At 41.7% G+C, this 144,179-nt stretch overlaps 1 protein-coding gene across 1 annotated transcript; it reads right to left on the minus strand.

Annotated features, from left to right (window-relative positions):
- Positions 1-58,121: 58,121 nt before the first annotated feature.
- On the minus strand, positions 58,122-105,281 carry CHIC2 (cysteine rich hydrophobic domain 2). Its single transcript, XM_055138056.1, has 6 exons — positions 104,692-105,281; positions 82,796-82,850; positions 82,522-82,677; positions 64,306-64,362; positions 64,080-64,139; positions 58,122-61,050 (listed from the first exon to the last, which is right to left on the minus strand). Exons 1-6 carry the CDS (start codon positions 104,808-104,810, stop codon positions 61,000-61,002), a joined length of 498 nt encoding a protein of 165 aa, XP_054994031.1. The 5' UTR covers positions 104,811-105,281; the 3' UTR covers positions 58,122-60,999.
- Between the last annotated feature and the right edge of the window lie 38,898 nt (positions 105,282-144,179).

Genomic DNA, 144,179 nt, shown 5'->3' on the forward strand with positions numbered 1-144,179 from the left:
GAAAACTTGCTTCTTCATTAGAAGATGACCATCTCTCACCCTATCTTCCCGGGACAGAGGGGCAAAGCAGCGTCCTGGGCTTTATTTTTAATTAAGAACACTAGCCTCATTAAAGGTTCTGACCTCAAGAACTAATCTCTTCCCCAAACCCCCACCTCCAAAGTACCATGACGTTAGGAAATTAGGATTCCACCTAGGAATTATGAGAGAACACACATTCCATAAAGACAAGAACTTGCGTAATTTATTCCACTGAGTTCTTTGTGCCAATCCTGACCTGGTGGACAGAAATATGGCAATTACTCATGTGATATTTACAGTTATAATATCCCAACTCCATGCATTGCCAATAGTTTGACCTGAGACTGGTTACTCCGCCCTCAGTTTCTTCATCTGTAAAATGAATTATACTCACAATATTGTGAAGAATAAATGGGATCACTTAAGTAATGCACAATGCCTAGTATATGGTAAATAGTCAGTAAATGGTGTTTATTATTATTTTTTATTACCTCAATATTTCAATATTGGTGCATGCCATCTTTCTGCATAATGGAATTGTCCTTGAATTCAGTATGAGAGGTAATGGGAGAGAAATTTGCCATTCAGACCATGACTACTTGGACTTTCAGGGGTCCAACCTAATGGCTTTCATTTATATTTATGTTTTTAAATATAAATGAACCGACCCTCCACACTCATAGCACAAAGATAATTACATGTTGTTAATCCTTAACTGTCACTGTCACTGTCATCCCGTTGCTCATTGATTTGTTCGAGCGGGCAACAGTAGCATCTCTCATTGAGAGACTTATTGTTACTGTTTTTGGCATATCCAATACACACGGGTAGCTTGGCCAGGCTCTGCTGTTCGGGCTCCATACTCTCGGTAGCTTGCCAGGCTCTCGGAGAGGGGTGGAGAAATCGAACACGGGTCAGCCGCGTTAAAGGTGAACGCCCAACCGCTGTGCTATCGCTCCAGCCCAATCCTTAACTGATAAAAATAAATGTAGAGCTTTAAACTAATAGAATGGGATCAATTGTATGACAAAGAATAGATTTAGACTCTAAGAGGCCAAATAAATGTAGTAGTTATGGACACTGATTTTCAACATAGCACACCTAAAACTTAAGTAATGTCATTATGCAATGTTACTTCAATAAATAGTTTGTGTGTTTGTGTATGTGTGTGTTTAGCCAAAAATCCTCTGTAAGCAGTCTCATTTTAAAATGTATTTTTTTGGCCTCAACAACATTGGCATGCATCTTCAAAACATTAGGGCATTTTAATAAGGAGAGAGCATCTATTCAATGGGAAACAGTGTTTGATGGACACTGTCTGAGTTTAAGACTCCAAAGCCTTCATTCTGATCCATCCAAGGGCTAGAGACCCAGTGAGGGTCTCAATTACAACAATGACAACAACATTAATTTGGTTAAGTCACTGTGCCCATCAGAAGCAACTTTCACTTTTTCTTGTGAGTCTGCAAAGCTGTACCTCCATCAGGAGGGTGTGCCTGGCCCTGAGACTTCCCTCACCCCACCCTCTTAGTGGCTGTCCCTCCATGAACATCTGTCATTTGCTCTGCTCCTTTATAGATGCCCGTACAGGTAGGGGAGACTGAATTCTTATTTCCTTCGCAATACTGTATTTCTGAACACATTTGCCAGAAAGATTTAAAAACCTCAGACCACACACGTGTATAAATTGGAGACTATGGACATATGGTCATTTCCATGGAAAAGGACCGTTGGGAGACTAAATGGGCAGATCCTGAATCTGGCTGAGGTCCCAAAGCTCAGGGAAACTCATCTGGAGAGAGATGACTTTCTATGCCTTGGAGCCTTTCACCCTGCTATGTTATTTCCTACGGAAAACATTCCCAGTGGGTTTAAAAATACAAAAAAAATAGACTGACTAAATAAATGAAGGAAATCCCTTTGGGTCAGAGAGATAGTACAGTGGATAAGGCACTCTCCTTGCGCACAGCAGACGTGTGTTCAATACCTGGCATCCCACATGGTCCTCTGTGCACTGTCAGGAGATATTCCTGAATGCAGAGTGAGGAGTAACTCCTGAGCATTGCTGGGTTTGGACCAAAAAACAAAAAACAAAGAAGAAGGAGGAGGAGGAGGAGAAGGAAACTCCAACAGTGACTTTACAGGTCCATAGGGAGTTTCTTCTCAAAGCTAGAACAAAGTGGGCTTCTCAAGGGCTCCTAAGGGATAGCTTCTACAACCAATGTCCATCAATAGACACTAGGAAGTCTCCCAAATATAGCTGTGCAAGTCAGAAAGACCCCCAATGCCTCCATCATGAGAAAGGAGTGCATCCCCTAAACAACATATTATAGAGAGCAGAGCGTGTTCAAAAAACATCAGGACAAAACCATCCTTCTTAGCCACTACTCATTCACTTATTCAACAAACACTGATCGAACTCCTATAACGTGTCCCACACTATAGATAAGCCACTTTCAAGCAAATGAAACAGGCAAGAGCCCTATGTTCCTGAAACTGACTTTCTACTGGGAGAAATGTTATTAGTCAATCACCACATAAATAAATGCAAATTGCAAAGTGATCAATGAAAGGAAGGAGAGGTTCGTGGTACCATGAGAAATATAAAACATGGTATGAGCTAATAAAGTAGAATAGGGAAGGCTTCCTGGGGATGAACACAGGAGTGAGAAGAAGAGAAACAAGTTTTCCAGAATAGGAAAAGGCCCATTGGTGGAAAGAAGTCATTGGAGAAAATTTTGACTTTCTCTACCATGAAGTCAGAGAAGAAGACAATGATATTTTGTTCTTGCTCTTGTATGGTTTTTACTTTTTAAACATTTCTGGATAAAGATTGTTTTGATGCATGACAGTATAAACATCACTAAGAATTTCTCTCTGTTTCCTGTTATGTTTAAAGTCCTCTCTCTGTTTAGATCTGTGTCTACTAGCTCTGTAGAGAATATTTTCTGTTAGCTCTCTTTTCCATGTCATTGATGTATCTGTGTCCAATAACTACACTATTTTACTTCTGGGTTTTTTGTTTTGTTTTGTTTTTTGCTTTTTGGGTTAAACACGGTGATACTCAAAGATTACTCCTGGCTCTGTACTCAGGAATTACTCCTGGTGGTGCTCAGGGGATCATATGGGATGCAAGGGATTGAACCCAGGTCGGCCGTGTGCAAGGCAAACACCCTACCCTCTGTGCTATAGCTCCAGCCCCTATTTTATGTCTTGATAATTCAAAATATCCAGCTGTGTGTTTCTTTGTCCCCCTTTTCTTTTTAAAAATAAAAGCAAAAAAATCTCAGAGAATAATAGCACACCACATATCATGTCCTATTAATGGATTAATAGCCATAGCACAGCAGGTAGGGCGTTTGCCTTGCACGTGGCCGACCCGGATTCGATTCCTCCATCCCTCTCAGAGAGCCCGGCAAGCTACCAAGAGTATCCTGCCTGCAGGGCAGAGTCCGGCAAGCTACTCATGGCGTATTCGATATGCCAAAAATAGTAACAACAAGTCTCACAATGGAGACGTTACTGGTGCCCACTCGAGCAAATGGATGAACAACAGGACGACAGTGCTACAGTGCTCCTATAGTTGCATCAGACATCCATGTGGTTTAGGAAAAAAATGAAACATAACTAGTGGATTCAAAATCTCTGATGGCCACCCTAGTCCACACCCCTGCTTTCTACTGCAGCATTCATTTGACATGGGGCCATCCAGTTCATGTTTTGTTTTAATTTTTTAATGTTTTAAATTTTATTTGAGGCATTCTTACGTACAATACTGTTAATGACTAGGTCTCATGCATACATCATTCTAGTACTACACCCTCCACCAAAGTGTCCACTTCTATCCACCGTTGTCTCCAGGTTCTCTACCAATCACTCCCTTGCCCCGACTTGGTGAGGTCAGTTGGGTAGGTCAGGTTCTCTTAACTTTGGTCATTTGTTAGTTCCATACTAATGCCCTTTATATGCCACATGTGAAAAAGATCATTCTGTATCTGGCCCTCTCCTTCTGCCAGTATATGTTTTAAAACTTTATCTGCATCTACCCATAAGTAAAATGCCACATTGTGTGAGTTTTCACTTATTCGTTCTTCCAGGTGATTTTAGAATCATCTTGTCAAAATCCCCGTAGGGTCCTTTTGGACTTTTATTGAAGATGCATTAAAAGGATTTATTATTTTGGAGAGAATTGACATCTTTACATTATTAATTCTTCCCTTTAGGGACAAAGTATGTTTTTCATTTATTCAATCCTTTGTTATATCCCCTTTGTAAAATATTGTAATTTCCTTCTTGGATCAGGCATAGTTTTCAGAAATTCCAGATAGCTTGACGTGTGCTGACACTGAAAATAGGATTTTATTTTTGAATTATAATTGCTAATTTGTTCTTAATAATTATAAAGGAAAAGAATTTCCTTTTTAATACTTATTTTTTAACTGACCATAATCCTGGGTTTTTATTGTATCTAATATTTTTTTTTTGCTTTTTGGGTCACACCTGGCATTGCTCAGGGGTTACTCCTGGCTCTGCACTCAGGAATCACTCCTGGTGATGCTTGGGGGATCTTATGGGACGCTAGGAATCAAACCCGGGTTGGCCACGTGCAAGGCAAATGCCCTACCCACTGTGCTATTGCTCCAGCCCGTAATATTATCATTTTTCAATGGATTCCTTTGTGATTTCAAAGTAATATTTACACATTGTAAATAACATAGAGATTTGTTTAAAATGATCATTTGGCCTATTTCTCTTATTGAATTAGCTCAAACTTCCAGAACAATGAAATTATAAAGATGATAAAAAGATCCATCTCATTTTTTATCTTAAAAGAAGTGCCTTTATAGTATAATGGCAATTGTTTCTGAACAGTGTTTTATGGTGCATGCTTTTATTTTTAAAAAAGTTAGAATACTGGAAAGGTGCCCCACCCCACCCCCAACTCCTGGCAGTCTGTATATATTTGCAAAGTACAGTTATTTCAATAAAATGATGTGCACTACATTTGGGTAGCGAACATCTAAAAAATTTAAATTTCAACTCCCAGTTGAAATTTGGTTCTATTTGGCTCATTGTATCAGAAATAGCTTTATTCTGGCTCAAGTTCTGACTTTGACATACTTAAGATCTCATTTGGGGCAGATCCTCTTTTTTCTCTGGGTCTCTCTATGGAAATGGTTGAGTCTAAAATTTATTTCAATTTGCTAGTGTTATAGGCCCTATTTTGTTGTTGTTATTGTTGTTGTTCTTCTTCTAAGCACTGTTTTAAGTAAAACTTATAAAGTCAAATTTACAAAGTCAGTTATACCTAACAAATTGGTTAGGGTTTAGATGAAAAGTTGAGAATGGTACATAGAAAACCAAACTGCAGAATGCCTCCAGAGATGCTGTGCTGAATGTGGAATATACACAAAGCTCCTAGCTAAATGTTTAGTAATTTTAACCATAGCATTTTGTTTATTATGTCCCAAGAACAGTGTCCTCTTACAATGTGGCCTCATAAGTGTTTCACCAACTTGATGAAGCTGCTGGGATAATGACTTCTTATAGATGATGCAGAGTCATACCTAGTTCTCCCTCTCAGAGAAACTGGCAAGGTACCAAGAGCATCCTGCCCTCACGGCAGAGCCCAGCAAGCTCTCCGTGGTGTATTCGATATGCCAAATACAGTAACAATGATGGGTCTCATTCCTCTGACCCTGAAAGAGCCTCCAATGCGGAACTGCTGGGAAGAACAAGTAAAGAGAAGCTGCTAAAATCTCAGGGCTAGGACAAATGGAGACACTAATGGCACCCACTCGAGCAAATCCATGATCAACAGGATGACAGTGATACATTAATACTTAGAGATGAGGAAACTGAGGCAGAGAGGGGCAGGAACACTATTAACTCACTCCACTTTCCTTCAGACAGGCATCTTTCTGGTTGAAACAGCTTGGGAGGCAGAAGTACACATTTCCCAGATTCCCTTGCAAACAAGGCTTTGGACATAGTTTAGCTCCCTGTAATGAGTTGGATCGGCCAGAGACCCAGAATCGGCAGGGGAAGCCTTGAAGAACTCCAGTTTATATCTTTTGCAAACCACTGTAGGCATGTGAGGCTCTGGTGCCTACAATTCAGGGAACGGCTTCCCAATCCTCCAAATCACAGCAAACCCAGGGGTTTTGGACCCAGTGGTCATGTCAGCAGCCTCTTGAATTCCCAAATCGAAGCAGAGAAGTCAGATTGCTACTGACGCCTTTCTGCAGCGCCTTCCAAAAACCAGTCCCAGTGGCCAGTCTATAACTGGCTGCCCCAGCCCTTCCAGCAATGTTGCAAAAACACCTAATTCCCTCTTCTAATTCCCTTTCTGAGTAAACCAACTAAAATGGTTTGTATTATCTACACTTGAACCCAGATCATTAAAAACAGAGTAATCTTTCTTTTCTCCGCGTCCCCTTCGGCCTACTAGGGAAAACCAGGAAGCACAGTAAGTTTTCACTTTGTGTCGTTGATAGGTTCTTGGATACTGTGACTTTAAGTGAAACAACACGTAAAGAAACCAGATCTCCTAAATAATGTGAATTCTATTCAGCTTGGGCTGGGATTCTCTCTCTTTTTTTTTTCCATCAGCATTATAGCAAGATGCTATTCAACGAAATGCATTCTCTGAGGACCATAATGCGTACATAATGCATCAGAGACTGGATTGGGACGCAGTGGTCTGATTCCAGTGCCACTCTGATCTTTGAGATCTTTGGAACACTGGGCTCATTCCTTCACTTTCTGGGTCTTTCTTTCCCCCTCCCCTTTATTTTTTTCACATTATCACCTCTGACTCTAATAGTCTGTGACTATTATCATCAAACCAAAAGAATATTAAAACCCCATGATGTATGGTGCCTGATCAGAAGTTCCCAACAAACCCATCACTGAAATGAGCAAGGCTAGTTTCCCAGCCTTGTGGAACTGGGATCCAGACAGACACACCCACCTCCCTCCAAGGAGAGAGACTTGGAGGGTCACAGAATGGGGGGGTGGGAGGAGTGGGGCATAGAGTAGCACCAGCAGGAACTGGCTTCTTTGGAAGGCTCTTCCTCACAGGGCTCCTCAGAGGGTCGCTCCCAGTGGTAGTTTAAGAAGGAATGGAACCCAGACCTCTCGCATGCAAAGCATGTTTCTGCATGTGCTCATTCCATTGAGAGGAAGCTCTGGCTCAGGACTTGAAACAACACTGGTGTTACCATCTGGTACATCTTTGAATCAATCCTACTTTCTTTCGAGAAATATTAAATTTTTGAAAAAGTAAAGTGATTTTCAATGATACGGAAGTTTCTCTTTTTCTATTTACCGAACCAATCCAGCAGATTATTGTACGTATTTGGGGGCACAGTCTGCCCAATGTGGTACCCATGTTGTGAGCTCCCAGTGGTACGTGCCATCCATGTGCCATCCAAGTGAAAGCCACTGGCTTTTTGTGTCAGCGTGCAAAGTTGTTGCTGAACAGGCGAGCTGCGGCTCACAAAGCCCGTGGCTGCCAAAGAGCACACCCAGCAAAAGGTCAGGAAACTGGAAAATCAGGACAGGACCACGGAGAATTCTGAGGGCAGAGGTTAGTCACAGGTCAGGGACAGAAGCCAGGGAGTCCAGCCCGGGGCCATGGAGTCAGCAGTTCATAAAGCTGTGGTCCCAGCACACAGACCGGGGCTGGAGAGGCGGCAGGCTTCCTTGGGAGGGCAAAGGATTCCGAGTCCAGACTGGAAGGAAAATGGGGGTCTTCTCCCACCCTCCACCGGCCTGTCCATAGTCCTCCCTCCCTCCCCTCGGCATGGGGACTCCGAAAAACAGGCTGCACTGCATGGACTGGAACAAGTGAAGACCTCAGGGTGATTATGCAAGGAAAACCAAGTCCTGGAACAGATTCTCCAGCCCAGTGAGAGGCAGGAATGTTTTCATAAGTGAGCAAGTCGACCCTTTGAGGGGACGGTTCTGGCTGACTGAGGACAAAATGTAGAAGAGTCATTGGATTCTGGCGAATCCGGGTCAAGGAGGCCCTGAGAGGGAGCTGGAGGAGCTGGTCTCCGGGCTTGCAGCCTCTTTGGGGGAGAATGAAGACACACTAGTTAGAGAATTCTCTTCACGGTTGGTTTCCTCCATGTCTGAAGTTCTCTCTCCCCTCAAGCCCTTATCAGCTCTCTGAGCACTGCACTTCCTTGCCAACCAGGAAACTGCTACACCAGTTCCAGGTTCATAAACGACTACAAAGGACTAACCTCCAATTTTGCATTGGTTGATTAGTCAGTCATTGGTTTCCCTTCCCTGAGGTGGCTCCCTTTCTGCAGGAACCCTCACAGTGGGAATTCAGGTGGAATGGGCACCAGGTAAATGGCAACTTACCTGAAGGGATAGAGAGGACATCTTCATTATTCTTTTTTCTTTTTTTTTTTTTGCTTTTTGGGTCACACCTGGTGATGCACAAGGGTTACTCCTGGCTCTGCACTCAGGAATTACTCCTGATGGTGCTCAGGGGACCATATGGGATGCTGGGAATCGAACCTGGGTTGGCTGCATGTAAGGCAAACGCCCTACCTGCTGTGTTATTGCTCCAGCCCCTTCATTATTCTTAAATTTCAAATGTGTGAACTCCCCTCCCCACAAAAATTTGCATGTGGCCCCAAAATCAACACAGAGGGATTTTGTGGTCATTCATGACCAACTGTAGAAAAAGAAAGAAAAGTTGAAAACGTTGGTGGGGTGGGGGTGGGGGCGGTCTTGAGGCCACAGCTGGTACTCAGGGCTCACTCCTAACAGTGCCCAAGGGACCATATGATGTGGCAGGAGAGAAGTTGGTTGGCCTCAAAGCACCTTACCCTCTCTCTCCAGCCCCAAGAAAAATCTGAGTCACTTATTCAACATGGTCCCAGGGAGGTCCCAAGCTGTCTTGTGGCAGTAGTCACACTAAGCAAGCATCTTCCTGAGTTTCACACTTTGGCGCTTTTTCTATTTGTGATTTTACTGCCTAATGGCCTCACACACAGGACTAAAGTGCCAGCTTGTGTTTCTAACAAGAAAGTAGTGATGTGCCCTACTGAGAAAATAGACGTGTAAGATAAGCTTCGTTATCTGGGCTTCCTATGTAATCATTATCAAAAATTAGTCCTGAAAATATTTCTCAAAGGTCTCAAGACCTTTATATGACTCTCAGCTATGAATTCAATAAACCAGCAAGACACGTGGAATTATGTGTTTTTAGATGGTAACATACAGGGGCTGGATAATGCAAGGGTTTAGAATGCATGCTTCATTTGCAGGAATCCCAACTTCCACTCCTGCCCCCCAAAACAATTCCCCAAAAAACAAATTGGTAAAACAAGGTTGTATGTTGACTGAGAAAAATATCCGGAGTCTTCAAGAAAGTCAATGTTACAGCAAAAGTAGATTTGTTCCTGAGTTTATAGGTTCTGGTATATTGTATGACCTATTTGCTTACAAAACTCAGATGCTCGAGATGTTACAGTTTATTGTACAGTATAAGTAGGTGGATCTGGGCCCTCCCCAATGTCTAGGCCTGTGTATGATCTCACTCACCCTGTCCCTCGATGCTCAGCCCAAATGACGATATCCTGTCTGGTCCCAGTGCCATCCATTCACTTCTAGTGAATGATGACCTGGTCTTGTCCCTACATCTTTCTGTCCAGTGTACTTACTCCTGCTCTGTAACCAGCGCTGGAACCCTGTGCCCTTTATCCCCCAGCAGGGGCCTGCTGCTCTGTAACCTGTTCCTCGGTCTTTCTAGGACTGGACACCAGCAGTTCTCTGTCCCCTTGGACTTTCCTTGGTCTTTGGGCATGGCCACGTGTGTGTGGGTGAGAACCCTGCTTTCCTGCTGTCTGTCTGGCCAGAGGTGAGTGGTCTCAGATATTGTCTATCTGGGGGGTTTGCTTCCATGTCTTACTATCCCAACCCCCAGCCATCCCATTGCCTATTTTGACTATCTTTTGGGCAGGAGAGATTGTAAATGACCCATTAGGAGCAAGACAGTACAGTTGGTAGGGCGCTTGCCTTGCATGCAGCAGTTCGGGGTTCAAACCCACTGTGTAATCACAAAATAAAAAAGGGGTGTGCTCTCTCTCCATGTGCGTTCGGTAGTTTTCCCACTGGCTGACAGCAGTGGATGAAAGGAAGATAAAATGGAAGCCAGGCTGGTTGGTGATCAGTTGCCGTTTATTCCATTCTCCCCACGCGCCTGTCCCAGTCTCACTAAGCTCCCCATTCCATGCTAGTCTCTCCGGCTCCATCTTGCTGCCTTATCTAGCCCCAGCCTCCAAGCCTTGGGGGTAGGAGCCACACAGGTGATGCAGCACAATCAACATATGTAAAGGCCCTTCCTTCCGAGGAAGCTCTTCTGAAGATCTGCTCAAGGGCCACACGCGTCTAGGAGTGTGTTTCTCCTTTCCGTAGCCCAACAACGATAAACTATGCAAAGAACATAAGGGAAGGAGAAAAGCAATATTTCAGAGATTTCGGAGGAATTTGGCTTTACAAGTCACAGGTACTGCTTAAGGGAAATGAGTGATTAGCAAGTAGAGAAAGCAGAGCACAGAGAAGTTAAAGATGAATATCAAGGAAATGGGAGTGCATCCGGAGCACTGTGATGGGTGTTACTCAGTCAGCCTAAGCTCCCCGTGGCAGAGGAGAAAGCCCAAACCAATGTCATCCTACACCCCACAACCACATATGGTCCCCCAACCACCACCAGGAGTAATTCCTGAGTGCAGAGCCAGGAATTATCCCTGAGTATACCCCCATGTGTGACCCACATACCCCCCAAAATTAAATTAGCTAGTTTACCTGGCATCTCTCCCCTCCTCACTACTTCCACTGTGTAACTTTAATGTAGCACTAACCCTGTGTTTCCCGGGGAGCAGCAGTTCAATATTTGCTAATTCAGCATTCACAGTGATGACTTCACAGAACACATCCTGAAAAAAACATGAAAAATGAGAAAGGCTGTACTTGGTCCCCTTCCATCCATATGCGCATCCCTACGAGATTACTAGGAAATGTGTGCAGATGCTTCCTGTGTGGTGGTGCCAAGAATTACAGTGAACATATCTGGGTACATTTCTTAAGGTCTTCACTTCTAATTATTTTTCTATAAATAACCTAAAATTACCGTTATCTAGCCCCTCGAGGACTGCATAGGTCTGTAGAAATCAGGGAGTGAGAGGGGGTGCGTTGTAGTTATTTCCTATTATGTGTGTTGGGGGATGGTGTTTTTTGGTTGGTTGGTTGAGCATTGAGTGGGTGAGTGGGCAGTTTGGGGGGTACACCCAGTGGTGCTTGCGGGCTACTCCAAACTCAGTGCTTGGAGGTTGCTTCCAGCAATGCCCAGGACCCCCTCAACCAGGAATCAAACCCTGGCCTCCCACATGCAAAGCCTGTGCCCCGGTTCTTGGAGCCTCTCCCAGGCCCCATCTGGATTTTTGACTTGTCCTACAGATTTGGAGGATCTTCCAGGGCCCCCAAAAGATTACCTGATATGAGTATAAAACTCTTCTAAAGGGACTTAGAGGCCGGAGAGATAAGACAGGACATAATATACCTGCCTTGCATACAGTGGTGGAGTAGCACATAAGCACTTCCACATATGGCCCAACACCCCCCAAAAATGGCTGAGTTCTCATGCGTAATGAGCTTCTCCACTAAAACCATTCCTGTAGGGTCCACGTGGCCGAGTTTCCATGGGAACCCCTCCACAGAGCAGTGGGTGCAGGCGCAGAGGGGTAGGTAGGGCTTTAGGAAGGAGCCCTGGCAAACTGGTGTTTGATCAAGTCAGAAGCAGAGGGAAAGCAGGTGTACTCTGGAATGTTTGGGGCTTCTTCTAGAACTCTCCTGGCTGGAAACGGCAGTTGAGAGCACTGGCTAAAGGATCCAGATGATTCCAGGAGACCAACTTATCTAGACCGTAGGAAAGGAGTTTCTCGGCCAAGGATGGTGCTTGGTTGCAGGCGTGAATGATGCCAGGGGATCTGCTTCCCAGAGCTGCTGTTCCAAGGATCTGCAAGGCACTCCGGAGCAAGCACAGAGGTTAGAGAAAAGTGTTGCTTCCTGACCCAGAGGCATTTCAAGGTGCCCTGGGTCTCTCTGCTCGACACTTCTCTTCCAGTTAAGCGAATTTCTTTTTTTTGCATTGACCTATGGACTAACAAGGAGGCTTTCCTCCCCAGCAGTCACTCCCCGAGGTTCATATATTCTCTTGCCATCAGTTTGGGGACCCTATGCAGTAGGACTCAGGAGCTACTCTCGGCACTGTGCTCAGAGGTCGCTTTTGGAGGGACTTGGCGGACCAAACCCGGAGGTCCTCAGGCAAAGCATGCATTCAGCCCCAGGGAGCTATCTCTCGGGTTCTAATTCTTCTGGGAGGAAGGCCTCCAAGTGGCTCTCAGGGGGCTAGGGGCGGGGAGGGGGGCTATGTCCCACATGGGGGATTCAAACTCACAACCATGTCTTTGCAAGGTGGACTCCCCCAGGAGCCGCGCTATTCCTCCAGGCCTGCTTGCAAATGCTGAACTCCACAGCCCTGACATGTTTCCCTCACAGCAAAGACCTCCACGCGGCCTCTGAGCCCAGGGGCCCCTCAGCCAGGCCTCCCTCGGGCCTCCATCAGCGCAGCAGATTGAGCGTGTGAGTCAGAGAGGAATTTGTAACTAAGGACGGGGGTCACTCACCTTCTGGTTTTTTCCTTGGTGACACACTTTCTCACCCAGAGGTCAAGAGTTGGGGCCTCGAGTAGGGCTCTCTCAAGAGGAGCTGCTAGGAATGTTTTCTTACGAAGAGGCCTTCCCTCTTCCCTGGGGACGTGCGAGTTTGAACTGCAGACCTTTCAGTCCCGGGACGGATGCTATAAACCACAAATGTGCTGCATGTTGAAAGGACGTGCAAGGGACCGGCGCTTTGGCCTTTCCCTCAGAAGCCCGCCCAGGCAGGCTGCCCACACCAGGGAGGGGGCCGCTGTCTCTGCCCCCAGGGAGCCATCGGGGGCCAGATCCGCTCTGGCTGCTGTCCCCCTCAGGCCGTGCCCTGCCCCCCGCCCAGCCAGGCATGCAGTCTGTGCGAGGGCCCCGCTTCTTGAACCGCTCTCTAGGAAGCCTGTCTGAGAAGCCACATTTGGCGTCTGACTGTGACACAAAAGGTCCAGCTGCAGCTCCATGGGGAAATGGGAGAGCGAGGGGAGCTGCTGCACCCCAAAACTGCAGGGGTGGGACCTGGCATTGGTCACAGCACAGATCTCAGTCCTCCCTCCTGCCCTCCTGTACTCTCATCCTTCCCTGTGATCTCCCTCCCTCCCTCCTCCGCTCCCTCCCTCTATCCCTCCCTTCTACCCACACTCCCTCCTTTCCTCCCTCTCTCCTTCCCTCCCTTCCTCCTTCCTTTCTTCCTTCCTTCCTCCCTTCCTTCTTTCCCTTCTTCCTTCCTTCCTCCTACCTTCTTCCTTCCTTTTTCCTTCCCTCCCTTCCTCCTTCCTTCCTTCCTTCCTTCCTTCCTTCCTTCCTCCCTCCCTCCCTCCCTCCCTCCCTCCCTCCCTTCACTTCTCCCTCCCTTCCATCCTTCCTTCTTCCCCTCCTTCCTTCATTTTTTTCCTCCCTCCCTTCCCTCCCCCTCCTCCTCCCTGCTTTCTTCCTCTCTTACTCTTTTCCCTCCTTACCCTTTCTTTCCTCCCTTCTTCCTAAATTGTTTTTACTGCATTATGTGTTAACCTGGACCTGTGTGTGTGCACAGGGGCCCTAGGACTGGCTTTTACTCTTCATGCACGTGTCATTCCAGCACCACGCCCATCCGCAGAGTCTGCTTTCCTCCACCACTGCCCCAAGGGCCCCTCCCAGACACCTGCTTCCATGTGAGCTCAGTTCTATAGGCAAAATCTCCAGTTCTGATGACTTTGGCCATTTGCTGTTCCCTTACTGTGTTTCTTTGTATACCACATATGGGTGAGACCTTTTGTTGCTGTTGTCCTTTTTGTTGTATTTGTTGTTGTTGTGGAGGTAATCCTGTACACGTATAGATGAAGAAAGTTAAACTCCTAAAATCTACAAAATTGTAAATCAATAAGCTGATAAAAAAATTCAAAAACTGTTTCTCTTTCTCTTTTCACATATATGAATTTAAAAACATAATTGTATGAATAGTTCTATGCTAATGCATATTAAACATATAACTTAGAATGAGGAGAGGAGAATTAAGAAAATTTTAAAAGGAAATTTGAATACACCTATCACTGTCGCTGTCATCCCATTGCTCATCGATTTGCTCCAGCAGGCACCAGTAACGTCTCCATTGTGAGTCTTGTTGTTACTGTTTTTGGCATATTGAATACGCCATGGGTAGCTTGCCAGGCTCTGCTGTGTGAGCAAGATACTCTTCGTAGCTTGCTGGGCTCTCCTAGAGGGGTGGAGGAATCAAACCCAGGTCAGCCGCGTGCAAGGCAAATGCCCTACTCGCTGCACTATTACTCCAGCCCGAATAGACCTACAAAAGTATAAAAGTGTGCTTTAGGGGCTGGAGCAATAGTACAGTGGGTAGGGCATTTGCCTTGATGTGACCAACCCGAGTTCAATTCCCAACATCCCATATGGTCCCCTGAGCACTGCCAGGAGTAATTCCTGAGTCATGAAAGCCTGTAAATGTATCTCATGGTGATTTATTAAAATAAAATTTTTTTAAAAGTGTGTTTTATCCTACAAAGGGAATATTGGCTTTATATTAGAAAATATGCAAGTGTCTGCATTCAGTAAGTAAAATGTTTTAGTAAAAATCTCTATAGATATATAGATCATCTGAATATATGTAATACATTTAATATAAATAAAACACCAGTTCATAATTGTGAACAGTATAAAGCCCTTATCTGGTCGAGACAGACACACACACCATGAGGGAATGAGTGCCAGACTCAATGGCAAAGAGCTGATAAATTTGTCTTGTCTTTTAAAGGAGCTCTTTTATTGCTTCTTGCAAAACTGGTTTTATGGCTGTGAATTCCCTAATTCCCTAACTTTTGCCTATCCACAGAGTTCAATATCATGCCTTCAAAACTGAATGAAAAGTTGGCTGGATAGAGAATTCTTGATAAGGTATTTATTTCTTTAAGTTTTTTCTTTCCACTTTTTTAAAACTAAAGTTCACTGTTCTCTTCCAGCTTATAGATTTCATCTAACATTCCCCCATCCACCCCCACCCCACCCCTGCCTTTCTGATGTTTTCTAGAGGTTTCCTGCATCTCAACTTGGAACCTCTCCATCTTCTCCCCAACCACTGTTATTCTTCTGTTGCAGACACTCTAGTGAATTCTCCTATATCACTTACATACTCTTTATATCCATCACTTCTGATAGTAGTTTTTTTCTTTTCCACTCTCATACTTTCTTGCGCTTAGCTGACTCCCTAGGCCATCATTTCCCTAAGCTCATTAAATATCCTCAACACAGTGTCACGAAGGTCATCCTCTGAGAATGCACAGAGCTGGGTGGCAGAGGTAGAGCCTTTTGTGTTACTTGTTGTCACTCATTGCATTTGGTCCGCATTCCCAGGTCTTCCTTGTTGGGTTTGCTGTGCTCCTGCTGTGCTGAAGGCAAATCTTTGTAGACAGCCTCCACCCCGGAAGTCTCTGAGGAAGTGGGTGTTGCTCTTTTGTTTCTCTGCCTGCCTTCACCTGGTAACAGGAAGTGCAAGTGTGAGCAGTGTGAGGTGTGGCAGGTAGAGCTGGCTCAGGAGGTAGGGCTGGGCCTTCTGAGACTGGGGGGCACAGGAGCAGGCCTGGAAGCTGCCAGGACCCAGCCGGAAGGGAGGAAACTTTGCTTCTCCAAAAGGACTTGGTGATGTCAATCAGGAGGTCAAGCTCACCTAGAAGGGCAAGAGAGCACGCAGAGGGTCTGTAATGTGGATCTGGGCCTGCTGAGTTCCAGACCATGATGAGGTTTGACTTTCCTTCACTCACTGCATCAGAAGCAGCTTTCCAAAAAGAACTCTCCTCCAGCCCACCCCAGTCTATGACTATTACAGGAAGAATCTGCACACTTGAACAGAGCCCCTTTGTTTGATTTGATTCTTGTCCTGCATCTTTATTAAAGAGAACAAGGTGGCAGGCAGGCAGGATGTTCCTGGGTGGGGCAGGACTTTAGCACTATCCACAAAAGCAGAGATGTTCTGTCTGTCCTTCGACAGGGGAGCCTCTGGTGTCTGTCAAATCTCAATAACGGGACGTTTCAGGGAAATGAAGGTTTCATTGGCTCACATTAAAGTAATTTAGATGCTTATTTACATAACTATATGTAGAATTGAGAAGATAACTCAAGGGTTACTTCCCTTGCGTTGCATGCTGGAGACTCCAGTTCGGTTTCTAACACTTCATGTTCCTCTAAGCCCTGTTAGGAATTCCAGGAGTAGCCCTTGGACACTGCCACGTGTGGTCCAACCTCCCTCCCTGGAAAAGTCACAAGTGGCTAGGGCTAGTGAATAGTGACATATCATATGATGGTGGGATGGCGGGATGCCTGAAAAGGCATCACTCTGCACTTTCATCATTGTGTGAATGTCATTGTATCACCATATCACTGTCATCCCATTGTTCACTGATTTACTCGATTGGGCACCAGTAACGTCTCTATTCATGCCAGCCCTGAGATTTTAGCAGCCTCTCCTTACTCATCTTTCCCAATGACTAGAGGCTCTTTCAGGGTCAGGGAAATGAGACCTGTTATTTTGACTGTTTTTGGCATATCAAATATACCACAGGAGCTTTCCAGGCTTTGCCATGGAGGCAGGATACTCTCAGTAGCTTGCCGGGCTCTCCGAGAAGCATCAATGTATAAATTTCCCTCTATGATTTTATGGAAAATTTGTGAATGTCAGGGAGAGTAACCACAAGCCTATGTGCTTCAGCCTTACTACACGCTCCAGAAGTGCAGCATAGCCAGTGGAGGCGGTCACAGGTGGAGCCTGTCACTAGCCAACACCTCATTAAGCGGTTCATGACCCTGAGCATTTCTAGAATTTAGGATAAATCCATCCCTGGCATACTGAGTGGCTTAAGTGGCAAATATTTACACAGTTCTGGATATGGTGGGATCCAAGTTAAGAGGCTGGCAGATTCAGTGTAGGGACAAACTGATGATGAATATCTTTTATTGTATCCTCATATGATGGTGGAAACAACAGATCCCTTTCTTAAAAGTAGAAATCCTATGTATGAGGACCTCAACACTCAAGACATATGTGTTCCAAAGGCTTCACTTTATAATCACTTTGATTCCCATTTGGCATTAGGCTTTAATGCAAATTTCAGGAGGATGCATCATCAAGTAGCCTGCAGTATGCATGAATTCACAGTCAGCATGGTGCATAGTGTATACTTTATGGCTCAGGCCCTCTACTTATGCTGCTGAAAATATTAATCTGATGTACAGATTACCACAGACAGCTTATCTATTCACTTTTAAAGAACATCGTGTCTGTTTTGTTATTTTTAACTAGACTGCTAGAAATATTGGTGTGCAGTTATATTTTACTTTCCGTTTTTTACCTCCCCACTGGATGTGGGTAAATACTAAGAATCGTAGTTGCCTGATTATATCTCAAAACGACAGCTATTTCAGAGATGACTGAACTATTTCCATAGTGGCTGCATGCCCGCAAACAACAAATGACAATTCCTGTTGCTCCTCATAAGAGCTTCCCAAACTTACTTGCCCTACTTCTCTTTTTCCGAAAACAAAAGTTAAACACAAAACTGACCGCTCAGCAGCCCCCGGGAATATACCTTTGTGAGTGAACAAAGAGAAGTCTCCCCGCCCCGCCCTTACGCACTCTGCTTCCAAGAAACCCTGAAGCCAGAGGACAATCCTTCCACTTGCCAGCAAGTGGGGCGGTGGGCTGGGGGAGGGGGCTCTGGATAAATCTCTCAATCCCGGAGACTTGGGTTGGTCATGTATAAAATGGGGGAAAATGACAGAAATGCTTAAGTGGGTCACTCAAAGGACTCAATGAGCTGACACTCATCAAGTCATTGAACTGGTTATTAGCAGATATGTGCCGACGAAATATTCAGAAAAGATTATTTGGAGGTGTTTTTTTTTTTTTTTGGCTTTTTAGGTCACACCCAGCGATGCACAGGGTTTACTCCTGGCTCATACACTCAGGAATTATTCCTGGCGGTGCTCGGGAGACCTTATGGTATGCTGGGAATCGAACCTGGGTCGACTGTGTGCAAGGCAAACGCCCTGCCCGCTGTGCTATTGCTCCAGCCCCTGAGAGAATTTTTGAGTATTTGAGGACTGGAGAGAAATACAAGGTTCCCTTGGATTTAGCTGACCCTGTTTCAATCCTTGGCACTGTAGGGTCCCCCAAGCTTGACTGGCAGTGACCACACCCCAAGCACAGAGCCTGGAGCTGTTCCTGAGCACTGGGGGATGAGAGGCGCCACCCCCGTCACAATTTGTCAAGGGCAAGGGGGGAACATTTGAAAATAAATACTTGGAAAGCATTCTTCCCAAAGAATAGAGACCCAGGGAGGGAAGCCCGAGCAGCAAGGAGACAGAAAGAGATATTTTGAATAAATGCAAGGAGGCTTCTGCTGTCCAGAGAGGTGGAGAGCAGACATGGCCAGTGTGCTGTTCATCAGTACTCCCAGAGCACTGTTGCCACTGAGCCCTGCTGAGCCCTCTCCTGCCCCCCACCCTCTGTGACTCTCAGGACTGCGGAAGCATGCTCTGGGGGAGTGAACACCCGCCACCTAGGCTGGGATTCTGCCTTTTCCAGAGGTTGAACCTCTTCACAGCCCCTCTGTGGCCATGGGGTCACAGCCTGGGGCCATGACCATTTGTCACCTCTTTCTGCCTCCGTGTCCTCAGCTCACACGGTTGCATGGGTTTCAAGGGCTCCGGGCACAGTACCCCCAGCCCACACGGCACAGCTGGCTCCGACCAGTCAAGGGCAGGAAAGAAGAAAACACTCGCGTGGTCCCAGAAGTGTTTTCTTCTTTCCTCCACAAGGGAAAACAGAGTTTATGGCTGGACTGCACAGATGAAGGTAAGCACGTTTTCCAGGCATGGGCTGCTGAGAGAGAGCGTATATGCTCATCCTTGCCGCTAGCCCTATTCTCCACTCTCACACAGCCCCTGCCCAAAAACTTGGAATGTGTTCTGTGGTTGCTGCTACTCCTCTTTGGTCTCAAATCTCTGCCCAGGGAGCAGCTCGTGAGCGGACAGAACAGTGAGAGTCAGCTCCTTGCAAATCCACCTTCCAACGTAGATGCCCCAGAACACAAGCCAGTCTCTGCTCTCACCAGGACTTGAATCAGGAGGAGTCGAGAGACGGGAGACTTGGGTCAGTGTGGATGGTCAAGAAAGCCAAGAAAAGTGCTTTTTCTGTTGGGAAGACACCTTGGGGTGCCAGGGTCACACCCCAACTCCACCCTGGCTTTTGAAGTTATTGTTGGGCCACACCCTGAGGTGCCCAGGGCTATTCCTGGCTCTGAGTTCAGGGACCACTCCTGGCAAGGTTTAGGGAAACATATACAGTGCCAGGGATCAAATCCGGGTCAGCTGCATGCAAGGCGAGAACCTACACCCCAGTAGTATCTCTCCAGCCCTTGACTTCTTTATTTTCTGCTGTGAGGGCACCCCTCAGTGCCCGGGGATAGCTCCCGACAGCGATCAGGGGTCCACACAGTGCCAGGGATTGAATCCATGGTTCCAGCTTGCAAAGCATTCCTTTAGTCCTTATGCCACTTCCCAGGTGATTTTCTTCTTTATAACCCATGGGAGAAACACACACGAGCTTCAAGATCCCTCCACCTTCATTCGCAGCTCGTGAGTGAGGGTCCCTGGGACAAGACCATCCTTGGCCTTGCAGACCTCCAGTAAGTTGCCTAGCCTGGGCGCTGCCAGGCCGCCTTTTTCCAAAGTGGCTGGACATGCTGCTCTTGTGACAGCTTCTGAAAGAGCCAGTATCCTAGAAAGACCGTCAGCCTGGGGTGCCAGAGAGTCCAGTCCAACCCTCCAGGCACCGGCTACAGCTCTCATCACCTCGGTGGCTTTTGTGGGGGGATTTCCATTCACAAACCCCATTCAAAGGCTTTTGGGAACCCTTCTGTCCTGGTGCAATGAAGCAGGCTGCCTCTGTTTCCACCAAATGTCCCAACGGGAAATGACATTCACCAAGAATTTGGACAAACTTTTTAAGAAGAAGAAGAAACAGTGTGAAAATTGCACCAATCCATGTTACTTAAAGCATTTGAGAAGCAAACTGCAGGAAGTGGTAGATTGGGGACATAAAGGACATCATTTGCCTGCCTTATTATCTCATTTTTCAGTGAGGCTGACAGGACAGCTGCCTGTTATTACAGGGCACACCAGGAAATGTTTAGCTGCCAAAGAGAAAAGAACGAGTGAGGGATTAGCAGCCCTGTTCATGCCACACAAATAGAATTCTTGCACCTGGTAGTCACGCAGTTAGATTTCTCATCTTCACAGGCCATGTTACTTAAATCCCATTTACCAAGAAACAAAAACAACCCAAAAAGGCACCTTAATGTCATTGTAATTATGATAAGTATTACTAACCATTTTGCAGTTTTCAGTCTACATTCAATTAATTGGTGCTGGTTTTCATTTAATCACACTCATCTTTTATTTGGTTTCTAGAATGTTGGGAACGGCCTGTGCTCGGCTGAGACTCTAAAGTGTCTTTAAAAGTGAAAGATCCATCGCAGTTTAGTTCTCCATAAGGCTGCTGTCGTGAACGGTATGAGACAATGGTCCTCACTTGGCAGGGTGGCAGGTTGCCGACAGCAGTGACATTTTAAGGAAAGTCTATCTGTGGCTTCTCCTTTTCATTTTCTAAAGCCTGGGATGAGGAAGGGTATAGGGAGGCTGGTTCACTGACAGCACATCGGAGACCCCCCAGCACATTGCTAGATGAGCTATAGGGGAGGAGAATGGGGTCGGGACGGGCAGGAAACCCGAAAGGGTCCCTTGTTCCAACCAGAGTGGATTTGTTTGCTTTATGCCCAGCCCCAGGGAGGAATCCAACAAGAAGGAAAGTCCCAGATCCGCTCAAAAGTATTCTTCACAGCCACTGATTGCGCAATTGTAAGATGATGCTTGGGTAGGGGAGACAGCAAAGTCCTCCGGGAACCTTGGAGGAGTGCGGGAGATGCTTGAGAGTGCTCACTCTCCATTCATCCATCAGCATCTCCTGGTGACCCGATACAAAGGAGGAGGAAGTGTACCCCCCCCCAGAGCCCCTCACAGTCTGAGAGTTGGAGGTCTCAGAAATGGTGGCATTTTCTTTCTTTTTGTCTCGAGTAGAACAGACACACCCCATAGCACTGAGAGGCTTCCTACTGTGCATTTGGAGTCACTCTGTGCTCAGGGGCCACTCTCAGCAGTGCTCTGGAGACCAGGTGGTACCAGAGTCTCAGTCTCAGAACCATGAGCAATAGATACTCATCTGTAGGATAGCATTGGTTTGTCATTTCTCCCTGGCCGCAGGGAACTTAGGTTTATTGAGTTACACCCATCACAGTGCTCCCAAGGCACTCCCATTCCTGTGTGTTTATTTGTAACCTCTTTTCTGTGCTCTGCTTCCCCAACCGATCAATCACCTTTATCCCTGAATCAGATTGTTTATTTATATTTGTAAGTGAAATACTGCCTTTCTTCCTTCCCTTATGTCCTTCTGCATAGTTTATTTCAAAGCAATGTCATTTTTGTATAGACACAGGAAGACAGTCAATGCTATGCAAAAGTAACTTGGGAGTTAATTGACTGAATAATATTTACTGAATAATATTAATAATAATGAGCATCTATTTTCTTGACTTAAGCCTCAGTTGCCCTTACTTCCTAGCATCCCAAAAGCAGGGTCCCAACAAGGGACTGGATGGACCCAGGGCAAACTGGGCTACCCTGGCATTGAAACAGGTCAAGCCACGAGCCATAATACTTAACTGTAAGTTAAGAGCATGATCATGGACAAATTCTGTCATGATCCAAAGAGTAACAACTAGATTCGAACCCTGCTAAGGTTAAGAAAGACTAATCTGGCCTGAGCACTGTAGTCTGGAATCTATAGTGAGATGTCCCCAGGAGAGCCATCCTATAAGCTTAATGTATCTCTTATTGTGTCCATACAAAATGGCTAATATTAAGAAGTAGAATTAAGATGGATGTTTGAATGGTTACTGGACTAAGGAAAGGAGAAACACAGCCCTAGGTGGTATTTCTCCCTTGAACAGACCTCCTGGCTGCAGGAGATCAGAAGGAAGGGCTTTCATATGTTGATTGTGCTACAAGACCTCAGTGTGCTTGAAGGTGGGGGGGCGAGACCAAGACTGTGAGACAGAGCCCCGAGAGACTAGCATGGAGTGGGGAGCTTAGTGAGACTGGAACAGGCGCATGGGGAGAATGGAATAAAGGGTAACTGATCACCAAGCAGCCTAGCTCCCGTTTTATCCTCCTTTCATCCATTGCTGTTGGCCATCGGGGTGGGAAAACAGCCTAACCACCAAACACATGTGGAGAGAGAGCGTGCCTCGTTTTTATTTTGTGATTACACACTCATCCAAAAGTCATGCGGTCTTCAACTACCTCCCATACACTGACTGGCAACTGTCCTGCATACCAGGCCACAGATGGGCAGTCGTAACCAAGGCAGAGACCAGTGGGTATCAGCCTGCTCCACCTGTGAACCTGCTGTCCTCAGCTGGTGTGCAGTTATGGCAGTGTGTGTGTGTGTGTGTGTGTGTGTGTGTGTGTGTGTGTTTCCGGGCGGGGGGCGGGGGGAGAGGGTGTGGCTAGGACTCCACACTGCCCATGTGGACACAGAAGAACCAGCGAAGGAGAGAACAGCTCCGAGGCCAGAGATTCCAAGGACACATCCCCCCGTGAGACAGGCCACACCTGTGTGACTGAGAGCACTCGGTTCACAGCTTCAACTTTCATTTGCACTTGCCAATGCATCATGCCTCTTTCTGGAAGGGCTCCCCTCTGCCTCTCTGCTCCACTTACCGCCCACTAGAATCTGCATCCTTCATGCCTTTTCTCTGGAATCCCCTGGATGCTTTCAGATCTGAGTCAAGTTCCCTGATTAGGACCTTAGCCTTCTATCTTGCTTTTCTCATGGACCAACACGTTCCACCTTGAATTGTTACTTGGAGTCAGGGTAGGTTCCCCTAGTGAGTACCTTTGTTTTTTCTTTTTTTTTTTCCTATTTTCTGGGTTTTGGTCCATACCTGGCGATGCTCAGGGGTGTTACTCCTGCTCAGGAATTACTCCTGACAGTTCTGGGGAAAACATATTGGATATCAGGGATCCAACCTGGGTTGGCCACATGCAAGGCAAGTGCCCAACTCACTCTACTAGCACTCTGCCCCCCATTAGATTTTTTTTTTTGCTTTATGAGTCACAGCTGGCAATGCTCACAGTGGGAATTCAGGTGGAATGGGCACCAGGTAAATGGCATCTTACCTGAAGGGATAGAGAGGACATCTTCATTATTCTTTTTTCTTTTTTTTTGCTTTTTGGGTCACACCTGGCAATGCACAGGGGTTACTCCTAGCTCTGCACTCAGGAATCACCCCTGGCGGTGCTCAGGGGACCATATGGGATGCTAGGAATCAAACCTGGTCGACCACATTCAAGGCAAATGCCCTATCTTCTGTACTATTGCTCCAGCCCCCCCATTAGATATCTTATATCATGTTTGTACCTGACATCCACCTACACCTCTAGGTGTAGCATGAGCAAGCACTAGGCACTAAAATATATTCTTGATTTTTCAACAGGGTACTTGGGTTGGGGCATTGATGGTGATACTCAGCATAGCAGTGCTCAAGAACCACCAGAGCTCACCCTCAGGCACAGCTGTCCTGGGGTCCAGGCCCCAGGCAAGTGTCCCACACCTCTGAGTATTGTTCCTGGCCCTCAAAAAGATTATTTGAGGGTAGGAGAGAAGTACAGTCTGATCCATAGCACCACATCTGATCCCCTGAACACCGTGAGTGACCCCTGAGCACAGAGCCAAGAATAAGCCTTGAGCACTGCTGGGTGTGACCCAAAAACAATCAAAAATAGTAAAATGTCTAAATGTTCGAAGTAAGTAAGGTTCATCAGGTATTGCATGGATTTTGTGTGATGACATGAGGTTTGGAGGGTCTGAATGGGCCCTTTATAGCTGAATAAAGGGTCTTAGATAGCTACATAGCTATACACATGTAGGATAACATTGGCTTGACAGATAGAGCATCGCTGCCCTGTGCCCAGTGTGGTGCCCCTTCCTTTTTTGTGTGTTTACGCATACATATGGCTACCTTAGGTTTTTCATTAACACGTCATTTATTAGATTAATCAATTTTGGCTAATTTGACCATCTAGTTTTCCTTCATTGCAATAGAATTTGTTTCATCAATCACACAGAAGACATCTTTAGGTGAGGAAGCAAGGAGATTTAATGATTCAAGGGCAACACAGACTACAAACAGGCAATCTCCTGAAGCTGTGGTCCTGAGCAGAGCTACAGAGCAATTTCACAGGAGTTTTTCTGCCAAACATGGCAATGGTGAGACAAAGAGAAGAAGAGACATAAGAGTGGAGTTTCTCAATTGATTACATTGTGACAATCCACTGAGGGACACTGAGGCAGGAGGGGCACAGCACAGGACTCGAAGGGGGCCCTTGTTGCTGGGAGTCTTTGTGGTGGACACTTTCTGTTTTGGGTTCTGTAGCACTGTCACTGTAGCACTGTGGTCCTACTGTTCATCGATTTGCTCGAGCGGGCACCAGTAACCTCTCCATTGTGAGACTTGTTACTATTTTTGGCATATCGAATACACCACGGGTAGCTTGCCAGGCTTTTCCATGCAGGCGGGATATTCTTGGTAGCTTGCTGGGCTCTCCAAGAGGGACAGAGGAATCAAACCCGGGTCGGCTGTGCGCAAGACAAACGCCCTACCCGCTGTGCTATCACTCCAGGTTCTGTAGAAATATTTATTAATCTACTAATTGTTTTGGTGGCCCCCGCTCCTCTTCCCCTACAGCCAAGGTAACAGCTGGGTTTGGGTCCTGTTCTGAATCCTAAGAGCAGGCCACCCAGAGCTCCTGCCTCTGGCGGCCTCCTGCATAGCTCTGCTTAGTTATTTGTTCATGTTTCTAACTTTCCCATCACTCTAACAATACGTCAGGATAAGGCATTTCTTAATTCAAAGGGTACAGGGAAAGCAGAGCAAAAGCTGTAACTGAACCCTTACATATCACACTTTTAAGTTTATGTTCCACATAAGATGCTACTCTATTTATAAGTTGAATAAATTTTAGCCACCGATTTCAAAGAGATTAAAACTCTGTCAACTAAAGCAGCAGGAACTGAGTTCTCCTAAAGAGACTAATTTACATGCTCACCTAATTAAATTCTATTAGACAAATCCACTGCACTGTATTTAATATAGTGAATCTTCTCTGAACTTCGAGAGCTTCTATTATGTAAAGCGTTCTCAAGTAAGTTATGTGACACAAGCAAAACCCAAGTTCTTTTAAGCATATAAATTGTTTAGAATCTTGGCCAGAATATTTTCAAAGTATCTTGAGGGGAGGGGGGGGAGGCTGGAGAGTTGACCTAGGGGTTATGGCACTTTCCTTGAACGCTGCTGATCTGGTTTCAATCCCCAGGACCCCCAGATGGTCCTCTGAGCATGGCCAGGCCAGAAGTGATCCGAGTGCAGAGCCAGAATAATCCCTGAGCACAACTGGGTGTGGCCCAAAAGAAAATAAACAAAAGCAAACAAGTCTGAAACATCTCTATAGACAGCAACTGAGCTTAAACACATGATTTGCACGTGAGAGGCCTGCGTTTGATGCCCAGAACCACAGGGCCCTCTGAGAACAGCTAGATGTGGTCCCTGAGCACCTGGTTTAGCCCAAAACTCACCCCATCCAAAAAGAAAAGAAAAGAAAAGAAAAAGACATAGAATCTACATACTCCATTCCTTAGTATTTGGCGTTTCGTCCGTTCTTTAGATCGTGCTCACTTTCAGAAAGTGAGCTGCATATTCAATAGCGGCCCTGGAAGCTGACATTTACCTTTATGTCCCTATAGAGAAAAGATTTGCTAAGATGACAAATAGAGCAAATTAAAGCAAGAACTTACTTAATATACTTCAAGGACACATCTTTTCCCAAAATTTTTCTTTTCTTTTACTGGGGGTATGGAGAGTTCCCCCTCCCTTTTCCAGCATTTTGTAAATATATTATATGCAAATAAGGTGATAGCGTAAGTCAAAAATCAGCACAGCGGGTAGGGCGTTTGCCTTGCACGCGGCCAACCCGGGTTCGATTCCCAGCATCCCATATGGTCCCCTGAGCACCTCCAGGAGTAATTCCTGAGTGCAAAGCCAGGAGTAGCCCCTGTGCATCACCAGGTGTGACCCAAAAAGCAAAAAAAAAAAAAAATCAGCTTGAGGGCCAGAGAGACAGCCCAGAGGGGTATGGCACTCGTCTTTCATGCAGCCAACCTGGTACGTTCCTCAGCACCACTTGGTCACCCAAGCTCCACCATGGAGGCCCCAGAGCCTGCAAAGGTGACTTCTGTAATCCTGGCACAGCAGGTCCACACCACACTCTCAGGCCCTTGCACTGAGCCATGGGCCTGGCTCACCAATAATCTCTGGACACACCCCTTGGACCTTCTGGATACCAGGAATATGGTGAGAAAGGAACCCTCGCTCCCTGACAGAGGGACTGTCATTTGGTTCAGCTTCTATGAAAAATAATAGGGAGATGCCTCAAAAATTAAGAACTTAATTTCTAAATTAATCTAACTAATCATCCGTGTGACCCAGAAATGTCACTCTTTGGCATTTACCCACAAAAGCCAAAGAAAAACAAAGTTTATTCAAAAATATATTCGTGCTCCCATGTTCACTGCAGCATTACTTACAATAGTCAAGAGCTCGAATCAATCCAAGTGCCTGACAACAGATGAAGACTAAAGGGCCACAGTCTGTGTAAACAATGGAATACTACTCAGCTAGAAGGAAAGAAAACCTCACCGTTCACTGCAAGCTAGAAGGAACCGGAGGGCGTTGTGCTGAGCGAAGGGCATCAGGGGAGAACAGGTATTGAAAGTTCCGTCATGTGTGAGGTATACAATGGTGCAGTAAGGTAGCTCACAGAGCAGAGCTTGTTTGTTAATAGCAGGGGTAGAAAGGGGGAAAGGAAACCTAGAGACAAGGTTAGAGGGATGCCGTTACCCTGGTGGACTTAGCAATGCTGTTACCCTGGTGGACATAGCACTAAAATGTTCTTAGTTACAATACTGTAAATCAGATGGCCGATATGTACATGAAGAATAAGCAGGCCGGTATCACTGTATCACTGTATCACTGTCATCCTGTTGCTCATCAATTTGCTCCAGTGGGCACCAGTAATGTCTCCATCATGAGACTTATTGTTACTGTTTTTGGCATATCAAATACGCCACAGGTAGCTTGCCAGGCTCTTCCGTGGGGGCGAGATACTCTTGGTAGCTTGTTTATGAAAAAAAAATTCTCCCCATCATTTATCATCAGGAAAATGGAAATTTTAAAAAATGAGATATTTCACACTATGTGAGACTGGCACATATCACAAAGAACTAAACAACCACTCTTGGTGTGGATGTGGATGTGTGTGGTGGGGTGAGGAGGAACTCTGACCTGCTCTATATGGTAATGTCTTCTTTGGAAAATAATTAGACACTTTGCAAAAAACTAAGAACTGAGCTTCCATATGACCTACGCAATTCCACTTGTGGGCATTAACTCCAAAAGGCCCCAAGGTTCTATTTATTCATTGCAGCACTAGTCACATTCACCAAAATCTGGAAACAACCCAAGTGTCCAAGAGCAGACAAGTGGATATGGAAACTTCAGTAGAAGTTTGGAATACTACACAGCTATAAGAAAAGATGAAATCATGAAGTGTGCTGCTTAGTGGATGGAACTGAGAGCATCACTTTGAGAGAAGCCAGTCAGGAGAGGGACAGACAGAACGATGGCTCTCATATGTGGGATGTGAAAACCTAGCCTGAGGGAACAACGAATGACCAAAAAGGACAGAATCTCAGAACTAGTCTAAGAGAGCTGAGCTTATCAGAGCAGTGGGACGTGGGGAGTGGGGTGAGGATGCTGGGGGTGGAAAAAAAGGTTGTGGGGGGAGCCTGACACAACAGTGGAGGGGTATAGACACTGGTGATTGGTGTGGTATGGAAACGTTGTATGCATACAACCTACCATCGAAGATATTGTCAAGTTATAAGTCACAGGGATTGTTTTAAAAACTGTGCTTGGTTTTTGGGTCATAGCAGGGGATGCTTGGGGTAACTCCTGACTCTGCAGTCAGGAATCAATCTTGGTGGGCTCAGAGAACCATATGGGATACTTACATATGGGGTAAGCCACAGGCAAGCAAGTGCCTTACCCACTGTTCTATGGCTCTGGTTCATACCTTTTTTTTTCTAATTAAATAAAACAATTATATTTACAACATTGTAAATCACAATACCTTCATTTAAGGACTGGAGCGATAGCACAGCTGGCAGGGTGTTTGCCTTGCACGTGGCCAACCCGGGTTCAATCAAATCCTCCGTCCTCTCGGAGAGCCCAGCAAGCTACTGAGAGTATCCCGCCCGCACGGCAGAGCCTGGCAAGCTACCCATGGCATATTCGATATGCCAAAAACAGTAACAAGTCTCACAACAGAGACGTTAGTGGTGCCTGCTCGAGCAAAATCAATGAACAACAGGACGACAGTGCTACAGTGCTACCTTCATTTAAACATACACACACCAAAAAGGAAAACATGCCCTCATCATTTTTGGAATGAAAGGGGAAGCCCATCTTTTCTTCCACGTTATCAGAATTAATAATGGCACAGCCTCCAGCCTGGAAAGACTCAGGCCCGATGTCTCCATTCTGAGAGAGGAGTGAAAGGGCGAATCACAGGGGCTGGCCCAGGAATCCCTCAGCTCTCGGCCTGAGTGGGGGCAGGGTCTGAAGGGCCTTGGGCTGGAATGTGGAAGGAATGTGAGGAGCGCTCAATCCCCAGCTCCGTTTGGCTTCAGGGACCATTTTAATTAAATTAATTATCTCTAGAAGAAACACTTCGAGCTGTTTAAGCCTAGACAATAAGCACTTGTTCTCAGTTCTAATAGGAGTCACATGGCACAGGGTTTTTTGGGACACGGAGGACAATGCCCCACCAGATAACTGAGCAGCTCTGCCCGCTGCTGCCCGCTCCCACTCTGAGGCTCTCCCTTCCCAAGGGGGGGGGTGGGGTCGGGGGGGTACTCAGAGCATTCAGTCTGACCCTGATGGGTAAAGGGCTTCAAGGCAGCCCCCTGCTCCCCGGGTGTGCCCCAATCACCTCTGTCTTACACTTCAGTTCTGGCCGCTGACTCACTGCCTCGGTGTCTGCATTCCCAGGAAAGCAGGTCCCTGTCTGCTACCCTGAAATAGGGTCACCGCTTTGTTGTTATGTCATTCCTTCCACCATCTCTTCCTAGGACGGCTTGTCTGAAAAAACTCTAGGTTCACTTTGTAAAAACAATCGAATATAGGGGCTGGAGCAATAGTCCAATGGATAGGGCATTTGCCTTGCACACAGCACCCAAGTCCAATCCCCGGCATCCCATATGGTCCCCCCGAGCATTGCCAGGAGTGGTTCCTGAGGGCAGAGCCAAGGAGTAACCCCTCAGCATCTCCAGGTGTGGACCCCCCCCAAAAAAAAAAAACCTAAATAAATAGTCAAGTACAATCTACTTGTCTCATTGGAAACAAATGTGGGTTTGGTTCCATTCCACCTGCTTTTTTTCATGACCTCATGCAAAGCAGCACGGTCTGGCACTGCAGCAGAGCAGGGGAGGGAGCTGCTGCAGTGCCACACCAACCCTGTCTCTAAGCAAAGGGTCGGAGCTGTTCATTCAGGTGCAGGGCCAGGCCTGCTGGCAGGGAGTTTAAAGCCTGGTCCACTGTGGTAAGCAAGCCGGTCCTCGGCGGAGCTGTAGATGCTTCTGTCCTTTGGGGGATCTGCAAATAGCAGAGAAGCCCAATAGCTTTCACTCTAGTAGGCCGATGGCTAATGCTGCAGTGAAATACCACAGTGGCGGAGACAGCTGGAATGAGGGCAAAATAAGGATTGGCGTTCAGCAAGTCAACTCCAGGGGCTAACAGAGACTGCCATATTGGAAGTGCTTGCTGACCCCAGGCCAGGCCAAATGGGTCCATCCGGCTTTGACTACAGGGCTACACAGAGTAATATGTGGAGTAGTGAGCAAGTAGGACCCAGGCTATAGTATTAAAGTGGCAACTTCATTCTCTTGGGCCAGTAATGATCTTTGGGATTATTTTCACTTTGGTTGTATTCAAATTCATTAAATGTCTGTCACATAAGAATAGAAAAAAAAACAGATTCATTTTTATTTTTTAAATGGCTTATTGTAATTAAAATTACTTGACTAGGGCTGGAGTGATAGCATAGCGGTTAGGGCATTTGCCTTGCACGCAGACGACCTGGGTTTGATTCCCAGCATCCCATATGGTCCCTTAAGTACTGCCAGGGGTAGTTCCTGAGTGCAGAGCCAGGAGTGACCCCTGTGCATTGCTGGCTATGACCCAAAAGGCAAAAATAATTAATTAATTAATTAATTAAATTACTTGACTAGTGAGTGGCCAGAGAGATGGTATAGGGATTAAGGCACTTGCTTAAGGCTAACCTGGGTTCCCAGAACACCACTAGGGGGCACTCCTGAGCACAGAGCCAGGAATAGCCCCTGAGCGCTTCAGGGTATCCCCTCCCCCACCTCCAACCCCATCAAAATTGTTTTTCTTCTCTAGTTGCTCATGTCTGGTTTTAGTGTTTTGTTATTTTTCTTCCTCAATAACTCATTTGCCAACCTGTTTTCCAAAATCTCTTGTTGTTTTGAACACATAGTAGAATTAATTGTTTAAACTTTTGTTTGTAGATAATAATCAACGGGTAAATCAAATACAAAGGAGCTTTCTTTGTCAAGTTTTTCTAAACTGTCTTGTTTTGCTTTTTCCCTTGCCAACTTGAGTAGAACACTCTGCTTTTCTACAGATACAAAAACAGAGACCAAGTGAAAAATGAACAGCAGGGGCAGGACAGTTAGACAGGGCTTGAGGCCCTTCCTTTGCAGAAGGCCAAGTAGGTTCACTCCCCAGCATTGCAGTCTCTCGAGCACTGCCAGGAGCACAGCCACGTGTGGCCCCCAAAATAAACAGCAACCACAGAAATGAACAGTCAAATGAATGTGATTCTTTAAACAGCGAGGAAACAAATTCGATTTAAGACAATCCTTAATTTATGAACTGCTAAAACTTTTATTTCAGTCCCTGAGCTACCTGATCCAGTATTTTAGGACATGAAAGAGTTTGAAAAAATATTTCAAAAAAAATATTTTAAAGAAAGCAAATCAATGTGAAGTGACTGCGAGTGTCATGTGGGCTCTACCTCCCGTTTTGAATGTGTAGTAACGCTTACGCGGCATCCACAACTCCTTACATCAGGAGATCCACTTGGATCGAAACTGTTCCATTGCCTCACTTAAAGGGGTTTCTGAAGCTGCTGTGCCTTGAGAGAGAGAAAGGACATTCTGGGATCAGAAAAGAGAGGACGGCACTCTTGGGGCTTTGCCCTAAACTCCACGTTAGACAAATAAACACAAGAAGGTTAGACCAGTTTGTGCCGCTTTCTCTCCTTGACTCTCCAGAAGAACCGAGATTTGCCTCTTTCACGGCAGACTCAAGTCTGAGTGTCGTCTTGCTCCGCGTGGTACTCCGTTACCTGCTATGGGTCACACCAGGGAAGTCCAGTTCTTACCTAACCAAGGGCCAAGCCAAATCCTGAGCTTGGTTCCTGTCAGCACCAGGATCTCTGTGTGTAGTTTCGGTCTACTTTGGGCTGCCTCACGGATGTTGATCCAAAGATGCAAGGTGTTTGGTTGTTTTTTTTTTTTTAATTTTTAAAAAAAAATTTGGCTTCATGGTTTACAAGACTGTTGTTGTTTATCGGGTTTATCTCTTCACAGTGGTGGATTGAGGTGAAAGGAAAGCAATGTTTCTCCAAGGAAGGAGTGAGGCCATGAAGCCAGGGCTCATAGGTCCATGTTGGGGGCAAAACCAGGTTTGCTTTTGTTTTTATTGTTTCAACTGCTTTTTAAATTTTTATTTCTTTTTTGTTTTAGGACTGTGCTCGGGGCTAACTGCTGGCTCTGTGCTCAGAGATCCCTCCTAGGGGTGCTCTGGGGACCGTACAGGGTGTCGGGGATAGAACCCAGATCAGCTGAGCACAAGGTAAGCACCCTACCCACTGTACTCTCCCGCACCTGTTTTCATTCTTAAATATCCTTCTTTCCTTTTCTCACCTGCCTTCCTTCCCCTTCCCTCCCCTCCCTTTCCTTTCCTTTTTTTCCCTCCTCTTCTTTTCCCTTCCTGTCCCCCCTTTCCTTCCTTTCTTCTTTCCTTTTTTTCCATTTTTGGTTTTCCGTTTAGCTCCCGGCTCTATGCAGAGGCAATTCCTGATTTTGTGCTCAAGAATAACTCAGGAAACCATATGAAGTGCCAGGCATCAAATTATGCAAGGCAAATACCTTCCACCTGTACTTTCTTTCTGAAAACCAGTTGATTTTTTTGTTTTCCTTTGTCTTGCTTTAAGTTATCGAGCCAGAGAGTTAGCCACAGGGAATAAGGTGCTTGCCTTTCACACAGCCAACCTGGCCTTGATCCCCAGTACCCCATATGGTCCCCTAAGCCTGCCAGGAGTGGTCCTTGAGCATAGAGCAACAAGTAAGCCCTGTGCACCACGGGATATGGCCCCAAAACAAACCAAAAATGATCAAAATAACACCACATTCATTATACTTTATATAAGTTTCAGGTGTTTGTCATTATAAATCCACATCTGTATATACTTTATTAAATTCTCCACGAAAAGCCAAACTCTCTCCTTTACCATACAAATGCACTCTTTGTCCTGATTGCTTTCTCTAATTGCAGTTTATGTAACATGTTTACAATAGTGTTGACTCATGGTTTTGATGAGATAAGTCACTGCACCTTCACCATCACCAAAGTACCCAATGGAGTCATCCCCTCGAACCACCTCGAGTCCTGTGTAAGCTCATCTACCAGCCATAATCCAGAGACTCATCAATAAATCTCAAGAGATCAACAAGTTACTGAAGACTTTTTTTTTTTCCAGACACTCACACTTGGCTGAGTTGTTCAGGGCACTCTGAAGCAGGGCAGGCTCTGAGCTGGCCCTCCCAAACAGCAGGCTGATTGCTCCCACACTTCAAAATCGCCATCATTCCCTCTCCACTCCACCACCTCAGGACCGAGTCTCACCCACAAATTAATCAGCTGGAAAATTCAGGTATGCAGCCTTGCTTCAGAGACCCATTCATAAATTTTGAAGGAGCTCAGAAGCCACAGTTAATCCTGGATCCACACAAGGCTGAACAGATTGGGGTAAATCAGAGGTGGGCAGGTCAATCTGGTGCCTGCCCAAGCAGAGACCCCGGCAGCCGCTTGCTTCCACAATACAAAATTGCTGCCAGTGCCTGGCTGGACTCCACTGTGTCAGCATGAACCTCACAAGACATAGCACTGTAGCACTGTCATCCTGTTGTTCATCGATTTTCTCGAGCAGACACCAGTAACGTCTCCATTGTGAGACTTATTGTTACTGTTTTTGGCATATCGAATACGCCACGGGTAGCTTGCCAGGCTCTGCCATGTGGGAGGGATACTCTCGGTAGCTTGCTGGGCTCTCCAACAGGGACGGAGGAATCAAACCCGGGTCAGCTGCGTGCAAGGCAAACGCCCTACCTGCTGTGTTATCATTCCAGCCAGGGTCTATGAAATAAGGCCAATACATGTTATGTCCTAAAAAATTCAGGTATGTGGGTTTTGTGACTGAAATCTCCAGGCTTTCTCAGGGTTAGGATGGGCTACCTTCCCCACTTCCCTATATTCCTGGAAGCACTGGCAGTCACCCCCATGACCAATTCCAGCACCATCCTGTAAGCTCTTCTATTGGCCTTGCTTCAGAGACTCATAAATAAATCTCAAAAACTATCAAAAGCAGCAGTTAACCTTGGACCTGCACAAGGCTGAACAGACTTGAGTGAATTGAATGGGGGCTGAGAGGGAGGGCGGGGGAGGGCGGGTCAACTTGTTGCCTGCCCAAGTATAGGCACTGGCAACTGCTTGCTTCCACAACCCAAAACTTCTACCATGCCCCAGCCAACTCCACCATCTCAGGATAGACCTCACCAAGATATAATTTCCTGAAAATTCGGGTGTTTTGTGACTGAAACCTTCAAGCTTTCTTGAAGTTGAGACAGGCTACCTCCTCCCCACCTCCCTGTACTTCCAGAAGCCTCAGCAGTCACGTCCACAACCCGAAACTGCTACCCAGTTAAAAAAGCTACTCCAGCCTTACCTTCCCTAAAAAAGTACAAATGCCCTGAACAAACATGATGACCTCTAACTACCTGTATTGCAAACTATAATGAACAAAATGAGAGAGTGACAGTGAGAACGAGAACGAGCGAGCAAGTGAGAGAGAGAGAGAGAGAGAGAGAGAGAGAGAGAAGTGCCAGCCATAGAGGCAGGCTGGGGGCAGGGGGATGGGAGAGAAACAGGAGAAATTGGTGTTTGGAAATGTGCACTGGTGCAGGGATGGGTGTTAGATCATTGTATGACTAAAACCCAATCACAAACAGCTTTGTAATAGTCTATCTCATGGGTATTCAATAAAAAATTAAAAAAGAAAAAGTAATGTGGAGTTCATGCCAGCTTCAGTTAGCTTAATCAGTGGCTGAATAAATAGCAGTACTTCTACATTAAAAAAAAATTCAGATATGCAGGTTTTGTGACAAATCTCCAGCTTTTGCTGAGTCAGAATGGACTACCTTCCCCCATCTCCTTGTACTTCCGGAAGCCCTAGTGCGCGTGTGCGCACACACACACACACACACACACACACACACACACACCTTAAAACTGCCACACACTCGCTCCTAAAGACTATGATGCAAGAGGTCTTCTAGCCCATTTTGGCATCCAGAGCGGCTTCTTACAGGAATGCATCTAGACTGAGCTGTACTACAACTATGTGCCGCCCAGGGAGCGATTTTCCCTCTCCACCCTGTTTTTCTGCGAGGAAAATGGCGGCGGCGGCATCATCCACGTGGCAAGAGCCACCCCCTAAGACTTCCACCCAGAGGTAGGAACTTTGCAATATTGTGGCTCATAGGCGATCATGGGAAGAGGGTGTTACCGGCACGCCCTCAGCCCAGATAAGATCTGGAGCTGCTGCTCATGAAACAGACCCTCTGCTCCCAAAGACTATGATCCAAGAGGTCTTCTAACCCATTTTGACACCCAGAGCGGCTTCTTACAGAAATGCATCTAGACTGTGAACTGAACTAAAATATCAGAAATTCAAAACTGAGCTCATAGAGTCTTCATTCTCAGCAATGAAAAGAAATTATTAAATGATGCCTTTTCAGCAGGCCTGATTGTTGGGGGGAAATTCCAAACAATAATAGTGAGTTCTCTATTGAAATATTGAATGTATTCAAAGTATAGAGAGAATAAAATGAAGCTCATTAGCTACTTAGGTGGGGGCTGGGTGGGAGGGGGGTATATTGCGGTTCTTGGTGGTGGAACATGGGCACTGGTGAAGGGATGGGGGTTCAATCATTATATGACTGAGACTTAAACCTGAACGCTTTGTAATTTTTTTCACAGTGATTCAATATAATAACATTTAAATAAATAAATAATAAACCTTAAAAAAAAACTGCCACCCAGTTGAAAATTTAACTTCAGCTGTACCACCCTGTTAAAAATTCTAGACTTCCTGGAGCACGTGGCTGCATTTCTGACTATGTAATATCTCAAACTTTATAATACTGATAAACCAGTAGTAACACACCAGGTTTGATGTTGAAGGCATCCAATATTGATTAACAAAACATAAATATAGAAGACTTAGTAATCTTAGTAATCTCTAACTAATACAAGGACTTAATGACTTCATAGTGAGATACAAGTTTTCACTAATTTTCTTCTAAGAAAATGTTTGTTGATCATTTTGTTAGCAAATTATTGATAACTAGCAACGTAAAATAAATCACTGAAGGCCTGCTATGTGGGCAGGCTTAAGTGGTGGTTGGGAAAATTGGAAACGATGGTGGAAGGAAGGCATAATGGTGGTGGGATTGGTGTTGAAATATTGAATGTCATTAATAAGTCATCATGAACAGCTTTGTGAACCATAGTGTTCATATAAAATGTAGGGGGGAAATTTATATATGTATGCCTTACCTATCTCATGTTAACTCCAAAATATGTTAACACAGAATTGTTTTAAAAGTATTATTAATGACAGGTGAGACATGATTATTGCCATAATGAGATCCAAGTATAAAATAAAATTTAATGTAATATACTTTAGATTCTAGAGTTGAAAACATATATACATAAATGAGAATAGTCATTTTATTGTACTGTATTAAATGGTTTTAATCTTTTTATTTACACAAGTCAGAATCATATAGTAATCATTAATTTCCTCTTAATGATTCTATTTGCTAGTTCTTAAAGTTCTGTTGGAATAAGCAATATAAAGTAAATTTGTTACATGCCTAAGGGGGTAGGTTGGGGTTGGGGGAAAAACTGGGAACATTTGTAGAGGGACGGCCATCACGGTGGTGTTGAAACACTAAATGCTTGAAACAACTGTATAATGAACAGTTCTGTAAATCATGTTGTCTTTAATAAAAATTAATAAAACAATTTTTAAAGCACCCAATGACCCTCCACCACCATCTGTGTCACGTGCAATCTTTTGTCCTGATTTACCTCCCCCTCCATTCCCCTCTCTTCCGGTGACCACTAAGTGTCTTATAATCCACAAGTTTGTTTTTGTTTGTTTTAGCTCATCCATTTACAAAAGCAGTAGGAGATGAAAACAAACATGGTAACAAAATGTGTTTACTTATTCAGTCAACAATTATTTGTCCAGCATTCCTAAGCGGTTAAGCAACATTCTTGGTGTTGGGAATTAGAATGGTCATACTGACTGCCAATTCCATGGGCAAAATAGTCTCATGGAAGACATATCACATGACAGTGCTGGTCCCCTCAGCCAGGGGAAAGCTCTGAGTACTAACATGTGTAGCACAGGAACTAAAAAAGAGGAAAAGGCAGGGGAGAGGCAAAGTAGAGGGACAAATCCAGAGGGCTGGGAACTATTTCATCAATGAGATACACGTTATGCTGAGACCTGACAAGAAGAGTTCGTTGTTCCAGGCAGAAACATACATTTTAAAAGGCCCCCAGAAAGATTGAAACTTTACAATTTTTGAATTACCATAAAGACCATGTGTGCTGAATGAAGTTAGTCAGAAGGAAAAGGACAGACATATGAGGGATGTAAAGAAACTTAGTACAGGGGGCTGGAGCCATAGCACAGCAGGTAGGGCATTTGCCTTGCACGCGGCTGACCCAGGCTCAATTCCCAGCATCCCATATGGTCCCCTGAGCACCACCAGGAGTAATCCCTGAGTGCATGGGCCAGGAGTAACCCCTGTGCATCGCTGGGTATGACCCAAAAAGCAAAAAAAAAAAAAAGAAAAGAAAAGAAAAGAAACTTAGTACAGGAATAACAAACATCCAAGGGCAACAGAAACTAAGAATGGATCTTCAGTAGGAATTTTGCCATGGTATGGATTGGGGGACAGGACATACTGGGTCAGTAGTCAGAGGAGGCCAACACTCCGGTGGAGGTTGTGGTCCTGGAATGTTTTATTCATGACACCCAACCACTAACAGTATTATAAAACATGGTGCTTAAGTAAATAAATAATAAGAACATGCAGCCGGACTGGAATGGCTGAGGTGGTGTGCTGGGTGGTGGAGAATATTGTTTGAAAGTAGGCAAGGTGGAGAGACAGTACAGGGGTCTAGGTGTTGATCTTGCATGTGGCCAGGCCAGATTAGATCTTTGGCACTGCCTAGTCCCTGAGCATGCCTAGAGGCTCCCAAGGACCACCGGGTGGTGTCCTAGAGGCTCCCAAGGACCACCGGGTGGTGTCCTAGAGGCTCCCAAGTACTCCTCAGGGGCCTGGGGGATCCTGCATCTCAGAGACTGCCCAGGCAGGACAGTATTTCCAGTTGAACCACAGCCCAATCCAAAACCCTGAGAATGGACAGGAGGGGCCCCTAGACTTCCTATTGGGAGATAACTCCCAAAAGTAAACAAAAATAGGCAGGAGCAATTACGTAGGAAGTTATGAGTTAAGAAGTTATTTCAGGGAGGCTGGAGCGATAGCACAGCGGGTAGGGCATTTGCCTTGCACGCGGCCGACCCGGGTTCGATTCCCAGCATCCCATATGGTCCCCTGAGCACTGCCAGGAGTAATTCCTGAGTGCAGAGCCAGGAGTAACCCCTGTATATCGCCGGGTGTGACCCAAAAACCAAAAAAAAAAAGGAGCTATTTCAGGGGTTGGAGCAATAGCACAGCGGGTACAGCCTTTGCCTTGCACAAGGCTGACCAGGGTTCAATCCCCAGCATCCCATATGGTCCTCTGAGCACTGCCAGGAGTAATTCCTGAGTGCATTAGTCAGGAGTAACCCCTGTGCATCGCTGGGTGTGACCCAAAAAGCCAAAAATAAATAATTTTTTTTTTTTTAAAGAAAGAAGCAATTTCAGGGCCAGGGAGATTAGTCAAAGGGCTGGAGGACATGCTTTGCATACAGAGGGCCAAGGGTTTTGTTTTTGTTTTTGCTTTTTGGGGTCACATCCAGCAATGCCCCAGGGTTACTCCTGGCTCAGGAATTACTCAGGAATTAACTCAGGAATTACTCTTGGTGGTGCTCGAGGGACCATATGGGATGCTGGGAATCGAACCCAGGTGGACCGCATGCAAGGCAAACTCCCTACCCACTGTACTATGGCTCCAGCCCCCAGGGCCAAGGTTTTGTCCCTTGTACCACCTGGTGCAGTGAGCACCGCTGGAAGTCTCCCTAAGCACTGAGCTTAGAATCACCCAACACCATGGGTATGGCTCCAAAATAAAACAATAAGAAGCTATAGAATTGACCAAAGATACAGAAGCTTAGACAAAAATTAAAGCAATGAAAGGAAAGAAGTTAAAGCAACAAGGAAGTGTTTGGTGGAGCGGGAATGGGAGAAGGATTTGGGCACACCCAAGGGTGCTCAGGGGCTATTTCTGGCTCTGGGCTCAAGAGGGGTTTCTGGCAGAGCTCTGGGAACCATATGACAATGATGCATTTTGGAGGATAGAGAATATGGAGTACGGAAATGGAGAGAAAATAACTCCTGGGCTCATCATGAGTTTCTGAATAAAAGAAGATGCCACATGCTAAGGTGAGCAAGAATGAAGAGTTTCCATGAGAAGAAACCAAGAGTTCTCCTTTGACCATCTGGAGTGTGAAAGGCTTACTTGTTACTTAGTTGGCAAAGAGCTAAGTTGGCCTCTAGATCTCAATGTATAATTAAGTAGAAGAGTCAGAATTGGGGAACTGGAGTGATAGTGTAGCGGGTAAGGCACTTCCCTTGCATGTGGCAAATCAGGGTTCTGGCCCTGGCACCGATTCGGATCCTTCAAACCCCACCAAGAGTGATCCCTGAGTGCAGAACCAGGAGTAGGTCCTGAGCACCACTGAATGTGGCTCAAAATCAAAATGGAAAAAAAAACCCTGAAAATTTAGAGTTGGCAACATAAATCCACAAGCAGATGATATCTAACCATGGGATTAGGAAAGCAGGAATAGTCTTCTCTTTTCAAAAAGTCATCCTTAGCCAGAGACTCGGAGCACTAGCATTTATGGGTGAAACGAAGGAGATGGAGCAGCAGATAAGGCATCTGCCTTATATGCAGCAACCTCTGGTTCCACCCTTGGCACCACATGGTACACCAAGCACCACCAAGAGCTATCCCTGGGGACAAAATCAGGAATAGTGCCTGATCATTGCCAGATAAGCTTCCACCCACCCCAATAAAAGAGGCACAAACATGGAGCCAACAGACAAGGGTCAAGAGACTGGTGTAGGGCACTTGACTGCATGTGACTGACTGGGTGTATTCCCAGCACCCCATATGGTCCCCAAAGCACCTCCAGTATTAGTTTCTTAGTACAGAGTCAGGAGTTACCTCCCTGAGTATCACCAGATGTACCCCCTGAGAGAGAGAGAGAGAGAGAGAGAAAGAGAGAGAGAGAGAGAGACTGGTAGTTCCTGCCACCAAAGAAGCACAGAAATGCAGAAGCAGTCACCAAGTGGATGATTCAGAGTGACAAAAAAATGCCACTGATTTGGCAAATGGAAGTGTTGGTGCTCTTGGCAAAGCAGTTTCAGGGAAAGGAAGTGATGTGGGATTCATGGAGAGAAGCTGGAATGTACAGTTTCTCAGCAACTCTCTATAAGGTGAAAGTAAAGAAGGTGAGGTATAGGGAGAGCTTGAATTTTGTTTTACAGTGGGAGAGGAAAGTGATACATGCTGATGGAAAGGTCCAGGAATAAGAGATGTCTGGTTGAAGGGTGTGGAGATGGAACAAGCTTTAACTCTGGAGAGGAAGAGAACAAGCACACTCATGAAGTATGGTCAGACTCTGGGTACAACCTATTTGACATGTGTGCTAATAAACCAATAATGGCATCAGTCAGCATGCGTTGTAGGCTCTTCTCCAGCCCCATTCTGTACTCAAGTGCCAGCATGGAGCAGAGGGATGACTGTTTCAAACAAGCTGAGAACGCCGGGTGACTAACAGAGAGTAGATGCAGAGAGTTGATGCAATTACAAAGCAGCAGTGGGTAATTGGCTTTGATGTGTTGAATTCCCAGTGCACAACAAGATGCTTGTGTATTAAATACTTGATGAATGACATGGATTTAGAATTCAGATTGATCATATCCTAAGACAAGTGACTGGACTTCAGGTTAAGTTAAAGCTCCTTTGTAGAATAGGAGCTTTAATAGAAACATACTAGCCTGATGTTTCAGGATTTCATGATTGTTTTTTTATTTTTTTATTTTTTGCTTTTTGGGTCACACCCAGGTAATGCACAGGGGTTACTCCTGGCTCTGACTCAGGAATCACCCCTGGCGGTGCTCAGGGGACCATATGGAATGCTGCGAATCAAACCCGGGTCGGCCGCGTGCAAGGCAAACGCCTTACCCGCTGTACTATTGCTCCAGCCCATGGTTATGTTTTTTAAAATAAATGGTGTGGAGTTAACATACTCATACGTGAGTTTCCATTCCACTTTATTGCAAAGTAAAAACAATTTATTGGGGTATTTTCCCCCCTTTCAATTGTTCAACAACTTAAGTCTGTGTCATACATTCCACTAAGTGCTAAAATAAGACCACAGGTACCTGTTTTTACAAATATCAAGGAAAACAGATATACAAATAACTACATTACTAAATATTTAAGTTTGTCATAACAAACACTATAAAGATTGACTAGTGTAAAACTTTCATAAAATAGTTGATGGAGGATAGGAGAGACAGTGCAGCAGGGAGGGCACTTGCCTTGCACACAGCTGACCTGTTTGATCCCTGGCACCGCATATGGCTCCCGAACCCCACCAGGAGTGATCCCTGGGCACAGAGTCATAAGTCTGTGTGTGTGTGTGTGTGTGTGTGTGTGTGTGTGTAAACCAGCAAAATGAAAAAAAGAGTTGTTCGAATAATTACATTTTTTTAAACTTGGAGTTAAACCTTCTATTTAAAAATGTTCAAAAAATTCGTTAAAAGTTTAACATTCTGATTACCCTTCTGAGTATAAAAAAAACTGCCTCAATTTAAAAAATCTGAAGAAAGAGTTCTTTATTAACATAGAGAATAAGAAAGAAGGTGCTGGTAACTGAGGTTGGTACATCACTGCTATATTCGTGTAAAACAAAAAATTGACCCAACTATTGATTACATTTGACTTCAATGTTACTATTTCTTAGCAAATTTTTAAAAAATCTTAGTCTTATGCCAGATAATTGTATCTTTTGTATGAAAAAGATAGAAGCAGTTCCTGGCCCCCTGGAGCTGCCTTGTTACTCTGAGACTTGGGTGTTCTCTTGAACATAACCTCACAGAAGGCCAGTGTTCCACAAGGTCACTCTGTGGCACTGGTGAAGGAGACAAACAGATAAGACCTCTTTATAGCTTTGCCTAAGTTCAGACAGAAACACAGCGCCAGATGCCCCCTCTTTCCCACTGGATGCTAGTGAGGGCAGCTTCTTGGCCAATTCCAGCGCTGACTTTATTCTTCCCACCTTTAAGCAATACCCATACGGACACTCACTCCTACCCAACTTACTAGGAGCCCTACTTTGGAGCAACCTGTCCTTCCTGACTATTCCAAATCACAACCCAAGTCCAAATCCTTAAGGCATTTCCAGAGCTCTGTGACGGTAACACCCATTAGGACTCCCCATAGCAGGGATGCTACTTTCAACAAATAATAAACGCAGTTTTGTTCAGCTTGTTGTTGTTCTTGTTCTCTGGTCTAGTGGTATTGCCAGTGGATTATATGCTTTATGTTACTTCATCCTTACAGCTTTTCTGGAAGCATGTATTATAATAACTCTTTGGCAAACAGGCTAGTTGTTCAGTAACATTTCCAAGGCACACAGCTCAAAAGTAGCAGAATCAGAACTGATTCCAAGTTTGACATCTGAGGTTTCTTCATAATTGCTCAGAATTGTTAGAAGTCTAGTCTTTCCATTGAACAAAGGGAAACCCCGTTTTTTCTACACTTCCATTTCTTCCCTCCTATCCAGTATTTAGTGATATTGCCAGAGTTCTTTAGCAAATAAGTTATCCCTTACTAATTTTTATAGGTTGAGTTTAGTATTGGCATTTATTTAATTTTGTTTTCAGGACTCTATCAATGAGAGCTTTAACTGCTCCTCTTCTAAAAATCCTTCAATAACTTCAAATTAAAATGTTATAATAGGGGCTGGAGCGATAGCACATCGGGTAGGGCGTTTGCCTTGCATGCGGCCGACCCAGGTTCAAATCCCAGCATCCCATATGGTCCCCTGAGCACCGCCTGGAGTAATTTCTGAGTGCAGAGCCAGGAGTAACCCCTGTGCATCGCCAGGTGTGACCCAAAAAGCAAAAAAAAAAGTTATAATACACAAGGTCCCTTCTCCTCTTCCCGGTATTCCCTCTTGATATTTTCCTATAATTCATAATTTAATAGAAAAGCAATGTGTGCAATCTTTCCCTATTTTCTAGTCAGCAGTCCTCATTTTGGGGGAGCCCCTTGCTTTTGGGGAGCCCAATGCATTCATCTCTTTCTGCCTCAGTACATATCTATTAGGTTTCATCCGTGCCTGCAGAAATCACCTGACCTCCCTTCTGTCAGCCTCACTGACCTTCCCACCGACCATGAAGGTGCTTCTTATGGAGAGCCTCCCCCGCCGCCATGTACCTTGCTGTGATTGTTAACACTCGGCCTAAAAAACACACCACCTGCTTATTGTTTCCTTCTCTACGTTTCAGAAGCAGAGATGCTATTTTCCTCGATGTCCTTTGTACTTGGCACAATACCTGGAAATGGGCTGAGCTTAATACACGGTCTTTGAATTCTTCATCAAACAGGTTTACATTATGACCCTTTTAAGGACAATTCGACTGCCTCCAGTGCCATTTGTAACATTTCTAGCTTTACTGCTGGCACTCAAGAAATCTAGACACCTCCTCTGGTAAATTGAGTATTAGCCATAAAGATGAACAGGTGGTTTTAGGACTATTTTCTATAAACCTACTGGGAGTTGGAAGATGTTAATCACTAACATTTTTCCCCTCCTCTCATCTAGGAACAAAAATTCAGAAGTTCTTTTCATTAGAGCAATGCAATGAAGGTAAAAATATTTTGAGAAAGTCTTTCTCTGTGATTCCATACCACTGACTACACAATTTGGGAGCCCAGTTATAAAGCAAACGTCTTTGTTAAGTAGTAAAAAAATAAATACTGATAAGTAAAATAATAAAAACGATTACATTGTAGTAGCATACTGAAGAGAATGGACAGTATTATTCTTCTGTACTCTCCAATTTTTAAATTGATGCAAAGAACTTTTGAAAGATTTTATAAAGCTTAAAATAGTTATTGGATGTTATATAGTCATGTACCTGGTGTGATGTAATAGTTTTGTTTATTCAAATATAGTGGATTATGCTGTAAAGCAAGAGTTACAAATAAGGCAGCTTTTTTAAAAAAAAATTAAATTTAAGGGCACAAGAAATAATAAGAGGTTAAGGTGCTTGCCTTGCATGCACTGTGGCTCTTGGCTCTGAAAAATGAATTGAATTGTGGGACCACACACAGTACCCCAAGCACTCCTGTTCTGGTAGCGGAATGGAAGAACAGCAAGTCAACTAGTTAATCGGTCATTTTAAGTTGCACCTATTGAAAAGGTACCCAGTGAAAACAGGTAAGGGATGGTTGAGGGTGGGAGATAACAGGAGATAAGGAAACCCCCAGTCAGGCAATGCTCTTTTGGCCCCATGGGCTAAGCCTAGACCAAAGGCCTGCCGGGACGTTGCCCATGCCTGCAGCTGTGGCCAGATATTAAGGAAGCCACTGGGGCACAGCCCTAGAGAGACCCAGTGACAGGTTACGGAACATCAGACCGCATCAAGGGGACACAGGGTACAGGGTTCCAGCTATAGCTTTCAGACTAGGAAAGTGTACACTGGGCAGTAGGGATAAGACCAGGTCACTGGAGGTGAACAGGTGGCACAGGGACTGGACCAGGACATCATAATCTGGAGTAGGCATCAGGGGACAGGATGATACACATCAGTAAAAGGATAGGCCTGGATCCTAGGGTGGGACCCAGACTCATCTACTTAACAGAGAGAGGGGGTGGTGAGGGAGGGAGGAAAGGAAGGAGGGAGGGAAGAAGAGAGAGAGAGAGAGAGAGAGAGAGAGAGAGAGAGAGAGAGAGAGAGATTTTAAAATTAGGGCTAGGGCCAGAGAGATAGTACTTCGGGTATGACAATTCCCTTTCATGTGGTTGACTCTGGTTCAACCCCTGGCACCAGAAAGGTCCTCCAAGCCCACCAAAAGTGATTCCTGAGCACTGAGCTAGGAGTAAGTCCTGAGCATGGCCAGGTGTGGTCTTAAAACAAAACAGAATAGGGCTCTATTTCTGTTTCAGGAAAATAGCAAATCATTCAAAATTCATTTATTTCAAGATTTAATTTCATTGCTCTGATGACTGGGGGTGTCACACACATCTGAGTGCAATGCTCACATTTTCTTTCAACTGTGCTATATGTGTAGGGTCACACATCAGGTTGTGATATTTGCACACTTGGATGAGGGGCCCTGGAGTGGTGCTCCTAATTTAGATGTGGTGCAGGCACAAGTGCTCACCGGGGATAGCACTCTAGTTGTGATGTTCAGGCACACTCTGGAGGCAGTGTTCAGCAGGACCAGAATAGTTTAATGGGAAAATAAAGCAATAATTAAGACTTATTGTTCATGTTTGCCCATTTGGGTTTGAAGATGTGGCATTCAACAACTAGAGACCGTTTGAAACATGGTTAAGGGAATTTCACTCTGTTGGAAGAAAACAGTTCAAGAAAAGTTGGGGACTTGAGCTGTTCTTCAACATCAGAGGCCACAGTGCTTCTAGTGGCTGCCTCTTCAGGAAGACAACTCCCAAAGTAGGTAAGTTCTGAGTGTACTGGCATTCAATAAAAGGCCTGTTCATAAAAGGATCTTAAAACTGGCTTTTACATTGTATTTTGTAGTTATCTTTTATTGAAAATTTATTTAAAACTATCTTTTTTAAAGCTGCTGAATTTTTCAAATTGCACAAGAACAAGCTCTCAAGTGAGTTTCTGATCAAAAGGCCATCAGTTTAAAAAAAAAAGTTTATATGTTGCAACTTTCTGCAATTAAATAGCTAAAATATTTTAAATCAATGATGTTTACTTCCTGAAAATATCTTTATCATGACCTAAAAACAACATTAGCCAAATTTAAGGGTCTTTCCTGTCTCTCCAGACACCAGCAGGCCAATTACCCCCCTCTGCAGCCTGCTAGTCACTCACCTTCCTTGAGAATAGAATTCCTAATTCCAGCATTTCAATTCACCCATTAGTCAGCCAGTATTGCCTGCAAAACCATTTCAAATTCTTCTTTCACAGAGCTTCCCAAAGTGTAACATTTTGGAGAAAAATAGCAAACTGAAATAAAGTAATCTTATTCTGATCTCTGCTGTTAATCAACAAGTGTAACATCTTTATATATTGCTATTCATTATCAAGAAAATTGGTCTCTCTGGGTGGGTGCTAAACTAGAATGGCAAGTTTGTGGAAAAGTGGTTTACTACATAGCTAAGCAATGATGCTCAGTCCCCTTCCTTAACCCAAATCCTTTATTACACAGGGGAAAATTTCATGTTGCTTGTGTGCAGAGATATGAAAGTGGAATTCACCGAAATAAATGTCACATATTACCCTTAACAGTTTAAAAATAAAAAAGAAATTAATGGTAAGGAACTAGAGGAACTAATATATAGCCGGCATGACATTATTGACTGTTTTTTGCTCAGGAAATGCAAGAACACACACACACACACACACACACACACACAACCACACAAATCAGTATTTGTAGACCTCCTTTGTAATTTAAAATGTTAATGAAATGTAAATTTTTTCAGCACAAAATTCATGAATGTTCATCTCTGGGCTGCATTGTGTCCACCCTTGTAGGAGTCCTTTTTAAATTTTATTAGTACCAAAAGTCCCTCATTGTCCAAGTCCCTTCCCTCTCTCTCAACACAAGAAAACGCATTTGACAATCACAATCAGAATGGTCACAGTAAAACATAAAATAATTTTCATTTAGAAAACAACACACCCCTTGCTTTTTTTTTTTTGATTAACAAAATCAAGTTTTTGGGTCCCAAGCTATTCATCATGAGGAGAATGTGTTTAATCTGATGTGAAGTTGGCTCCCCAGCAGTCTAGTCAGGCTGTAGAATGTTTAACTCAGGGGGCTGGTAGGCTGCCAGCCATTCTAAATGTTTTCACACGGACCAGCAATAAATAATTAAATGTGTAACTCACAGCTCTTAGGTTGTGCAGTCCAGTTAAAATTTCATCACTTGTGTAGATAATTAAGCTCTTTTGGCTTTGGGGGTCCTATAAATTCACCTGTAGGATTTCTAATCATAGATGAGATCTATTGGAGAAACAATTTTGATGCTTTCTAGATTTCAAATGATCACTTTCAGGATGATTTGCTACTTGCAAAAAAAAAAGGAAGATGCTATTTGTAGCATTTATTGAAGAAATAAATGCTATATTTTGTAAACTAGAGTTCATAGGCATGGCTCAATGTCTAACACTCTGGTTTAGACAACTGACCAACTACCTACATGACTAAAGTGAGAACGGAAGGAAGAGGATAGCAGGACACAGACATTCCAAAATGCACATGCCCTTCTTCACTCTCCTTCCAAATATGAATGAGGGAATGGTGCAGCTTTGTGTATTTAAACACAAAATCCCCAGGCTCCCCCACTGGATCCTAATCACCTCCACTGCATATCTGAAGGGTTAATCCAGCTGAGATTTCAAAAGATATGGATGAGAGAGTTCAACCTGCCAAAGCCACATGTTTTGCATGCAGGATGTCTCCCAAGCACCATCAGAAGCAAACCTCAGTATCCAGCCCGGAAACCCTGAGTACTGTGTGCACCTTCTTCCTCCCACCCCCCACTCCCCAACCCCACCCCAAATTCCAATAAAAAGGTACATATGGGTAATGACTAAAGAACAAGACCCAGCGCTTATCAGAGTTAGAAAAGATAGTACTTTTCTCTACACACAATTTTCTCAAAGCTCTTTCCTAGTGCAGCCTAACTGGTAATAGTTTCGGTAATAAGCAGGTAATAAATTGGTAATAAACACATCATGCCTAATAACCCAATTTAACTTTACTCTTGGCAGCACTCATAGAAGGAATATTGGTCAACTAGGGCAGAGTGGTTACAAAAACACTTCCATCCTCTCAAAAAAAGGAGCTCCAGCAAGTAACTACTAGGTTACTAACAAGACTTGGAGGAGTTGGCTTTTTAGAGTTCACAAGCCTTAACATACCTCTGATAAATCCTACCGATCTTTGTAAACTACTGCATAAAAGGTTTTGTTACCTGCTGGATGCCGAGTAAAACTACACTGCATTTGTTTTATTCATGTTCACAGAGGCCTACCTGCATCTGCATGTCAGGTTTTCAAGCATAAAGATGTCAGTGTTTATAGTACAGTGTTTCAATAAATAATACAGCAGGTAAGCCTTGCATGAGGCTGATCCAGGTTCGATCTCTGGCACCCCAAAGGGTCCCAAGACCCCTCACCAAAGTGATCCCTGAACAGAGGCAGGAGTAAGCCCTGAGCACCTCCAGGAGTGGCCTCAAAACAAACAAATTAATTCCAATTTAGGTGGAACCCAAAGTTTTCAAATATAGTAGAAAAAGTCATTTTTCTCACACCCTTTTATTTATAATCCATGTTGTTGTTCTCATTTCTAACAATTATTTTTGTTGCTGAGTGGGGAGGGATAGCTGATGCTCCAGGGTCAGAACTACTTCCAGAGGAGCAGGTCATGTGGCAGGTATTAAGGACTGAAGTCAGGCTCTTGAGCACAGGATCCTGGCCCTAGCAATTCTGAAGTTCTCAACTGTATTGGAGAAAAATACGATTCACAATACAGAAACTATTGACAAGGAAAACCAGGTATATTCACCTTTACATGTCCCCATATTAGTCTTTAGGCTAAAATGAACAAAGGCTTTAAAATATTTCAGAAGTACATGTAAACCAAGATACGGGGATAGAAGGCAAATATGAACACTGGTCAGATGTTGGGGTTTTATCCATGAAGTACAGTATTGATGAGCATCTTTGGGGGAAACTTTTTCATTTCTGGGCCACACGCAGTAAGGGATCATTTCTGGTGGGCTTGGAAACCATATATAGTGCCAGATACCAAGCCTGGGTCAGCCACATGAAGGCAAGTGCCCTTACCTGCTGTACTATCGCTCCAGTCCTGGGGAAAATTTCAAAAGATATTATATAGGGCCAGAGTGATAGTGGCTGACCCAGGTTAGATCTCTGGCATCCCATATAAGTCCCCCAAGCACCACCATTGCCAGGAGTAGGTCCTGAGTGCAGAGCCAGTAATAACCCATGAGCATTACTGGGTGTGGCCAAAAAAAGACATTATATAGAAATTGAGAATTATCTTTTTAAAACTTTTTAAAAACAAATTTCCCACTTCTGGGCTGGAGAGTACAGTGGCTAGCACACTTGTCTTGCATGTGGCCAACCCCAATTCAATCTCCAGCACAACTGGTCCACAAAGCATCCTCAGAAATGATCCCTAAGCAGAGCTAGGGATAAGTCCTGAGCACCACCAGGTGTGACTCCAAACAGAAATTTTTTATTTCCCACTGGTAGCAGTATAGGCTTCCTGCCCAGATCATTCAACAGCAATGGGCTGAGGAAGGGATGTTATTTAGTGGTAGAGTGCCTTATCTTAGTTGCATTAGGCCAAGTTTGATTCCTGGCTCCTCCCACAACAAAATACAATCACTCCTCTGCTGATGGCACCACCCCCACTCCAAACCACCAAAATCAAGTGAGACACCCCCAACACACACACACACACAAATACACAAAATCTTCTCTCTCTCTCTCTCTCTCTCTCTCTCTCTCTCTCTCTCTCTCTCTCTCTCTCTCTCTCTCTCTCTCTCTCTCCAGTGAAGGGGAAAACAGACTGATAATTTAGATTTTCACTTTGCCGGAGTAACAGTTAAATTTTGTTATTTGCTAAGAAGCTATTCTGACATTGTCACTCTTCAGCTCCCAATCACATGGATTTGATCTTTACTTGAAATGCTTCCTTTGTGATCGATTTTTAATTTCTTCAGATTTGCACAGTGATTCTTCTTGGTTTTTACATTGCTTTTTGACGTTTTTAATTTAAAACATCTAAAAAAGCTTTAGGTTCTATCAGTGTATAAGTATTCATGCTTTGATTTATGAAACAAAACTATGTTAACATCCGGCTGTTGAGGAACGGTTTTAGGTAAATCACTAAGAGGGTGTGTGACATATCTGCAGTACCTTCAGATATACAGCAGCCTAAGAGCTTTTACGGACTCCAGAATAGATCTAGCCGGAGTCTCCTTTCACTTTGATGGAACGTTTGAGGTTAACCCATAGGACTTCCTTTATTTCTATTTTATTATTATTATTTTGCTTTTTGGGTCACACCCGATGATATACAGGGGTCACTCCTGGCTCTGCACTCAGGAATTATCCCTGGCAGAGCTTAGGGGACCATATGGGATGCTGGGAATCAAACCCGGGTGGGCCGCGTGCAAGGCAAATGCACCTGCTGTGCTATCGCTCCAGCCCCAGGACTTCCTTTAAACACAACAAAAAGTCTAACCTCAGAAATGCTTTATGAAGGACTAAGAGATAAGGGAAGAGCCTCTGGTTTAAACTGTAGAGCTTTGCACTGTTAGGTCTTGGGTTCCACCTGGCATTGGTGGGGGAAGTCTTAAGGCCAAGAGCAAATCATCTCTTTCCACCTCAGAAGTTTCTCACTTGTTTGATGGTCCCATATTAGTCAATGAGGTCATCTATAGTGTGTCAGCCTGGGTTCCAAAAAGTGGGTGGTCTTTGCGAAGGGAGACGCTTCGCTCCCTCTACCTCTGGCTGGAGCCAGTTCCTGCAGCTGGACCGAAGGCAGCCCACAGAGTACACTCTGCACATTTCTTCATTTCTCACTTGAGTGCCCTTCTTTAGTTTCCTTTCAACTGCCCACTTTATATCGGCTTCATTACACCACGGCTCTATTTGTAATGTAAATTGGGAAACTCGGGGAAGTTTTTCTTTTGGCCTTGTCTGCGGAAGAATACGGAGAGGTATTCAAAACGTATTAACACAAATCAATGGCACCAATAAAAGCAAAATCTCCTTAGCAACATAATCTTGATTGCAAAAGGAGAACTGAGAGCATTTAGCACAACAGTGGCCCACATGGAATACGCATTTGTCTGGAAGAATCCAGCACAAAGCCTAAAAGAGAGATTTTGAAAAAATCCAAAATTAACTCACAGGGAACAGTTACTCTTTTTTTCAAAAGGACACAATTGGCTGCATTAAATCTACCGTGTGCTTTTGGCTCAGCAACATTGTATCACACCGCTTTGCAAACTAAAATCACAACGCCCGGCAAGCTTCACATGAGTTACAGGGTGTTTTTTGTTTGTTTTGTTTTGTTTTTGGGTTTTAGGGTTTTTTTTTTTTGAAGGTTTTTTTTCCCCCTCCCTTGGTTGATTTCTTTAGTAAAGCAAACAAAAAAGTCCTAAGAAATATTCATCTCACATACATTGCAGAGAAAATTGAATGGTTATATCTAAGACTGTTGGCACAAAAGATCGGACTTATCTTTTAGGTTTTCTGTGATGGATTCTAAGACAGAAACTACTTCGAGAAGTAATGGCATTTTAGTTTAGGTCTCCACTAGTGAAAGAAAAAAATACACTTCTGAGTATTTTCACTTTTGGGGGAGGATGAGAAAAAGTGAACAGAAATTCAAAGATTATGGAAACAACTTTTTTTTAAAAAAAAAATCAAGGTGATCCAAGAAACACAATTCACAAATACAAAATTTCCTGCTGAGCTTTAACTATTTCAAAATAACTATCATTTCATATTTTAACTGAAATACAGGTACTAAAAGTAATTTATCTTTATGGTCTATTATAAAGAGGTGTTTTAATGAACTGAGTCATTAGTATCTCAGAATTATGTGCATGTGTGAATGTATATCCATATGCAAATACATTTTCTTATACACATTTAACTTTCTAAAAAGGTTTTCACTAGATTTGACCAACTGAAATGAAAAAGTTTCTATGACAAAGTAATTTCTCAAACAGAGAAATTTTAATGCTGTGAGAATGTATTTAAGTGGTGATTAAAACTGTTTCTACTGTCTCTCTCCCCCAAAGCTTACAAAAATCAATACTAAGCCTAAAAAAAGGATCAATGAAACTCCTATTTTAAAGGATGAACTGGTTTTTAAACTTTAGAAACAAAATTTGGAAGATAATTAGAAATATGTAAACTAATTTTATTTCTATCCTTTTATCCCAATTATAATGCAAGTTCAAAAATACATAAAATTTTCTTTCAGTTATTATATAGTTCCTAGACTCATATTCATGGCCAATCATTTTATTCTCAGTATTTGTGCAGGTTTAAACTACAGAGGAAGAGTGTGCTTGTGTGCATGTGTGTGTGTGTGTGAGTTCATTTGTATTGGTCATTTCAACAGACTTTATTCATCTGGCCAATTTTTTTCAAGAGATTCGATTTTTAAATTCCAGATTTCACCTAACTTGCCTTAAAATGTATTAATTATAGCCCTTAATGATCAGATGCTGTGAATTAGTCTATACTCTAGTATGAGCATGCAATGATATGTTAAAGTTATGTTACAACAGACTTACTTAAAAGTAACAAAAACTCAACTGAAACAGGCAAGCAAAGAAAAAAGTAAAACACACCCCTTCCAGTTCAAATTAGGTCTCTGTTCACCAGAAAAGCCCAGTCAATAAAGATTTAATTTTGTAAGATTAAAATTACTATAACCGACCTAGGACCCAAAACTATGAAATGTAAAATAGAACTTACATATTTTTTTACAATTATAAATATATGTATTTTTATCTAATAAAAATCATCTGAGCAAAAACAGACAAGTGTCTATTTAGCAATGGGTTTCTGAATAATGAAAAAAATTGTATATTTGTAATTCAACTGTTATTTTACTATTTTTATTTTTAAAGTGTTACCATTTACCTATTAAACAGATTACCTAAAAGAATAATTAATAAGGATCCTTATATTGGGTCTGCATAATTGCTCACACTTTAGATATTTCTCCTTTTATCTGATAATTTTTCAAGCTCATTAAGAATACTGGAATGAATTCCTAAAATCCCTTTATAATCACCACATATTACAAGTGATAAATAGAATAGTAATTTGTTCAAGATAGTCTTCCACTATCTTAATAGCAGAGCAAAATTATACATAGCAAGATTGTTATTAGAAAATAATTTCTACTGTAAAACCAAGAATGTGAAAAAGGAAATAAAGTTGAAGCAATTCCTGGCTTTCCCTCTGTAAACAAAAGTGAAGAACAGATTTTCAGTTTCTAGTTTGCTTCCTTCCACTGCTAATTTTTAGCCCCACAAACATAAAAGAAAAAAAAAGTCATTAAAAGGGCTTAAGGAGCCAGGGATATATCTTAGTGTAATGCACAGGCTTTGAATATATGAGGCCTTGGGTTCAACACCTACCCACCCACCAAATAAAATGAAGTAAAGACAAGAGACATTCTTGACTACTAACAGAGGTATTTGGAATTTCTTAGTTTGTATCTTGGGTAGCAAGTTTCAACTTACACCTGGAAATGATATTTTCAACAAAAATGAGCACCTCCTCTATTCTAGAAGCTATTAAGTGAACACCCAAAAAAATCCCACTGAGATAATTTATAACAGGCATTAATGAGAACCACATAGAACTAAGATAATTGTAGACTGTAGAGAGTGTTGTGAAGAAAATCAAAACAGTGATGCCTAAAGAAGTGAGCTGCTTAGGGTCCTACATTAGAGAAAATAAGACGAGTCAGTACAAAAGTTACTATTGGAGCCGGAGTAGTACAGCAGGTAGGGTGTTTGCCTTGTATGCAAGCCAACCCAGGTTCAATTCCCAGCATCCCATATGGTTCTCTGAGCACCGCCAGGAGTAACCCCTGTGCATAGCCGGGTGTGAACCAGAAAGCAAAAGCGCAAAAAAAAAAAAAAAAAAAAAAAAGTTACTGTTGAGTTGAGAGCTCAAGGTATTTCTGTTTATAAAGGCTTCATAGCAACACAATGAGAATTCTATTACCTAATTAAACAAATTGCAACTAAAGAACAAAGAGTAATTTTTTTTTAATACAAAAAGTTTCTTGGGGGAATGAAATACTCTCTCCTAGCACATTTTACATCTACCATACTTATGTCAATAAGAAACTGGAAATGGTTTTACTAAATTAGACATTATAGAAGGAAAATTTGCATGTTTGAGGGTTCATTAAAGGCGAATAAAAGAGAGTACACAAAACACTATTCTAATTCTTATATTTTCATAAAAGGGCAATTTGGCATAGTTTCCTTTAAAAAATTTATATATATGTAAGTTATCTGTCAAAATTCAACAATACCTAGTAAAATTAGTTTACTGAAATATTTCTGCTTTTTAAAAGTTAGAAATACACTTTTTCATAAAGAGAAAAAATAATTCAGAGTATCATGCTTATAGAGGAAATGTTTAAAAACTGCCACGATTTTTGTTTGGGCATCTGGGATGCAACTTTTTTTTTCCTTTTTGACTTTTTTTTTTTTTTTTTTTTTGGTTTTTGGGTCACACCCGGCGATGCACAGGGGTTACTCCTGGCTCTTTCCTCACTCAGGAATTACCCCTGGCGTTGCTCAGGGGACCATATGGGATGCTGGGATTAGAACCCGGGTCGGCCGCGTGCAAGGCAAACGCCCTACCCGCTGTGCTATCACTCCAGCCCCTCTTTTTGGCTTTTCACTGGGGATATTCCTGGCTCTGCACTCAGCATGACTCCTGGTAGTGCACAGGGGAAGTATATGGGAAGCCAGGAATGGAACCTGGGTAGTCAGCATGAAAGGAAAACACTCAACTCACTGTACTATTTCTCTGGCCCCAACTATATTTTAAAGTCTTATTAGAAACTTTAAGTATTCATAATGCTTACCTAGTTTTTAAATGTACAAAGTGCTTTAAGGAGTGCATCACTCTCAATTCTAATTTTAAATACTGTAGTACTGTAACACTGTTGGCCTGTTGTTCATCGATTTGCTCCAGCAGGCACCAGTAACCGTCTTCATTGTGAGACTTGTTGTTACTGTTTTTGGCATATCGAGTATGCCACAGGTAGCTTGCCAGGCTCTGCCGTGTGGGCGGAATACTCTCCAAGAGGGACGGAGGAATTGAAGCCGGGTCGGCTGCATGCAAGGCAAACACCCTACCCACTGTGCTATGGCTCCAATACAAATTTTGAAAATAACTCATTTCTACTTAGTTGTAAATACACAAATAAGTTCTGAAAACTACTCAATTTTTTTTTTGGTTTTTTTTTTGGTCACACCCAGCGATGCACAGGGATTACTCCTGGCTCATGCACTCAGGAATCACTCCCGGTGGTGCTTGGGGAACCATATGGGATACTGGGAATCGAACCCGGGTCAGCCTCATACAAGGCAAACTCCCTACACGCTGTGCTATTGCTCCAGCCCAATCACTGATTATTAAGTACTAGCAACTTATTTTTATATTGGCCTTAACATGTAATAACTACCTCATATTTGCTCTTACTGGAAATGAAGAGACCAAATAATGATTTTGCTCACAGAAGAAATGGTCTAAAAAATTCATTCAGAATTAGTATTCTGGTTTTCTGCTCATAATTATAGCTATTAAGGATATAAACAAACCCTGTAAGTTCAATTTAGTATGTGTGTGGGGGGTGAGTGAATAATAATATTAATAGTATTTAGAAGGGGCTGGAGCTATATAGCACAGAAGGTAGGGCGTTTGCCTTGCACGAGGCTGACCCAAGTTCCATTCCCAGCATCTTATATGGTCTCCTGAGCACCGCCAGGAGTGATTCCTGAGTGCGTGAGCCAAGAGTAACCCCTGTGCATTGCCTGGTGTGACGCCACCCCCTCCAAAAAAAAAAAAAAAGCAAAAAAAGAAGTATTTAGAAAAGTTAAATTGCTAAAATATTTATGGGAGTACAAAAAAAAATCTTCAAATATCAAATTCTACAAAATATGCTGCTCCGAAAAACAATTTAAACTTGGCTATCATATTAATGGAAAATTACACAACTATACTTCCTTTAAAAAGGATATTTAGGGTAGAGAGAAAATACAGGAATTAAAGTGTCATTTTGCTTGCAGACAACCTGGGTTCAATCCCAGCACAAGTGGTCATCAAGCACCACCCAGACTGACCCCTCAGCACAGAGCCAGGAGGAAGCACTGAGCACTGGTAGGTGTAGACCCCCAGCCTCCAACACACACACCCTGCCACCCACCACCAATCGTTTTTTTAAACAAAGCAACAATTAAAGGTTATTTAAAAACAAACTATGGAATATTACCCCAGTTGAGGATTAGCCAGGAACCTATTCTTTCCATTCTAATACTAGACATAAACTTTCTTCAGAAATGGTGGTCTGAGAAGCTCCTTATATAACAATCTTTTCCTCACTCCCTTTAAAGTCTGGATTAACAGGATCTGTTCAAAAGGAAAATACCAGTTGTACCACTGTGCCGACTGTAAATATAAGAAACTCTTTTTTTAAAATGTGTTTTTGTGTGGTGTGTGTAGGATGTGTGAGGATCAAACCCAGAGACTTACGCGTGCACGAAAAGCATGTGCAAGTAACAATGAGCCACATCCCTCAGCCCTGGACTGAGAATTTCAGCTATTACAGCAGAAATGATGTCTGTACCTGTATGTTCATCACAGCACTGTTCACAATAGCTAGAATCTGTAAACAACCTGAGAGCCCGAAAACAGACAACTGGTTAAAGAAACTTTGGTACATCTACACAATGGAACACTATGCAGCTGTTAGGAAAGAAAAAGTCATGAAAATATGATTATAAGTGAATGGTCATGGAGAGTATCATGCTTAGTAAAATGAGTCTGAAAAAGAGGGACAGACTTAGAATGAATGCACTCATTTGTGGAATATAAAATGAGACTGACACCCAAGGACAGTAGACACAAGGGCCAGGAATACTGCTTCATAGTTGAAAGCCTGTCTCATGAGCTGGGGGAGAAGACAGCTGGAATAGAGAAGGGATCACTAAGTCAATGATGGAGGGATCGTTTGGGATGGGCGATGTGTGCTAAAAGTAGATAAAGGACCAAAGGTGATAGTCTCTCAGTATCTATACTGCAAACCATGATGCCCAAAAGCAGAAAGTATGGGGGAAACTGTCTGTCATAGAGGCAGGGGGAGGGGTGGAAGGGGGGTATACTGGGGACATTGGTGGTAGAGAATGTGCACTGGTGGAGAGATGGGATCATTGTATGACTGAAACGCAAACATGAAAGCTTTGTAATTATATCTCATGGTGATTCAATTTAAAAAAAGAGAGAATGTCAGTTATTCATCATTTATAAGACTGAGGGACTTTAATTGGTCTTCTAACACCTAGCTAAGAATACAGAAGAATAAACCTTCTTTTGGGGAGTTTTGCAGAAGACAGACAAGTTCAGAAACTCTGTGGGGTGGTCAAGACTGTGGACATCAAGTGGGCAGCAAAAGGAACTAGAGTGCTTCAGTAGGCCAGGAAAGGAAGAGGGCCCAAGGTTCGAGCCTGGAAATAAAAATTTTAAACACATTGTACTTTTGGTTTAGTGCTGCTGTCCAACAGCTGAGCCAAAACACAGCAAACATCCGAGGGTTATAATTGTAATGCAGAACACATAAAAGTTGAACATCTACATACATAATTTTATATAGAACTAATGTAGTTTGAACTCATGCAACTTGGGGCCAACTATATTATTATTTAATATTCTTTTACAACCAAATTATTTATACGGAATATCGTTCAAATTGCATTCCTGTGGCCTGTCTCTACCCATATAAAGAAATAATCATAAGTACTGTACAAAAATTATTCAATTAGGAAATTCATTTTTCAGGAAATCAATGCTTACTATTATTTATGGTTTGAATATTTCTTGGTTTTGAAAATGCAAGAGATGTGAATGAAAAAATAGTGACTCAACTATAGTAAGTAACGCTAGCCACTGAATAGTCTTAATAAAGAACCTGGGAACCATTTTATATGATAAAGTGATCCTTTTGTGTGAGAGGGAAAAACACCTTAATTCAAGTGAGCCACTTATTTATACCAGTCGTTAGGTTTTGGGTTTTACATAACAAAGTCATATATTAAAATAAAACAGACATTGCAAAGGACAATCAAAAATAATGTTTCCACAGAAGAACAATGTACTGATTGTAAAACCCCTGTAATATATAAACAAATATATAATTCACTCGGTTCATATAAATTCAGTGTATTAATTTTCTTCTAATAATACTTTTCCTTGGCTAATTTTTTAAAGATACCTATAGTTTTAGGCTGGAGTTAATAGTACAGCGGTTATGGCAAATGCTTTGCATGCAACTAACCCAAGTTTGATCCCTGGCATCCCATATGGTGCCCAGGGGTAATCCCTGAGGACTGTCAGGTGTGGCCCAAAAGCAAACAAAAAAAGAGGTACCTACAGTTCATATCTCACTATTTTTAAATTTAAAAAAACAGGAGTTGAGAAATTATAACTTAAAATACTTCCTTTGTACTAATTTTACTTTACATGGGGATCTCTGAGATTTCTAATATCCAGTAACCTGGGCACCTATAAATTCATGACTCAAGAAAGAATAAACCTGAGAATTCAGTCATGAAACAGGGACTACTAATAAAAATCCAAGCCTAGAAAGCTAACTGCTCCAGCATTACTGGTTTAGGGTGAAGTTCTATACATAAGAAATATAGGTGTATAATTAGGAATTTTAAAATAACCAACGTACCTCTCAATAAAATTAAGAAAAAAACTCAAATCCTACACTTAATACTATCAGCTATACAAATTATCCTACGATTAAGCATTTTTTACAGAAATCACTTAAAATTTTTATTTGTAGAAGACTGATAACAGGAAAAATGATATCATAATTTTGTCTATAAGGCTGATCAACAGTGGTGCTCTACAAAACATAAAATTTTAGCTGGGGAACACTGTGCTACATAGTCTACACAGTCGTATCTTCCTGCTTTTTCTAAACTTAAAGGCAGACTTGAGAATTCTCCATACAGAAAATTTTCACACTGAAACCACAAGAGAATACTAGAGCTTTTGAATAACATTACATGTTTAATCATACTACTTTACGGTGATATGTCAAACCCTAGACAAAAGGTAAATAAAGTCAGAACTGCTTAAATACTTTGTACTTTGAGCATGTCATAAAAAAAGGTCATATAAATTCAAGTTGCTAAATGTTTGGAGATGGGGGCAATGGAACATAAATAATTCTCAGACCTCTCACAAGAAACCTACTTTTAAAATTGTCCCTAATGTCCATTATAGGATAAGAGAAATGGCATTAAGCTGTTCAAATTTATAATGAATTACAGTACTTTTGAGAAGTACAAAGAAATATCTTTTTCTTAAATACAGATTATATAAATTATTGAAACTGGCATTTAAAAGGTTTAGTACAAGGGGAGAAAAGGTTGGTATAGTGGTACCAATTCTTAATACAAATCATTAAGCATAGTTCATATGATTTCAAAAGTTATTCACATTATTGCTCGATACCACAGTAGTATAGAACATGTTCTTGACACACATTAAAACTGATATAATTTCAGGTTTATAACTGGTATAATTTCAGGTTTATAAAAACAAATCTTATACACAGGCCACTTTAAAAATTTTAAAGTTTAAAAATGTATGAAGATATGTACAACCAAAAAGAGAAAAAAGAAACGTATGTACGTTGTTAATGTACATACATACATATGTGTACAAAAGAAACAAAACTGATCCTGATTCACTTATACGCCACATTTTCAATAAAAAAGTATACATAACTGAACTAAAAGCAAATTAGTTAATAAAAACAGTACTAAATATGCCCTTCAATCCTTAAAGATGATGTATTCAGAAACACATATTCATTCCACAATTGAGTTAGGTTGGGAGAAATATTTTCCTTAGAATTTTTAAAAAGGAATCATTTCAGACTTTTGTATACATGGGTTTGATGAACAATAGAAAGTAACCCAATAAGGCCATTATTAATATCATCTTGATCAAAAATATACAGATTGTGACATTACTGTATTTGTGGATCCTGAGCTCTAGTAACCATTAAATGCATGCATACTATTCATTGTTTTGTTTAGTCTAATAAAAATAATTTAATCCTGCCTCACTACCTCTGAAGACTGACTTTTAACACTTTCTGATCGGTCTTCATAATATGGTTACACATACATCTGCTGTAAACAGAGCATTAGGAATTGTGTAAGAAAGGATATGTTAGGTTCCAAAAGTCAAAACAAAATTTACTGTATTAAAATAATGACTGCTAGATTTTAAAAGAAAATACAAAGAGTGTGCTTGCCAGATAGGTAGGTAGGTAGAGTCTTATACGGTTATTTTTTCTCTCTTATTTTCACTGATAAATCAAATTTATTTAAGACAATTTTAAGTTTTTTTTCTGTGTTATGAAATTAGTAAGTAGACTGCATACTAGGTGATAAAATAAAAAAGGCTGGCCACTTTTTAATGCTAAGTTCAAATGTATTTTTTTGATAATACAAAAAGTAATGCTTGAAAATCAGATACATAACAGAAAAGAGCACAATAACTTAAGTATTAAACATCTGTATGAAATAACTGTTGCAAAGTTTGACAAAAATGCACACTTAGAACATGCGGTTATTTAAAAAACAAACAAAAACAAAAAACAAAACAAAAAGAAAACAAAACAAAACAGGGAAAAACACCACACAATTCTGTAGAACCAATGTTATGTCACCACCAGGAGAGCACCGAGCAAGGCACCATTGGAAAGACAACATACTGGAAAGTCTCTAGAAATAAAGTTAACTGCTAATCTGGTCGAAAGATTGGTGTCTTTGGTAAAAATTCTATGAGGATGACCTGCAGGGGGAAAAAAAAAAAAAAACCTTTAAAAAGACAATACATTTTTAAGTTAAAAGCACTTCAGTTTATATTTCATGTTTCAAAACAATCTGACAGTGCCTTTAACACATAGAACACATGCATGCATGAATGAGAAAAAGGAGCTAGCATTCAGAAATAACGTATCAGATGTTTCATAATATATACACTTATTTCATCTCAACAACTTTTCTGTGGCATGTACACATATCATTCCCTTTTAAGACTGATGCTCTAAGAATTACATGTAAAATTTCTCAAAGTGGGAAGTCAACATTTGAACAAAGAACTTTCTACTGTACTATGTGGATGCCACTGACCCAATATTTATTTACTCAGACTTCCTCCCTTTTATCCAACCCAATTTCATGTGTCTTTAAGGTTGTAAAGTTGCTCTCAGATTACTGTCCCAGGAGGTGTGATTTCTAGATAACGGATACTGGTCCTTTATTTCTCTCCCTTACACATAAGTTCTTATGCCAGGGAGACAGCTCAAAGGCCTGCAGCCTAGGCCCAGCACATCTAGGACCCTGGATCTGGTCCTTGGCACTGTGGAGCCTTCCAGCCTGCTACCCTGGGTGATTTCCAGCACAACCCTGGAGCATCCCCTTCCAAAACACAAAAAATCCTTTTTTCCTAAATAAAAATCAAAAGTAAAAATTTGTTCCAGAGGGCTTCTGAATAGAAGCTAAAGAAAACTAACAAAAACAAAACACAGTAACACAGAAACTTAAAAGTTGACCAAAGCTAATTTTTATTTTCAGCCCTGAGGTGCAATAAAATCAATTACAATCTATAGAACAGAAATTACTTAGAATAATTTCCAAGTTTAATGAAGGCGTTCATGCTTTTTCAGAAAATGTCTATTTATGATCTCTGTGGTTAGAGCACTTCTATGCTTAGCCAGCTAGGCCAGAAATCTTTATTTTCACTCTTTAGTTTTCCTCTCTTTTGATCAGTCTCACTAAGAAGTTACTTCTGTACCTAGCTCAAAAACATTCCACTCAGGCCAGGGAGCTAGGGAAGACCTCTGTTCAATCCCTGGCACCACATGACCTCTCCATTACTGCCAGGTGCCAGTATGGAGGCCCCAACACTAGGATTCCCCCACCAAGATGAAAAAACAAATAAAATATTCTTTTACTTTACCCTGCACTCAGCCATATGTGCCATCTTTGCCCTTTTCCTGACCTGTTATTTGCCTACAAAATAATCACTAGCTTCCATTGGGCATCTTTGAGTTAAGATTCTCATTTCTCAGATTCCTTATCTATAAAATACAGGGATTACACAAAATGAATGATTTTTAGTAGCTCTAAATTTTGGTGATAGAGTATTTAAACTACTTATAAGTCAGCATTCAATAAACAACACCTGTAACACTTTTTGTTGGCTTTTTATGCCAATTTAATTGTCATAAATATATATATATATATATATACACATCTTTGGAGAAAAAACATTTAAAATAAATTTTTAGCAATTTAAAATGTTTTCTTTTTTCCTACTATTTGTAATGACTTTGTAGAGTTGCTTAATTATCCAAAATCCATGAAAAATTTAAACAATTTTGCAAACAAAGGACATAGTCTAAGATACTTTAGAAGTTTAGTAAATTTATTTTTAGTTAATGAAAGAATAGACATGAATACAACGAGTATATATTATGAATAGTTTTTATACGGTTCTATCAGAAAACAATAACATTGCAAATAACTTTCATTTTGGGTTTAATGAATATGGCAAATGCTTTTCACAAAATATTTTACATCTCCCATTTATCCCTGCCCCCAAAACACACAAGCTCTCTTACTACATGTGATGAAACTACAAGACTTATATTTTCACAAGTCAATCTCAAAATAAGTTATTTGAATGTGCTTTTAAAAAGTTATTTAATGTACCACGTATTTTTCTCATCATCATAAATTAACATGTTTGATATAATGATAAAATCTACATTATTTGGCTCACTGAATAGAGCTATTCTATGAAAAAAAAATTTTTTTTTAATGCCTTTTATGTTCCAGGCTAGAATAGGATTTAACTGGATAATGAAATAAAGAGAAAATCTTACACAGAAAAATGATTTTATGATAATTTCCAACTATTTCAGCACTGTTTTAACCAATTTTTCATACATGCATACATACATATATACATACATACGTATACTATCTACAATGGCTATATAAAAGAATAGAAAAATATTTATCAAAAATGATGCACCAGGTACTTTACAAAGGCTATTACTTTAATTTTAACAATAAATACTCTCTTAGATTTTAAATGTTGTACTCTATCTATACTAAAAATAAAACACCCAAGTTCAAGGGAGAATCAATAAAAATTTGTGGGTTTTTTACAATATTCTGGGCTTCTCAGAAGAAAAATTGGAATTATTAAGTTAAAATCTACACTGTGTAAGTTCTAAAAATCACTGTGTACATAGCCCAAATTACATCTTTTAAGGAAACACAGAATGAGCAACATTTCATTTCCTACTTAATTTTTATAAGACAATATTGTAATAACACTTTGAAAGATTCTTTAAAGGCTACTGAGGTATGGGCAGTTAAAATCTATAAAGGCTAAAGGTTTCTTAAGCTCCAATGGCTTGGTTGAAAGGTTTTCTTCCCTACTTGGAAACTTGATTAGCATTATATAAAAAAAGCCATATCTGACTTGCTGCGTAACCAAAGTTGTGGTTATTCTTTATACAGCATCTAAAATTTCACACTCCATCAACACACGTTCAGGCTATTTTATCTTGGCAATTAATTTATTATTTTTCAGAACACAGTGAAGCCTTGTTTTCAAGTCATTCATAACTTTATAAATCAGTCCTGCGCATGAAACCATGCATCTGTGAACCGTAGAAAATCCTTGCGCTCAGGAGATTAAGCTCCTGACACCTTTGCTGATTAATAATCATGAAAAGAATAAGATCAGAAGCAAAATAAATGATCATTTAATAGAGAAACTCACAAAACAGCCCTTTAACTTACATATTCCATCATGTTATTCGTTTCACATTTCCTTTTGCTCAGTCTCCAGTGCAAGCACAGCTAGACAAGTAAGAGAGCAAAAGAAGAAAAATGAGCTCTATTTTATTGCAGTGCACAGACTAACCCATTTGTCCACCTTTCATATTTTTAGTTCAACAAAAGCATCTGTTTCCATACTGTGCAATTCAGACTCCAACAGTACGAAGCTGCTCCCTGTGGTACTCACCTTGTGGTATAACCTATTGTTTTCCCATTCTAATAACTTCTCAATCGATCTTCGTGTCTAGAAGACAAATGAGAAAAAGTTTACTCTTGACTGGTTTTAGAAAAACTTGGTTTTGCAGCTGCTTTCTGTGTGAAAAGCAGAGAGGTATAAGACAGTGACTGAGTATAGGATGGCTAGTCTACAACACTAGCAACATTTAATGCTAAACAGTAATCTGAACAGAAACAGTTTTTTAGAGACTTGCTTTAGTTTCTTAGTAAAGGTATCTTCTTGAAGTTGTTTAACACAATCTTCTAATTTTAAATCATCATTCAAGCCCCAAGTTAATGCTATCAAACAAATCATGTAAAGTTCAATACCCATTTTTCCAAAATTCTGTAACATTAAAGTAATAAAAATTAGTATGATTTTTAAGGTTATTTAAATTTTAGTAACCAAAATACAAAAGGAAAAATTCTTGAGGGGAAATTCAAAATGGAAATAATTACAATTAGTAAGTGGAAAAAAGTTCAGTAAATTATCAAATCAAATTGACTTTTATGTCATATTTTAAGATAATGCCTACACCATACTTGAAAAATAATGCTCACAGTTAAAAGTTTGTTATTCCACAGATAAAAATTTTCAAAGAGGGAAAATGTTTAAGTCAGCAGCACAAAAGTACCATCTGACAGTCAAAATCAAGCTCTCAATTCAGTACTATTGTTACAGGAATCAACTGAGAAATTCACATTTAAGATCTTGTTTATCGTAGTATATACCATATACCACGTAAGATGAAATGTTTGTTTGGAATATAAATAAAGGAGAGGATAATTCATGGTGCCAGGTGCTAGGATGAGACTGACACAGCTGCAGGTGCAAAAAAGACAGTGTTCTCTAAGAATCAACTGCAACTTGGTGCAGCTGCAGCTTCCTTGCAAGGGAACGAAAAAAGCATGTAGTGCTATTAATGCAGTCCAAGTAAGTAAGTACTAATGGTCAAATATGTAACTGTGAATGTCAAGCAAAGATGAGGTGGGTAAAACAGTGTTAGAATCAAGCTGGCTTTGAATAATTTGATGTTAATATTTAACATGGCTCATGAAATCTATAACCTACTACCTTTTAGCACGTGGAACATGCTACAGACATACAATTACATACATGCCAATTATAACTCATAACTAATAAATTACTATTGTCTTAGATTTTCTAAAATTATGTCATAAAAGTGAGAAACCAACTACCTCTCTGGGTAAGAATACACCAATGACTAATTTATTACATTACTTTTTGAACAGTTTTTGTTGGGGGGGGGGCAAGAATTTTAAAGGAAAAAAAAAGTGCCCTTGTTAACAATGATCAGCAGACCTCACTTGTTTCTTTGTAAAGATAGCCTTTTAGAGGCAGCTCTCCTTTTAAATGAAAATAGGGCAGCAGTTATGGTCACACTTTTTGTTAATTTAGTTGCCAGTCAGCCCCAAATCAAAAGAAAATAAGGCTGCAGAGTGTAATTAACATTCAGTTCAGTCGTTTTGTCCCTTGTCTAGCCCCCAAGCTTTGTTAAAATTGCCATCTGAATGCTGAAGGCTGTAGGGAAATCGATTTGATTCTAATCGCACCATGAAAAGAACATGATCTAACTGCTTTCAGCCCTCCGTAAATCTGTACTAGGTCTTTAGCACAATGCAACTCCCAATTTAAAAAGCACTGAATGTCTCGTCAATGACTTTGTGAAGAAAAAAGAACAAGGAGCAGACATAAAAATTCCAATAGTTGTTTAAGCATTAAAGTTCATTTGCATCACAGCGAACCTGAAAAGGGCTGACCTCTCAAACCGCCTCTCAGGTCTATGAAGTTGTAGCCTTGACAAGCTCACATTGACAGAGCTCATTGACTCTGAAAGGCTACTCTATCAATGGTGAAAAATGGCAATAGGTTCTACTCTGAGCAGGCATCTGCCTGCCCACCCGCTGCTAAACCAATGGCAAAACCGATTCAAAACCTGAATCTACCTTGTAATCTTCCTTTCTAGGACCTTTTAATAATAGATTAAGATTACTATACAATTTGAGGTTTTACTTTTATTGACAGTTTAAAAAGAGGGAGAGGTAAAAGAACGAGGGTAGGGGAAAAAAAGCTCTCCATGTCTGTTGTTTTATACTAACTAAAAATTAAACCTTAATGTTACATTGCATAAATATTACTCAAAAAAATGTACAGTAACCTCCCTCATTATTTCATTCCACAGTTAATGTCACAATGGAAATAGATCTCATTATGAATGGGGCTCATAGGATGTATTACATTGATGCATATATTTATAATTATATATATCACACAATTTATAGACTTAAATTATTAGTATTTGAATAAAAGGTAATTGAAAGTCTAAACATTAAATTCCAAAATACTTATGGAGGAATGCTGAATTTACTCGCCTCTAATTATAAGTTTAATGATTTACTATAATAATTGTGTCTTAAAATATTTAAGAATTCCAAACAGATCCTGGTATGCCATATTTTAAATAAACATAAAAATATAAAATATTTCTACACACTTGACAGCCTGGAGTAAAAGCTGTGAATTAACACTAACTAATCTTGCTATAAGACTTCTTTCCTGTTTGACAGGTGGAAAAAAAAAAGCACTTGCACGTGCAGCTTAATTAATCATTGTACTTGACATCTCAATGATTTACAGTGAGGAGCAGGTGAGAACATACAAAACCAGAAAGGAACTCTTGATCTGAGTGGAACATTTCTAGCACACTAAGGTGACAAGTATATAGATTCTAGCAGTCGTTAAAAAAAAAGAAAGAAAGAAAAGAAACTGTGCCACAAATTATTTGTTAGTAACAACAAAAGCTCAAATTTAATGGGGAAAAAAACCATAACTTAACTACTAAAAATGTTTAATACAATTCAATTATTTTTAGTTAACAAAATCAAAATATATTTTCAGGATAAAATACAATACCTATCTGGCAGATACTGAAAAAACACATGACACTTCAGCATTTAAAAAGGCAATTTAAAAGCCTTTAAACATAGAAAGAAAGCCCTTTGTAATTGCAGTCAGAAATAAAAGTTAGAGTAATGTCCACAGGGATGCCAGCTATTTCCCTAATAAATATAAAATTCAAATTGCCAACTTCCACACTAATGGATAAGCAGACCCACCCTTTTATACATATATATACACACGTGTATGTATATGAATCTTTCTATAACTTTCAATTTTTTTCATTGACCACCAAATCCAACATAAGTAAAACAAACAAATATACATCAGTAACATATATGTACAGGTCCTATTTATAAAGATACCAACTAAAAATCCTCATTGTTCTAGACCAGTGGATTTCTGAAAATAAGTGCTTTTAAAAGAACTGGGTGCTTGTGAAAAGAGCCAGATTGATAGTCATGGGAACTAAAAATCTTCTATTTAACTACAAGAACAGGGGAAAGGGCAGTGCAGGCTTCAGTCAAGCTTCCCTACGGTGGGCCTTAATCCTTTTCAGTGCTCACACCCTGGGGCGAGAGGACAGGTTAGTGGTTCTTTAGCAATGAACCCTCAGTCCTTCCGCATAAGATGATCAACAAGCAATCTAATTTTATCGTGGATTCTTGTCCCCAATTAAAAAGACCGTGACCACCGTGCAATCAGAACAGGTTTTCCGGAGAACGACACCATGTCACATAACCTGGTGGGGAGAAGACCGCTCCCAGCTTCAGGGCTCGCACTCACCTCCCTCATCATGGAGCTCATTTGAACTTTCCCCCACACATTTCTTTGTTAACACCTTCCTGGCTTATTTATTTTCTCCTAGCTCAAACAGTTTTTCAGTAGTGCTAAAGGTGTACATATTAAAATTTCAAGGAAGACAATAAATAGACCTAACTTGACTGGCAAGTAGCAGTAACATAGAGGGATAGAAATTTTGTCTTCTATTTCTACTACCTTTGATTCTTTAAAAACTTTGATAAAATTCTGGATACAAGCCAAAAATCTAACAGAGCAGCTAATTAGCAATATCTGGTATGGCTTACCTTTATCATCTTCCAAGTAAGTATCTAAAATCTAGGAAAATATCTAATGAGGTTTTATTGAGGGCAAGAGGCCTGAAATACCTTGAAATAATAAGTCATCACAACTGCAAATTAGAGTTTATGAAAATTCAAATTTGGTTTATTACAAAACATTTTTAAAGTTTTTCTAAATATAATGTTCTAAAGAATAAATTGTCATCCTGTAAAAACAAATTATGTGCCATTTGATATAAATAAGCCTCTCAGGACAGCAAGAAATCACTTAGAAAATCATGAGTGTATTACTTCCCTATTTAATTACTACTATTACTTAATAATACTCATTACCGAGATTCATTAATTCATACCCAATTTAAAAAGTGGTTTTACAAAGAAGTGGTTTTCTACAAGATGTTAATAAAATCAATGGAGAGCTCAGGAATTGTTAAGTGTTTAAGACCAAAGGAAAAATGTTAAAATTAGAAGCTGTAAAATTTTTCTTTCTGAATTTTTCCCAAAGAAAAGCCACTTTCAGTACTCAGAATATTAAGATACTTTAACAAACTGTATAAACAGAATAGCTCACTAATCACTACTTAGAAATATTCAGCTACTTTCATTTAAAAAATTGAAATTTATGCAATTTATTACATCACAGAATATCAAAGTTCAATTTCAATTGTTCAGGACCTTTAATCTTCCACTCCTATTGAGCTGAACTAGAATAATATTTCAAGAGTGTTTATAATCTTATATTTTCAACTTTGAAGTATTTTTCAAGAAATATACTTATCTTTTCCATTGTGTGCAAATTTGAAATTGCTAAGATAAGTATAACAAAAATGTCAGTTTAAAGTAATCAGAAGGAAACCATATAATTTTTTAAATAATTATTTTAAAAGAAAGTCATTTGATTTACTTGATTTATCTCTACTCTGGATTAATAAAAATCATTATTGCAGTCCTGTACATAAAATTAAATAGTATATACCTAAATATTCTGGTACATGAAATATCTGGATTGACCAAAAAGATAAATGAGGATATGATCAGATTCCATGAAAGATTTTTAAAAGTAGTTAAAAAACCTGTATATGAACATTACCTTTTGAATAAGCTAGAATAAAATATCTGAAGTATTCTTAGAGCAATTGAACTGAACAACAATAAATTTCATGTCTTAAAAATAATCTCAGGGGCTGGAGAGATAGCACAGCGGGTAGGGCATTTGCCTTGCACGTGGCCGACCCGGGTTCAAATCCCAGCATCCCATATGGTCCCCTGAGCACAGCCGGGGTAATTCCTGAGTGCAGAGCCAGGAGTAAACCCCTGTGCATTGCCAGGTGTGACCCAAAAAGCAAACAAAAAAAAAATATATCAGTACTGAGCAGTAATTTAGGCACTAATCTTAAATAAGATTAAACTTGAATATAATCTCATAAAAATTTTATGACATCAAGTTAATGTTCTTAAATTTCTGTTTTTGTTTTTAGATTACATCCGGTGATGCTCAGGGGTTACTCCTGGCTCTGCACTCAGGAATTATTCCTGGCGGTGCTTGGGGGACATTGTAGGATGGGATGTTGGGAACTGAACTCAGGTCAGCCGCATGCAAGGCAGCCACCTACCCCACTGTACTATTATTGCTCCGGCCCCTGGTTCTCTCACTACTCTAAAAACTAAAAGGCAAAAAGTTACAAATATAAAAAGTCGTACACACTTTTAGCAGGGTTATCCACTAATCCCTGGGAAGATCTCATAAAATACTGGTATCTCAAAACACTGTTTCAACTGACTACAGAAGATGAGAAAAACTACAGATGAGAAAAATTAATGTCAGAAATATTTTTACTGGAGACGTTACTGGCGCCCACTCAAGCAAATCAAAGATCAATGGGATGACAAGTGACAATATTTTTACTATGTTTCACTAAAATATAGCCAAAAATATTACTTACTATCCAGGATTTTTTAATTTTTTTTTCTTTTTGGGTCACTCCTGGTGATGCTCAGGGATTACTCCTGACTCTGCACTCAGGAATCACTCCTGGCGGTGCTCAGGGGACCATATGGGAGCTGGGAATTGAACCGGGGTCAGCCGTGTGCAAGGCAAACGCCCTCCCCGCTGTGCTATCACTCCAGCCCCTATCCAGGATTTTTTAAAACTACAGAATTACACCTGAACCTATAAGAGATGAAAGTTAAGCAAAATTCAGAACACCCTAAGGGTATAACTCTTAGAGTAGAAGAAACAAAGAACTTTCTCGGCTCAATCAAAAGTCTATAAGGGGCATGCTTAAGCAACTTGAAAACCAGAGGGATACTAAATCTTATCATATCTACAAGTCAACTCACGCACCTCAGATCAACCCAAGGTCGGATCATAACAATACAGTCCATCCCACAATCTACCTGAAAAACAAAAGGTAGACAGACCCTGGACTGTGGCAGATTTTACTAAACTGCAAGAAAATGTGACTAATTAAAAAAAATAAACCTACAGACAGACGTACAGATAATCCAGATACTGCTATCACCTGACAGGACATTAAATTAACTGTACTCAATAAAAATAAAATATTGAATAATTTAAAGTATTCAATAAAATAGATGGACAATATGAGTAAAAAGATTAAGGATTTCCTAAGAGAAGTGCACTCTAAAATTGTAAAAAAAAATCATTCTAAAATTGAGAAATACAATTATCTAAACTTAAAATCTCATTCCATTAGCTAATAGTCTAAACACAGGATGAATGAAAAAAAAAATCTATTACCCCTATATCAAAGATACTATGTTCTAAAAATTCAGAGAGAACTGAATGTCAGCAGCTCTTGGCAAATATGCTTTTGAAGGATTTTAATACATCTTTAAAAGTCCTAGTGCCATCTCTCCACATTTAAGGATCAAAGTTTACACCTTTTGTTGAGCTTCCTCTTTCATGACCACAGTTTAGTAATTTTTTATCCCTCCCCAAATTTCTTATATAAAATTATGTAATGACTTATGATACTTATAATTTATTCTAAGTTTCAAACCAATTATTTTTTTTGCCGGGGGCGGGGGAGGGAGTGCATGGTTTGAGCCACAGTGAACAGTGTTGGAGGCCTTGGTCCTGGATCTGCATTCAGCTATCACTCTTGGTGGGCTCAGAAGACCATCTGGTGTTCCAGGGATCTAACCCAGGTCAGCTGTGCAGAGCAAGGCACCCTACCCACTATGCTACTGTCTGGGCCCTCAAGCCTATTCTAAAATAAACAGCAATAAAGATATTTTTTGGTTTCAAGACATCATGTTCAAAGGTACATGCTAAGGATTAAACCCAAGGTTTTAAATATGTGTGTGTATATGTGTATGTAAAACATGTAGTACCATTGAGCTACATTCCCAGGCCATGGTTTAGAGAAATGTTTTACATATGTTTTTCCAAAGCAATTAAAATAAAATTTTATGAAGGTTAATTCTATTTTTTTTTTTGCTTTTGGGGTCACACCTGGCAATGCATAAGGGTTACTCCTGGCTCTGCACTCAAGAATTACCCCTGGCAATGCTCAGGGGACCATATGGGATGCTGGGGATCGAACCCGGGTCGGCCACATGCAAAGCAAACGTCCAGCCCGCTGTGCTATCGCTCCAGCCCCTAATTCTATTTTTTTAAAGCAAGAAAGCACTAGCTAAACAAAGTTTGACATAGCAAGTCAATTCCTCCTTCTTCCTTCAGTAAGAGTCCCGCCCTGATGCTCTTAGGTAGCATTAACTCATTACAAGACATTCTAATTTCTTCAAGTCAAATGAATTCACCTTACGAATAATGTAATACTTGAAAAAAATTCTAGAAACCTATGCATTTATTTTCTAGGGAATAAGAACATGAAAAATGATTTTTCAAAGAAAGGTACGCTGATCTTTATTTTTATAAAAGTAAAACATAAAAGCTAAACCAATATATCAACTGTTCAATGGAAGTTTAGTAGCTTGTGATTAAAATGTACTTTTTGTTTGCATCCCCGTATCCTCTTTACCTGCTTTACAGTCTCCTTCCTTGATTTGAGCCTGTGTGTCCAAATAATGCAAATTTATTTAAAAATTAAACAGGTAAAAATATAAGTAGAATGATAGATCTGGTTAAAAACTGAAGGTTTACAAAATTTTCTATAAAAAAACTTTTTTTTTTTTAAGATAGAGCCAGAAAGATAGTACAGCAGGTAGGGCACTTGTCTTCCATGCGGCAAATCAAGGTTCCATCCCCAGCACCCCATATGGTCCCCAGAGCTCCACTAGGAGTGATTCCTGAGTGCAGAGCTAGGAGTAAGTCCTAAGCACCACTGGATGTGGCACAAAAACAAAAAATGCTTAGATAATATTGTCACTGTCACTGTCATCCCATTGCTCATTGATTTGTTCGAGCAGGCACAAGCCTCCATTGTGAGACTTGTTGTTACTGCTTTTTGGCACATCCAATACGCCACAGGTAGCTTGCTAAGCTCTGCCGTGCGGAGCAATCGAACCCGGGTTGGTAGAGTGCAAGGCAAACGCCCTACGCACTGTGCTATTGCTATCACCTAAAAATCAGCTGGATAAACTTAGGTTAAAATTACACTTTATGGGGGGCTGGAGTGATAGCAGAGCAGGTAGGGAGTTTGCCTTGAATGCGGCCAACCCGGGTTCGATATCCAGCATCCCTTATGGTCCCCTGACCACCGCCAGGAGTCATTCCTGGGTGCATGAGCCAGGAGTAACCCCTGTGCATCGCCGGGTGTGACCCAAAAAGCAAAAAAAAAAAAAAAAAATTACACTTTATGGGTCTGAATTTCCCAACCTCTGAAAAACTGATCTTTTAAATTCATCCCAAATCTCTTTAAAGTAGAAAATTAAATTATAGAAATTTGAAAGTTTAATTTTGTATTTCTACAGAATGGTGGGGACAGAAAGCATGAGGTTTAGAGCTTTAAGCTTGAAAGGTTAAAGTAAAGTCTTAGTTCTATAAACTTGGAACCTCAAACAGATTAGTTCTGAACATAGTTCTCTAAACTTTAAAACAGGAGTAACATAAGTGTCAACAATTTATGAGTAATTAACTGATACATACAATAACTCCATCCTTGGCATATTAAGCACTGTTTAGTTATTAGATGTTGTCATATTTACCACAGCATAGTTGTAAAGATTATAAGAGACTATATAAGTTTTACTATATATATACATATATATATATCATATTAGGCTTTTACCTTAAGCTTGCAACAATGCTTCATGTCAATTATATCTCAGTTTCACAATTGCATATTTATCTTCAAATTCATCTTTAAACATGTACAGCTTTTTATATATCACTCATACTTCAAAAAAAAACACTAAAAATCTCAAAATATATTAGATCCTGCTAATAGCAGCTGAGCAATATTTCTTCACTTATTTATTGGTGTCTATAATTTCATTGCATATCATTAGAGTTTTACATTTTGGAGCATAATGTTTCATCGTATTATAAATATGAAGAATTTAGAAACTTGAAATAACCTGTAATTCAAATGTATACAAATTGCTGTAAAGGAGAAAGCTCAAGTGGGAAAACACATCAATCTCCTAGAACTATGAAGCTCAGGCACAGAAACTTCAGGCCTGTATCATCAGAAACCCCCCGGTTCCCACCCCAGCACTTGTGTGGGTGGCCCCAATGAAAAAATTAGTTTTAGGGTTGTAAGGATTAATACAGGGTGAAGGTATATATATATACTTAGCAGGTGGCCAGTCCATTTGATCCCTAGCACTACTTGGTCCCCCAAGCATCGATGGGTACAGCCCTGAAGGCTCCCAAGCATGACTAGAATAACAGCATGGATAGTTCCGGCACCATATGGTTCAAGTAGCACATTTTCAAGCCCTTCCACTGAACTGCTGGCTCAGTTGGCTGAGAATCACTAGGTGGGACTCCCAGACAAAGTTATTTTCCTAAAGACCTCCTTAATAAGAGTGTATGAAAATGAATAAAAGATTGAGAACTAAAGCATAATTAACCACATGAAAGCCCTTATACAGTATATTTATAGAAATAAAGCAAATTTGAAAGCATTCTAAAAAAAATAATGTCCTGATTTTTCTGTCTTAGATCAAAAATAAGTTGTCAAAAGAAAACATTTTGAAACACCTTGAAAAGCCAAAGTCATACTGAAAAATAAGGATACTGGGTGGTACCTTATTACCTAACTTGAAACTACAGTTGTAGTGATCAAAACAGTATGACACTAGAACAAGCATACTCTCTCTGACCAATGGGTTAAAATCAAGTACTCAAAGACAAAATCCCCAGATCTATGATCAACTAATTTTTGACAAAAGGAGCTAGGAACATGAAGTGGAGCAAAGACAGTCTTTTCAACAAACGGTGCTGAGAGAACTGGATTGACACATGTAAAAACTGAAGTTGGGCCGAAATCTGTGTAACACCTTACGTGATAAATGAAGTTGGATCCAAATCTAACACCTCACATGAAAATCGATTCAAAGTGGATTAAAGACCTTGATATCAAATCAGAATCCATTAAAATACATTGAGGAAAATATAGGTAGGATGCTCTAAGATTTGAACTTCAAAGGTGTTTTCAATGATGTAATTCCACTGGCAAAGGCAACAGAAACAAAAATAAATGGGACAGGGGCCAGAGCAATAGTATAGCAGTAGGGCACTTTCCATGCATTAAGCTGACCCAGATTCAATCCCTGGCATCCCTCATAAAGTTCCCTGAGCACCATCAGGAATAATTCCAGAGTGCAGAGCCAGCAGTGAGCCCTAGCACTGCCTCCAAAGCAAAAACAAAAGAATAAAAGAAAAACTGCTTATCATTACTTATTATCAGAGAAATCCAATCAAAATGACAATGAGCTATCATCTCATACCAGTGAGAATGATACTTCTCAAAATATGGGAATAATCAATGATGATTGGGATATAGGGAAAAAAGGAACCTTCATCTACTGCTGGTAGAAATTTTGCCTAGTTCAATCCCTATGGAAACATTATGAAGGTTTCTCAGAAGAGTTAACAGAAGAGCTGCCATATGACCCAGCAATTCTACTTCTTGGTTATCTACCCCAAGACACAAAAACATTCATTCAAAAAGACATAATGCATACCACTATTCATTGCAGGACTTAGCACAACAGCTAGGATATAGAATCAACCTAGGCGTTCAATGACGGAGCGGATAATAAAGCGTGGTAATAAGCACAATGGAATACTATGCAGTTGCAAGGAATGATGCAACCATGCCAACTGACTACAACCTGGATGGAACTGGAGGTTTAGTGAAGTAAGACAAAAGGATAAATTCCAGATTTTACTTATCTGTGATATATAGAATAACAGTAAAAGGAAATGCATAGTATTGGGGAGATGAGGATAGGATATTTAGGTTACTCTTAACACTAGATTAAAAAATGAGAAAGAGAAGGAAAGAAATTGAGTAGGAAGAAGCAAATGTGAGGTAACAGGAAACGATACGGGGCCTTGGGCACAATGGTAAGAAATATAGACATAAACCATAGAAACAACATTGTTCAAGTAGGAGAACCAACCAAACTTCAAAATTTGTGTTAAGGAGGCAGGGAGGGGGATGAGATGAAACTAGAGAACATTGGAGGAAGAAAACAGAACTGGTAATGGATTGGTGTTGGAACACTGTATGCCTAAAAGTGCTATGTAAAACTTTGTAAATAAACCATGATGACTTGATAATTTAATTTAAAATTTAAATTTTTTAGCTAAAAAAAATAATAATTTTATCCATGTTTGCTCACTAGGAACTATTCAGGATTCCTCCTTCACTAAAATTTAATTAAGAAGCTTTCAAGTGTGTTGCACTGTTCCATTGTCCACAGTATGTCTGAGGTATTTTTCTTTAAATTATTCATTCAAATGTGTGATTTCATCCTCATTTTATGATTTAAAATCAAATGCTAATGTGAATGCTACTCTGAGAAAGCCAGCTGTGGTCCAAAATACAAAACAATGAAAGCAAAACAGTTGGGGATGGGGGCGGGGATGGGGCTGAGATAATGATGGTGGGAAACAAGTGCTACAGTGGACGATCTGGTAACGATCTGGTGACGCTGTCATCCTGTTGTTCGCTGTCATCCTGTTGTTCGTCGATTTTCTTGAGTGGGCACCAGTAACGTCTCTATTCCTCAGCCCTGAGATTTTAGCAGCCTCTCCTTACTCATCTTTCTCAACAACTGGAGGATCTTTCAGGGTCAGGGGAACGAGACCTATTGTATTAGATAGGCTTGGAAAAGCCTGGCAAGCTACCCGTGGTGTATTCAATATGCCAAAAACAATAACAACAAGTCTCACGATGGAGATGTTACTGGTGCCCGCTCAAGCAAATCAATGAGCAACAGGATGACAGTGATACCGTGATACAGTGAATGCTACTAATTCTCAAATCCAAAACAAGTGGAAACTTAAGAGTACTGGGTATTGATAAGGGAGCAAGAAATGCGAAGTGGAGCAAGGAAAGCCTCTTTAACAAATGATGTTGGCAAAACTGGACAGCTACATGCGAAAAAATGGGCTCAGACCACTACCTAACACCATGTACAAAAGATCAAAATGGGTAAAAGACCTCAACATCAGACCAGAATCCACAAGGCACATTGAAAAAAAGGTTGGCAAAACCCTCTACGACATTGAAGGTAAAGGTATCTTGAAGAACGAAACGCCATTGACAAGCAAGTGGAAACAGAGATAAACAAATAGGACTATCTTAAACTAAGAAGCTTCTGCACCTCAAAAGAAACAGTGACCAGAATACAAAGACAGTACACAGAATGGGAAAGGATATTCACCCAATACCCTTCTGATAAGGGGTTAAGTGAATCAAGGATATACAAGGTACTGGTAGACTCTAAAGGAAACATTTAATCCCATCAGAAAACGGGGCAATGAAATGAACAGAAACTTTCTCAAAGAAGAAATCCGAATGGCCAAAAGGCACATGAAACAATGCTCTTCATCACTAATCATCAGGGAGATGCAGATCAAAACAACAATGAGGTATCATCCCACACCAGAGACTGGCACAAATACAAAAGAACAAAAGCAACTGGCTTGGTGTGGATGTGTGCGGATAGGGACTCGCCTTCACTGCCGGTGGGACTGTCCAGCCTTTTTGGAAAAAAATATGGACGTTTCTCAAAAAACAAGAGACGTTTCTCAAAAAACAAAAAACAAGCTCAAAAAAACTGAGCTCCCATTTGACCCAGCAATACCACTTTTGGAAATATTTCCCAGAGATGCAAAAAAAGGCAGCAGAAACGACATCTGAACTTGTATGTTTATGGCAACACTATTTACAATAGCCAGAATCTGGCAAGAACCAGAGTGCCTGAGAACAGATGACTGCTTAAAGAAACTTTGATACATTACACAATGGAATACTATGCAGCTGTTAGAAAAATGAAACCATGAAATTTGCATATAGGTAGATCAACATGGAAAGTATCAAGCTAAGTGAAATGAGTCAGAAAGAGAGGGACAGACATAGAACAACTGCACTCATTTGTGGAATATAGGCCAGTAGAGGTAAGAGTCAGGAGCATCGCTTAAGGCATGGAAGCCGATCTCATGTGCTGGGGGAAAAGGTAGCTGGGCTAGAGAACGGAGCACTAAGTAAATGATGGCTGATGGGATCGCTCAGGAAAGTAGATGAGTGCTGAAAGTAGACTATGGACCAAACCTGATGGCTGCTTGGTACCTGTATTGCAAACCACAGCACCCAAAAGAACAGAGAGTAAGAGGGAATGTGCCTGTCACTGAGGCAGGGGGTGGGTAAGGTGGGGGTGGGGGGAGGGGTACTGGGAACACTGGTTGTGGAGAGTGGGCACTGGAGGAGGGATGGGTACTCAAACACTGACTGAAACGAAATCATGAAAGTTTGTAAGTCTGTAGCCGTATCTCAAGGTGATTCACTAAAATAAAAAAAAAAATTTTTTTAAATAGTGAAAGCACTGTAGCACTGCCATCTCCTTGTTCATCGATTTGCTTGAGTGGGCACCAGTAATGTCTCCATTGAGATTTGTTATTTTTTTTTAATTTTACTGAATCACTGTGAGATAGAAGCTTTCATGTTTGGGTTACAATCTCACAATGATCAAACACCCATCCCTCCACCAGTGCACATTTCCCACCACCAATATCCCGGGTATACCCTCCCTCTCCCACCCTCCCCCTGCCTCCATGGCAGACAATATTCCCCATACTCTCTCTCTACTTTTGGAACACAAACTTCCAACACAGACACTGAGACATCATCAGGTTTGATCCATTATGTACTTTTGGCAAGCATCTCCCATCCTGACTTTCCTCCAGCCATCATTTTCTTAGTGATCCCTTCTCTATTCCATCTGCCTTCTCTCCTTCTCTATTTTTGACATATCGAATATGCCACGGGTAGCTTGCTGGGCTCTCCAAGAGGGATGGAGGAATTGAACCGGGGTCGGCCACATGATACTGAAAGCAATAAAAAAGAAAACAAAGAGTACTGGGTAACTACCAATACTATCAATATTACTGAGTATATTTCAAATTCCTTCCACAGGGACTAGAAAGAAGATGAGAAATTTAATGAGTGATGAAATTACTTTAGAGTGATGAAAGCTGATAGTTGTACAGCATTTGCATATACAAAAAGCTACAAAAATATAGCTAATATTTTGTCAATTCACCTCAATAAATTATGTTTTCAAAGAAAGTAGAAAAATAAAAAATAAAAAAAGAAGTTGAGGAAGACAACAAATAGAAAAAATAAATTTAGTCGTACAATAATCATAATAAATGTAAACTGTCCAAAACCTGTAACTAAATGGCAGATTATTTTGAATCAAAGCAAGACCCAACATTGCCTAGAAATAAAGGCACATACAAAATGTAAAACAGTAGTAAGAGATACCACACAAATATTAAAACCAAAATAAAGTTAGAGGCCAGGGCTGGAGTGATAGCACAGTGAGTAGGGTATTTGCGGTTTGACCAGGGTTCGATTCTCAGCATCCCATATGGTCCCCCAAGCAACGCCAGGAGTAATTCCTGAGTGCATGAACCAGGAATAACCCCTGTGCAATTCCAGGTATGACCCAAAAAAGCAAAATAATAATAATAATAATAATAATAATAATAATAAAGTTAGAGGCTGAAGATACACAACACATGTAACTTTCATGAAGACAGAGCCTGCCAATAGCAATATAGTTATCTGAGCAAAAAGTCAGAAAAAGCCCCAAGCACTGCCAGATGCTCAAGCTTCACCCCACCACCCTTTCTTTGGTTTCTGGACTACACCGGGTCGTGTTCAGGGCTTACTCCTGGCTCTGCACTTAGAAATCTAGTGGGATTGGGGGGACTATAAGGGATGCTGGGAATCAAACCCACATCAATTGTGTGTAAGGCAAACAACCTACCAGCTGCACTAAAGCTCCAACCTCCCATTTCTTTTAGATGAAAGTTATAAAGCCTTTATTTGTACTGTACAAAGTCAATTTCTTCATAAATCTTTAATATTTAAGGCCTAAGTCAGGAATTCATACATTGCTATTTTAATAAGCAGTAATTATATTTATTTGTACTCATACTACATAGTAGACCAAATTGAAAGCATTGAAGATACACTATTTATCATACAATATGTAAAGAGAGATACTACTGGACTGAAAATGACAATGTTAATGTACTTCCTGAACCTACAGATTAGTCCTTTAAAAAAATCAATCCAGTCTGCTTTAAATAAGAATTTAATGTATAAAAAAAAATAATAAAGAAGAATTTAATAGAAACATATGAAAAATTATCTTACAATGCTGAAAATGTGTAAATGTTTAGGAAATTACTTTTGTTTTCTAAATAATATGCTGCACAAATTGCAGTATGTTTCCTTATTTAAAAAGTTAAAACAAAGGATGTCCAAAATTTCAAATGATTAAAAAAGGAAAACTAGAACTGTGATTTCCAGGATGAAATGATAGGAAATATCTTAACGTAGCAAGATATAGTAGTCATTTAAACAACAGAAACACACTAACAGTTGTAAAAGGGAGCAATAGAATCAAATAAATTCAATTATGAATCTAGGGACAGAGATTTTAAAAAATAAATAAACGAAAGAGGGACTAAAGCAACAGTACAGCAGGTAGGGCATTTGCCTTAAACTCGGCTGACCCATATGGTCCCCTGAGCACCACCAGGAGTGATTCCTGAGTACAGAGCCAAGAGTATAACCCCTGAGCATCAACCCAGTGTGACCCAAAGAGCGAAAAAAATAAAAGGGGGGGGAACAGAGACTGGACTTTCACACAGCTGACCCAGGGTTCAAACCCCATAGCTATGTCCCTCCATAGCCCCGCCAGAAGTGCTGCCTGAGCTCAATTCCATGAGCAAGTAAGCCTTGAGCACTGTCAGGTAAGGCCCAAAACAACCACAAAAAATGAAATAAAAATTCTGATTCAGACCAAGGTTGGTCTGAAGATGATCTAGTGAGAACTGTGAAAGCAGGGAATATTCTTGGGGAAAAAGGAAAACTATCACTATCTTCAATATTATAAAAATAATTCTATAGAATCATTATTTCATTCTCATTAATAAACTGTAGTAGTTAAAAAATTTTCCACTAGGAATATACCTATTTTAGGTCCCCTGAGCACCGCCAGGGGTAATTCCTGAGTGAAGAGCCAGGAGTAACCCCTGTGTATTGCCGGGTGTGACCCAAAAGCAAACAAACAAAAAAAAAATTTAAGGAAAAATTTAAAAAATATATATATATATACCTATTTTATAACAAATCAAGACAAAGTTTGCCTTTTCTATTTTCTATTATTTGATAACAAATGCCAAAACTATCATAAATCCATTTCGTTTAAGCCTAACAGTATTTTATTGTTATAATTATTATTTTAAAAAGCTTCAATAAAGGGACCAATGAGATAGTACAGCAGATATGGCGCCTGCCGTGCACACAGCTGACTGGGGTTCAATCCCCATCACCTTACATCCTGAGCATCGCCAAGAGTTATCCCTAAGAAATGAGCCAGGAACAAGCCATGAGCATAGTCAACAAAAATAAAACAAATTAAAATTAAAACTTCAATTAAAACATAATTTTCAATTTATACTAATCAGTCATCGTTCAATCACTAGCTTAGGAAATATTATAAGCAGTCAAAATCTCTTAAAAATTTTTCAATTTTTATTACAGATCATTGTATCATCCATCAACAGTAACTTTTAAATATTAAAAATAAAAATAAATCAGAATTTTACCAATTGAAATCTTACCAATTGGAGTCAAACCTATAGTCATTTCATTTCTTCTCTGGGTTCTATCTTACATATTAATAATAATATCATTAATTGTATATGTTAAATACTTATTTTGAGCCATTTAGTACTATTTCATTTCAATTAATAAAAACTGTAAAAAGTCACAGTCATTCATGACTCTTGTTCCCTGTACTATACTTCCACAACACACTCAGAATGCTATCTTCTATCATTTTTATGTTGTTAAAACAGCAAACAGGATATTCAGAATGCTATATAAAGCATGTGAACGTATTATAATTTACTTAATATCTTCTTAATGATTTTTGGGAACTCAGTGGTGAAAAGCCTTATACTCTTTGTACTACCTCTCCAGCCCTGATCTGATATTCAGGATATTGTGAATCGATTAGGAAAAACAACACAACGAAAATCCTAAATAAATGCAAGATTTGCTGGCTGACTTCTAAATTTGAAATATATTAATTCAAGTGCCGGGGTAGGGAGCTGGAGCTAGCACAGCAGGTAGGCCATTTGCCTTGCGCGCGGCCAACCCAGGTTCGATTCCCAACATCCCATATGGTCTATGGTCCCCCGAGCACCTCCAGGAGTAATTCCTGAGTGACCCAAAAAGAAAAAAAAATAAATAATCAAGTGCCGGTGTATAGCTCAAGCAAACGCCTGATATGGACAAGGTCTTCAGTCTAATTTACAGCACTAGCCAGAATAGCCCCTTAGGAGCCCCAACAGTCCTTCACCCCCAGGATCTGAGGCGCAAACCTTTAGACCCAAATTAACATCTCTAGGAATGACCCTGGGCCCCCAAATACTGCTGGGGGAGGGCCTTATGAAATAATGCAGTTATATTAAAATTAAATATAAAATCCAACTTACTCTTTTACTGAGGCAAATAACTGGCCACATACTGCAACCTAATGTACAACAGCAACAAAGGCAGCCACAAAGTAACCATCGCACATTGACAGGAAGGTTCTTCTTAAGACAACTGTTAACTCTGTTGATGCTGGCTTTAAATTCTTCAGGGGCTACCTATTTAAAAAATAATAATACTGCAATATTAATGTAAATAAACATACTACATTAACATGAATTTTTCTAATTTGTTAAGAAAAGACTAAATATAAAGGATTAAGTAACAGATACTCACTTTTCCAGTTAATGAAGAAGGGAATTCTGATTCAAATTTGTTGCTCAGTCCAAATCTATTTTTCAAAAGGGAAGAATAACATGTTAGTTATGTCATTATCGAAAAAAAGGGCAACTTAACAATCAAAACTGTAACTTCATGAACAGAGTAATGAAGAATACTGAGATATAAATATTGTGCAACAATTTAAGAAATAAGCAATTTTAGGACCTGGATCAAAACTATACACTAACAGCCTGAGATCACAAAGAAAAACGAAGTCTTAGAGGCTATCTTTGTGAGTTAAATATTAATTTAGAGGAAATGATACAATTGTCCATTTTTTGTCGGAGTTACTAAGATTCCTCCAAGTAAGGAGAAAATTAAAAATCTTTTCCACTGATCAGTCTTTAGGTCAAGATTATTCATCAATATTGAAAAAAAGCCCTAAGCACTGCTGGGTGTGAACTCCTCCCAAAAACACACTGAATAAAGCAGCAGAAGTCTAAGTATGAACATATGGTTAGCAGTTTCTGAAATCAGCACCTCGAACACTTGAAATTACAGCCAGAGAATGCTTAGAAACACCTACAACTATGCGATTGCTGGCCTGGTTATTTTATTTAAACTTTAAAGGTCTAAGATAGCTGTAATACATGTGTAAAGTACTCAAAGAAATGGAACTGAGGTAGTGCCTTTACTATCTTCAAGTTTTTAAATGCATGCAAACATCATATAGATTAGTTACCTATTCCTTTGCATAGCTATTAGGAAAGGATAATATATTTATACAGGAGGTGGAGAAATAGTATAACAGTAGAGCATCTGCCTTTCACACAGCCACTCCAGATTTGATCTCAGTCACTATCCAGGTCCCTGCCAGGAGTGATTCCTAAGTTTAGAGTTAGAAGTCCTGAACACTGCAGGTGTGGCCCAAACACAAACAAAAAGATATTCATAGAAACATTGATAATAGCAGATAGCATTCTGGAAATAAAAGCCGATGTCCTTAGGCATGATGATTTTTGCTAGCTAGTAGCCAAAATAATTTTTGCTAATTTTATTGCACTATAAATGACATATAACTAATTGTATTAGTTTCAGGTATATAACATAATGATTTGTGTGTGGAGTGTGTGTGACTGTCACAATAAGGTTAGATAGCAACCAATACATCATTACTTTTCTTTCTTATAAACTCTTAAGATTCACTTCTTAGCAACTCAATACACAATATTGCCGTTTAGGCAGTTGGTACTATTAAAAGGCCCCTTGAGATATTCTATATGAAACTGCTGGCAGGCCACAGGTTTCCAAGTCAACCCTCAGTGGTGCTTAAAAGAGAAATCAATTGAGACAGAGTGCATGTAGCATCATGAGTCTGAGTCAACTGACTGCCATCAAACTAGTATACAGACCACAACTGACAGTCTATGATTTTCTTATCCACGGGAGCTAAAAGATCAGATTTCCATGCAAATTTGCCAATTTAAAATACTTTACAATGGGAAAGAGTAAATAGTATAGCAAGGGGGTGCTTGCCTTGTAGGTGACCCCCTGAACACAGAGCCAGAAAGCTACACACAACTGGATGTGGCCCACCCCCAAATAAAACAAAATACTTTGCAAGTCAGGGAAGAGGTAGCCACGAATGGTAGAACACATGATTTATATGCATATGGGGTCCGAGATTCAATATCCAACCATGTCTGTCCCCATCCCCCATAAAATAAATTTAAATATTTCTAAGTTAAAACAGTTCCGAGAATCAAGTTGTGCATTGTACCTTTATCCAGATATTGTGAATAGATGTGAATGGTCAATCTGAGACTATCTTATCATCAGCCTACTGTCAAACATTACAGCAGCACTGAAAAATACTGGCTTTATAATCTTTCATAAACAATACATATTAACCCAAAAATTACAATTCCCTGGTCCAAGCAAACACTCTCATCACACTAAACATAAACTAGCAAATATTACCATTTAATATAATGTTAACATTAATGTCATTCTCTAAGATTAGAAAACTGAGCTGCTCACTGAGTCAGGTATGGGTGCCCTTCCACCATCTCCCTGTGTTTCCAGGTACCTGGCAGTCTAGCCCACGAACTGTCTCTAGGTGCCATATAAGCTCAATAAAGGCCATGATCCAGAGACTCACAAATAAATCTCAGAAGAGAGCAATATGCTGCAGAGATGCCTCCTCACCCTGCACCAGGCTGACTTTATCTGGAGTACCTTGGACAGGAGCCAGTGAGTCCCTCCACCTGCCCCAACAGAAGCCTGACAGCTGCGAACTCCAAAACCCAATTGCTGCCCAGCTCACAGCCGATCTTCACAGGCTTGAGATGAGCCCCTCACACATGAGAATGAATCCACTGAAAAACACAGGTATACAGTTTTGTGACTGAAATCTCCAGGCCCGCAGAGTCAAGAATAGGTGTCCTCCCCCATCTCCCTTGTGTTTCCAGGTGCCTGGCAGTCACACTCACAAACTGCCTCTAAACGTCATATAAGCTCATTAATGGCCATGATCCAGAGACTAATGAATAAATCTCAAAGAGAGCAACACAATGCAGAGATGCCTCCAGAACTCAAAATCACCATCCAGTTAAAATTTTAATTTAGCTCTATCACTCTATTTAAAATTTTAGAATTCCTAGAGACATCTCATACTTTATGCCACTGATATACCAAGAGTAGCACACCATATCTGAAGGGGTGTAAAGTAGAAGGCAACAATCTATATGCATATATATATGCACATGTATTATATATATATAAGCACACAAGGCTCAACGTATAAAATCTTAGTGATCTCTTATAAAGAGGCTTAATGGCTCCAAGGTGAGATACAACAAATTTTCACACACTTTCCTTTAAGGAAACCTTTCTGAATCATTTTTAGTGGATTATTCCTAACAAGCAATAAAAAATAATTTAGCATCTCCCTTTGGGGCATGTTTAGGTGATGGTGGTAAAATTTGAAATAATGGTGGTGGGACGGTGTAATGGTGGTGAGATTGGTGTTGAAGTATTGAATGTAATAAATTATTGTGATTATTTATAAAAATCAAATTAAAAAAACTGAGCTAAAACTATGTTATTTCTATGTGAGAGTCTCAGTGCTATGTGGTAATTCTACTGAAAAGTTACCAAAGCTAACTCCCCTTTTTACCTTAAAGGTCTTGCACAAAGAGGTGTGAAGAGGTGCTTACTGAGCCTCTCATGAGGTTCTAATGCACCTTCAATTCCCTTAAGATGCCATTCAACCATTGTTTACTCAGTATCAAACCTTTAAATTATAAATTCTCAGCTCTTACATTATTATTCTCCCCTGGTCTGAAAGGTTTGTCAATCTATATTTCCCATTGAAGTGTGATTATTATTACAATTAACCATTTCCTTCACTGATCTTTCAATTATTTTTTAGAAAAGTAAAAGTCTTCTAACGAGTAATGACTTCTTCCTCCAAACCCAGTCATTAAATACTTTAAACCAATAAAATAATCAGAGAGAGGCTCAAAGAGACGGTACACACACATTAAATGCATGAGACCCAAGCTTGATCCTCAGTGCCACATGGCCCTCAGAGTCCTGAGCCTCAAGCAAACCCTAAACACTGTCAAATATAGCCCAAAAATCATTTTTAAAATGTTGTTTAAAATTTTAAATAGATAAAACCAATAAAAGTTTTTATTGATTTCCCAGTAAATGCTAATATGAAAAATCAATACAATGAGGTTAAATTCAATCTTCTTCCATTTTAGAGCCTGGCTGCTTCCCTATTAGTTGAATGACTTTATTCCTATAGTCAGGCATGTTGCTACTGTCCCAAGAAAGAAGTGGTGATTACAGGGCTGGAGAGAATTCTGCCTTGCATATGGTGACCTGGGCTCAATCCCTTCTACTACAATACGGTCCCCCTAGCCCTGCCAGGAGTGATCCTTGAGTGCAGAACCAGGAATAAATCCTTAGCATTGCCAGGTGTGCCCCTCAAAAATTAAAAAAAAAAAAAAACCTTGGTGATAAAGGGCATACTTTCTTGGCATTCAGTTTCTTTTAGGGAGGGAGAGGAGAAAGAGAAAGGAATGAAGGAGGAAAGGGAAAAAGAAAGTAAAGAAAGGAGGAAGGGGAGAAGAAAAGAAAAGAGAAAGAAAAGATTGAAAGGCAGGAAATTTTACTTTATGACTAAGACCATTTTAAAATTTATATAAAATATCTGAAAGATCATTGCAATGGACTGCTTCTTAATACTTAAATCCAAATAGAATCTTGAAAAATGTCTCTTTTACCCATATCCCAGCTATGTTCATTTCACTATCATCTCATTCCTATCTATAGCCACAGTCCCAAGTGTAATTCAACTTCAGGCTCTACCTTCCCTGCGCAAGATCCTTCCTCTTCCAAATTTCTTTTAACAATTAACTTTGGAACCCCTCATCTGTCTGCTATCTGGATATCTTCTTTTTAAAATATCTGTTCTTTACCTCAAACAAAATTCTCTTGAAAGAATCCTCTTCCCTTGGAAATCCTCATTTATAGCTCATACCCTGGAGTTCATATTTCAAACCCATCTTCTATGTTCTCAGAGTACTTAACTACATTTCTTGTCCCGAGTCTTTAACATATTCTTACTGCAATTATGTTTAAAGCCTAACTTCCTATCACGATAAGCAATGATTTGTCTGAATGGGTAAGGTATCTTAATTATCATTATACCTCAATGATATGGTCCAACATTTAATACACAGAAATGTAAATGTTTGCTGAATAATCAATTTCCAAACCAGAAGAAATGCCTATTTCATTAACTCATTACATTCTCTGTCTTTTCATCCTTTGTTTTTTTAAAATGGCTATTCTTTCTGGTTATGTAACATTGTTCCAAGTCCAAATAGTCATTTTCAACATTCCAGGAGTTTTCCTCTGTATTATAAAGTCCACAAGTCACCCTCAGGTTTGATGAATTACTTAGAACTCAAAGAATAAAGCATACTGTTAAGCACACAGGCAGATTTATTACAGTAAAAAGATACAAATCAAAACCAGCCAAGAGAAGAGGAAAATAGGGTGAAGTCCAGAGGAAACCAAGAGTAAGACTGCAAGAGTACTTTCTCAGTGGCAACAAAGAAGATGTTTAACATCTTCTGGTTTTAACAACATGCCATGCTCCCAGGCTTTTAATGGGAACTGTCACAAAAGTACCCTCACATATATCTAACATATATGAAAATTCTACATACCCAGAAGCAGGTGTTTCGTATAAACCACACTGTTTCTTGGCAGTGAGCTATTCTTACCAATTCTTAGATACTAGGCAGTGAGCCACTGTTTCCAATTCTGGGATACTGGGACCCCTCCCAGAATCCAAGTTCTCTGTTACCAGTCAAAGGTCCACACTAAAAAGAAAAAGCCTTTCTAAGGCCAGCAGTCACAAGCTGCCTACATTAACACTTGTCCATATACCTTTGGTACTCTCTAAGGACAGTTTTTCTCTCTGCCATGACTCGTCTTCATATCAATTAGACCAAAAGTCAGCATCAGAACATAACTGATTACTGATCACATCCATTTGGAAAAGATTCTATAGCACTCACTGCAAAATGGATTGGACATTGTCATCTTTTGAAACTGTACTGCCTCTGAAATTTTGAATTATAAAAATTTCATATCATTACCCAATCATTTCATTTCTCCCACCTTTACCAACTTGTTTTTTGGCACTAGTTATATCCTACTGCTTACCACTTGTTGCTTTTCTACTCGGTATCAATTCTCTATGACTCTCAGAACTACACAATCATTTTGGCCATACTCAAATTACCTTGTAACTCCTGCCAATCTTAATTCAATCAGAATGTTTATTCTCTTCAGTTCACACTGCTTGGATCTTCAAAAGAAAATCACATAACTATTAAGTTTTATTTCTAACCAGTTCTGTTTATAGTACTCTATTCCTAATCAGCTCCCTTCTCTATGTTCCACTTCAGTTATCTTCTCTATGTTCAAGCTTATCTTCACACATTTTTAAAAATAAATAACCATAGCATTTAACTACAGTCAGAGAAAGGGCCACTGCATACAAGCTGCTTTGTCTTCTCTTCCTTTCAGTTTTAGATTTTCTTGTGTCCTCAGAAATTCAGATTCTCCATAGAACAAGCTACACAAAGTTAACCATTGCTCCTGGTTGCATCTCCTGAAGTCTCCACTACAAAATACTGTATTTCTTCTCCTCTTCTGGTTTTTGGGGTTTTTTTGGTTTTTGGTTTTTTTTTTTGCTTTTTTGGGTCACACCTGGCATTGTACAGGGGTTACTCCTGGCTCATGCACTCAGGAATTACTCATGGCGGTGCTCAAGGGACCATATGGGATGCTGGAAATCGAACCCGGGTCAGCCACATGCAAGGCAAATGCTCTACCCGCTGTGCTATCACTCCAGCCCCTCCTCTTTTGATTCTTTACACAAAGCATACAATTTTACATCAAGTCTACCCAGACTGAAAATCTGAACAATATATTCTTCTCCTTCAAGGTATGATGCCACCCATTTCTTTTTTTCCTCATTCAATGTCCTAAAAATGTACACATTCACTACTTTTATCTCATTTCCTATTCATTATTCAAACTATTATAGTCTGGGCTTTAATCTACATTTCTTTACTAATGAGAGCATTTTCACCGGAGTAGTTGAAAAGAAAGCTCTTTTCAGCAAGTCCTCCTTCATATTGCATTCTTTCTCTTTTTGCAAAGAGCTCAAAAATTAGAGTCTGGTCTATCTTGTTGGCATTGGCCACGGCAAATGTCTCCCTTGCCATGCTTTATTTTTGCCAGTCCTTTTACTTTTTTTTTCTAATCTAGGCCAATAAAAATAAACATGCCAGATAGATTTAATAAGACTATACTATTTTATTGAATATGAATAAGAAAATTAAAATAAATGGAAAGAAAAGCTGTATTTTGTGTTTGTTAATATAATCTCAAAATAACATCTGCAAGGGGTCATGAGACAGTACATCAGTTAAGGGGACCCAGTTCAATTCACAGCACCACATAGTCCCACAAGTAATCACAGGTATAATCCTGGAGCTTCTGCTATCCCCCCACCCGCTACCAGATGTGGCCCTGCAAGCCCCAGGAAGGCCCAAGTATCCTAGCACTATAGGACTAACAGCACAGCAGAACATCCTCAGGTCTTTGCTCTAAACCTAGGCCAATTGGTCAAAAAGCACTGATGGTACCTATGGCCCTCCTGGGTACTGCTTGGGAGCCCCAAAACCAAAAGTCACATTAAACAATTTAATACACACACACACACACACACACACGTAGCTGAAAAAATCAGGTATGTAGGACTTGTGACTGAAATCTCCATGCTCGAAGGGAGTCAGGAATGGGCGACCTCCCCCCCATATCTCCCTGTTCTTCCAGGAGCCTGACAGTCACACCCACTAACTGCCTCTGATGCCATATAAGCTCATTAACAGCCATGATCCAGTGACTCAGGAATAAAACTCTGGAAGAAAGCAACATGAAAGCAACATGCCGTAGGAGATGCCACCAGATCCCAAATTCACCATCCAGTTAAAAATATATTTAAGTTAACCTCAGCTGTGTCACCATATTTAACATTTTATAATTTCTGGAGCGTACAGTCACATTCGCCAGCTGCACATTTCAAAGTCTACACTACTGATGTACCAAGACATAGGCTTAATGGCACCAGGGTAAAAATACAACAATATTCACCCACTTTCCTCTATGGAAACTTCTTTGGATAATTTTCAGCAAATTATTCATAACAAGCAATACAAAATAAATTATCTAGGTCCTGCTTTGGGGTTAGGCATTGGGGATCAGAGTGTACGAGAGAGTACCCAATTATGCTGAGTGCCTGACAAGAAATTCCCTACACTTTGCAGAGTTCCACAAATGGGCATCTACTTTTAAGAAAAGCTAATCCCTGAGCTACCCACATATGGATGCCACACACATATGGATGGCAGGGCCCCGGAGATATAACTAATTTAAACAATATTAATTAAACTCAACCTGATACTCCTTTCTGAAGTATCTGGATAAACAACTACTGGTAATAAAAAGCTAGGATGGAAGTAAGAAACATAATAATATGAAAAAGTCAAGAATAACCTGAAGTCATTGGTAAGCAGAAAATTATGGAATAACGTGAAAAAGCGGTCTGACAGTTCATCTCAAAGCAGAAGCCAGAACCAAAAGTAAGTAAGTAACTGTGAAAACTAGTCCAGGGAGCAAAGGGCACCGCTATTGACAAAAAATGACAGAATAACTAGAATAACTAAGTTATCGGAACTGTATTATCTCCAAATCAATAATATTCAGTCTCCTTAAAGCCTGGCTATCCATCCAATGGTTGAGCTTCCAGTATTCCTTAGTCCTCATGCATTCTTTTTTTTATTATTTTTTTATTGAGTCACCATGTAGAAAGTTACAAAGTTTTCAGGTTTAAGTCTCAGTTATAGAATGCTCGAACACCCATCCCTTCACCAGTGCACATATTCCACCACCAAGAATCACAGTATGAGAAACTTTAACTGCTTAAGGCCCCTGGGTATTTCTGTTCCTTTCAATCTGAAAATGACACTTTATATTATTAAGCATTTAAGAACTATAAAAATATTGGTGAAAAATACAAAAACTTCTAATGTATGGTTTTAATTTTAAATAAAAATATCTACATGCACAAAAAAATTAAGAAATTAATCTATTAAATATTAAAAGTGACTTTACTAAGGTTATCTTCCTTATAAAATGGACAATGTTTACATCTGTCATCTATCTTCAATAACTTGATACATTAAATAATGCATACATCTAAATGCCCTCACAAATATCCTCTCCAAACAGCTCAGCAATTAGACTGGCCAATGATCAAACTGGCTGTTAACTGTCAAAAGATTTTCCAATGTTCAGTCAACATTTTCAAGGACAAGGGGTTCTGGGCAAGGAAACAGAGAAGTTCTAGGTTCAGGAAAGCGGGACAACTGTAAACAGGTAGCTAACATGAGTGAGCGCTGAGCTAGAAATTCAAGCAGGTGAGACAATTATAAAACAGAAAACATGGTGAAAGATAGAACAGGTGATCTTGAGTGCAGCCAACCTGAGTTGGAGCACCAGCACCAGACTTGGTCCCCTGAGCACCACCAGGAGTGAATCCTAAGCACTGGCTTAAACTGAGCAAGGGGTAGCAACACGTGCCCCCATCCAAAAAAACACAAATCAGTTATTGTGCTAAAGATGAAGGAGAAACATAACTGAGACAGAGACTATTAATTCTAATTCCAATTCAGATATCAACTAGGAATATTGATATCTTAATTAAAAAAAAAAAACTCACTCTTCTGGTTTGATTTGCCTCACAGAAGGCAATTAGTCTATCAAGGCATATGTGGCCCAAATGTCAAACCTTGTTGTCCAAGGTTTTTAAGCAAACAGTATTTGAATCTTTCTAGGTTCACATTTTATAAGCCAGAAAGCTGCTATAAAACAGGGATAAAGTTTAAAACTATATTCTTGTCAAAAAAAGGTCGAGTTCAAAGTCATTATAAGTTTGTATTCCTTATTAAAAGTTTGACTCAGCTGACAAAAGCAGCACTACGAAAAAATAAAACGGTAGAATACTGGAGAGTTTTTAATTAAACAGAAAGGTAAAATTCATTTTTTACCTTTACAAAGATAACTGTGCAAGTTTTGAAGGTGGTGAAGGCGCAAGCAGTTTGAATATGGGAGAAGAATATTACAGAATGTGGAACTAACCACTGCAAAACCCTAAGCCTTAAATAGTTCAGAGAATGGAAGAAGGCTAGCCACCTAGAAAGGTGAGGAAAAATCAGAGAAGTTACAAAACCTGATCAGTGTTGCAGGATATTAAAAAAAGGAACATTTTTAAATTCTTGGGAGGATTTTAAGATGGCGAACTCTTAGGAGGCTCAATATTGAAAAGAGACAAGATCTGATTTATGCTGGGGTGGTTTTTTTGGCATTGTTAGGGATTAAGATCTATATTTTTAAAAGCTCACAATGGCAAATGTACCAAAAAGAAAAGCAAAGATAAAGGAGAGAAGAAAAATATTAAGTGTAGAAAATAGATAATGATGCACACCAGCAAAAAGGTGTTTTTTTTTAAATGTCAGACTTTTAATGTATTTTTTAAAGTAGAAAAGTGAATTTTACTGATTAGATGAAGTGAAAGAGAAAAAAAAAGGTCAAGGACTGTCACTACCTTTCAGTAAGTAAACAGAATAAGAAATCTGACATCAACTAAGAGAGTGCTGCAGTTAATTTAAGTGAATATTTTAAGTTGTTTCAGATATTTTGAATTCTAAGACACCTTACAAATATAAATTCAGAATGTCTTCCTATAGATATAACAAGGCCTATGAACATATGAACTAGAAATTTCAGAATCAGAGTGAACACATGGGTTATGCAGATGGCAAGTAAAGACAGCACTTACTTCCTAAAGCTGAACTCTGAGCTCAATGGATTCATATTTTTAGGTCTTTAGAGAGATGAAGTCATAACTAGAGAGGCAACTCACAGATTTTAAAGCATAAAAATCCTGCTTTTCAAATTCATGTGGCTGTCATAATATACAACTGAATATTGATATGACTCAAGGAAGAAGGAAGTGGAAATGTGCTATGCCTATCTAGAAGAACCTCTAGAGTTGAAGCGATAAATAGGCACCTTAAAAATGTATATATAAATGTTAATTCAGTGACAAATCTTAAACATTTGGGTTCAACTGGCTCTATGAAAGTAGAAATCTACATCTGATTCATAAAACTAGTGAAATCAAAGATTTGCTTAAATCATGCATTAAATTCACTTTATCATTATACATACGTCTATAATATTCTAGCCTTTCAATTTGGGGATCTGCTTAAACATAAATGAGGTACTTACTGTATCATGGAGTCACATACTAAAATTTTACTAATTTTCAGTTAAGATTCTTTTTACAAATGTGAGGGGTATAGTTTAAAGGGCTGGACACAAGTTTTCATGTGGGAGAACTGGATTCAAACATTGTCCCGTAAGTATAACTGGCACTGGTCCGTGGGTACCATTAGCCTCCAGTCAAAAGTAGCCCCATGTCTGTTATAAGCGGGCCCTCCTAAAGAGCTCCTATTTTATTTTCAAAAATTAAATTAAAATGCTGCTAAGCAGTGAAAGTATTTTTTTTTTCCAGAGTTTTTAATTACGTCATTCTCAATGCTATGAAATGATATTTGGTGTTACTTTCTTTTTCATTTTTCTAACAATAAGTAATAGTGAGCAGCTTCTCATATGGCTAGTAGACATCCATATTTATTCTTTGGGGAAGGATCTGTTCATCTCTCCCAATTTTTGTATAAAGTTGCAATTTTGTTGTTGAGTTTTGTGAGTGATTTTAAAATCTTGTGTATTCATCCTTTAACTTATGTATTGTGTGCAAATATTTTATTCCACTAATTGTGGTGAATTTTTAAATTTTAGCTTGCATGTCTTTTGCTTTACAAAATTTGCATGGAATTTAATGCATCCCCATTTATTTATTTTTGTTTTGTTATCTTTTTTTTTTGCTTTTTTTGGGTCACACCCGGCAATGCTCAGGGGTTACTCCTGGCTTTACACTCAGGAATTCTAAGCAGTGAAAGTATTGTCACTGTCACTGTTGTCCCACTGTTCATCAATTTGTTCCAGCGGGCACCAGTAATGTCTCCATCGTGAAACTTGTTACTGTTTTTGGCATATCGAATAAGCCACGGGTAGGTAGCTTGCCAGGCTCTGCCGTGTGGGCAAGATACTCTCAGTAGTTTGCCAGGCTCTCCAAGAGGGGCAGAGGAATCGAATCCGGGTCGGCTGTGTGCAAGGCAAATGCCCTATCCATTGTGTTATCACTCCAGCCCAGTAGAAATATTAGTAGTAAAAATTGAATGAGTGATTCAGCTAATATAAATCAACCACTTTAAATTATTTATAAAATAGGAAAATATTTTATACCTAATCTATACATAGTTTTAAATATTCTTCATATTATAAATTGAGTAACAACAATTATGTTCAAGAAATAATGAACAATGAACTGGTGGGTTATAGTCTAAAGCATAATATGTATATGGCATAATGGTGGGCAGTTTATAATATAGACTACAAAAATATCATTTTCAAATAACAATTACAACTGTATCATTTAGAAATGGTAGAGAAAGAAAACTGGAAACTAAGATACTAAGGACTCCACTGAAACTAATCCAAGAGAATGAAACAAGCAGTTCTTTCAGGAAGTTCATTGTATCCACATTCACTTATCAAAAATAAATAAATAAATAAAAGTAGGTTATACCCCAGAGTTTACTAGGTGGTAGAACACTGAACAGTTCAGAAGGAAAATATCATTTTTTAGGGCCATGTGAGAAAATATTAGCCTCTGTGTGCCCAATCCAGTTTTAATGGTAGAAAGAAGTTTTCTCCTCCAACCAAATGAACCGATGACTATCAAATCACACACATTTCCGAGCTAAAGTGTTCTACTTTACAATGGTCCTCACTTCAGAATCTACGATCTTGTGGGAAAGTCCCTTTCTGCTTTCAGCATGTTGTTCTCTTGGCATACCAAGTTCAAGTATGGCAACAAAACAGGAAGTGCAGGTCAACCATCAAATCAGTCCAGAGTCAACAGTTAGGGCAGCCACACAGTTCTTTGACCTCACCCTTCACAAAGCCAAAATACAAACAAAAATCTCACAACTGGGAGTAAGATGGCACAAATGACGATTGTTAAGTTTTTCCATAGGTCACTGAAAAGTTGTGCATTTGGTGGTTACAGCCAGAACTGTAAAATCAACACCCCCCACTCCATCACCAGCAGATCATTTTCATGTCCCATGTAGACTGCTTCAACAATGTCCTAGTCTCCCAGTTATAATCTATTCCCAAAACTGTTCCTGAGTCCTCCAATTTGACTTCTAGGTACACTGTTAGCTACAATGCCTAAGTACCAGAATTTCTCAGGCAAGCAGAGCTTATTTAGAGTTAGTCTTGGTACTTTTACTTTGTTCTCTACAACTAAGGAGCTCTTCACAGATCTTTTTCTTTCCTTCTAAATGAAAACTCCTCCAAAAGATTATCCCACCACACATTATTTTCAGTAATGTCATCCTATTGGTCTCTTTCATAGAAATTTTCTCAGGCATAATTCATTTTTAGCTAAAAAGCATGCAAGAACAGAGGAACTATGATTCTTTTACTCAAAACTATATACCCAGAGCCTCACATAATACCTACCATAATAAAAATACTTGTTAAATTATACGAGCCATCAATAAAACCCCTGATAATAAACGACTAAACAAAAATGCTCTTCAGGAAGAAAAGTATCTTAAGACCCAAGTAAAACTCAATCACAGAAACTGAGCTTGCAAATCAACTTTACATTTTATACATAGTTTTAATCAAGCTGGTTCTTTCATTTTGAAGCTAGAGCTGATCAATTAGCTAGAAAGAAGAAAAAGAGAAAGCAAAAGTCAACATAAGTGAAATCAGGTCAAGATTCTCAAACCCTAATATGCTCCAATGGTTTTAAAGAATATCATGTGTGCCGAACGGATAATATGGCAATTCTACTCAGATATATTTTGACATACATTCAGGATCTTTTTTTACTGTTTTGCTTTGGGCTTTGTTTTGTTTTGGTTTGGGTTTTTTTTTTTTGTTTTGGGGGGGGGGGGGGCACTACACCCTGCAGTATTCAGGGCTTCCTTCTGACTTGGCACACAGAAATCACACTGGGCTGGCTCCAGGGACCATATGGGAGATGAGGATCAAACCCAGATCGGCCACATGCAAGACAGGAGTCCTAACCACTGGACTATCACTCCAGCCCATGTCTTAATTTTAAAGCAAAATGCTTTTTAAAGAAATTTAGAGAAGTATAAAAGAAATATATATTCAAAAGAAAACACAGGCTTCTCCAGAGTAAAAGAGCCCAGGATCTTGTTCTAAGGCAGGAAAGCTACACCACCTTTCAGACTGATTTCTAAGAAATGATAAATTAACTCCAAAATGTGCATAAAAGAACAAGCATGTGACACTTTGCTGAAAGTGTATTATACACTTGAATCTTAAGGTAAATTATTTCTGATTCTCATACCTAATTTCTGAGTAGCTACTACTCCTTATACTAATCAAAGCTCAGAAAGGTTAATGGTCACAGGAAGCGTGCGAGAACTAAAACCAATCAACTTAATGTCAAAAGCCACACTCTTTCCATATTATCACTTATTCCTTTCCAAATTGTCAGATAAATAATGACCTACATCTCATTATAAATAAAAATTCCTCGGGATTGGGGCAACAGCACAGCAGGTATGGCGTTTGTCTTGTATGTGGCTGACCCAGGTTTGATTACCAGCATCCCATATGGTCCCCTGAGTACCACCAGGAGTAATTCCTGAGTGTGCAAAGCCAGGAGTAACCCCTGAGCATCACCAGGTACAACCCAAAAAGCAAAAATAATAAAAAATTTTAAAAATTAAAATTCCTAAACTCTTCCCTTAAGGAATCTTGGTTAAGAACCTAAAATGTATGTCTTGCTGTTTTTAAAAATTCCCTTAGTGGGGCTGGAGTGATAGCACAGTGGGTGGGGCATTTGCCTTGCAGGCAGCCGACCCGGGTTCAATTCCCAGCATCCAATATGGTCCCCTGAGCACTGCCAGGAGTAATTCCTGAGTGCATGAGCCAGGAGTAACCCCTGTGCAATGCCAGGTGTGACCCAAAAAGCAACAGCAACAACAAAAAAATTCCCTTAGTGAGTCTGAACATCAGTGAAGTTTAAGAAATCTTACACAGGGGCTGGAGATGTAATAATACAAAAAGTAAGATGCTGCACCCAAAAGGACAGAGAGTAAGAGGGATTGTGCCTGCCACAGAGGCAGGAGGTGGGAAGGGGTGGAGGTAGGGGGAGGGATACTGGGAATTTGGGGGTTGAGAATGGGCACTGGTGGAGGGATGGGTACTTGAACATGTTTGACTAAAACTCAATCATGAAAGTCCGTAAGTGTAAATGTATCTCAGAATGATTCATTAAAACAAAACGAAACCAAAAAAAAAAAAAATAAAATAAAGAGTAAGATGCTGTCTGCAAACAGCTAACCCATTCAATCCATATTATCACATATAGTTCCCTAAGCACTGCCAAGAGTAACCCCTGAGAAGAGCCAGGAGTTGCCCCTGAGCACTGCCAGGTGGGGCCAAATGCTTCCTCACCTTTAAGAAAGAAACCTTGCTCAGGGGCCAGAGCGATAGCACAGCGGGGAGGGCGTTTGCCTTGCACGTGGCCGACCCGGGTTCAATCCCCGGCATCCCATATGGTCCCCAAGCACCGCCAGGAGTAATTCCTGAGTGTAAAGCCAGGAGTAACCCCTGAGCATCGCTGGGTTGTGACCCAAAAAGAAAAAAAAAAAAATAGAAACCTTGCTCAGATTGCACTGCACTGTAGCACCGTCGTCCCGTTATTCATTGATTTGCTCAAGCCAGCACCAGTAGCGTCTCCATTGTGAAACTTGTTACTGTTTCTGGCATATTGAATATGCCACGGGTAGCTTGCCAGGCACTGCTGTGCAGGCAGGATACTCTCGGTAGCTTGCCGGGCTCTCTGAGAGGGAGAGCCTCTTTGCTCATGCAAGGCAAACACCCTACCCGCTGTGCTATCGCTCCAGCCCGCTCAGAGACTAAGCTACGTTAATGAATATAGAAACATAAATATAAGATTTGGTTTCATAAATGAATTTTGAAATAAATTATGTCACAAAAAATTTTACATAGGAGATCCTAGAAGAATACCCAAGAACATCTGTTGCTATAGTTATATTCAAAGCTTAATTTTAGAGAATGAAATTTTAAGTAGCTTCATAGGTTAGTAAACAAAATCAGATAAAAATACTGAGACTTAAAAATTTCCTTTATGTGTATGTAGTTAGACTAACATTCTGTGTCCTTAACCTGTTAGAATTGAAAATCTCTCAAGTACAAATACTGGCACGAGATGATAGCTCAAAGGGACAGTGCACAAGCTTTGCATGTGAGAGGCCCAGGTTCAATACATGACACATGGTCCCCAAAGCATCTCAGGGAGTGACCCCAAGCAATGTGCCAGGAGTGGTTCTAGTACCAAATAAATGTACACACACAGAGAATAATCTTATTTACTTTAAAGTAAGGTTATTTAGAATAATAGTATTTGATTATTTTCTAACATTTTATACAATTTACTCTTTTATCATTATTTCCTGTATTCTGCTTAGTTATCACATAAAATTAGTTCTTATATTCCACTTAGCTTGCACATAAAATTTTAAGTACTAAAGTACATTTGTTGGTAGGCAGAGATCCAACACTGAACTGTTTAGAATAAAACACCATGTGAATTTTCAACTTCAAATACAGTAAAAATTTCAAACTTCAGTTAACTACATTTCTCATTTCTTTGAGAAAGTTTATCCACTGATAAATGTTAATGTTTGGTTCAATTTAAATGTTTGCATTTTTATTTAGTATTACCAAAGACTGTTTTTGGCATATCGAATACGCCACAGGTAGCCTGCCAGGTTCTACCGTGCGGGTGGCATGTTGTAATGATCTGCACTCTAACAAACACACTACACACTTTGTGCATGGATGTGCTGCTCATGTACAGAAAGTACTGGCCAGATCGACACAGTCGATGCAAGGAGTCCAGCCCTGCACCTGCCTGCATCTCTGGGCAGCACCTATTGGTTCGCTCTTCGCTCTTCGCCAGTTGGCACCGTTGCCACCCCCTCATCACAATGAGGCAGTGAACCATCGAGGGGCCACCCTCCTATGAGAGGGTCAACTTCTTCGTCAAGACCCTGAACGAATGGTTTGAGGCTCATGTTCCTAGAGTGAGCAGACGCCATTGGCTACACTAGCACATGACAGGGATGAATGGAAACATTATTACCGCCTGCTCCAGTAAATCAATGAGCAACAGAATGACAAGTGATACAAGTGATTACCAAAGACACATTCTACACTATATTGTAAATCAAACTGATTTCCCTTCAAGTTATAAAGAATGAAAAAAAAAACTGCTAGGAGAAAAATGTGCACCTTTTGGGGAGTATTGGGGTTTTGATTCAAACCCAGTGATGCTCAGGAACAACGCCTACACTATCTCCCTGAAAACACATTTCTTAATTATACTTTCCTAATCATTACCAAATACTGTTTTTCGCAAAAATAAGCCACTTGTCTCGAATGTGATTTTATAAATCTATCGTAAAAAATTGTATGTCTTCATCATAAGATACAAAAGGAAAGTAGTTATTCCTTTGGTAATTCTGAAAAGATCCAAAGATATTTGCATGATCTTATTCATTTAGAGAACATTTCAGGACCTACTAATATTCCAAGTAGTAGTTGAAAAATAAAGACCAGTTATACCCTCAAAGAACTTTGGAGTGGTAAAGTAGTATCAATAAGGTCTTTGAAAACAATAAGTTTAATCTTCAAAAGTGGAACACAGCTTAAATATTTCACTGGATGGGAGAATTAATATGGGGTTACATTTTATAGCACTGTCATCCCGTTGCTCATCAATTTGCTCCAGCAGGCACGAGTAATATCTCCACTGTGAGACTTTTACTGTTTTTGGCATATCAAATACTCCACGGGTAGCTTGCCAGGCTCTGCCGTGGGGGCGGGATACTCTAGGTAGCTTACCGGGCTCTCCAAGTGAGACAGAGGAATCAAACCCGGGTCGGCCACGTGCAAGGCAAACGCCCTACAAGATGTGCTATAGCTCCAGCACATGAGCTGCAAGTTTAAACTGCTGAAACTTGGAGAGATAATAGAGGGAAAGGTGCTTGCTTTACATGCAGCAGACCTATGTTTGACCCACAGCACCCCACATGCTCCTATGAGCATATGTGATATTTTAGTGCAGTACCAAGGTAAGCCCCTCAAAAAAAATTTTTTTTAATTGTTAAAAGTGGTTTAGTACCTTGGTATGTCAAAGTACTAAAGATATCACTTAGCAACATTCTTTAAACACTGATACATTTCAAGTAAATTTTTTATAAGTTCTAGAAACTAGAACAGAATGTTATAGTAATATCACTCCTTTACAACGATTATATTGTATCTCAAAGCAGACCTGAAATTTTTTCAAGTCACACTTCTAAATCATTCATTTTTCTACAGCATACTTGATATTAAAGTAATAGAAGAGTAGTAATACTCAACAATCAAGATCTATTCAAAATGAAATCTGAAAAATATGGATAAATCTATATCATTTCAGATCTGGTTTACAGATCAATTATAGTTAATACATCATATACTTTGAACTTGACCAAAAAAAAAAAAACCTGAACATCTTCCCAATTTTTTAAAGGCAAGAAAACTGAACATTCTCAAAAGCCAATAAGCAGCAATTTCAAAAAACTTTAGAGGTACTACTTAAGCTACTTAATTGCAGTGTGCCTGTGAATTTTGTCACTTTAAAAAGTTTTATACTACTATTACAACCCTTATTTATATTACAAAAGTTCTATACTACTACTTTAATACACCACACACACATTTTATACATATATATATATAATATAGTTTTGCCAGAGACAGTACAAGGGTCAGGGTGCCTGTCTTGCATGCACCAACCCTGGTTGGATTCCTGGCACCACATGTGATACACCTCCAGGACTGATCCCTGAGCAGTGCCATGAGTAGGTCCCGAGCAGCACCAAGTAGGGCACAAGCCAACCCATTCCTCAAAAAATAGGTTTTTGTTTTGTTTTGTTTTGGCTTTTTAGGTCATACCTGGCAATGCACAGGGGTTACTCCTGGCTTTGCACTCAGGAATCAATACTGGCAGTGCTCAGGGGACCATCTGGGATGCTGGGAATCGAACCCGGGTCGGCCATGTGCAAGGCAAACGCCCTACTGCTGTGCTATTGTCCAGCCCCCCCAAAATTCAGTTTTAAAAGCAGAAAGATCAACCCATTCCTCACAAAATATAGTTTTTAATGCAAAAAAAAAAACCCATTCCTCACAAAGTATAGTTAATGAAGAAAAAGTTAATTCCCAGAAAAATACTTCACACAGCAATTTAGTCTCATATAAACTATTTGGAAATAGAAAAACTAGTCTCAAGAGAATCACTGGTAGTTTTAAAAACGGCAGTCTGGAATCCTTATAACTGTGTTACCCTATTTGTCTCAAAATGGAAAGCTGTGTATGTGGAGATTAAGAAACGCTTGTATTTATTGAAGACAGATCTATATATGATGTACTATATAGATTTGCATGTACTATCTAATGTACTATATGATGTACTATATATCTTTGCATGTACTATCTTACTGAATCCTAAATAATCTTGGAAGTTAGAGATTAAGACACTCAAGGAATAATTTACTCAAGGAATGTCAAGGAATGCCAGGAGGGCACATCTGAATCCAGACCTTAGACTAAAAGAACAGGAAAGAGAGAAAAGTGGTTGGGGGTATCATGGGTAACACCAATGTACAAAGGCATACCAATTACTGGTAGAATATTGTCTGTTCCTCTACATATTCTGGAGTTTTCAATTCTAGTTAAATAAGGAAATCACCTGTGAGCCTTTAAAACAAAATAAAGTATCCACGTGGGAGAGATGGTTCAAAGGGGTGTTTTGCATACTGGAGCCCCAGGTTTGGACCCAAGCTTCACATGATCCTTCCATCACAGCCAAGTGCAGACTCAAAACCATAAAAAGCATCCATACCACGGGCCCTGACTCAGGTACTTGTTTTCAACTGGTCTAAGGTGGGCAAAACACTGAGTATTTTCTCCATAGTCCTCCAAAATAAAAACAGAGAACTGATAATTTCTGAGTACCTAGAATCAAGTTGACTGTAAAGCACTTCATCCACTGTATTTTCCACTTACCCAACAAAGTACTTAGCTTTTCCTTTACAACCAGAGCTACACCTCTTTAACAAAATATTACCATTTTTCTTTGACATTGGAACAGATAGGGAACCTGCGCAGCCAATACTAAAAAAGTTTGAAAGGTCTTTTAATTGTTCATATACTCTTTAGCTTTTAAACACTGTTTAAAAAAAAGAAAAAATCCTGAATCATGGGTCCAGAGACAGTATAGAGGGTAGGAAGCTTGCCTTGCATTTAGCCAAGCTGAATCCATCCAAACACCACATATAGTCGGGTTCCCTCTTCCCCTCCAAAGGAGTGATCCCAAAGTACAGGCTGGTGTGACCCCCAGCCCCCACCCACAAAAGAAAAAAAAAGAGAAAAAAAGAAAAATAGATCCTGAGCCCATCTGATTATTAAATGTACTTATACAGTTGCAACTAAAGCCATTCTGTGACATACACTGAAGAATATACATAGTATCTGCGTATTTCTTAACTCTGCTGGAAAAGCAGTTAAGACGACTAAATAATTGTTATTGTGGTGGCAAATTATTGTCTGCTCATGGTGCTGTGACAGCAATTATGCAGTGTTTTCGCCCTGTTAAATCACCTGAACACAAACGAACAGGTGCAAAAGAAATCAAAGCATTATATAAGCACACTCAACAACATGGCTGGTCATGTCATGGACCGGGGCACTGGACTGTGCTAACAATCTTCTGTTCCGAGTCTTGATGTCTGGCTCCAAGTTGCTCACTGCACAGCGCGCACACACCCTCCTCCAAAAAGCACAATGAAAACTGGAGCGGGCCATCGCCAGACTGGTGGGCCCTTCTGCTTTTCTGGGAAGGCTGAAGCGAGCAGCTCTCGGGCACGCGCCGGAGTCGGGTCCACGAAGTTGGAACAGGAACTCAAAAATGAAAGGTGGGGGCGGTGACTGCAACACTTGATGCTGTGCAAAACCTCCGGACTGCGCGGAGAAACATCACAAAACTTCCTGCTTCCGGACAGCTCATTATTGGGTTCCAGTCTTCACATTCCTGTGTTAGTCAGGGCCTTTCGTCCCCCGTATTGTTTGAATTAACACTGGCCTGCTCAGGGTTTGCTCATCCGCCTGCCAACCAACCACTCGGGATCAAGCCAAGGAGCCGGGCCGGAGCCGGTGCCCCCAGGAGAAGACGGGGCGTCCAGAAACCCCTCCCGAGCTTGGGCAGAGCGTGTGCACCACCGTAGAGAGTTCTGCTGTCTGTCGGGCGTGGGTTTCAACTCAGCTGCAAACAGCGCCGTTTCTGCCCATCTCCAAAGTCTCTGGTTCACCCATTTCTTTCTCTCTCCCCCCCCCCGCCCCCACCACCCCCACCGTTCACAGTCAAGTCCAGGAACTCGCCCGGGCAGAAACTGACTGCGAGAAATTGACAAGACCTGTGGCCTGTGCAAAAAGGGGCAGCAGACGCGACAACGGGGAACCTCGCCCCCCTCCCCACTGTCACCCAGGGGGGTCTCCCAAGGCCCAGATCTGGCCTCCAAGCCACATGTCACTTGGGCTCCGTGGTGCGGCAGCGGGGTAACTCCTGGCCATGATGGGGGCGCAGGAGAGGGCTCAGAGCGAGAGCACCCTGCAAGGGCAGACCCCAAACGCACGCCTGGCCCCCGGGATGGGGGGTGGGGGTGTGGGGGGGTAGAAGGGAGACCGACTCAGCCCGGGCCTGGGGACGGCCCGGCTAAACGGGGTGCCGGGGGCAGCGGGGGGAGCGAGGGCGGCGTTGGCCCCCGATTTCAAAGACCTAAACAAACCCAAACCAAGCAAGTTCTCACTTCCTGGTCGCCGGCCGTCCCGACGCTCCGGCCCCCGCCCCCACCCCGCCCCGGGACCCCGGGGAGAGCGGGCTCCGCGGGGAGGAAGGGCCCGGCCCCGCGCCGCCCGGCCCGCCCGCGCCCCGCCGCCGGCCTTACACGGTGACGTGCCCGGAGCCGCGGACCACCACCGGGTCCGGCGAGTACTTGAGCAGCTGCTCCTCCAGGGCCCGCTCCTCGTCCTCCTCCTCCTCGTAGATCTCGTCGAAATCCGCCATCCTGCGCCTCGGAGGCCCCCTGCCCCGCCGCGGGGCCTGACTCCGGGGGCTGCGGCCGGCAGCGCGGCCGGCGAGGCGGCGGCGGCGGCGGCGGCGGCTGAGGGGAGTCGCGGCCGCGGAGTTCGCTCTCGCCCCGGCGGGCTCGGCTTTTTTTTTTTTTTTTTTTTCACTGAGGCGACGGGGTCCCGGCCGGCGCCGCCGCCATTACCGTCAGCAATAACAACAACACAATGTCAACATCCGCCCGCGGGCCGACACCTCCGCCAGCGCCGCCGCCGCCGCCGCCGCCGCAACTCGGGCAACCACAGCAACAGCCCGAACCACCCGCAGCGGGAGCAGCCGGCTACGACATCGCGAGACTTCCCGGGAGTGCGCGCGGCCGCGTGGGCGCGTGGGCTCGCGGGCCGAAGGGCGCGCGCGTGCACGTGCGGCCCCGCGCGCCCCCGGGTCGCCGCCTTCCCTCTTACCGCCCCTTCTACCCGCCGCCGCGTGCGCGTGCGCGCGCGCGCGTGCCCGCCGCAGCCGCCCCGCCCTCTGGTCTCTTGGTCTCCACCGGCGCCGTGCTGGGGTTCTGCGGAGCACTGGGCGCTGATACCATCCCACGCCCAACCCGGGCGAAGGGAGCCTGGAGTTCCGGGGACAGAGTTACCCACCACCACCAGCACCCCCAACCCCCCAAGTTATCTCGCACCGAAACAACTCAAAATAAAATCCCTGGTTGGAAGACAGAATGCATCGGTTGCCTGTGATTGCAGGGTTATCTGATCATCTGATCTCTTTTCTTCTGTTGTTTTGTTTTGTTTTGTTTTGTTTTGTGGGTCTGTGATGAGAATCAGAGTCTGTACTTTCCCACTTCGAGGAGCCCCACCGACATACCGCAAACATTTCTGTCCACTCCAATGCAGGAATTCCTTAATCATGTTCAAATGCAGGCTAGTCCCCTCGTCCCTCTAGAGTTTCACTTGTGAGGCTGGAGATGTTTTGCTTTGTGTCTTCCAGGAAAACTCACTGTAGTCGGGCCTATAAAGCAAAATAGGCATTCTCTGCGTTCCAGATCCCAAGGTTCCGTTTCCTGCCCTAACTCCCTCATGGACCATGACCTTATTTTCTTCCATTAAAAGAAAAGGATCCATTCGAGGATCCTTTTCCCTTGCAGCTTCTCCCATGAAAGGCACTGGGAAAGAGCTCCCGGAATGGACGCCTGCAAAAGTCCTGGTGGATATGCAACACAGGCATTGAGGTAGAAAGGGAGACTCCTCCTCGACCTAGAACTGCTGAGACTTCTCCAAGTTACAGCATTCGTGTTCAGGCTATTCATTGTAGATGGGTCATTGTTTAAGTTGAGAAAATGCCAAGGAGACCAATGAGGACATTGAGAAACGCCAAACAATCCTCTATTGGAAGTGGTTGGAGGAAATGAGCATCATAGGCCAAGAAGAGACGGTGGAAAAAACGCTGCTGTTAACCTCCCCAGAGGACACTTCTTCAATTATTCATTCAACAAATATTTACTGAACTTCAAGTAATGTAAGGCAGTGTGCATGAATGTGTGCACACATGAGTGAGAGAGACAGAAACAGAGAGAAATATGAGTAGTCCTTGACTTAAATAACTTACCAGTAAGGCAAGCAATTAAAATGCAGCCAAGTGCTCCCCAAAAGTAATTCAGAGGGTGCTCTGGAACATTCAGGAAGCACCTCGGTTTGGTTGTAAACAATGGGTTCTGGAACCTAACCTGACCGCCTGGCCTTGAATCTCAATTGTGACCCTGGAAAAGTCTCTCAAACACTCTGTTCCTCATGCACAGAATAACATGTACTTACTAACATATTCTTATAACGTATAAAAATGACACAATACCCACTCCACTAGGATGCTGGGTAGATTTTTACACATATGACTTAACACGCATGCAGTACTCGCAAGAGATCCTGGGACACCCTGAGTCTGGGGCAGCACCGGGGGTGCTCTAAGGCCACACCCAGCTCATCAACTCTGTGAGGAACTCTACAATTTCTGTCTTATGTGGTGACAGTTTGCAAAGCATATGCATAACATGTCATTAATATCCCCTGAGAACCCTCTCAAGTAACCAAAGAGGATGTAATTTATTCTTCCATTTCACAGATGTCATGTGACTTCCTCAGCTCAGTGACTCTTTGATAATCAAAATCCAGGGCTTCATGGGGCTGGAGTGATAGCACAGTGGGTAGGGTATTTGCCTTGCACGCTGCGGACCCGGGTTCGAATCCCAGCATCCCATATGGTCCCCCGAGCACCGCCAGGAGTAATGCCTGAGTGCATGAGCCAGGAGTGACCCCTGTGCATTGCCGGGTATGACCCAAAAAAGTAAAAAATAAATTAAAAAAAAAATCCAGGGCTTCAACTCCAGTCCAATTTCATCAGGCCATGCTCCTTAGTTTCCTTCTTGGCAGGAACCAGGCAGCCAGAAACTGGCCCCCATTAAAGTTGATGCTGCAAAAAGAAGAAAAAAGAAACCAGAAGAAGGAACATATGTTCCAGCCATGGTCCGCACTCAGTGTGTTGTGACTATTATTATCCCTTTCTGGAGAAACAGAGGTCAGGAGAAGGAGGCTACTGCCCCAAAATATCTAAATCAGCCCCAAACTGACAATTCCCCAAGGGCAGAGGAAGTCACAAAGGGCTCCTTCAGTCTCTAGCACTATCCTGGGTTCCTGCCTCAGCAGAAAAAAATCCATAAAAGTTATCTGAATGGAGGCCTTTTGTTACTTTCAGGATATCAGGAATTAATTGGGCTGCTGAGGACAGTGAAAACTTCAGCCTTATCTTCACACTAATTCTGTGTGGGAGGCATGTTCTTATTCTCAGATCTATACAACAGCCATCATTGTAACTCCCACTGCCTTGGTGGAAGGTGGGCTGCCTAATTTTCTGCTTCTCCTGGTTTGTTCTTCTTTTTCCTGCTCTGAAAACCTGTCAGATCCAGCCACAGGGTGTGGGACCTGGGAACAGGGCCCAGAGGGTGAGGGATGATGAGTCAAACCGTTTCCTTGATGATCTGTTGACATCATCTTCCTCAAATCTGCCCCCAATCCTCTCCACAACAGTTTCCAATAAAACATCTGGGAGAAGAACCCCCTTCTCAGTTTCTTTTCCCTTGGTGTTCGGGAGCTTCCCCCCACCTCTGCTATATGGATTCCTCTTCACTGATTTCCCCTTTCCACTCATACCTCACACTCTTTCACAATTACCTTCACACCAGATGGCTCAAAACCAAACAGGATAATGCCTTGGTGGCCTCTTTTGTGAGGTAGCTGATACTCAACGGTTGGTGGGTTGGCTTAAGGCAAATATTACTAGACTTGAAAACACTTGCATTCTATCAATATTTAGCTGGGGGGCCATGGACAAATTCAACTTCCTAAACTTCCTTTCATTCATCCTAAAATACAACATGTGTCACAGGGTGAGCAATGATCCAGTGATAATACATATGCTTTCCCCAAATTCATCTATGGAAGCCCCATTACTCAATGGGATGTATTTAGAGGTAGGATCTTGGAATTGGTAGTACAGCCAGTAAAGAGCTTGCCTTGCATGCACCCAATAAACCCCGCAACCCGTCACCCCATATCATTTCCCAAGCCGTGCCAGGAGTGAACCCTGAGCACAGAGTCAGGAGTTAACCCTCCAAAAAAGGCCCCTCCCACAGACACAAAAATTAGAGATAGGGTCTTTCAGAAGTAGATTTAGACGAGGTCATGAGTGTGGGTTTCTCACAAAAGTGAACAAAAGGTGTGTACCTTTGACTCTCCCTTATCCCTCTCTTTTTCCACTACCCACCCAACCCCCACTCCACCCACCAACACACACACCCAATGTAAGAATAAAGAATGAAGATTGTCTGCTATAAGCCAGCAAGCATATTCTCACCAGGAACTATACTGAACAGATTATTGATCATGAACTTCCTAGCGGGGCTGGAGCGATAGCACAGCGGTAGGGCGTTCGCCTTTCACGTGGACGATGCGTGTTCGATTCCTCCGCCCCTCTCAGAGAGCCCGATAAGCTACCGAGAGTATCGCGCCCGCACGGCAGAATCTGGCAAGCTACCAGTGGCATATTGGATGTGCCAAAAACAGTAACAAATAAGTCTCACAATCGAGAGACGTTACTGTTACCCACTCAAACAAATCGATGAACGGGATGACAGTGACAAACTTCCTAGCAACCAGAAACTTGAGAAATAAAATTTGTACAACAGATAGGGTGCTTGCCTCTCACATGTCTGACCTGAGTTCAATTCCCAGCATCCAAAATGGTCCCTCATGTCCACCAAAAATGCAGAGCCAGGAGTAAGCCCTGAATGCACAGCATATCCAGGTGTCCTCATAAAAACCAAAAATTTAGAAAAACATAAAATTTCTGTCATAGGGGCTGGAACTATAGCACAGTGGGTAGGACATTTGCCTTGCACACGGCCAACCAGGTTTTGATTCCAAGCATCCCATATGGTCCCTCAAGCACCGCCAGGAGTAATTCCTGAGTACATGATTCAGGAGTAACCCCTGTGCATTGCTGGGTGTGACCCAAAAAGAAAAAAAATTCTGTCAAAAAAGTTACCTAGTCAGTGAAATTTAGTTATGGAAGCACATGCTAAGATGATACATAAACTTCATTTGTTTATTCACTCATTTAGTCATTAAACAAATAACTGTTTAGTAACTGAATTATTCCCACAAAATTTAACTCCATGCCAGAAGCTTGGGTTTAGCAATAGCAAGGAAACAAAATCTAGTCCCTGCCTTCATGAGGCATAAAATTCATGGGGGAAGTCTAGGACACATGAAAATAATAAAATATTAGTATTGTGATCAGTCCTGTAGAGAAGTGCAAAGCTCCAAGAGAGAGGTTAATAGAACTGACACTCTGAGAAGTCAAGATTTCTTTTAAGAAATGATATTAAAGCTGATATGCTAAACACAGTATGAGGGAAGGGTGGGGAAACAGAAAAGAGGATGAAGTACCAGGCAGAAGTAAGAACATCTTTGCCTTAGTTAGTATGGGAAGCTGTAAGAGAATGTCAGACGGGGTGCTTTATAAACAAGAGAAAACTTTTAGGAAGCACGAAGGCCATGATTATTAATATCATCACACCTGGGATTTAGGGTTTCAGTACAGGAATTTGGGGTAGAGTTTGAGGAGTACACAAACATCAATAGCATTGTTTAAAGACACGGAGGCAAGATCCACATAAAGTACAAAGTGAGAAAGGCAAAATCAAATTTGAAGATTGGTGGAAAGGGTTGCTAAAATTGGAAGACCTGGTAGATCTAAAATTCACTCTAAAAGTAAAAGATGGCTCAACATACACAAATCAATCAATATAATACATTGGGGCCTGGGTGATAGTACAACAAAGTAGGGTGACTTCCTTGCATGTGGCTAATCTGGGTTCAATTCCCAACACTCCATATAGTCCCCCAAGTTCTGTCAGCAGTAATCCCTGAGTGCAGAGCCAGGAGCACTGCTGGGTGTGGCCCAAAAATAAGAACAAAAGTTAATATAATATATCAATAAAAGAAAAGACAAAAATTATAGGCTTATATCAAAAAGAAGCTGAGAAAGACTTTGACATGATACAACATCCAGTAATGATTTTAAAAAGTTCTCAATAAAATGAGAAAAAAAGAACATATTGATACATAATATATGATAATTGCTGTAAACCAACAGTTAACATCATACTCAAGAGTGAAAAACTGAAAGCTTTTTTAAAAAATCAGGAGCAAATAGCTGGCGAGATATTCAAGGGTTAAGACACTTGCATGGGGGTTTGACCCCCAATACCACATGATTCCTCCCCCAGCACCTCCAGGAGTGACACATGAGTGTTGCTGGGTGTGGTCCAAACCTCTCCCCCAAATAAATAAATAAATAAAATCAAGAACAAGACAAGGTTGTCTTCTCTTACCAATTTTATTTAATTTAGAGCTAGAGGTCTAGCGAAAGCAGTTAGAGAATAACATATAAAAAGAATTCAGATTGAAAAAGAAGTGAAATAATCAGTATATATAATAATGTGTGTAGAAAGTCCTAAAAACTTTGCTAAAAATCTATGTGAAATAATAAATAAGCACAGCAAAGTGGTTAGTAATAAAATCAACATAAAAGTCAAACCATATTACAAAATGACAATAATAAAAATAGAATAAAAATGAAATAAAAATAGAATTTTTATTGGAATTAAAAATAGACACACAGACCAATGGAATAGAATTGAAAGCTCAGAAATAAAAGCACACATAAGTATATACTTCATTTATGAGAAGTAAAACTAAAAGGTCCAATTAAAAATTGATAGAAGCTTTAAATAGACAATTCTCCAAAAAGGTCATATAGAACGTCAACAGCCATATGACAAGAACATGAGAAACTGGAGTTTTAGTCTAGTAAAGCATTTGGCTTGCATGCAACCACCCCAGGTTCTATCCCTAGTATCCCATATGGTTCCTCAGTAATTGCTGAAAGTAACTCCTGAGTGCAGAGTCAGGAGTTGCCCTTTAGCATTCCAAGGTATCTTCCCCACCGCAAAAAATCATCATATTAAAGGAGAAAATATCATCACATTATAGAAAAATCCAAATCAAAACCACCATGAGATATCACCTCATTAAAAGAAGATCACTGTCATCCCATTGCTCATCAATTTGTTCGAGCGGGCACCAGTAACGTCTCCACTGGGGAGACTTATTGTCACTGTTTTTGGCATATCGAATACATCACGGGTAGCTTGCCAGGCTTTGTCATGCAGGCGGGATACTCTCAGTAGATTGAGCAGTATAGAGGAATCAAACCCAGGTCAGCTGCATGCAAGGAAAATGCCCTACCCGCTGTGCTATCACTCCAGTCATTAAAATAACTTACATAAAAAGGAACAATATCAAATGTTGGCAAAGGTTTGTAGAAAGGGAATCCTTCTGTACTGTTGGTAAAAATGTAAATCGGCGCAGTCATTATTTAAAATGGTATGAAACTTCCTTAAGAAATCAGAAATAGAGCTACCATGTGATCCAGCAATCCCCCTTTTGGGTATCTATCTAAAAACTATGAAAACATTAACACACAAAAAAATACGCCCAGTACTTATTGCCACATTATTTACTATAACTCAGATATTGAAGCAACCAAAGTATCTGTGAGAGAAGACTGGAAGAAGGTGTGCTGTACATAGATATACAATGAAATAATATAGATTTTTTTTTCACTATATCACTGTCATCCCGTTGTTCATCAATTTACTCGAGCCGGCAGCAGTAATGTCTTTATTACACTCAGCCCTGAAATTTTAGCAGCCTCTCCTTACTCGTCTTTCCCAACAATTGGAAGCTCTTTCAGAGTTAGGGGAATAAGACCTGTTGTTACTGTTTTTGGCATATCAAATATGCCACGGGTAGCTTGTCAGGCTCTGCCATGGAGGTGGGATATTCTCGGTAGCTTGCAGGGATCTCCGAGAGATATGTATATATCTGTTACTGTATTTTGATATGAATATGCCACGGGGATCTTGCCAGGCTCTTCCAAGTGGGCAATAGACTCTCGGTAGCTTGTCAGGTTCTCTAAGAGGGAGAACTAGGTTATTAGATGTCGCTCAGCTGCATTGCTTCCAGGAGCTTGATTTTATAGTCTCTGGATGTTGGCCACTGATGGGACTACATGGTGCCGGGGGCAGTCTCTGGTTGTGACTGTCTAGCTACTGGAAAATAGGGGATCTGGGTGGAAGAGGTCCAGTCCCAATCCGAACAGCCTTGGAGATCTCGGCCCAGGTCCCACACACCTGGGTTCCTCTGCCAGCTCCCCCATGTGTGAGGCTCTTTTGAAAGTGTGGACAGTGGCTTTAGCATGTTTACAATTAATTGATCACAGCCAGTTACAGATCTTTTTTAAAAAGGTTATTTTCTCTTTTTTTGCTTTTTGAGTCACACCCAGCAATGCACAGGGGTTACTCCTGGCTTTGCACTCAGAAATTACTCCTGGTGGTGCTCAGGAGACCATGTGGGATGCTGGCTTGCAAGGCAAACACCCTACCTGCTGTGCTATCACTCCAGCCCCAAAGATGATATTTTGCCATTTGGAGCAAGGCTAGAAGATGAAGCAATATCATATGAGTGCTGGTGACCATGATTGAGACTCTGAGTTTCAGCCTTACCAAGAGATCTCCCAGTTTATAGGAGAAGGTAAATGGAGGCAGTTTTTAGAATGTAAAATACCCAGTGGAGGTATCTAGTAGAACATAAACAGAGAGTAATACTAGAAAGAAGGGCAGCGGGCAGGTGGATGACTGAGTGATGGGTGGATGAATTTCTGGATAAAAAAGATCAAGGTAAAAGGAGGGGGGCAGAGAAATAGCCAGAGAAATAGGGGTCAGGGTGCATATAAAGCTAAAGATCAGGGTTCTGTTCCAGGTTGATATGACCTCTTGAGCATGACAGGTATGGCCCTGAAGACTAGCACTGCAGAGGTGGATCAGAGACTCCCTGGCACAATACGGCCTGAGCACTGAACTAACAGTTGGGTTGACCAAGTATCACAGGAAGTGGCCCACTAGTTCCCCTTGAGCACCTTTATAGGCCCCCTTCCCCACCAAAACCACAGGGAAAAGTCAGCATTTTAGGAGGAAATAAATGTGGCTGAAACACTTCAGCTGGTACAGACAGTCATGAAAGTGACTGAGACAGCCCAAAAGCCAAGAGATGAGATGGCCTAGTGAGAAACTTAAGATAAGAAGATCAGGGAGGGCCTAGAGCAATAGCATCATGGATAGGGCATTTGCCTTGTACACAGCTGACCCGGGTTCAATACCCAGTATCCCATACAGTTCCCCAAGAACCACCAGGAGTGATTCCTGAGTGCAGTCTAGGAGTAACCCCTGAGCATCGCCAGGTATGGCCCCCAAACAAACAAACAAACAAAGTAGATCTAAGGTCAGAAAACCAGGTGATGAGAGATCAGCTAGGGAGAGGGACTGACAGAAAACTGAGGAGTCAACGTGGTGAGATAAACTGAGAAAGGAAGGGGAAATTTTAAAAAAGAGAGAAAAAAGTGTAGTTGAGGCTGTAAAGATTATGTAAGGAAAAACTGGGCTGGAGCAGGAGAGATCAGAGATTTAGGTATTTGCCTTGCATGCCGCTGACTCTGGAGCGATAGCACAGCGGGTAGAGCGTTTGCCTTGCATGCAGCTGACCTGGGTTTGATTCCTCCACCCCTCGTGGAGAGACAGGCAAGCTACTGAGAGTATCCCGCCCGTACAACAGAGCCTGGCAAGCTACCCGTGTCGTATTCGATATGCCAAAAAAAGTAACAATAAGTCTCACAATGGAGACGTTACTGGTGCCCGCTCGAGCAAATCGATGACTGGGATGACAGTGCTACAGTGCAGACAGTGCTGCTGACTCCATTTGTATTCTGAATACCCTATAGGGTCCCCCTAAAAGTACCAGGAGTAATCCCCGAGCACAGAGCCAGAAGCAAGCTCTGAGCACTGCAGAGTGTGTCCCCAGACCCTGCTCCCCTCTAAAAGTTGACTATGGAGACTTCCTTTCGGAATACAGAAGAAGAAGAAGAAGAAGAAGAAGAAGAAGAAGAAGAAGAAGAAGAAGAAGAAGAACAACAACAACAACAACAACAACAACAACAACAACAACAAAGACTGGCTTGATGAAGGTGACACCTGACAAAGTACCACCAGCCATATCATCCTGGTCAACATAACAGCCACGAATCATGCTGAGAGTGCACACGCAGTTATGACATGATGAAAATGGCACCCAATTATCTTCCTCCCTTAAACTCCAAGCCCCACCCTAATCATGAGGAAAATATTAGAACAAATCTCTACCACAAGGCATCCAGCCTGAGTGAAACTCCCGAAGACTGTTCTGGAGGTCATCAAAGATAGGAAAATCTGAGAAACTAGCATAGCTTAAAGGACCCTGAGGAGATATCCCAAACAAATACACGTTGATGACCAGGGGTGGGATGTGAGGTACTGTTAAGGGCGACTGTCTGCAGGAGGATGGGAATCCTCTGTAGTACCTCCCCCATTCTCCTCAATGTAAACTTAAATCTAAAATTACTCAGAAAAAAAAATCAGTCTATCTGAAAAACAGTGATCTGGAGCATACTAAATTCAAAAGAGAGAAGAGTAAACTGTGCTTTGCCTGAAGTAAGTTACAGCTGAAAGCGTGAGTGAAAACCACTCACTGAAGCCGGGTGCTGGGGAGGGAGGGACGTCAAGCTGGGGTGGGATGACTGAACCAGAATTTCTGACTGCCTATCTATACCAGGCAAACACTCACACGTGTGCTCATAATGGCCTCACTGTTTGGCCTTGGCACATTTTTTCCCCAGTTGTAGTGTTTGCTGGAACTTGCATCCCTTTGCAGTGCTCATGTAACTCCTGGCTGTGGTGGAGCCAGAACATCCCTTGCGGCAGCGGGGATGGCAGGTAGCAGAGCAGCTAAACTCCAGCTGCAGAGCTGCCGGGTTCCAGCCTGCGCATGTCCCACAGCTTTATTATCCAGGCTAGCAGTGGGCATTTGGGTTGATTCTATGTTTGGGCTGGAGTGATAGCCCAGCAGGTAGGGAGTTTGCCTTGCACCCGGCCGACCCAGGTCGGTTCTTCCGCCCCTCTCGGAGAGCCCGGCAAGCTATCGAGAGTATCTCGCCCACAGGATAGAGCCTGGCAAGCTCCCCATGGCATATCCGATATGCCAAAAACAGTAACAACAAGCCTCACGATGGAGACATTACTGGTGCCCGCTCGAGCAAATCGATGAGCAATGGGATGATAGTGACAGTGATTATGTTTTGGCCATTGAAAAGAATGCTGCTCAGAGCTCCTCACAGAATGTCTCCAGACTGAGAACTAAGCCGCAGCCCCATGCCCGCCCAGGTGGGGAAAGGTATTTCTCTCTCTCGCCTCTTCCTTGCTGGGGGTGAAGGGCGTGGTGACCGCCATATTATGACAACCACAGATGGGGTTTACAAGCTTGCAATGATCCATTACCTGGAAGGAATCTCCCTGGACTTAGTTGTTAAAGTACAGAAATCCAAAACCGTGCGGCCACTACTGCGGCTTCGCGACCTCATATCTCTTCACAACAGGTCTGTTTCTCGTGGGGTACTCCTAACAATAATAGTGAGGTTTGTGTTGAAATATTGAATGTAACCAAAGTAAACAGAAAGTAAAGTGAAATTTATCAGTTACAAAGTGGGGGTGGTGCAGGGGAGCGGGATGGGAGGTATACTGTGTGTTTTTTTTTTTTTTGGTGGTGGGATATGGGCACTGGTGAAGGGATGGTTGTTTCAGCATTGTATAACTGAGACGTAAGCCTGAAAGCACTGTAATTTTCCACATGGTGATTCAATAAAAAAATAAAAATAAAAAAAAATAATGCTGCTCAGAACATAAGGGAGTAAGTGTAAGTATATTTCTGAGATAAATGCCTAGGATTGGTATCACTGATCTTAAGGTATTTCCCATTTTTTCATGTATTTGTATGTTTGTTTGTTTGTTTATTTATTTATTTATTTATTCATTTATTTATTGGGGTTTGGGTCACACCCAGACATGATCCGAACTTATTCCTGGGTCTGTGCTCAGGAATCACTCCTGGTGGTGCTCAGGACACCACATGCAGTGCTAGGTGGCAGCTCGATCAGCCCCATGCAAGGCAAGAGCTTACCCAATGTGCTATTTCTCTGGCCCCTGGACCATATTATACTAATTCTCTGGCCCCAGATCATGTTTTCTGCCCTATAGAAAATATTAAAGCATGAATTCTCTAAGTTAGCTAGGCTGGGGTTCAGTATTCAGGTATTATGTTGATACTTCTAAGTAAACTTCCAAAATCTTCTTACTGTTTTTGCAGCATTTGGAAAACATTTGAGTGTGAACATGAAAAAAAAGCAATTTCCTTATTCAGAAAAATAATGGTGGAATGAGGGAAAAAAATATCTCTGGAGGCTGGGGCAATAGCACAACAGGCAGGGCGTTTGCCTTGCACACGACTGACCCAGGTTTGATTACCAGCATCCCATATGGTCCCCCAAGCACCACCAGGAATAACTCCTGAGTGCATGAGCCAGGAATAACCCCTGTCCATCGCTGAGTGTGACCCCAAAAGCAAACAAAACAAAGCAAAACACAACAAATCTCTGTATAAATAATATCTGTACCAGTATACACATGCTTAACAATGCATAAGACATTTTTCTTTCATAATGTTCCATCTGACCCTCATAAGACTCCAGTAAAACAAAGAGAGAAAGTGTTCTCATTCTACAAGCTTCACAGGAAAGTGAAGCAAAAGAGTTCATCAAGCTCACTGGCTCCTAATGAGACAAGACCTAAGACTCCTTTTAATCCTGTAGGTAAATTTCTATAGCCTAAGAAGGTAAGGCAAATAAAAAGGAAAGAGTGTAAACATTGGGAAGGCACACCTAACAGGCTCACAGTGGCCCTGGGGCCGCTTTTTGCACTTCTTGGCCAATACCATGTACACTAGAATGTGGTACTTCTCAGAATTATTGGTGCCTGTGTTACTTGGGACCTTCAGGACCAATATTTGGAGGCTCCCAGGGAAGCAACGGCTGATGCTCAGGGGATCATTTGGTGCCAGGGATCAAATTGGGGCCATTCACATGCCAGGTTCGCACTTAAATCCCTGTACTATTTCTCTTTACCCAACAATATAAACTTCATCAGAAAATGAGGCTGGTGATTTTTATCTCTATAATAGGGGATTACAGAATGGTTATTTTTTAAAAAACAAAACAAAGGACACTTGGATTGGAGGGATAGTACTGGGTATAAGTGTTTGTCTTGCATGCAGCATACTCCAGTTCAATCCCCAGCATTACATATGGTCTCCCAAGCACCACCAGGAATGACCCTGAACACAGAGCAAGAATAAGAACTGAGCAATTGCTGGGGTGTGACCAAAACTACGAAAAGAAGAGGAAGAAGAAGAAGAAAACAAAAAATGCTCAACACTTAATAATTCCAGGATCGTAAAAAGAGATTATGAAATGGGAAACAGGACTGACTCAATACTTATTATCTTCATCTGTGTATTGGAGCTAATTATAGTACTTATTGCACAGAATTGTTGGAAGGTTACATAAGATATATATGTAAACAATGATAAGTGTTCGTAACTACCTAATTATAACTCAATAAGTGTTAGTTGTTATTGATGATAATATTTCAGTCAGTGGATAGAATGCTAGAATAAATACTAGCTATGCATTTTCAATTTGCCTATTAACCTACTCAAAATTATTTTTCTTCAATTTTTTTAGAAATATGAAATTCTTATTTTGCTTTGTTTTGTTTCCCAGTGACTCTCACTGAGGTCTTTCTCTTGGCTGGGCTCTGAGGATCATATGTGATGCCTGGGATGGAATCTACATTGAAAGTACAACAGGCAAGGCAAACACCTTAACCCCTATACTCTCTGTCTCTGTCCTTGTCTCTGTCTCTCCTGTCTCTGTCTCTGTCTCTCTGTCTCTGTCTCTGTCTCTGTCTCTCTCTCTCTCTCTCTCTCTCTCTCTCTCTTCCCTTCTACTTCCCTCCCTCTTCTCTCTCTGGCCCTGTAATGTGTTGTTCTTACAAATTACTGAATAAGTAGCAGTACTCCTACATTTAAAAAATGATAATAATAATAATTTTTAGGGTCTGGAGAGATAGTCCAGTGGATAGGGCATTTGCCTTGCATGTAGCCAACCCACGGTTCAATCCCTGGCACCCCATAGGGTCCCCTGAGCCATGCCAAGTGATCCCTAGGTGCAGAGTGAAAAGTAGGAGAAATCTCTGAACGCTCTAGTTGTGGCCAAAAAACCAAAAATAAATAAAATATTTTTTATTTCCTCTCCCGCCCTTCCCTTCATTGTTGTCGATACTGTGGTTGTGATGATGGAAGTTGCACATATAGCTGTGGTGCTCACATATTTAGCAGTGATGCTTACCAGGACTCTCACATTGGGTTGCAGTGCTGACACAGGCCCGGGGCCACCCAGGGTTTTACTCCTTTCATGTCTATCTGTGCTCACCAAGGGTCACACTTCCTGACATGGCACTCACACATGTTGTTTTTTCAGAAGTGGCACTCACCAAGGCTTATCCCTTTTATGTGGCTGCCCTGGGGATGTCAAATAGCAACATGGACAGGATCACTCTCAGCACCTACATCCATACAGGAAATTTCAACTCAGGCCCACACGTTTGCAAGATGAGCATTCTGTGCCCCGGTACTAGTGCCCCTATTCTCTTTAATTTTCTGATCTAGAAAATGAAGACAGTACTTTTCAGTAGATGCCCCTTTAAACAGAAAGAATTCACCATGATGTACCATGGGTGAGGCATGGTAAAAATATCAGATTCTGCAACCATTTTCCTCTTCCAGTTTTTCTCTTTTCCTGCCCTTTTGAACAAAGTTGTCAGACAGTAGAAAGGGTTTGGGAGTAGATATTCACTCAGACCTATGCAGTGGTCCAATAATTGAGTCATTTGGTGCATGAACTGGAAAGAAAGTTGATTTCATTTTTTCCTGATATTTAAATGAATAGGTCACGTTCATGTTTTATACTTTGTTTGGCGGAGGTAGAGGGCCACACCTGGTGGTGGTCAGGGCTTACTCCTGGCTCTTCACTCAGAGATCACTCTTGTTGGGCTCAGGGGACCATATGTAGTGCCAGGGATCAGACCTTTTCCAGGTAAGTGCCCTACCTGTTATACTATCAATGTGGCCCTCAATAATAGCTCACATTTTTGCTTTTTGGGTTGCACCTGGTGATGCACAGGGGTTACTCTCCTGGCTCTGCACTCAGGAATCACCTCTGGCAGTGCTCAGGGGACCATATGGGATGCTGGGAATAGAACCCGGGTCGGTCGTGTGCAAGGCAAATGCCCTACCCGCTGTGCTATTGCTCCAGCCCCAATAGCTTGCATTTTTAATGAGAGGTTTTTTGAGGTGTCAACACATGTACCATCGAAGGAATAGATAGATTCTTTTAACAAAGATTAGTGTGATAATTCTCTGGTGAGAGGGTTCTCTATAGGACATGCCTTCTCGTAATGATCTAGCAAGTCTATTATGGTTACAAGTCATCTTAGAAATGAGTCCACTTTGCTCCAGAATTCACCTGGACCCAGAAGTTCCACTCTGCTTATGGTTCTGCTCAGTTCCTGAATCTTCATTCCTATCACGGTTCTCTGCTACGGCTACTGCCAGCCAAGATGACCTGTCGCTTAAGGGATGACTTCTGAGTCATTAGTGTTCTTATTACCAGTTTGGCTTCTATTACCAAGCCACCGATGGTTCATGATTCAGGTAGGACTGCTTGCTCAATCAGAGCTAGTTCAATTCATCTGCACTCTGTGACATGAGATGTGGCTCTATCCTGGCCAGCCCGACTGGAGACACTGTAGGAATGGTGAAACTTGGTCAATGAATTCAAAGCCCAAACATCTTGAGAGGTTTGTCACAGATCAACAATGAACAGTGCCAATCAACCCAGGAATCTCTTGGTTCTCTCATATGGATTCTGCTATTATGTCCACTATTTCTCCAACCCAATAATACATTGATGGCTGTGTTGGGCAGATTTAACAGAGTCAGATTAGACTCATAGTATACAAGAATAGTCCTACTTGAAACTGGAAAGATAATACAGGGGCAAGGTGCTTGTTTTGTGTGTGACTGATCAGGGCTCCCCAGTGCTATATGTGGTCCCCTATGCACCACCAGGAGCGATCTCTGGGTGATCCTGAGCTGGTTGTGACCCAACCCCCACAAAAATACAGTCCTTTAGTTCTATAATCTTCTCTATCCCCCATTTTGTTTCTACAGCACATTCAAAATGACATTACAAATCTTATTGATATAATTTTATACTTCTTCTGTATTAAAAATATATTTCATTTATTTACCCACTCAACCTGAGATCTTCTTGCAACTTATTATTTTTACATTTTCTTACACTACAGCAAATTGAAAAAGTCTCAGAAATGTTACTGTATATTTTCTCTCCAGGTTAAAGTTAGTACTTCTATTCCAGAAAATGGACTTTTACCTCTTTTTATTTTCTTCTATGTTTTTTATATCTTCTTTCTCATAAGATACATCACTGTAATCACTGTCATCCCGTTTCTCATTGATTTGTTTGAGCGGGCACCAGTAACGTCTCTCATTGAGAGACTTATTGTTACTGTTTTTGGCATATACAATATGCATGGGTAGCTTGCCAGGCTCTGCCGTGTGGGCAGATACTATCGGTAGCTTGCCGGGCTCTCTGAGAGGGGTGGAGGAATCGAACTAGGGTCGGCCTCATGAAAGGCAAAAGCCCAACCGCTGTGCTACCATAATTTTTCTTTTTTTGGCCAAAATTATAGCAGCATCTTTTCTTTTCCTTTTCACTTAAAATCTCAAAGTTGTTTTAATCACTCTGAAAAACTGTGAAAATTTTAGGGTGTTTGGGGCTCGCTCACTCAATGGTAAAGCACCTGCCTCGAAAGCCTGAGGCTAAGAGTTTAGACCCCAACACCTTCCCACATGCGCCAACACAATCTTAGCACTGAAACAAAAGTGTATAAACTCCCACCAACCCAAATTAAGTGCACCACAGAGTTTGTGCACCATCATCCTCCAAACAGACACCACAACTAAAATGTTAGCAACCACCAAAACAAAATATGTGATCCTCCAATAGGCATCACAACCAAAATTATGCATCACTGTCATCCCGTTGCTCATTGATTTGCTTGAGTGGGCACCAGTAACATCTCCATTGTGAGACTTGTTACTGTTTTTGGCATATTGAATACGCCACGGGTAGCTTGCTAGGCTCTGCCATGCGGGCAAGATTGCTGAGCTCTCTGAGAGAGTGGAGGAATCGAACCTGGGTTGGGTGTATGCAAGGCAAATGCCCTACTTGCTGTGCTCCAGCCCAAAAATATGCAGAAGCAACAAAATTAAAGAGTTTGATCCAAAGTGAGCACTGTATAAGCACCATAACCAAGTGTGCATGACCTCTAATTATTGCAAAAATAAGAAGGAATGGGAAAGGGAATACATTTTTAAAATTTTTAAACTACAAATCATTTTTAATATTAACACTTAAGAGTTTCTATCACATAAAAATAGATATAAAAATAGCTCTTAAAAGGAAAGAAATTAGTCAACATGATGCATACTTGATCCTCTCTGGAACATTGGCGAACAGCCATCAACTGTCAAAATCAGCATTTCCTAATCTAAATTTATTCTGAGAATATCTAGTTATGTGAAAAGCTTCAAGAAAATATTTTTAAAAAAAGAGAGATCAGAAACACAGTATAGTGGGTACTATAGTAGCCCGGTTCAATCCCAGCCTTTGGTGCTGGAATGATGGTACAGTGGGTAGAGTGCTTGCCTTGAACCAACAGACCAAAGTTTGATCCCTGGCACCACTTATGGCCTTCTGAGCCCCACCAAGAGTGATCCCTGAGCACAGAGACAGGAATAAGCCCTGATCACTGCTGTGTGTGTGGCCCCCAAACAAACAAACAATCCTGGTACTGCATATGATCTCTGAGTATTGTCAGAGCAACATACCTCTGAGCACAGAGTCAGACTCTGAGCATTGCTGAGTATGGCCAATTTTCCCAATTTAAAAAAATGTGGGTGCAGGGTTGTTTTACGTGTGGATTAATTATGAATTAAGCTATAATCATTAAAACTGAATTTGAGGGACTGGAGCAGCAATAGTATAGTACAGAGAGTAGGATAAGTTTGCCTTGTAGAGGGTCAACCAGGTTTCAATCCCCAGCACCCCATATGATCCCCCAAGCCCTTCAGGAGTGATCCCTGAGCACAGAGCCAGGAGTAAGCCCTGAACACTGCTGGGTGTGGACCCCCAGATAAATAAATAATGATGATCCATCAGCAGGTATAATCGGGGGCAGTAATCTTCTGAAAGAACTTTGCAAGGTTTCAAAACAAGGTTTTGGAAAAATACTAACAAACAAACAAAAAACAAATTTAAACTGTCGCAAAGACAAAATTTTTACTTTACTGGTGCTTAAACTCTAGAAATTCAACTGTCAACAATTTAATCAGGCCTCTAACTCGATTTATGAAATTCTGTTTCTTATAGTCTTCCCTCTTGTCTACAAAATGACTGCGACACATTTAACCCTCCCATTTTTGTCACAGACTCTCTAGAGTAAGAAAGATTCTGCAATTTTCTCTGACAGGTTATAGGCATGTGACCTCTGAAAAGCAAACAAGCAAATAAATAAATAACGAATACTGAAAACATAGTGCACTGGCAAGATTGTCCCAATTCTTTTCTTTATTCATCATGTGACCTCAGCCAATGCTTTAGCTCTTTGGGCCTCAGTAACCTCTGTCAAACAAGTGTGATATTCTCCTCCTGTTGTGATAATCAAATGTAATCACATAGCAAAATGCTAAATACAGTGTCTGGAATGGTAGACACTCAGTGAATGATAGTTATTATTATTTTCATCATTCAAGTATTTCAAATTGACTTCCTCAAAGACAACATCTTGGGGACTGGAGTGCTAGTACAGCAGGTAGGAAGCTTGCCTTGCACGCGGCCGACCCGGATTCGATTCCCAGCATCCCCAATGGTCTCCTGAGAACCACCAAGAGTAATTCCTGAGTACAGAGCCAGGAGTAACCCCTGTTCATTGCCAGGTGTGACCCAAAAAGAAAAAAAAAAAGACAACATCTCTACAGGTGATTCACGGGGCTCGTCTAAAGAACACAGCTCTCTAAAGATCAGGGTTTCCTGGTACTACATTTTGTCCCCTAGGTGCATACCCTTGGCAAGCACAAATAAGTCCTGTGTAAGTACACCCCAAAATATTATGTAAAATAAAACATAGTTGTACACCCCAAAATATTATGTAAAATAAAACATAGTTGCCACATACAGAAATTGTATAGAATTGGGGATGGTTTGAGTTTTGACAATTAAGAAGAAATGCTTCTGTGGGGAATCTGTGATGTTGACAAATATTGTTTTTAATTAAAAATGATTGGCTGAGGGCCTGAGTGATAATACAGTGGGTAGGGCATTTGCCTTGTATGCGGATGACTCAGGTTCGACCCCTGTCATCCATATGGTCCCACAAGAATCACCAAGAGTAAGTCTTGAGTGCAGAGCCAAGAGTAACTCCTGAGCACCACTGTGCCCCATGCCCCCCAACCCCTCCCCCCGCTTCAAATAACAAAAACAACAACAACAAAGCTGGAGAAGATAGCTCAAGGGACTGAGTATATGCTTTACATGGTGGAGGTCAGGATTCTAATCTGAGTATTGAAAGGTCTCCTGAGCACTGCCAGAAGTAACCCCAAAGCACAGAACAGGAAATGACCCACAAATAAGACAAAAACACAATGGATGGCTGAGAAAAGAGTGTAAGTGGAGAGAGATGTCAGGAGGAACCCAGGAAGGGTTAAGAGAGCTATGTGTGTGCCAAGAATCACAAACAGGTATTCCTGGTAGAAGCAGAGAGGTTGAACCAGAATGTAATAGGATGAGGGATGAAAAAGAAACAGGACCAACAAAAGGTCATAACTTTTATGATAAACAGTGATACTATGTGATTGGGGTCTTGAGCCCTCGTTTCCCATCTGAATCTCAAAGATGAGCAAACTCCCTGGAAACCATTTACAAGCACCTTAAGACCTTCAGGAAGCACAAACATCTTATACCTGGGACAGTCACCTAGGATCCTGAGTCAGATAGGGAATCTGAGCAATGTGTTGGTAATGAACTAGAGCCAGGCCATAAACATTCGTCAGTGCTGCTGGCTGGATCCTTGTTAATTTGTCAACAGGTCCTCTGAGGATAGAGCTGAGTCAACCCAAAAACAATTCTCAGGTCTATATGGAAAAAAAGAAAATATTTTAGGGGAAAAAGAACAAAGCAGGGTATCAACACTACATGAGGATTTCCCAGTTCACTATATTTTTAGTAGTTGGCATGAGAAACAAAGAGTGCGGACGCCAAGTTTCAAAGACACCTGGTTGGCTAAAGGAGGTGGCTTTGGTTTTGGATTTTTGGAACCACACCCAGTAGGGTTCAGGGACAATTTCTGGCATGGTGCACAGAAAACCATGCAATTCCAGGAATGAACCCAGGTCTCTCATATGCAAGAACTAGCCCTTTGAGCCATCTCCCTGGACCGACAATATTTAATTTCCTTTTCAGGGGGAGATGAGGTGGGGTACACCCAGGGGTGCTTTGGAGTTATTCCTTGCTTTATGCTCAGGTGTGACCCTTGACACTGCTTCAGAGACCATGTACAGAGCCAGGGGTCAGCCAAATGCTAAGGCAAGCATCTTAACCATTGTACTTCCTCTTCAGTCTTCAGCTTCATGCCTTTAATTGCCTCTGTTTTTTTTTTCTTCCAGCCCATTTTTCACAATGATTATAAGACATGTATTTCACTTTGCTGCTTAGCATCCTTCAAAGACCTACCGTCTAACTTGGTGATAACTCATGTTCTGCCTCTCAGAGCGTCATAACTGCCACTCAGCCCCTTGGCTTCCTGTTGTTCATCAATCTTCGCTGTTCCTTCTGCTATGCCATTTACACATCACACATATCCAGTTTCCCTACTGGGCTTGCTAACAGATCTTTTCTCTATAGGTCTCTTCTCCCACTGTTGTTGTGTTGATTGTAATTTGAGCACAACCTAGAAATAATTCAAGGCCCAACCCCAGAGTCTCTGAGGCCATTGAGAACAGTTGCTCCCCCTTTGTGCCTCCACAGCCTGATTGATCCCCTTTGCATATGCCCATGTGATTCATCAGGAGCTGTGATTAACTTCCGTTTATCCTTGTGTCCATACCACATGCAGGTAGCTCTTAGGAAATAATGACACATAAACTGAATTGAATATCAATACCAATTATTTCTCACATTTTTCAGAAGTTCCTCTAATGATATGACCCAGGTCTTCTATTTCAAGGTGTTCACTGGGCTTACGGACATAACTCAGTGCTAGGGTGCCTGTCCTGTATGCATGAGGTCCTAGGTTTGATCCTTGGTACCACAAAACAGAGCAAAACACACCAACTTCCCATGATTTCCTGTTCCGGTCACTGGTAACCAAAAGAAAAAGAAAGAAATGGGCCAGAGAGATCATGGAGGAGTGAAGGTGACCTTGCATGTGGCCAACTATAGTGTTAGCCCAGAGCGTGGTGAGGTATAATCCCTAAGGAAAAGAACCAGAAGTAAGCTCTGAGCACTTCCAGGTATGGCCCCAAGCCCAAAAAGGACAAGGAAAATAGTAGTGTTCTTTTTGTGGTGGGGGCGGAGAGAGGGTCCACACTAGTCGTGCTCACTCTTTTTTTTTTTTTTTTTTTTGCTTTTTGGGTCACACCTGGCGATGCACAGGGATTACTCCTGGCTCTGCACTCAGAAATTACCCCTGGCCGTGCTCAGGGGACCATATGGGATGCTGGGATTTGAACCCGGGTCAGCCGCGTGCAAGGCAAACACCCTACCCGCTGTGCTATCTCTCCAGCCCCCAGTCGTGCTCACTCTTGACTATTCCTGGCTCTGCGCTCAGGAGTGACCCCTGGCAGCACTCAGGGGACTACATGTGGTGCCAGGACTCAAACCAGGGTTTTAGCTACCGCAGTCAGGTGCAGGGCAAGTTCCTTATTGCCTATGCCGTTTCTCCCGCTCTATACCCATTATTCTAATGTGCTTTATCTTTAGTTGACACTATACTGAAAATCTGGCACTATACTGAAAATACTGAAAATCTGTCCAATATAAGGAAACTGGGATAATTATTAGGCACAGTGTCTGAGACATTATTAATTTGCACAATCTCAAAAGGGAAAAAGGAAGTAAAAGGAAAACGCAAAGGTAAAAGGCATCCCAGAATGGCAATGATGCAGTTAACTTTGCTCACATTGCTCCTTTAAAAATAGTGCTTTTGGCGTGGGTAATTCATGTCTCTACAGCTTTAGAGCACCTGGAACATAAAAATAGTGTATACCTGAGACAGTGATTCTGTCTCAGGAAATGGTATGGAGACAGCCTGGGAATAATCAGACATTTAAGTAATGATTCAATCAATAAATTATTATTTTCTTGATTCATAAAAATATTTCATTTTTCTCCATTTCACACAGAAAAGTAACACTTTATGCCAATTGAGCAATAACAAAAAAAAGATAACTATCATTTATTTTGCTACCAATGAATGTCCTTGAGGAAAACGTATTATCTTTAAACACTTGTTCAGAACTGGTAATTATATATGTTCATCTAATTATTAAGTCACATTTTGCCCTTTCACTGCCATTGCAGTTCAACATGACACATTCTCTAGTAGCAGTTATTGATGAATGACTATTGAAATCTAATGCTCTCATAGGGATGACAAGTGCTCTGGGTTCTGTGGGAGACAATGGTGCTATGTGTGTACAGAGAATGAGGAACATTGTCTTGCTCAATCAGATTGCAGTCAATGAGCTCATCAGCTAAGTCTGATGGACTGACAGAGAATCCAAACATGAGGAAGAAACTAGAATACTGACTAAGATGGTCTGTTGATTTGCCCAGAGCAAATGCACAGGGGAAGGCAATTCGCCAACTCCAGAGATGGAGACCAGACTCCAAATGAGCTTGCACTAACAACAAAACAGCCAAATATCTCATGTTCCCAAACCCATGTAAATTATAAAAACAAGAGAATGTGGTCATGGTGATGTGTTCCTTCAAGCACCACTCATTCAGCCCAGGCTTGAGCTCAGGCTAGATAATGCCAGTGGCAGGCAGGAGAGACAGAACCCCAGCTTTCATCTTGCGGCCAGGATTTACAAGGAGACACTCTTAGCTTTCCTTTTTTAACCAAGAGATCCAGAATGAAGAAGTTGTCTCCCACCAAGAATGACACTCTTCGACCGGATCAATGTTGTAGTAGGTAGGGGGCTTATCTTGCATGCAGCGGGCCCACATTCAATCCCTGGCACCCATATGGCACATCAAACCTACCAGAAGTGATCCTTGAGCTCAGAGCCAAGAGTAAGCCCTGAGCCCTGTCGTGTGTTCCCCCAAACAAACAAAAACAAACAACAAAAATAGAATTGCATTCAGTTTTTAAAGGATAGTATATATCACAAAAGGCGCTTGCCTCGCATGCATCCAACCAGTTCAATTCCTGGCATAGGGTCCTCTGAGCACCACTAGAAGTGATCCTTGAGCGCAGACACAAGAGTAAGCACAAAGTAATACTGGATATATAGCTCAAGATTTAAAAAAAAAATTTTTTTTTCTGATTTAGATCCAATTTCTGGATCTTTTTTTAGGTAAATCCTGATACCTCTGATTTTTATCACTGAAATCACAGTTTTTAAAAAGCATGCCCAGGACTACAGAGACAGTACAGCAGGTAAGGCCCTTGCCTTGGAAGTGAATCCACAGAATCCCTGGCACAGCTGCAGGTTCCCTGAGCAACTCCAACTGTGATCCCTGACCACAGAAAGCCAGGAGTAAGCCCCCAGTCCTGCTTTTTTTGTGGCATCCCCCGCAAAAAAAAAAAAATGAAAAAACAATCCCTATCTAGACTGTGCAGATCCAATAATAGGACATATTTAAGTCTTTGTAAACTCCAAAACATTGTGTAGTGGAAAGGTAGAGTCATACTTAGAAATGGATCTAGAACATTCTTTTTTCAATTCCTCATCAAATATCATCTGAGTACCCACTATGCCAGGAACTGTTCTCAGTGGTCCCAAAAGACATAAATGTGCTTCAGAGGTTTTCATCCTATCAGGGAGATTTAACCCAGGCAGATCAACTCAGGTTTAATCTCCAACATCCCATATGGCATCCTGAGCCCTGCTGGGAGTGATCCTGAGCACAGTGCCAGGAGTAAGCCCTGAGCACTGCTGGGTGTCCCCCTCCAAAAAAGGTAAGGAAGACTCCAAGGTTTTAGGAATGGAATTAAAATCTCCAGCAGCAAAAATGTGCTCCTATGGGAAAGAGAGCTGGGTCCTCTTTCTCTCCTCCCCCTATCAGAGAAGTTTCTTGCAAATTGAGACTGCAGAGAGCAACACTGATTCCTTACTGGCTACCATTCAAGATTCTGTCCACTCACACCACTTCATCTCTCTGGACCATAGTGTAACAGAGATAGCTTTGCTAGGTGAAGACAAAAATCCTTTTCAACTGATAAATGGAAGAATTTAGTTTCTGCAACCCAAGCTCACCCTTTTCAAAGTTTGCGTTTGATAAATTTTTTCTGGGAAAAAAAAACTCAATAAAAACCCATTCCTTGGGACTAGAGTCATAGTACAAGGGGTAGGGCATTTGCTTTGCTCACAGCCAACCTGGGTTCAATTCCCAGCATCCCATATGGTCCCCCAAGCACCACCAGGAGTAATTTCTGAGTGCAAAGCCAGGAGTAACCTTGTAACCAACCTCTGTGCATCTCTGAGTATGACCCAAAAAGTGAAAAATAAAAAAAAAAACATTCCTTACATATGACCTTTTGGGATTTTATTTGGTTTTTGGTGGTTGGGATTTTGTTTGGGTTTGGGTGGGTGTTTTTTTTTTGGTGGGACAGAGCACCCCCAATCAGTGCTCAGTGCCTATTCTTAACTCTGGACTTACTCCTAACTCTGGGCTTAGAGGAACAGATGCAATTCCATGGATCAAACCAAGATCAGCCAAATGTAAGGCAAGCACTGTATTCTCTATACCATGGTTTGTTTGTGGTTTTGTGATACTAGTTTGAATATCAAAAGAAAAATCTCAGTAAGAAAGACTTCTTTAAAAAGAATTGCCTACACTAGTTTAACAGAGGTCTCCAAACTTATTCAGCCTATAGATGACTTTTTAAAAAGTATTAACAGTAAGCATTCCTCTGCAAATCTGCCTTCTTTCAGGAGACAAACAGAAATCACCCTTCAATTATAGGGAGGTTTCCACCCATCCCTCCATTGCTCCAGTGGCCCCTGGGGGTGGATGGAATCACACTGGGGAAATATTGAACCTTATTCCAAGGAAATCCAGGGCTAATCAAAGAACCTTTTTCCTATGTCATAACTAATGACAGGTTAGTTCACATGGCTAAGTTCACACTAATGCACACGGGGGAGCTAGAAATAGTCCTCAGATTGACTAAAAATTTCCACTATTACTTCCAAGATCCTTGTTCTCATCCTGACACTCTGCGTAAGGGCTGGACAACTGCAACACGGAGAGAGAAGCCACTATAAAAGAATAAAAAGGAAGCATCTGATATAACATTATGCAATTGATGCAGGTACCAGAAATTTTTTATTTAAGTCTACAAATAACCTCTTAAATTTTTTTAGCCTGCAAATGAAGTAGCTCATGTTCTCCACAACACTGTCCCAGGCCTGAGAAACATCAGCATCACCATCATCCCATATTGAGTGTTAGCCATGAGCCATTGTGCCAAGTGTCATCATGTCACGCTCACAGCTGCTCAGTGAGAAGAGTGCTATCATGACTTCCATTTTCACAAAAGGGGGATTTACACAGGACCAGGACAGGACTAACCCCAGACTCAACTTTTTTTCACCCATTTTTTTTCTTTCCTTTAAAACATTCTTGGGGGACTGCAGCAACAATACAGCTGGTAGGGCACTTGCTTTGTATGCGACAGACATGAGTTTAATCCCCAGCACTCCATATGGTCCCCCAAGCACAACCAGGAGTGATCCCTGAGCATAGACCCAGGATTAAACCCTGAGTGCCACTAGATAGGGGCTCAAAATTAAATTTTTTAAAAAAAATTTAAGCACTGCGATTTACAATTTGTTCATGATAGGATTTGATGCACACAGTGCTCCAACCCCACAACCTCCACCAGAGGTTCTCCCTGCCACCCCCCTCCATAGCTCCACCACCGTAAGTTCAGTTCTGTAAATGAGTGATCAGGTTCTGTAACTTTGGGCCATTTGTTATTCCCTTACCATGTTTTATTTTTTAATATCCTGGCTGAAGTGATAGCACAGTGGGTAGGGCGTTTGCCTTGCACACGGCCGACCCAGGTTCGATTCCTCCGCCCCTCTCAGAGAGCCCGGCAAGCTACCAAGAGTATATGCCCACACAGCAGAGCCTGGCAAGCTACCCGTGGCATATTCATATGCCAAAAACAGTAACAGCAAGTCTCACAATGGAGATGTTACTGGGGCCCGCTTGAGCAAATCGATGAGCATCGGGATGACAGTGATACAGTGATTCAACATATTAAATAGAGAGATCAGGGGCTGGAGCAATAGCACAGCGGGTAGGGCGTTTGCCTTGCACGCGGCCAACCCGGGTTCGATTCCCAGCATCCCATATGGTCCCCTGAGCACCGCTAGGGGTGATTCCTGAGTGCAGAGCCAGGAGTAACCCCTGTGCATCGCCAGGTGTGACACAGAAGAGTGGGGGAAAAAAAGAGATCATTCTGCCTCTGTCTCTGAGTGTTTCACTCCATTCAGCATAATAGTCTCCAAGTCCATCCATGTAGCCTCAAGTTGCATGATCTTTCTTATTCTTATAGCCAAGCAGTATTCTTTTATATCAGACCAGAATCCATAAATTAAATTGAGGAAAACCTGGAAAGAACACTTAACGGCATTGAATCTAGAGGCATCTTGAATGATTCAATGCCATTGGGCAACCAAATAAAAGTAAAGGAGTATATCAAATGAGGAAGCTTCTGCACTCAAGAAGAAATGACCAGAATAAATATACTGTATAGAGTGGGAGAAAATACTTGCTCACAACTCATCTGACAAAGGATTATTATCCAAGCTATACAAAGCTTGGATAACCAATAATTAATTCTATCAAAAACTGGAGAGAAGAACAAAAACTTCCTCAAGACATGCAGGCAGCAAATACATATATTTAAAAGTGCTTTTATTGAGGGGGGATGTAGAGGGATAATATAGCAGGTAGGGGGCATTTGCCTTGCACACAGCCAAGCTGGGTTGGATCCCCAGCATCTCACATAGTCCCTTGAGCACTTCCAGGAGTGATTCCTGAGTGCAGAGCCAGGAGCAACCCCTGACCATCCCCAGGTGCAGCCCCCCCAAAAAATTTTTTTAAAAAATTTAAGTGCTCTGAATCACCACTCATCAGAGAAATGTGAGTAAAAATAACAATATCATCTCACAAATCAAAAAGAGTGAAACAACCTATATTGGCATAGATGTGGGATATAAAAGAACCATTCACTTTTTTATTTAGGCACTGTGACTGATATGACTATTAATAAGAGTCTCAGGAGGTCTGGAAAGATAGTACAGTGGAAAGGGTACTTGTTTTGCACAAGACTGACCCAGATTCAATCCCCAGCTCCCCATTTGGTTCTCTGAGCACCCAGAAATTATCCCTGAGCACTGAGCCAGGAGTATTTCCTGCACATTGGTGGGTCTGGCTCGAAAACAAAAGACAGAATAAAAAGTTAACAATAGAGATTCGGGTATATGTTTCAACACATTCAGGTACATAATGTTTCAACACATACACCATCCAGTGTCAGCGTTCCCCCTCCCAGCACCCCACCCCAGCCCGCCCACTTGGAAAACTGTTTTATAGGCCTGTTCTTAGAGTTGTTACCATTGACCAATTATTTGCTTACTAAGTTTCTTTATTTTCCATCTATGAGACAAGCCATTCCTTGTCTTTCTCTGACTTCACTCAGCATTGACACCCTTTAGTTCTATTCATATAGTGGTGAATTTCATGATTCATTTTTTCTTATAGCTATAGAGTATTCCATTGTGTGTATACACACACACTCACGCGTGTGCGCACACACACGCGCGCACAGGTCCTTTGTCCACTCATCTGTCGTTGGGTTGTTTTCAGATCTTGGCTACTGTGAGAAGTGTCCAAAACTAAAATTACAGTGTGGTAAAGGGACGGGATTGTAATGGAGATGACACGCCTTTGCTCTTACTTCACCACTCTGTGTTACTGCCTTGCTGGTGTCAACACTAGGCAGAAGCCAAAATGTATGTTTGGAACTTTAGCCTTCTGCAAACGTTAGCCTTCTGCAAAAATGCTTCCTTGCAACAGCCAGGAGGAAGCTCTGTGTGGAATGAGAGCTAAGCCATCCTTGCTGTCCTGCTTTCCTCAGTGCCTAAAGCAGAACTTGGCACTCTCTAGGCACACCACAAGTCCTAGGTGAACACATAGGTAGAAGGTGATCCAGAGGGCAAGGGAGTGAAGCCAAGGGCTAGGGGATGAAGGCACAAGCTCCCAGGGCTCTGCCCACTAGGCACGGAGGTTTCTCCAGGAAACTTTCCCCACCCTGATCCCCCTCCAAGAGTCAACTTGCGGTTTGCAGGCTCTAAAACAGTCAAGCGCGTGCGCGCGCGCGCGCACACACACACACACACACACGCACGCACGCACAGAGAGAGAGAGAGAGAGGAGAGAGAGAGAGAGAGAGAGAGAGAGAGAGAGAGAGAGAGAGAGAGAGAGAGAGAGAGAGAGAGAGAACTGGAAGGGCAAGGAGATAGTAGCCTGGGTACAGATGGTGATTCTTTTCTTTTTGAAAATGGAGCGGTGAGGCAAACAAATTAAGCCACCCCCACTATGAAGCTAACCTGGAGCTTAGGGAAGGAGGGGGGTGCGCCGCCCCTTAGGTGAGGGACCTGAGCAGCGGCGAAGAAGCCGGGTTAGAGAAGCCCCCACGCAGGCAGCTCCCCTCTCGCACTCTCGCCCTCATACACCCTGCACAGGTCCCCATTTCGTCCCCCACTGCCCTTCGCACACCCTCATGAGCCCGCGCTGTTTGCGCACTCTCGCACCCTCCCCACTGCGGCTAGCCAACACCCACACTCCTGCTCACACCCCTGCAGCAGTACCTCCTCGCTCACGCGCCTCACTCCTGCAGGGCACACAAGCACACAAGCACACAACGCGCTCCCGCCGGCCGCGTCATCCTTGCCCGTGCACACACCGCACTCCGGCACACGCTCACGCAGCCCGCCCGCCAGCCCCATACAGGCACACACTCACGCACACATTCACATACACGCATACATACACTCACGCACGCGCACGCACACACTCACGCGCACACACACGTACCTGCAAACATACGCTTACGCACGCGCATATGCACATACATATACTCGCGCGTGCATCTACGCGCCCGCACGCATTCGCGTGCACACCCCGTTCTCTCTCCGTCGGGGCGGACGGTGGATGTGAATGTGTCTGCGTTTCATGAGAAGGCTTAGAGGTTTGTTTTCCATTGAGAAAAGTTCTGTGGGGAGGAGGGTTGACGGAAGGAGGGGGAGGAAGGGAGGTAAAAGGAGGGGTGGGGGGGGACAGATTAAAGAGAGACTTGGGGTCTGGTACTGTGGGAGTGAAAGAGATGCGAGAGGAAGAGGAGAGACCACGCAAGAGAGAATCGGGAGAGGGAGAAGGGGAGCAGGAGAGGAAAGAGGGGAGACTGGGAAGGGACTCTGGAGCGGTAGGAGAAGCAGACGCAGGAGAGCCTGGGTTCTGAATCCATTTACCTTCATCTAAGGAACAACCAGCCACGTAGGACTGGGGTGAAAAGCAGCTGGCTCCAAGCTACCTGTCCTGGGACTAACCACAAGGTCTCAGAGCTTCAAGGGACGTCGTTCGACAAATTTCAAATTTCACTTCTAATATATGCCAACCGTAATCTGAAGTTCACTGGTGAAAACACACACACACACACACACACACACACACACACACACACACACACACACCATACAAAACAAAACAGAAAATTAGACTCTTTTTTGCCCAGGAGCAGTCTAAACCAATAGTCATTTGTACTAAGGATTTTCAAGTCAGTAAGATGTTGCCTTCATCTAATCCAAATGTGAAAGTCTTTCAGTACTTCCTCCATTCTGGGTGTGCAGATGGATCAAAAGATGACCTTCAGGGTGCCTGCCTTGCACATAGCTGGACCAAGATTTGATCCCTTGCACTCCATAAGTCTCCAAAGCCCATCAGAAATAAGCACTACTTGGTGTGGCCCCAAAACATCAACAACAAAAATAAACCCCAAAACCTACTTTAATAAAAAAAAAAATAAGCAACTAAAAAAAGAGCAACTAAAAAAAAATCACCTTTCCTATACTGATCACAGGGGAATAAAACCTATCTATTTCCCTCCTAGCCTCACCCCAGCTTCACTCTGTGCTGTTTCTGTCATATGGGTCTTTGGGGATAGAATATAGCACTAACACATTAGGGCCAGTGGTACAATTTGTGTTTCTTGCCCATCTGACTGCTTCATTAAATAAGCCCTACTTACTTTCAAAAAATGTAAATTTACAATTTGAAGTGAGCAATAAATAAGTTAATTTTCCATGATAAGGCAATTTTTTTCTATCTACCAAACTACTTTAACAAACTATTGTGCAAACTATTGTACATATTTGGTGGTGCAGGCTGTCCAACTGGATGTACAAGTGTGAGTCATCAGTGGTACATACCAGCATCAATGTGGTAACATACAGGAAAACCATACTCACCAAGGATGCAAGTTCAGCCATTAGGTAAATAGTAAAAGTACCCACTTCACAAATCAGTGTGAGAAATGAATGATGCAGTAGAGGTTCATTTCAAGGTGGGATGCGAGAAGTTGTTCAGTAAATGCTAGGAGGTAACATGTCCTAATTCCTAAGGTTCTAGGCTTCACATCAACATACAAGTGTCTCCTAACACTGCCATTTCTAGCTGAGTGCTATTGAACAAGTCTTTGCACTTCACTGAGACTCAGGATTCTTGGGACTAAAGTGATAACACAGAGGGAAGGTAGGAAGGGCACTTGCTTTACAAAGTCAACCTGGGTTCCATCCCTGATACTTCATATGGTTCCCCACCCCGCATCCCCGAGCTCACCAGGAGGGATCTGTGAGCACAGGACCAGGAATAAATCCTGAGTGTGCACTCCTAGTCCCCGAAAAAGACTCAGTATTCTCATCTGAGAAGCTGCCATTATCAAGGCCTTTTATCTAGCCGAAGTGAAAGAAGGTGTTAAGGGGAAAGAAGGCCTTGCATGCCGCGCCTTAGGGAAGGGTCCTGATGCAGCATTGCATAGCAAAGGGGCAGCTGTGAAGACTGTCACCCGCCCCCAGGACAACCTTTTTCCTCTTCCACAAACCAGGTCGGTAAAGCTGGAAGTTTTCTCCAGACTAATAAGGGTTTTAAATTTTTTATTTTTATTGAATCACCGTGAGATATAGTTACAAAGCTTTCATGATTGAGTTTCAGTCTTACAATGGTCAAACACTCATCCCTCCACCCGTGCACAATTTCCCAGTATCCCTCCTGCCACCCCCTGCCTCTATGGCAGTTAATTTCCTTCTTACTCTCTTTCTACTTTGGGGCACTATAGTTTGCAATACAGATGCTGAGAGGTTATCATGGTTGGTCCTTTATCTACTTTCAGCATACATCTTCCCTCCTGAGCGATTCCTCCAACCATCATTGACTTAGTGATCCTTTCTCTATCCCAGATGACTGATAAAGTTCTAAATTTAGTTCCAAAATGAAGACTGTCAGGATGTTAAGCCTTAGAGGAAGGTGGGGGGTGGGGCATGGTGGCAGGCTCTGGGTTCAAGGAGACGGTGGTGGAAGTGGAGGGACCAGGCTGCTGAAAGGAAGCAGATATACCTAGAAATCAGAGGCAAGTGAAACCCAGATGGGTAGGTCTGGGAGGAGGCGCCAAGCTAGGAGGAGACTTTGAGGATAGCTCCTCTCTCCTGGATAGAGCATATTGGGGGCTGGAGAGGGTGCATGCTACTTCAGGGGCAAGAACCCTGGTTTAAATCCCCTCCCCTGAGCATATGGTCCCCTGAGTAGCACTCCTGAGCACAGAGCCAGGAACAGACTCTCAGAACCACCTGGTGCACCCCTCCCCCCCCCACACACATACTCTCCAACCACCATAAAAATGAAAGAAGGACTGAAATGATAATACAGCAGGAAAGGCATTTCCCTTGCATGTGATCAACTTGGGTTTGATCCCCAACATCCCGTATGGTCATCTGAGCGCCACCAGGAGTAATTACTGAGCTCAGATCTAAGAGTAACCCCTGAGCATGGCAGGATATGAGCATCTCCATATGTGACCCAAAGAGAAACAAAGAAAAGGAAAAGAAAAGAAAAGAAAAGAAAAGAAAAGAAAAGAAAAGAAAAGAAAAGAAAAGAAAAGAAAAGAAAAGAAAAGAAAGGCACACCACTCAGCAAGAGAAGTACACAAGCAGCCCTGCCTTCCTGCTTCCTCGTTGGAAATCCCAAGGCTCTGATCCCTCCATCCCGAGACCCAATTCAGAGAGTCAGGTGGCAGGTAATTCAGGAGACCTTTATAAGGTAGCAGGCCCCATTATTTCCCCCAAGGACTTGAAGGTCCTTTCCCCCATTTCCGTCTGGAGAAATGGAGGAGGCTCTTCCACCAATCAATGTTTCCTGTTCTTGTCACTGACCAAGACCTCCTCTGCCTGGCTTTTGTGAGTCCCTTCCAAGGCAGTGCTTCTCAAGGTCGATGCAAGGTACACACTAGCACCACCTGAACAGGTTTAAACCAGCAGAAGCCTGGCCCACCCTTAGAGCCAGTTTTCACGTCATTGTCATGGCTGTGCTCTGTCCTAAGTCCTGTTATTAGGAATATTAGAAAGACATCAAGCACTCAACTTAATATGTACTTGGTTTTGGTTTGAGGGATGGTGCATGTGTCCATAAGCTTAGGGCTTACTCCTATCTCTGTGGTCAAGGATCACTCCTGCCGTAAGTGGTGTCAGGGATCGAACCAAGGTTCACTGCATGCAAGGCAAGGGCCTTAATTAAAATTTCTCCAGCTCCAGAAATTTTGTATTAGTTTAACAAGTGTTTTTCACTATAGTTTAAGTAGTGTGCGTATGAAGTGTTTATAGGATGGATGTACAACATTACATCAAACCACCACCATCAAAGTGCCCATGACTCTACACCTCTGTAGAGTGTAGATATATAGAATTCTATATATAGAATGTAGATATATAGAATTCTATATAGTGTGACATATAGAATTTTTTGTTTTGTTTTGGGGTCACATCTGGCAATGCTCAGGGATTACTCCTGGCTCTGCACTCAGGAATTATCTGCGGCAGTGCTCGGGGGACCAAATGGGATGCTGAAGATCAAATCTGGGTCAGCCGTGTGCAAAACAAACATCCTACATGCTATACTATTGCTCTGACATGACATTCAAAATATAAAAGCTGTCCCTCTGGATACATCACTAAGTAGGAAAGCTTGAGCACCTGTAGGCCTCCTATCCATCACACAAAAACACAGCATCTCTGAAAAGGAACAAAGACAAAACACAGCATCACTGGAAAGGAACACATCCCTGGTCCATGCCCCCTCCTCAGCAGTAACTTCAGGTTTTCATTCTAGCCACTCCCAGAGCCAAACAAACTCCTTTTTCTTTCTCTTACTTTTTTTTAAAATTAACCACTCTTTTTTTTTTCTTTTTTAAATTTATTCTTTTATTGAATCACCATGGGCTGGAGCGATAGCACAGCGGTTGGGCGTTCGCCTTCCGCACGGCCAACCCGAGTTCGATTCCTCCACCCCTCTCAGAGAGCCCGGCAAGCTACCAATAGTATCTGCTCACACAGCAGAGCCTGGCAAGCTACACGTGCGTATTGGATATGCCCAAAACCGTAACAATAAGTCTCTCAATGAGAGATGTTACTGGTGCCTGCTCGGACAAATCGATGAGCAACGGATGACAGTGACAGTGATTGAATCACCATGTGGAAAGTTACAAAGCTTTCAGGTTTAAGTCTCAGTTATACAATGTTCAAACACCCATCCCTTCACCAGTGCACATATTCCACCACCAAGAATCACAGTATACCTCCCCCGACCCCCCACCTCCCCAGCCCCTCACCCCACCTGTGTAACTGATAAATTTCACTTTACTTTGATTACATTCAATATTTCAACAAAAAATTCACTATTATTGTTTGGAATTAACCACTCTTATTGTTTTTTAATGTACATAATTATTCATTGGCATGGTCAGGAATCAAACCCAGAGCCTCACACATGCAAGGCAAGTGTTCCACTGCTGAGCCTCACCCTGGCTCTAGACTTGTATGTTTAAATCAGGACTGTTCAGCAAAGATCATCTCTCCATCATTCACAGTTGGAATTCTGCTATATGGGATCAATTTAGGGGCCAGAGAGATAGTAGAAGGGGTTAAGGCATGTATCTTGTATGTGGCCAACCCTGGTTTGTTCCCCCAGCACCATCTATGGTTCTCTAAGCACCACCAGGTGTGATCGCAGAGGTACACCTATGTGAGAGCCTGGAGTGAGTCCATATTGCTAAAGCAAACAAAATGAATTAAAATATGGTGCACATTAGAAACATCATGGGAGGGGTCTGGAGAGATAGTACAGCAGTTAGGGCACTTGCCTTACATGCAGCCAACCTGGGTTCATCCCTGACACCCCATATGGTCCTCCAAACCCACCAGGAATGATCCTTGAGTGCAAATTGCTAGGAGTAACCCCTGAGCACTGTTGGGTGTGTCCCCAAAAAAACAAGAAAAAAAGTGTCATGAGACATTTCTGTTTTGAAATAAATAAAGTAGTATAATATTTCTCATTAATAGTTTGGGATGTCAATCAGTGGTCCTCATGGTTTATCCCTGGATTTTCACTCAGGAATCATTCCTGGAGGGACCATACTCAATGCTGGGGACCAAACCCAGGTCAGTCCCATGCAAGGCAGAGGCCCAACCTACTTTATATCTCTCCAGCCCCCTAATATTTTGTTTTAAGATAAATTATCATGTTAGCCCCTTTTCTTTTATTTTTTGATGTGTGTGGGACCCACCTGGTAGTGCTTGGGGATATTCCCTGCCTTTGAGAGGAGGTTATTTTCAGTGGTCCTCAGGGGACCAGGCAGTACAGGGGATCAAACCTGGGTCTCCTGAATGCAAAGCATGTGCTCAGCCCTTTGAACTCTCTCCAAACCTCCTTCTGACCTTAAATGACAGGGAAGAGACTTTGTGTCCCAAGATGTGCTTCTTGGGATTCTCCCAATTCTCCACTGTCTCCTTTTCTGACTAATAGCTCTGTTCTTGTAGACATCCCCATGAATCTAAAGACCTGATTTGTCTTTTGTCCAAACAAACCATGGAGATTTGGTTCCATCATATGCTTCTCCCCCTTTCCACATATGGTATCGGTACATTTCTGGAAAATAAATAAATAACTTGGGGCCAGAGTGATAGAACAGTGGGTAGGGCATTTGCCTTACACATGGCTGACTCAACCACATGGTCCCCTGAGCACCACCAGGACTAATTCCTAAGTGCAGAGCCAGGAGTAACCCCTAAGCACTGCTGGGTGTGACCCAAAAAAAAACCAAAAAACACCAAAAACACCGAAACCTTTCATACCCTTATCAATATCACTTTTTGGGGGGAGCACAGCCTGAGGGGCTCTGGGGGTCACTGCCGGTGGTGCTCAGGGAACCATGGTTGCCAAAATAGTACCCAGAGTATTGTAGTTAGTTGAGCCAACTCTCCAGCCCAACATCACCTATTTTACAATTACTTATTCCTGGACAGCACCCAATGGCTCTAGCTCCCAAGCCAAATGTCACAGCTCCCCCTTCTATTGGGGGCCCTTCTTTCATAATAACATGTTTTGTAAGTGCCGGTCTGAATGGTCTGAATTATTCTGTGGGTTACTGATGGAAACAGTGGAGAGTGTCCTGTGTAAATTCTGTGGCCAGGAACCAGACAGTTAGCAGGTCCCAGTAACACTTATTCCAACTACCCTCTGCAAGGAATGAAGTTCTGAGAGTTTAAGATATTCCCTCTGAGTTTCACAGTAAGGAGATGGGTATGTGGAGGTAGGACTAATCTGTTATTTCTCAAGCCTTGACTGCATCAGGACCTACTGGAGAGTTTGGGTTATTATTTCTTTGCTTGATTTCCAAAGTCCTGCCTTAAATCAAAATCTCTGATTAGGCCAGCTGCATTTTTATAATGCTCTTCAGGTGATATTTTAATGTTTTAATTAATTAATTTTATTTTTAATTGAATCACCGTGAATTGTAAAGTTACAAAGTTATTCAAGTTATTCATGATTGAGTTTCAGACCTACAATGTTCCCACACCCATCCCTTTACCACACTGCACTTCCCTGCACCAGTGTTTCCCTCCTACCCCCCAGCCTGCCTCTATGGCAGACACTTTTCCCATTCTTCTTTTTCTTCTTCTTCTTCTTATTATTATCATTATCATTACTATTACTATTATTATTATGGATAGGCCTCCTCCTCCACCCAAACCCCCCATTTTCCAGTAGCTTGGCAGCCACACCCAAAAACTGCCCCCAGTGCCCTGTAATCCCATCAATGGCCAAGATCCAGAGACTATAAAACCAAGTCACGGGAAAAGAAGGACGCAGAGTCTCTTACACCCGCACCTGGCTGTCTTCACCTGGGCCCCCTCGGAGAGCTGCAGGTTGAGTTTTCCTCCCCACCCTGAACAGAGCCTCAGCAGTTCGGCAGCCGAAGCCCTCCAGAACCCAGCCATAGCCCTGCTCAATGCCCCTCTCCACATGTTCTGACGAGCCTCATGCATGAAGGAACTGACAGAGGAACCCAGGTGTGTGGGACCCAAGGCTGAGAGTTCCAAGGCTGCTTGGATTGGGACAGGTCTCCTTCTCCTCCATCCAGACCCCCCATTTTCCAATAGCTTGGCAGTCACATCCACAAACTGCCCCTGGCGCCGTGTTATCCCATCAACGGCCAAGATCCAGAGACTATAAAACCAAGCTCCCGGAAGCGGAAGTGCACAACCACATTTGTGGCCACGCGACCTCTTATAGCCTAGTTCTCCCTCTCGGAGAACCTGGCAAGCTACCAGGAGTTTCCTGCCCACATGGGAGAGCCTGGCAAGCTCCCCGTGGCAAATTCATATGCCAAAACCAGTAACAATGATGGGTCTCATTCCCCTGACCCTGAAAGAGCCTCCAATGAGGCACCATTGGGAAGGACGAGTAAAGAGAAGCTTCTAAAATCTCAGGACTAGGACGAACGAAGATGTTACAGAGACCGCTCGAGACAATCGACGATCAACAGGATGATGATGATGATGATGATGATGATGATGATGATGATGATTGGTCTGGATCAATAGCACAGTGGACAGGGCATTTGCCTTGCATGTGGCTGACCCGGGTTTGATCCTCCACCCCTCTCGGAGAGCCCCACAAGCTACCAAGAGTATCCAGCCCCCACGGCAGAGCCTGGCAAGCTACCCGTGGCATATTCGATATGCCAAAAACAGTAACAACAAGTCTCACAATGGAGACGTTACTGGTGCCCCCTCGAGCAAATTGATGAGCAACAGGATGACAGTGATACAATGACAGTGACAGTGATATTATTATTATTATTTGGCTTTTTGGGTCACACCTGGTGATGCTCATGGGTTACTCCTGGTTCTGCACTCAGAAATTACCCTGGCTGTGCTCAGGGGATGCATATGGGATGCCAGGATCAAACCTGGGTCATTCCTCTGTGAACTAAGCAAAAGCCCCGCGCTGGCCGACGTGGCGTGGCGTACACCATACTATGAGGCGCAGGAAGGGGGATGAGGGGGAAAAAGAAAAAAAAAAAGGGAAAAGGAAAAAGAGAAAAAAAAAAAGAGAGAGAGAGAGAGAGTTATGTCAACTATAGTGAGTTTTGTGTTGAATTATGGAATGTAATCAAGGTAAAGAAAAAATGAAGTGAAATTCATTAGTTATACAGTAGGGGGTAGGGGGTGGGGGCGGGGGGTATACTGGGGTTTCTGGTGGTGGAATATGGGCACTGGTGAAGGGATGGGTGTTTGAATATTATATAACTGACATATAAACCTGAGAACTTTGTAACTTTCCACATGGTGATTTAATAAAAATTAAAAAAAAAAAAAAAAAAAAAAACCTGGGTCATTCCTTCACAAGACAAAGGCCCTCCCTGCTGTACTTTGGCTCAGGCCCCCGTTTTACTTTTTTCCTTCTTGTTTTTTTGTTTTCCTTTTTCCTTTTTCTTTTGTTCTGTTTTTCTTTTAGGCACTGGGGTTTTCAATATGTTACTGAGAGAGTATCATGCATATCACTTTATCTCCTCTCAGCACCAGTCCTCATTCAGAATGACCACTTCCCTCTATTATTGTCATATTGGTACCACATGATATTTTCTTTTATATTCTATTTGCTTGTTTTATTATTGAATCATCATGAGACACACAATTACAAAGTTGTTCATGATTGGGTTTCCATTAAATAAGGTTCCAACACCCCCTCCCTTTACCAGTGTGTCAAGTTTTTCTCCAGCCACAATCCCCACCCCCAACTTGTCTCTCTGGCACTTTTCTTTCTTTCTTTCTTTCTTTCTTTCTTTCTTTCTTTCTTTCTTTCTTTCTTTCTTTCTTTCTTTCTTTCTTTCTTCCTTTCTTCCTTTCTTGCTTTCTCTTTTTTGTTTGTTTTATTGAATCACCGTGAGATAGTTACAAAGCTTTAATGTCTGGGTTTCAGTCATACAACGATCATCGAACACCTATTCCTCCTCCAGTGCACATTTTCTACCACCAATGTCCCCAGTATCCCGTTCCTATTCCCAACCCCCATGGCAGACAATTTTCCCCATACTCTCTCTATTCTGGGGCATCATGGTTTGCAATATAGATACTGAGAGGCTATCACCTTTGGTCCTTTATCTATTTTCAGCACACATCTCCCATCCCGAAGGATTCCTCCAACCATCAGTGAATTAGTGATCCCTTCTCTCTTCTTGCCAGCTGCCTTCTTCCCCAGATCATGAGGCAGGCTTCCAACTAGGGAGGGATATTCCTTGGCCCCAGTGTCTACTGTCTTTGGGTATCAGTCTCATATTATGTTATTTTATATTCCACAAATGAGTATGGCACTTTTCTTACCCCTCTCAGTCTCGCTTTTCTTTTGGCCATTACTATTTGCAACACAGGTAAGATTGATACTTTTAAATACAGGTGATATTTTTAAACAACCAAAGATGAAAAACAAAAAGGCCAGATTGCTAAAAAATTCTAAAGGTCTGCCGTCATTTTTGGGTGACTTTTTAAAGAAAGTGTCATGAATGCCATTGCTAAAAATCTGTTTCTGCCCAGTCCTTTCAGCAAACAGGCGCAGGGAAGTGGGGAATTTGGCATTCTTGTAAATAACTCAGCCCTCCCCCAACACTCAGCTCCCCACTCTCAGCCAAACAAAACTCACCATCTATTAAAAAAG

The sequence above is a fragment of the Sorex araneus genome, chromosome 5 (genome assembly GCF_027595985.1).
Source record: "Sorex araneus isolate mSorAra2 chromosome 5, mSorAra2.pri, whole genome shotgun sequence".
Taxonomy (NCBI): domain Eukaryota; kingdom Metazoa; phylum Chordata; class Mammalia; order Eulipotyphla; family Soricidae; genus Sorex; species Sorex araneus.

Bases quoted from the DNA above. Each gene is read 5' to 3' on its own strand.
- CHIC2 (XM_055138056.1), bottom strand. From the start codon at position 104,810: ATGGCGGATTTCGACGAGATCTACGAGGAGGAGGAGGACGAGGAGCGG. The intron at 64,363-82,521 runs GTAAGTTGGATT...TTTGTCTTCTAG, and splicing joins TTATTTGCCTCAGTAAAAGA to ACACGAAGATCGATTGAGAA. The intron at 64,140-64,305 runs GTGAGTACCACA...TTACTTGTCTAG, and splicing joins ACAATAGGTTATACCACAAG to CTGTGCTTGCACTGGAGACT.